This window comes from Diceros bicornis, unplaced genomic scaffold (assembly GCF_020826845.1).
Source record: "Diceros bicornis minor isolate mBicDic1 unplaced genomic scaffold, mDicBic1.mat.cur scaffold_92_ctg1, whole genome shotgun sequence".
Classification (NCBI taxonomy): domain Eukaryota; kingdom Metazoa; phylum Chordata; class Mammalia; order Perissodactyla; family Rhinocerotidae; genus Diceros; species Diceros bicornis.
The window spans coordinates 1595508-1720916 of record NW_026691812.1 but is presented as its reverse complement, the minus strand read 5'-3'; the positions used below and the strand labels follow the sequence as shown (position 1 = coordinate 1720916).

The window sequence follows — 125409 nt, the reverse complement described above, 5'->3', positions numbered from 1 at the left end:
TCTAATTAATTTGCTTAATCCTAATATCCCTTGCCATGGTGTCATTTTTGTCATACGATTAAATATGAGTTAATAAGTTCTTCTAAGTGTATATCTAAGCCAGCTTTCCTTTTCTGAATGTAAATATGAGGACACTGGAATCTTTAATGTTAAATAGGAACAACATCAGTGTTATACATTTTGAGCACTTATTATAATATCCAACTCATGAAAGCTCATGTATAATTTTTTATTATTGATTGGAGGTACTAGGTGGAATTGTGTAGAAAACATGGAAACTGTTGAAAACCAATTCTGCAATGAAAAATAACTCTAATAGCATCAAATCTCTTTTAGGAGTGGAAGGAACCTACGTAACAAACTAAGGTAGATCTCGCCTTTTAAAAATGAGGAAATCAAGGCTAGGGGCATAGGAATGACACGGAGGCCGTTGGGGCAGACCTTCCATACAGCCTGCCTCCCCAACCCACATGGCACCACTAGAATTTTCTGTTACACTGTGATGCCATCACTCTTTCTTTCCAACAGTCCCAGCAACAGTGAAAAGCCAAGTGGGCATCCTTGTATATGAGGGGATATGTTCTCTTTTAGAGCAGCGTTGCACCTTTAATGTATTGCCTCTTACCATTCATTATCTACTTATGGTGAAAATTTTAATTTATAGTCTGATTGACTTTAAAGTGATGTTCAAGAAATATTTATTAATAGCACATCCAAGTACAAAGTACTTGTACTGTGGATGGAAGAACCAACATGGTTCCTGTCATTGGGAAATTTGATTTATTAGAGTGGCAAGCCAAATGGATTTTTTTGTGTGTGTGTGAGGAAGATCGGCCCTGAGGTAACATCTGCCAATCCTCCTCTTTTTGCTGAGGAAGACTGGCCCTGGGCTAACATCCATGGCCATCTTCCTCCACTTTATATGGGACGCCGCCACAGCATGGCTTGACAAGTGGTGCGTCAGTGCGCGCCTGGTATCCAAACCAGGGAACCCCGGGCCGCTGCAGCGGAGCGCATGCACTTAACCGCTTGCGCCACCGGGCTGGCCCCACAATGGATTTTTCTAGTAAGAATACTTCTCTCATCAAAAAGGTACAGGTATTATATACTACATCATCAGAAACTTTATCACTAGAGATAGAATGTATCTGTTTTGGGTTTCGTATTTGCAGGCTTCTTTTTATAGCAATTCATTGGACCAGTAAGTAGTTTGGTGGATTAACTGGGGGACTAGTGTACTTACCCAGGACTCAGGCTTTTTCTGAGATGAAAAAAGTTGGGTATGTGTATAGAATTAAGAATGTTCTATCTCTCCTTCTCCTATATGACTGACTTTTTCCTATGATCTTAAAGCCAAGTTCCTTAGAATTTTGGGATATAGTTTTCCAAAATTTGTTAGAAAATATGGGCATTTGGGGAATTTTTGAATAGTTTGTCCTAATGGAATGGTCCCAGGATGAAAGGTCAGTCAGCAATGGTTGTTTTCTGTCTGTTACCAAATTTGAGCCCATTGATTTTGTGTGGTAAAAGTACTACCCAGGGGCCGGCCCTGTGGCTTAGCGGTTAAGTGCGCGCGCTCCGCTGCTGGCGGCCTAGGTTCGGATCCCAGGCGCACACTGACGCACCGCTTCTCAGGCCGTGCTGAGGCCGTGTCCCACCTACAGCAACTAGAAGGATTTGCATCTATGACATACAGCTATCTACTGGGGCTTTGGGGGAAAAAAATAAATAAATAAATAAACATTTAAAAAAAAAAAGTACTATCCAGGAATAGGTTGAAGGTGGTTTAAATGATCCTGGTTAACCTGCTGACATCCTCACCACTTTTGAGGCGCTGCGTTCTCTTATTTCCTCTTTAGCATGAGCTCTTCTCCTTGCTCTGAGGGTTAATTATTCATCTGAGACTGTAGTGTCATATTTACAGAGCTAATACTATGACTTCAAAGGTTCATTATCTCAGTTTACTTTATGGTCTGTTGGGGGCCTGGAGAAAAGTCACTTGAATGAATTTTAGTTAACAAAGATCTCAAGGGAAGGGTAGATCCTACAATTCCTCACCCACAAGAAAAGAAACTTTGTAACTATGTATGGTGACTGATGTTAACTAACTGTGGTGATCATTTCACAATATGTACAAATATTGGATCATTATGTTGCATACCTGAAACTAATATAATGCTGTATGTCGATTATACTTCAATTTAAAAAAAAAGAATAAGAGGAAGGAAGAGAAGGAAACCAGAATGGAAAGTGTGTGGAACATGGAAATGGCCTTTCTTTTCCAGAGTGGTAAAATGGTCCCTTGCTGCTAATGTGAATTCACTTCACATTCCTCCTTTGCTAGACTCAGACCAGTGATAATATCCGTACTGTCCTATATTTGGACAGAATACTTAATCCTCCCAAATGTGAAATTAACTCACAACTACTAGCTTTATATTTTTCACGAAAATCTTCTCCTAAAAATAAAAGGCACGTGTTTTCTGAGGAGCAGGAGAGCCAGCTCACTGGAGTCAGATGATTTACCTCACAACAATAGATGAGAGGAAAGCCTAACTCCAGCTTCCAGCTGCCAGGAGCCTTTGTTTACCAAGAAGCTACTCTTTTTTTCTTTTCCTATTCTTTTTTTTTTTTAACTTTTATCTTTGCTCTCTTTTCCTTGACCAAGTCAGTATAATTGAGTGCAGAAATAGCATATGGTCATTATGATCTGGACTTATATCCTAAAAGCTGAAAAACTTTTTGGTTGATCTTTATAGAATAAAAACAAAACAGAACATTTTTACCTCTTTTACAGTGATTCCTTACCTTTTTAGAATTCTTTGATTTTATTGATACTTCTCCTCTCCCAAAAGTACCTTACCACAAATCTGAAGTAATATAGGTAGTAGGACTGACAGGAGAGTGTTATGATGCTGTCCTAGGACAGTGGGACTAATTTACAGCAAGAAACACTTTCTGTCCTAGGCCAGTACCCAACACATATACACAAGTTATGCAAAACAGTACTTTCCCCTTCTGCATGCATGACATCTGGTGTTTTCTTTATTAAATTTGTCAAAATACTAGTTCAGGTTTGCCCAACTAATATCACAATCCAGCAATGTTAAAAAGTGTTGCCTTAGGATTTATTATTTTCAGAGTTGAGTCCCTGATCTGTACATATTTTAACTATATAGCATTTAATATTTCAAAATATGATGCTCATTTTAAGTACTTATTTTTATCTTGATTGATTCTCAGTAGGGCAAGATAAGTTACATTTTTATTCGTCAGTGTGACGGTAGTTTTAATCCAGTAATAAGGGGCTCATGGTTAAGTTCTTAAATTGAACCAGCAAAAGCAGGAAAGCAGTGATTGCCAGCCTCCGGTGCTGACAGCAGGAGTCCTTTTGTTTGTGGCCACGTTGGAGATGTGGACGTGGATGCTGTTTTGTTATGTCTGTGCTAAAACTCTATTTCTCCAGCCTCTCTTTCATCCAGGCATCCTTGAGCCTTGAGGTAATGGGAAAGTTGTGTCTCTCAGGTTCTTTACGTGATCATTATTTATTGTTTTTCCCAACAGTCTTCCCCACTTTAACTTACAGCAGACAGTTAACAGTCCTGCAGGGTAAGGGTGTCCTGTGGGTGCCCAGGCTGCTGCTGACCCCTCTGGGGCACCTGGCTTTGCTCCCTGCAGATGCTCTTCTCTGTCCCTACGATGAGCCTGGTTAGATTTTCTCAGCGGTGGGTCTCCCAGCTCATCCTGCTGCCGCCTCCCCTTCCTGACCTTCCCGCCCCTCACTCAGCCCAGAGACCCCACACTCAAATGTGCAAGCCTGAGGGCCAGGGCAGCGAGTGCTGCAGAGGACCAGCTGCCCAACCAAGGCAGTCAGTTATGTGTCCTCTGATTCATTCCTGTAGCCGCTTCTGCAAGGCCTGGAATGGAGAGAAACCATTTTACTGTGAGTTGAACCTATCCACAGACCCACTCAAAATAATGACTAGAATTTGGCCACCTCAAATACATTCATACAACTTGACTTCGAGTCTTGAAACGTGGGTTCAACTAAATTGTTTTTTGTTTGTTTGTTTTCAGAGTTTCTAAAAAGGGACAGTTCAAAAAACTAATTTGCATGCATTTGAAAAGTGTTAACGTCGTAGGAGGAATTCAAGAAACTTGTTTCTAGGTAGTAGAAAATTCAGTGTTTCTGTGTATTTTTTTCACACCTAAAGCAGTTAATAACAATTTAGCAATATCATATATCCAATCAGTGTTCAGTCAGGAGCCAAGCAGATATCTTTTCAGTTGATGTTTTTTGATGAGTAGCCAAACTGTACCATTGCACTGCATTTGCTTCATATGTCTCTTAAGTAGCATCACCATATAATTTATTGTCTAAATTAGGAAACTTTTGATTAACAAAAGACAACTCTATTAATTATTATGCTGGGACAACAGGCAGAAACCTGAACTGTCATGGACAAATTCTACTTTTTATTTTAATTGTGGTAAAAAATACACAACTTTAAATTTACCATCTTAACTGTTTTTAAGTGTGCAGCTCAGTAGTGTTAAGTATATTCACAGTGTTGTGCAACAGATCTCTAGAACTTTTTCATCTTGCAATACTGAAACACTATACCCACTAAACACTAATACTCCCTCCCCCTTCTTCCCAGCCCTTAATAACCACCTTTCCACTTTCTGTTTCTATGATTTTGACCACTTTTGTTACTTCATATGAGTGGAATCATACAGTACTTGGCCTCTTGTGACTGGCTTATTTCGCTTAGTATAAGGTCCTCAGGGTTCATCCACACTGTAGTATGTGACAGGATTTCCTTCTTTTTAAAGGCTGCATAATATTCCATTGTATGTATATGCCACATTTTCTTTATCCATTCAACTATTGATGGACATTTGGGTTGCTTCCACCTCTTGGCCATTGTGGAAAATGCTGTGATGAACAAGGGTGTGCCAATAACTCTTTGAGATCCTGTTTTTAGTTCTTTTGGATATATACCCAGAGTGGATTGCTGGATCATATAGTAATTCTATTTTTAATTTGTTGAGGAAGCTCCATACTGTTTTCCCTAATAGCTACACCCACCAGCAGTGCACAAGAGTTCCGATTTGTCCACATCCTCCACAACGCTGATTTTCTGTTCTTTTGATAGTGGCCATCCTGATGGGTGTGAGGTGATATCTCATTGTGGTTTTGATTTACGTTTCCCTGGTGATTAGTGATTTTGAGCATCTTTTCATGTGCTTATTGACCATTTGTATATGGAGAAATGTCTATTCAAGCACTTTGCCCATTTTTCATCGGATTATTTGATTTTTGTTATTGTTGTCGAGTGGTAGAAGTTCCTTATATATTCTGGATATTAACCCCTTTTCAAATATATGATTTCAGTTATTTTCTCCCATTGTGTAGGTTGCCTTTTCACTCTGTTGATTGTTTCCTTTGACATGCAAAAGTTAAGTTTGAGATAGTCCTGTGTGTCTATTTTTAATTTTGTTGACTGTGCTTTTGGTGTCATATCCAAGAAATCGTTGCCAAAACCAACGTCCTGAAGCTTTTCTCCTATGTTTTCTTCTGGGAATTTAATAGTTTTCAGTCTTATGTTTAAGTCTTTAACCCTTTTTGAGTTGATTTTGTGTATGGTATAAGGTAAGGGTCCAACTTCATTCTTTTGCATGTGGATATCCAGTTATCTGTGCCTTTTTTTAAATCTGTAGAAACAAAAGCCTACCAGTTGCTGAAGTGGTCTACCCTTCAGGATAATACAAATCAAACTGAAGACAGGTTCCAAAAGGCAGATGCTTCTGCATCACAACTGTCAGGTAAGTGAGCAGATTCAGCACTCACAGCCAGTGTCTAGGTGACCCAAGGCAGCAGCTAGTGCTGTGCTCAGGGAAGGGTGGTCATTCTTTGAAAGTTTCTGGAGTTTGCTTTGTAATAAGCTATCACTGGATCAGAATCAGCCAGTACTTTTTCAGTCCTTAACAAACAAGAATTTGGAAGAGTCTTCCCTCCTGGATATGTGCCAGCCCTGGCATGGCGATGGTCCTTACAGGCCCTTGGATTATACCTGGCATGTCATGATAGTAACTTGTCGCTAAGTACCACAGGAGACACCCCAAATTCTTTCTTTTCCCACATCTTCCAGTTTCTTAATCATCAATGAGGAACATCATCCTGGGCTATTTTCCCTCACCAGAATGTTGGAAAACTTTGGGTTTTTTAAATGAAAAGACTGTAAATCCCAGTAAAGCTAAATTTTAAGCTTAAGTGTAGTTCCTTCAATCTAGGATTTTTGTTTTAATTGTAATTTTCTTTGTTTTCGTATACTTTATTGCATTTTTATTATTTTCATTGGTTTTTATTTTATTACACCTTTTTTTTAGTATGTCACTTCAGCTCCCTTTGTGCAAGTAAATGGATTCATACAGAAGGAAGTACACCTTAGTCACTTCCTTATCCTTACATAAACCACCATTCCATAATTTCACCCATCAGAATGAACAGTGATCTCTTAACATCACATAATTCCCAGGCCATATCCAGATTTCCCAATTGTCTCAAAGATGTCTATATCAGACAGGCATTTATTTGAGGGACATATGGTGCATTAGACTTAGCTGTCTGTCTTCAGAGAGCTATTTCCTAGATAATATTAGTGTTAGAATTGGTTGCTGCAAAATTCTGTTATTTTGGTTGTTTTGAGGATTCAGTGAGCCACTGCAGGCGAAATGCCCAGCACAGGGCCTGTTAGAGAGCAGCCCTCGGCGACTGCTGGCCGCGGTGGTGCTGGGTGTTATGTGAACTCCGCGAATGTGAGACATTGTAGTTGGCTGAGGTATGAAGCAGGGCCTCTGCCCCGATGGAGGGCTTCATCACTTTGGAAAGATGTAGCACTCGTGAGCCCTTAACCATTTGCTTTTCACCACTTTCTTCACATTTGAGTCACAGAATTAGAATCCAGAGAGATTTAGAAAGTATTTATCCAACCCCCTCATTTCACAAAAGGAGGCGACAAGAGAGTAGCACCTCCCTCGGAGCCTTACAGCCAGTTAGCAGACACACGTGGTTGGAAGGTGACTCCACACATCTATGTTTGGTAAGTTTATTTTATATGGATAGTTAATTGGACAAGTTCAAAGGATGAGTAAATTTGACATAAGTTGTAGTCCCTTGGATGTATATCAAAAATGTTGGGGGCCGGCCTCATGGCTTAGCGGTTAAGTGCACGTGCTCCGCTACTGGCGGCCCGGTTCGCATCCCGGGCACACACCGACGCACCGCTTCTGCAGCCATGCTGAGGCCGCGTCCCACATACAGCAACTAGAAGGATGCGCAACTATGACATACAACTATCTACTGGGGCTTTGGGGAAAAAAAGAAGGAGGATTGGCAATAGATGTTAGCTCAGAGCCGGTTTTCCTCAGCAAAAAGAGAAGGATTAGCATGGATGTTAGCTCAGGGCTCATCTTCCTCACACACACAAAAAAATGTTGGTACTATTAATATACTAATGATTAATGTATTTGTTTATTAATTTATTCATAAGTGATACTTTATAGGTTGTATAATCAAGCACCCCTAGATTCAGTTCCCTCACTCCACACTCAAATTTACACTATGTGCTTTGCAAGATTCCACATTTTCCTGCATTGGGATCATAGAAGTCCTTCTGGTGGTGTCAGCCGTTTCTGAGGTGAGATACGGCCTCTGGCGTTTAGTTTACGTGTGGTCACACAATACTTTTCACTCTCACTCTCACTCTCTCGCTCTCACTCTGATCCTGGGGACTTCTGTGAGCTCCAAAGAGAAGCAGGAGGCAGGCTGGCAGGGTGGAGGGAAATGGAAGCCACGTACCCCGTGGTTAGCGTACCCCGCTACTGCTGTTACAGGTAGTGGTGAGGATGGGCACCCTGAACTCAGGAGCCACCCCAAATCTGACTATTGAAGAAGCAGTGCATGTTTCAGTTACTTTCTGCATCAGATGTGTTAGGTCTCTGCCTCTGGACCTGTCACTAAGGAAAGCCACTGCAACCTTGCGCCTTCCTTTCCATGTCTGAAAAGGCCTTATGCTGGTAAGCACATGGAAACCCTCTTCAGGCTGAGCACGGACACATTGTTAAGAGAATGGCTTGGCTGCAGAGGTTACATGCAGGCAAGCAGGTTACAGGATAGAAACTCAGCAAATGCCTTTTGCAGAGACACCCATGCACTCTCTATCAGTGATCTCAGGTGACTGCCAGTTAAGAATCAGAATTGAAGCAGAAACATCCAAGGCTGAAGTCACCCAGGGGGCAGAGGTCAAGGATTGCCCTGCACGCTGATAGCATCATGGGAACAGTCTGGTTCCCCTGGCTCCAGGAAAGAGGTGGATTGTGCATCTTCCCCATCAACTTTTTCAGGCTGGTTAAAGAGTGGCCTTGATGGTTTTCAATGGAGATTCAGTCTCTCCTGGGAGATGGAAAAACAGAGGATTTGGCAGAGGGCTTAAGGGTGGGTGGGGTGGGTAACTGTCATCCAGCAGTGTCAGTTATTTCTGAGACCTGGTTCCCAGCACCCATTATTTTGATGATCCCTTGCTGCCCATGTGTTATAACAAGGTGAATTATCCAGTGCATGGTGCTGTAGTAGAGACCCGTGTGCTCACATGTGCATCGTGGTCATTTGGAATAGAGCTCTTCGAATGATTTTATTTTTTATTTTTTGTGGCTTCTAAGTATCACCGGAAAACGCTCCACTTCCTTTCAGAGTTCTATCAACATGTTCCTTGCCTCAGAAGCTCCCTGCCTTCTGTGGCTTGAGCAGCATCTTCCCCTGTTGACATTTGTTTCACCAAAGTTATTGTGAGCCCTCTTCTTCACTCGTTGCTGCGTGGTGGCTGACACTCCCTCTCCATGTTTGTGCTTCTCACAGGTTTGAATATTGGCAGCGGTACATTCAAGACAAAGACAACTAACAAAATCGCTTCGGAAGCTAGTTTTTCATCTAGTGAAGGAAGTCGTTTGTCAAGGTAAAGTCCTGAAAGCCTGTCTAAATAGTGGCAACAAGATGAGAAATGTCACTACGCAATGAATTAAACTCCGGCCGCGTGTTCTTTTGTTTTGTGCCTTGATGGAAGGTTATGGTTTGGGGTTTTGTTTATCTAAAATAACAGTTGAAACTTTAGTCTACCTTTGAAAATATTTGCACCAGAGCCAAGTATTGTTTTGCAGCTGTTGTTTCCTTGGTTTAAGACTCAATTGACACCTCAGTGAACCACGAATTAGCGTCTACAGCTGCTCGCAGTAGGGCTGCTTAGAGACCACACAATGGAGGGTGTAGGAAAAGGGCAGAGAGAAAAATGTCAGGCCTTAAAGGAAATAAAGTGGCCTGTTTCTTCTTTCTGAGATGGCTGATACATATACTAGCAATTTCTGGTTATTTGTTTTTGTATTCCTGTTTCTTACCAAGTATTTGGGCTAAATTATTCTTTCCTTTCCTGATACTTTCTTCCTTATTTTCCATAAAGGACAAAATGTATTTTTTCAGTTTTGTTAAACAGTAGCACTTCTTGTAAGTTTTTCAAGCAATGATAAGTGAGTTGTGTGCGAGATTTGTCATCAACATAAAATACTGATCAGGCAAGGGCACTGAGTCACTGGGGAAGAATTTATAGATGGGAGTGGAAGCAGTCACCTGCTGAAATACCTCCCTTGTTGCTTTGGGCTAAATATCATTTAAAACAGCCCAAGTCTCCTTTAGTAATAGCATTTCTCATTAAAAAGATGTCCTTTAGATGACTGCATTCCATTTGAATTAGTTGCTTGCCCCTGATGAAATTTTAAAGCAGGAACTTTACATTTCTCATGTTCCTTAATTTTGATGATGAAGTTTAACTTATTTATTCATTTATTTAGTTGCTTCTGCTTTTGGTGTCAGATCTAAGAGTCCATTGCCAAATACAAGGTCATGAAGATTTATGCCTGTGTGTTCTTCTAAGTGTTTTATAGTTTTAGCTCTTCAATTTAAGTGTATGATCCATTTTGAGTAAACTTTTGCTTATGGGATAAGGTTAGGGTCTAACTTCATTCTGTTGCATATAGCTATTCAATTGTCACAGCACCATTGGCACCCTTGTGAAAAATCAGTTGACTATAGGTGTATAGGTTTATTTCTGGTCTTTCAGTTCTGTTCCATTGATCTGTACGTTTGTCCTTGTACTAGTACCACACTGTCTTGACAACTGTTGCTTTGTAGTAACTTTTGCAATTGGGAAGTATGAGTCTTACACTATTTATTCTTCTTTTTCAGAATTGTTTTGTTAGTTCTAGCTTGTTGCCTTAGAATTCCGTATGAATTTAGAATCAACTTCAGAGTATAAGTTTTGCATTTCTTTGGTTAATTTATTCCTGGTTTTGGATACTATTGTGAATGGAATTGTTTTCTTAATTTTACTTTTGGGTTTTTCAATGCAAATGTATAGAAATTCAATTGGGTTTTGTATATTGATCTTGTATCCTGCAACCTTGCTGAACTCATTTATTACTTCTAATAGTTTTTTGGTAGATTCCTTAGGATTTTCTATATACAGGATCACTTCATGCAAATAGAGATAGTTTTACCTCCTCCTTTCCGATATAGATGCCTTTTATTTCTTTTTCTTGCCTAATTGCCCTGGTTAGAACCTCCGCTACAATTTAGAATAGAAATGGCAAGAGTGGAAATCTTTGTCTTGTTCCTAATCTTAAAGGGAAACCATTCAGTATGTCACCATTAAGTATGATGTTAACTGGAGATTTTTTGTAGATGCCCTTTATATTGAGGAACTGCCCTTCTGTTCCTAGTTTATTGAGTTTTTTTTTAAACCATGAAAGCGTGTTAGATTTTGTCAAATGCTTTTGCCTACATCTGCTGAGATGGTCTTGTGATTTTTTGTTTTTCATTCTATTTGTATGATGTATTACATTAATTATTTTTGGATGGTTAACCAACTTTGCATCCCTAGGATAAATCCCACTTGGTCATGGTGTATAATTCTTTTTATATGTTGCTAGATTCAGTTTGCTAGTATTTTGTTGAGGACTTTTACATCCATGTTCGTAAGAGATATTAGTCTGTAGTTTTGTTTTCTTTCTTTTTTTTTTTTTGGTGAGGAAGATAAGCCCTGAGCTAACATCCGCTGCCAATCTTCCTCTTCTTGCAGAGGAACATTGGCCCTGGGGTAACATCCGTGCCCATCTTCCTCTATTTATTTTTTTTCATATGGGACACCGCCATAGCATGGCTTGACAAGCAGTACATCAGTCCATACCCGGGATCCAAACCTGTGAACCCTGGGCCGCCACAGTGGAGCGTGCAAACTTAATCTCTACGCCACCAGGCTGGCCCCTGTAGTTTTGCTTTCTTGTGATCTTTGTCTGATTTTGGTATCGGGGTAATATTAGCCCCATAAAATGTGTTGGAAAGTGTTTCTTCCTCTTCTTTTTTTTTTTTTTTTTGTAAGAATTGGTGTTAATTCTTCCTTGAGTGTTTGGTAGATTTCAGCAGTGAAACCATTTAGGCCTGGGCTTTTCTTTGTGCATAGTTTGTGGATTACTGATTCAATCTCTTCACTTATTATAGGTTTATTCAGATTATCTTGAGTCATTTTTGTAGTTTGTGTTTTTCTAGTAATTTGTGTATTTCATCTAAGTTATCTAATTTGTGTACTATTATTCATAGTATTTGTTTATAATCCTTTTTGTTTCTGTAAGGTTGGTAATCTTGTCCTCTTTTTTTTTTTCCTCCAGTTTTATCTTTTTATTTTATTGATGTTTTAATAGTTTTTAACATTGTGAAATTTTGGGTTGTACGTTTTTGTTTGTCCATCACCATATATATGTCTCCCTTCACCCCTTGTGCCCACCCCCCACCCCCATTGCCCCTGGTAACCACAATACAGTTTTCTCTGTCCATGTGTTGGTTTATATTCCACATATGAGTGAGATCATACAGTGTTTGTCTTTCTCTTTCTGGCTTCCTTCATTTAACATAATACCCTCCAGGCCCATCCATGTTGTTGCAAATGGGACGATTTTGTCTTTTTTTATGGCTGAGTAGTATTCCATTGTATATATATACCACCTTTTCTTGATCCAGTCATCAGTCGAGGGACACTTAGGTTGCTTCCACTTCTTGGCTATGGTGAATAATGCTGCAATGAACATAGGGGTGCATAAGGCCCTTTGGACTGTTGATTTCAGGTTTGTTGGATAGATTCCCAGTAGTGGGATAGCTGGATCATAGGGCATCTCTATTTTTAATTCTTTGAGGAATCTCCATACCGTTTTACATAGAGGCTGCACCAGTTTGCATTCCCACCAGCTGTGTACGAGGGTTCCTGTTTCTCCACATCCTCTCCAGTGTTGGTTGTTTTTTGGCTTGGTGATTATAGCCATTCTAACGGGCGTGAGGTGATATCTTAGTGTTGTTTTCTCTCTTTTGTTTTTGATTCAAGTAATTTGAATCTTCTCTCTTTTTCTTGGTCAGACTGGACAGAGGTTTGTCAATTGTGTTGATCTCTTCAAAGAACCAGCGTTTTCTGATTTCCCTTTAGATTTCTTCTTCGACTCATTGGTTATTCATGAATGTGTTGTTTAATTCCCACATATTGATGAATTTGCCAAATTTATTCCTACTATTGATTTCTAATTTTATTTTATTATGGTTGGAGAACATACTTTGTATTATTTTTATGCTTTTAAATTTATTGGGGTTTGTTCTATAGCCCAACATTTGATCTGTTCTGGAGAATGTTCCCTATGTACTTGAGAATGTATCTTCTGTTGTTGGATGGAGTGCTCTGTAGAAGTCTGTTAGATCTGGTTGGTTTGTAGTGTTGTTCAAGTCGTCTATTTCCGTGTTGATCTTCTGTCTAATTGTTCTATACATTATTGAAAGTGGGGTATTGAAGTCTCCAACTATTGTTGAATTGTCTGTTTTCATTTCTATTAAAAGTTTCATGTATTTCAATGCTCCGTTAATAGATGCATATATGTTTTTAATTGTTATGTCTTGAACTATTGACCATTTCATCATTATAAAATGTCACTATTTCTGGTATTCTTGTTTTAAAGTCTATTTTGTCTGATGTTAGTGCAGCCACTCCAGCTTTCTTGTGGTTGCTGTTTGCATGATATTCTTCCCCATCCATTTACTTTCAGTGTTTTTGTCTCTGTGACTCTCGTGTGTCTCCTGTAGACAACATATAGTTGGATCATGTTTTTTTTAAATCCAATCTACCAATCTTTCCCTTTGGATTGTTCAATCTATTCACATTTAATGTTACTGATATAGTTGGATTTACATCTGCCATTTTAGTTTTTGTTTTCTATATGTATTTTCTAATGTAGCATTTTAATTTCATTAGTGATCTTTTTTTTAGTTTTTTTTTTTTTGAATTTTTTTAAGCAATTGCTCTGGGGTTTACTATACACGTCTCATCAGCTTTAGATTTGTACTAGCTGAATTTGGGTAATATGCAGAACCTGTACTGCTATGTAGCTTGATTCCCATTTTCCCTTTTTTTTTGGTATTGTTGTTATATGTATTATATCTGTTAATGTTACAAACTCAACATTGCATTGTTATAATTATCATTTTACCATCTGCAGTCATTTCCTTAGCTCATTGCAACTTTGCTTCCATCCACCTCCTTTTGGGCTGTTACTAGGAAATAGATTACACTTATATTAAATTGTGCGTTTTAAGCCATGATACGTTGTGTGATGTTATTTTATACAATTGGTTTTTAAATCAGTTAAGAATAGAAAGGATAAAAAATATGTATAATTACCTTTACTGGGGTCACTTGTTTTCAGCCTGAAGAACTTTCTTTAGTATTTCTTGTAAATCAGGTCTACTAGCAATGAATTCTCTCAATTTTTGTTTATCTGGCAAAGTCTTTGTTTTTTCTTCATTTTTGAACAGTACCTTTCCTGAATATAGAATTCTTAGTTAACAGTTTTTTCCTTCAGCACTTTATATGTGCTATCCCACTGCCTTCTGGCCTCCATTGTTTTGTCCCAAACTAGCGTGGGACAAAAGGAGAATTTACTGGCTCATAGAATTAAAGAATAGGTTTACCAACCAAACTGCAGGAAGAGGGATTTAGCTGTACTCAAAAACCACTGGAACCAGGGACTTAAATCTGCTTCTCTCATTGCGGACTGGCAGCAAGTCCCATTCTCTTTCAGCTTTCAGCTATCTGGGAGGGACTGCCTTGCCTTCCTATGGTTCTCAGTTCAAAAATGCTGGGCAAGGACTCTCAATGGCCCAATTTGCCCAGCTGTTCAATCACCTACCTTGTGTGTGGTCTTACAAGAACACAGCACCTCCTAGGGGAACCAAATACTTGATGAGGAGGGCCTGTTTCCAGAAGAAATGAGGGACTTCACAATAGACACAATACTCCGGAATAGTTCTGGCTGTCCTTAAGTAAAACATGGGCTAACCATTTCTCTTAATTTCCACACCAGCAGTTTAAACAGTTTAAAGAAGTTTAAAGTGGCATCAGACCACAGAGGAAGGGGCAGTAAATATTTGCACACCAGGTAGCACGGAGAAATACTTTCATAAAGGCCTCTTGAGGTGAGCCTTGAGGACTGAGCGTGATTTGTCAAGCCAAGAGGGGATTCCATGGAGAAACACTTTCAGGCTTGAACAAATGGACATAAATCTCTCTTCTTCCAGATCTCTTTGTATATGCTTAAAAAAAGGATTTGAAGCCATCAGAAAATAAAGGATAAAAGCATCCTGTTAGTGTAAGGACAGAGCAGTAAATGATCTTTACTTGGACTGAAACACAGCAGTAGGAATAAGCAAGTAACTTAACCCCTTTACAGCTCGGCTTTCTCATCTGTTACATGAAGATGATAATATGTAACACTCTCAGAAGGTTCACGTGACAATTAAATGAGATAATCCCTTAGCCAAAGCTTTAGTACGTGGTAAGTGCTCAAATAAATGCTGGCGAGTGATATCAGCAATTATTTTATATTCATAAATGTAGCTGGAAGGTTGAATTAGATGCTAAATGCCGGCTAGATCCCATTTTATAACTAAAGGGAGTTACGCAAACCAAACCAGCCATCATTCGTGTAAAATACCTAAAAATATTCCTTTTCATAGTCCAAGTACGTACTGTGGCACAAAACCGGGAGAAACCAGGACATAGAAATAATGAGTGTGTTTAGATGCTTTGATTCTACTCTGAATTGAGATGGGTGAGAAAAAGGAGGTGATCAAACCGGCAAGGAAGACCTACCTCCCCGGGCGCCTGCGGAGCACGGGGATCCCGCCCCAGTGGAAGCCGAGGGCTGGGGAAGCAGGAATTTTCAGAATTCCTGGATGCACTTAAATACTTGGTTGGTTGTTTGTTAATGTATGTGTCGACTTCTGGCCATTATTGAGTTTTCTCTTTATCGTTCCGTGATCCCGTCCGAGTTCGATTTTGTGCTTGGAATTTCTGGATTGGGAAGGTTCAGCGGCGCTTCATGCCCCTCGCCCCTTCGTTTTTGAAGGAAGTGCCCATCAGTCACAGTGAACTGCATTCTTTTGCTGAGGTTGGTGAGATCTTGATTTTTACTTAGCTCCTATCCAGGAGGAACCGAAAGCCTGGTTTTGACGGCAGTTTCAGTATTCCTTGTGTTTTTCCCAAAGAGAAAGTGTTAAACTGAATGCTGGTTTCCTTTGTTTTTAAAACTTCCATCAAACTTGACTTGCATCTCATCCCATTTCTACTCTGTAGAGATAACCATTTTTAACTGTTTTGGTTCTGTCTCTAGATATCATGATTATGCCTGATTTATTGGTTTTGGATCTATCTATTGAATTCTAGCTATGATAGAAGAGGATTGCGTCACTTATGCGGCATCCCCTGCCCCATTCCTAATAGTAAATCACTGTCTTTATTTCTTCTCTTGGTAAGCTTTATAACTTTGAGTAATGTGTCTTTTTTATTACGTCTTCTATTTAAAGTATCCCTTGACTTCTCACTTTCTAAGGTTAGGTATTAGCTTTTCTACCTCTGCTGCTCTTACTCTTCACCCCAAGCTTGCCAGCTGTCCTTTTGCCTTGTTGGCATCCCAAATTAAATTGTCAGGGCTTTGGCTATATATGGGATTGTTTTAAAAGCTGAAAAATCAAATAGTATTGTAAATTCTTGTCACTTTCCAGATTCAAGTTATGCTGTGATACTGTTTCTTTTCTTGTGCTACTTTTGTCTTTTTCTTGGTGTTCTCTTTCTGTTTTCCTCTTTATACGGTTCCACATCCAAACTCGCTGTTTTATTAGGTATTCTATCAAGTCCTCTTTCTTCTTGGAGACTCCTTCTTGAGGTCTTTATTTCTGTTGCTGTCACACCTGGTTCTTTAGGCTTGCTGGAAAGCTGCTTCCTGAGATTTTTAAAAATTCCTTTCTTCGGGCCGGCCCCGTGGCTTAGCGGTTAAGTGCGTGCGCTCCGCTGCCAGCGGCCCGGGTTCGGATCCCGGGTGCGCACCGAGGCACCACTCCTCCAGCCATGCTGAGGCCGCGTCCCAAATACAGCAACTAGAAGGATGTGCAGCTAAGACAGACAACTATGTACTGGGGCTTTGGGGGAAAAATAAATAAATAAAATCTTTAAAAATTCCTTTCTTCAGTTGAGGGTACTATTTTCTGATCATCTTTCTTGGCCTAAATCCTTCCTTGGTTTTTATTCTCAATTGAATTCTTAAGAAATGCTGTGCGGGGTGTGAGTTTTCTGAATCTGTTCTACCCTTGTACACATGAGTGGTCATTAGCTAGGCATCAAGTTTGAGCTTGCAAATTAGTTTCCCTCAAATCTTTGAAAGTGCTGTTCTTTTGACTTATGTCATCCAGTATTTTTGATGAGTTTTTTTTTTTTTTGTGAGGAAGACCGGCCCTGAGCTAACATCTGCCAATCCTCCCCTTTTTGCTAAGGAAGACTGGCCCTGGGCTAACATCCGTGCCCATCTTCCTCCACTTTATATGGGACGCTGCCACGGCATGGCTTGCCAAGTGGTGCGTCAGTGCCCGCCCGGGATCCAAACCGGCGAACCCCGGGCCACCGCAGCGGAGTGCTAGCACTTAACTGGTTGCACCACCGGGCCGGCCCTTTGATGAGAAGTTGAATGTTAATGTGATTTATTTATTTAACCGATACTTATGTAGTATTTAACACATACCAGGCACTGTTCTAGGCACTTTATAGATTAGTTTATTAAATTCTCATAACAACCACATGACTACTGCTACTTACTATTATTACTATTACAGATGAGAAAACTGAAGCACAGAGGGGTTAAGTAATGTACTCAGGGTCACTTGGCTAATACATGGCAGAGCCATTGTCAAAATCAGGAAGGCCATGCTCTTAATTTCTATGTTCTGCTTTCGTTCTTTTGTAGTTGATCTATTTTTCTTTCTGAACTTTTTCAAGATCTTTATCCTTGGTAGTGTAAGTGTTCATGATTATGTACTCAGGTATAGATTTTTTTAAAATTTCAGTTTATTTTGATCGGTGCTTGGCTGACTCTGAGGCTGAGGACTTGTGTTCTTCAGTTCTAGGGAATGCTCCTTGATTGTTTCTTGACCTCCTTTTTCACTGCCCTCTCTGAACTCTGGATCCTGGTCCTCCTAGAGTGATTTCTTTTTCTTTCGTCTCTCTGTTCTCCCCCTCCTCTCCTCCTCCTCTTGCAGCTTTATTGAGGTATTATTGACCTACAACAAACTGCACATATTTAAAGTGTACAGTTTAATACATTTTGAGATATGTGTACATCCATGAAACCATCACCATAATCAAGATAATGAGCGTCACCTCTAAAACATGCCTTCTGGCCCTTTGTTATTCCTCCCTACAACTGTGTGCTGCCTGTCGTTAGTCAACCACTGATTTATTTCTGACTCTGTAGATAAGTTTTCATTTTCTACAATTTTATATACATGGAATTATATAATATGTACTCTTTGTTTTACCTGGCTCAGTTACTTTCATTCAGAATAATTATTTTGAAATTCGCCCATGTTCTTCCATATATCAATAGTTCATTTCTTGTTATTTTTGAGTAGTATTCTGTGTTGTGTGTGTATCACATTTTGTTTGTTCCTTCACCTGATGGAGGAACATTTGGATTGTTTCCAGTTTTGGGCTATTAAACAAAAAAAACTTCTGTGAACATTGGTGTACAAGTCTTTGTGTGGACATGTGCTTTCCTTTCTTTAGAGAAAATACTCAGGAGTGAAATGGTTGAATTGTGTGGTAGGTGTGTGATTATTTAAAAACTTGCCAAGCTGTTTTCCAAAGTGGTTGTATGATTTTACATTGCCGCCAGCATGTGTGCAGGTTCTAGTTGCTCCACTCCCTCTCCAGCACTTAGTCTGGTTAGTCTTTTTTAGTTTTAGCCGTTCTAGTCTAGTGTTATCTCGTTGTCGTTTTAATTTTCATTTGCCTGATGACAGATGGTGTTGACCATCTTTTCAGGTGCTTATTTGCGTGCTGTATATCTTCTCGAGCAAGGTGTCTATTCAGATCTTTTGCTCATTTTTAAGTTGGGTTGTTTGTCTTATTGAATTGTAGAGTTTCTTACGTGTTGATATATCTTTTGCAGGTATTTTCTCCTACTCTGTGGCTTACCTTTTTACTTCTTACCAGTGCAAAGAACAGAAGTTTTTAATTTTAATGAAGTCTGTTTTATATATTTTTTTTTATATTTCCGCTCTTTGTATTGTATTTAACAATCTTTGCCAAAGCCAAGGTCACTAAGATTCTCTCTTGTGTTTTCTTAGAGATGTTTTATAGTTTTAATTCATCCCATGGTTTCTGTTTTTAGTTTTTTAATATGATGAATTACATTGATTTTGAAATGTTAAACTCGCCTTGCATTCCTTGGGTAAATCCCACTTGGTCATGGTATATTATTTTTATATACTGTTGGATTCATTTTGCTAAAGATTTCTTCATTTACATTTTTACATTTATGTTCAAAAAGGATATTTGTCTGTAGTGTTCTTGAAATGTCTTTGTCTAGTTTTAGTTTTTGGGTAACCTTGGCCTCAGATTGAGCTGCGTGGTATATACCCTCCCCAGTTTTCTGGAAGGGTGTTTCTAGAATTGGTGTTATTTCTTGTTTAAATATTTGGTAGAATTCACCAGTGAAGCTTTCTGGGCCTGAAGTTTTGGGGGCAGGTTTTTCTCTACAAATTCAATTTCTTTAGTAGATATAGAGCCATTCAGATTGTCTGTTTCTTTTGGAATGAGCTGTTGTAATTTTTAACTTTCACAGGTTTTGTCCATTTCATCTGAGTAGTCAAATGTGTTGACAAAAGTTGTTCATAGTATTCCTTATTATCCTTTTACTATTGATAGCAAATGTGGTGATGTCACCTCTCTTATTTCTGATACTAATTTTGTCTTTTCTCTTTTGTTCCATTAATAGTCTGGCTAGACTGATCTCAAAGAACTAGCTTTTGGTTTCATTGATTTTTTTCTCTGTTGTTTTTCTGTTTTCTTTTTCATCAACTTCTGCTCTTATTTGTTTCTTATGCTCACTTTGTGTTTAGCTTGCGTTTCTTGTCCTTATTTCTTAAGGTGGAAACTTAGGTCATTGCTTTGGTACATCGCATTTTCTCTAATAAAGGTGTTAAGTGCCATAAACAGCCTTCTAGATACTGTTTCAACTCTATGCCACAAATAATGACATGTTGTGTTTTCATTTTCATTCAGTAACAAATATTTCCTGATATCCTCTTTGACTTCTTCTTTGGCCCATTGCTTATTTAGAAGAGTATTATTTAATTTTCAATTATTTGGGGGATTTTCCAGGCTTTTTTTCTGTTATTGATTTCTAATTTAGTTCCCCTGTCAGAGAACATGCTTTGCATAATTTGAATCTTTTAAAAGCTTATCTGATTTGTTGTATGTCCCAGGATATGGTCTTGGTAAATGTTTCATTTTGACTTTAAAAGGATATATGTGCTGCTGTTATTGGGTGGAGTGTTCTATAAATGTTATCACGTTTGTTGATAGGATATGAAAGACTTGAACAACATTTACTGATTTTCTGTCTCCTTGTTCTGTCAATTATTGGTAGGGGTGTGGAAATCTCCCATTATAATTTTTTGGATTTGTCTGTTTCTTCTTTTAGTTCCATTGTTTTTTGCTCCTTGCATTTTGAAGCTCTTTTATTAGGTACATAAATGCTTAGGATTGTTATGTCTTCTTGATGAATGGACTCCTTTATCATTATAAAGCGGTCCTCTTTATCCCTGGGAATATTCTTTGCTCTGAAGTCTACTTTGTCCAATATTAATGTAGCCAGATCTTTTGACTAGTGCTAGCATGGTCTATTCCCATCCTTTTACTTTTAGCCTGTTTGTGTCTTTATATTTAAAGTGTTTGTTTTTGTAGACAACATACACTTGGGTCTTGCTTTTTTATAGTTTGATGATCTCTGCCCTTTTTTTTTTATTGTGGCAAAATATACGCAACATAAAAATTGCCATTTTAACCATTATAAGGTTTAGAATTCAGTGACATTAAGTACATTTACAATATTGTGAAACCATTGTGACTCTTCATTTCTGTAACTTTTTCATCATCCTAAACAGAAGCTCTATACCCGTTACACAATAATTCCCCGTTCTCCCTTCTCCCCTACCTTCTGTCTTATGAATTTGCCTATTCTAGGTACCTAAGATGAGTGGAATCATATAGTATTTGGCATTTTGTGTCTGGCTTATTTCACTTAGCATGTTTTCTAGTTTCATCCATGTTTAGCATATATCAGAGTTTCATTCCTCTTTAAGGTTGACTAATATCCCATTGTATGTGTTTATCACATTTTGTTTGGACACTTGGGTTATTTTTACCTTTTGACTGTTGTGAATAATGCTGCTGTGATCATTGGTGGACAAGTATCTGTATGCCACATCAATGCTTTGGGTGTATACCTGTGAGTGATTCCTGCTTTCATTTCTTTGGGTATATACCTATGAGTGGAGTTGCTACATCATATGGTAATTCCATGTTTACCTTTTTGAGGAACTGCCACACTGTTTTCACAATCTCTGCCTTGTAATTGGGGCATTTAGAACATTTACGTTGAATGTGATTATTGATATGGTTAGATTTAAATCTGTCATCTTACTGTTTGTTTTCTGTCTCATCTGTTTTTTGTTTCCCTTCTCCATTTCTTCTTCTTTTGGTTTAAGTATTTTTTATGATCTCGTTTTATCTCTTTTTTTAGCCTTTTAACTATTAATTCATTCAACCATCAATTTCTTCACTTTGTGTCCTTGGCTCATGCAGTCCTCCATTCGTTAGCTTTCTGATCTTGGGAAAATGACTTAAACTCTCCTAAACTCTAAAGAACTGGAGCTTCTTGCATTACACCGCACTGCTCCCTACCATCTCTATCCTCTGGTCATTTCTGTATGAGAGCTGAAATAAGGCAGAGTGTCACCTTGTTTGACCTCAACTGGAACGTGTGTGTTGATAGACTGAAATTTTTCACTGCTCTGCTCATGTTTGCGAATGACCGTGAGAATGCTGCAAATACTGATTTGGGATTCCAAAAAAATTTTAGTGAGTAGGTGAATTCACAAATATGAAACTTGTAAATAATGAAGATCAGCTGTATATGTACCACCTAGGGTGGTTGTGTGGGTTAAATCAATTAATACAAGTTAAGTTCTTCAAACAATGCCTTAACACAGACTCATTTGATGTTTCAGAAATTTATTTGGTAAGTTAGTTTTTAGTAGTTTGTATGTCCAGGTATAAGTGAGGATATTTTTATGTCTAATTTTTGGTGACATTGCATAGTGTAGAATTGTGCTCTTTTCATGTGGTGAAATCCAGGTTTCCTACCCTGCTTTTTTCCTGTCACTCCACTCGTCTACTTCATTTAGTCCTTTTTTTTGCAAACATGCAGGTATGGCTTTAAGGGCAGGAAGGATTAATAATGAACAAAAGCGATGTTGCTCCCTGACCCTACATTCTGCTTTCTTCAGTATGATGTTTTTTTTTGGAGCTGGCTACTACATTTTTTAGGCAGCTTTATTGAGATGTGATTCCATACCATACAATTCACCCATTTAAAGTTTATAATTCAGTGGGTTTTTTTAATATATTCGCAGATGTGTGTAACCATCACCACAGTAAATTTTAGAATATTTTCATCACCTCACAAAGAAGCCTGAACCCTTCAGCTACCATCCCTTTATCCCCTACCCCGTTTACCCCATCCCTAAGCAACCACTAAGCTACTTTTTGTCTCTATAGATTTCCCTATTCTGACTTTCCTATGAATAGAATCATATAGTATAGGTTTTTTTTTGGCTGGCTTCTTTCACTTAGCATTATATTTTCAAGGTACATTTATGTTGTAATATATAATACAAAATATACCATTTTAACTATTTTTAAGTGTATAATTGAACAGCATTAAATATATTCAGGTTGCTTCATTTTTAAAATAAAGAGAAGACTATTTTTGATTAGATTTTTTACCTACTTTCTCTGTTCCCTCTCATAGAAATGTGTCTTTGAAAATTCTTTAAAGACACATTCAAAAGCATGCATGTGCTCATTCTTTCTACTCTCCACTTTTTCTAACATAGCTTGTAAGTATACGAGGCTTAAGTCTCATAGGTAATAACGTCCATGGCACATGATTTGTTTGTACAAGTAATGTTTCAAATGGTTATTCTTAAAAGGAACTACAAATCAAATATATTAAACTTGTTGATACTTTAAACTTCTTGATACTTTTAAGTTACTCCTAGTTTCTGCATATTTTGGGTTCACTTGATTATATCCAGTCTCTAAAGAGGTTTCTATCTGTTTTAAGAATATGGTACCTCTTTAAAAGACACAGTGAGTGAAAAGAGCAGGTAAGAAATATACTGTATGCTCACAGAGAAGGGTCTAGAGGCATACACATCAAAATACTGGTTGGCTATCCGTCAGAGATTGGCAAACTCCAGCCCTCTAGATTTGGCCTGTGAGCTAAGAATGGTTTTTACTTTTTTCTTTATTTTTTACCTTTAAAGGAAGATTAGCCGTGAGCTAACATCTGTGCCAGTCTTCCTCTATGTTGTATGTGGGTTGCCGCCACAACACGGCTGACTAGTGGTGTAGGTCTACGCCTAGGATCCGAACCTGTGAACCCTGGCCGCTAAAGCGGAGCATGCCAAACTTAAGCACTATGCAGGGGGCCGGCCCTGGTTTTTATATTTTTAAAAGGTTGTAAAAATGAAATAAAACATGAAAGAATATGCAACTGAGACCCTGTGTGTCCCGCACAGGCTAAAATATATATATTTACTATCTGGCCCTTTGCAAAAAACATTTGCTGATCCCTGGTCTAGGTATGATTGGGATTATGGGTAATTTTTATTTTTAAAATGGTTTGGTGAGTTCTTTTTTTATTTAGTACTTGTAATATTAAAATGGATCTTGCTTTAAAAAAAGCTATAATGTTCGTTTGGCTGGAAACAAATTACAGGGTTTAGAGTAGACTTGTTTAATCTTTACTCCTTTTGTTGCAGCATGATGAACTTGCAGATAGTCTTCCTTGTGCAGAAGGAGAGTTTATCTTCCTTCGTCTTGATGTTCTTCGTGAGGTATGTAGCAATAATCATTGGAATCAGCCCTCTAAAGCAGAGTGCCATTTCATAGCTTTAATGGCAGCATTCCTTTTTGGTTGTAGTATTTGGAAAGAGAGCTCACCATGGCCAGCCTACCGCTCACATTTGATGTCGAGAGGAGCACTGATGACTGGGTCTTCATGTGCTTCTTTGTGGGAAATGACTTCCTTCCTCACCTGCCGTCGTTAGAGATTCGGTATGTGTGTTTGTGTGGGTTTTTAAACTACTGTTGTAGCCTTCTTGCTTACAGTGCGTACTGGTCCTAATACATAATGTTTGTTTCCTGGTGGCATGGAAGGTGCAGTTGACCGTTTGGTTAACATATACAAAAATGTGGTTCACAAAACTGGGGTGAGTTCATTCTTGAATAATTTCAAAACAGAAGTATTTGCTTTTATAAGAAGATTATTTTACATGTATTTTATCACTTACAGGGTTACCTTACAGAAAGTGGTTATGTCAATCTGCAAAGAGTACAGATGATCATGTTAGCAGTTGGTGAAGTTGAGGATAGCATTTTTAAAAAGAGAAAGGATGATGAGGTAAAGTGTTTCTATTGCAGTAGCTAAATTGCTCCTCTCTCTAATATGCTGTGATGATCCTGTGATTGTACTTTTAACCTCTTTGAATGCATTGTTATATTATTATAGTGTATCAAACGCCAGTGTAATCATGAGTGGCCAGTGCTTTGATTATTTTATAAAGGCTGTGATGCTTGCTGTGTGGAACTGTGTATTGCACACTGTGTGAATTGCACTGTAATTTTTTTCTCTCTTCATAATCCTGATTAAGATAAAAATCCAAACACGTGTCTGATCAACGGGATGTGAAATGAGGGTTCCAAGACTGGGAGAATGCTGGGAATGAACTAGTGGATGCCATGTTTTATAGGAAATGTTGATGCTGTGGAAGTCAGGTGAAGACCTAGAAACTCTGTACTCTGGTAGTGGAGTGTAGGGGCCTCTGGGTTAGATAGCATCAGTCTAGGCAGAGGGTTGCAGCTCTGAGTAAGCAATTAAACATAAAAGAAAGAAATAAAATAATAAAGCACTTGGAAATTGATGACATAGGATGGAGTGAGTGCTTAGGTGAGAAGTCCAGTCTGGCTTGGACAGTTGGGAGTGTGGTTGGGCCGTTCATGAGACAGCAAGCAGTGGGGGTAGAGCAGGTTGGGGTGAGGACAAGGTAGAAATTGAGGTTCAGTTTGGAGATACTGAGTTGGAGGTGTCACAGGACACCTGAGAGGAGAAAAGTCCGTGAAGCAGTTAGATGGATATGTGTAAAGCTCAGGGCAGAAGTCTTTTGGAAGGAGATTTGAGAACATTAGCAGAATACTTCACGTCATGAGTGTGAAGTTGAAATCCCTGGAGCTTTGTATGGAGTTCAAGTGCCTCCAACAGAAACCTTAAGAAGCATAGATGTTAAGGAGAAAGGGGAGTCAGTTCTAGAGAGGTGGGAGGAAATCCCTGAAGAGATGAGAAGCCACTGGTGCTGCCGGAGGCGTCAGAGTGAGATAGGCCCCTAGTCCATGGCCAGGGGTTCAGAGGTCCTGAAGAGTTAGTGGGGTGGAGGGGCAGTAGCCTGGAGGCAGAGTAGGTTGCAGGGTGATTGTGCAAGAGTGGCAAGGGAGGCAAGCAGTGGGTAAAATGAGCAGATAGTAGCTTTTTAGAAAGAGAGTGAAGGAAATCCTTTTAGAAACTGATTTTATAAAAAGTCATATGGCTATTTTGAGCAAATAGCAACATAATAACATTGCTACATTGCTTCATTATCTCCTAACAGATTAAAACATGTCATTGCATCTGACAAGATTTTATATTTTCTTCAGCTTTGTATGCTATAGCTAGTGATCTCTTTTTTAGAACCTTGGGTACCATTTTATATAACAGTGTGAGTAGACTGTAAGTGTTCTTTTTAAAGCCTTTGGTACTTGGTAATGTTCTGTGATGGCAAGAATTTTTCACATGTAAAATTTAAATAGCATAACTGACTTTGTCTAGGATATCAAATGTCTATCAGGACAGCCATTTTTAACTAAGCCTTCAACAATTATGGTGGCTCCACCTGACCCGCTGCCATTTATGCTTAAGAAAAAACTACACATACGGTGTAGTACTTGGTGTAAAAGCCTCACGTTAGAACAGTCCTTTTATGTGGTTTTAGGTTACTCTGTACTATTAAGTATTGGTGATATTTGCCATTAGAGTGGGATGTATGGGATTTGATAGATACCAGAGTGCTTCAGATTTGAGTAATAAAGTTTCCAGCTGGCCTGGCAGAGAGGGCATTTTAAAGCTTTGAATCGTTTTTGGTATCCCTGACATCCTATGATGTTTGTCAGCATGGTTGGACATCGGGGAAATTTATGAACCCTCAGAAATTCAATATAATAGTATCTAGGTGTGTGTATTTTCCCAGGAAGTGTGTCTCCGGCTTTTGACAGACTTCCAAAGAAGTTCATAGCACACAAAAATTAAAGATCAGTAAAGTCCAACCAGGTGTACCTATTTTGCTTATGTGTAACTACCACCCTTAGAAATAGGTATTTAACTGACCAGCAGAATACATGGTAAAAGAGGAATACATCAATATTTATTATTAAAATTGAGCAGTTAGGTCAGAAATATGATGCTTTTTATGTTATGAGCTTTGATGTTTGCCTTTTGTCTTGCAAATCTTCTTCATTTATTCAGCATATATTTATTAAGTGTTTACCGTGTGCCAAATAGTATTCTGAGTGTTACTGATACAACAAAAAACAAAAGAAAAAAGCAGACAAAAATTCTTGACCTCATGGAGCTGATATTCTTCCACGGGAGATGGACAATAAACACAAAAACTAAGTAAAGTGTGTCATGTGTTAGAGAGTGATAAGTGCTGTGAAGAAAAAAGCAGATGAGGAAATATCTGGGAAGGTGGACATGAGGACATTGCAGTTCTAGAAAAGATGACTAGAGAAGGCCTCACTGACAGATGACTTTGAAGGATATGAGGGAGTAATCATGCAGGTGTTTGCCGGAAGAGCATTTCAGACAGAAGGAATAGCCAGTGCAAAGGCTCTAGGGCAGGAGCTTACCCAGGATGTTCAGGGAACAGCAAGGAGCCAGTGTGGCAGGCACAGAGGAAGCAAAGGGAAAGTAGTAGGGGTAGGAGAGGAGGTCAGAAAGATGATGGAGGGCCAGATCTGGTAGGACCCTATAGGTCATTATAAGAACTTGAGCTTTCACTCTGCATCAGTGGAGGGTTTTGAGTATAAAAGTGACAAGATCTGACACATATTATAAAAGGATCACTCTAGCTGCCCTGTTGAGACTAACTGTATGGAGGCAAAGATAGAAACAGTGAGCCCAATTAGACTCTTTTGCGATAATCCAAGGGAGCCAACATGGTGGCAGTGGAGATTGATAAGAGGTAATTGGATTCTGAACATGTTTTGAAGGTAAAACTAGTGGATTTGGCTGGTGAATTAAATGCTAGGGGTGAGAGAAGGAAAGCTATTAAGAATGACTCCAAAGCATTTTGTCTGAGCAATTGAAAAATGGTCTGAGCTACTGTGATAAAGAAGACTGGGAGGCACAAAGCTAGGGGTGGGGATGCCATTTGGGGCATGTGAAGTTTGTACACCCAAGTGGAGATGTTGAGTGGGGAGAGGTCCTGACTGGGGAGTCATCAGCACGTAGGTGGTGTTTAAAGCCGTGAGACTGGATGATCACTCCCATGAGAGTGAGAGTCCAAGTACTGGGTGAAGAGGAACGCCAATATTAAGGTGTTGGGAAGTTGAGTGAAGGCATTCAGCAAGAGTGAAAGAGGAGAACCAGGTGAGTGTAGTGTCCTGGAAGCCAAGTGAAGAGCACGGATCAAGAAGGAAGAGTCACGGTCAGATACGGACTGAAAACTGAGCAATGGATCTCACAGTCTGTGGGTCATTGGTGACCTAGATAAGTTTAAAGATGGGGCAAAAGCTTGATTAAAGAAATTGGTGGTTTTGCTGTCTTAGGAGGTTTTAAGGTCGTCAGTCACCATGTATCCAGCATTCAGCCCGTCTCCTGGCACAAAGCACAAATTTCAGATCTCAATAGGGTATTATATTGCAGGTGGCAGTACTGACTTGGAAGTGATGGAAGTGCAGCTGCTGGTAGAATGACAGTCAGTACAGGACCTGCTGGCCCCTGTTTCAGTCCACAGCAACAGCCATGGCCACCGTAGCTGTCGTCTCAGTGCCTTGATGCTCACAGAAACTTGGGCGTGGGAGGAATGCTTTCTGGGGTAAAGGAGGCCTTTGAGTGGCCCAAAGTAAGTGGGGAGTTACTTATTTGTATCTTCTCCGTATTGGTGGGCTACTTGCTCCAGGGTAAAACAGAGGGTCTTTGTTATGACTCTTGCATTCTTTCCTGAAATGATATCAAAAACTATCTGAAAAAAATTAAGAGGAATAATTAAATTGTATCTAAACTCAATTTAGAATGCTCTCTGTCTATCTAAAGTTCTGATAAGCAACACTTTGAACATATAGTCCATTGCCTAGTTTAATTAGTTACGTTTCTGGGGTCTTCCTTTAAAACTTTGTCTCCCAAATCATTCCTGGTAATGTTGAACTCTTACATTTTTGTGTAATTATTTGACAGAATATGTGGATTTTATACTTTTAGGACAGTTTTAGAAGATGACAGAAAGAAAAGAGAAAGAGAATGAAGGTGAGTTTTAATTAATTTCACCAGATTGGCAATAACATACATTTACAATTTGGGAGGAAGATAGCTTTTTATTCCTTATCCAGTAGTTTGTTAGGGACATAATGTCTACCCAGCTGCCTCTTACCTGGAGAAAGAATGCTGGTGTCAGTTTTAAAGAAGTCCTTTCTAAGCTCTAGAGTCTGAGGGGATACACTTGATGGGCCAGAGGGGCCGGGTAGCACTTAGCTATTTGAAGTTTTTACGGTAATTGGGTACTGTTTTTGTAATAAAAATAGTTAGCTCTTTGTATCTTCTTGAAAGTTACTGCACTCTGTCTATATCCTTGTCAGGTTACTCTTCCTAGAACACAACACTCGAAACTTGGTTGTTTCTCTGCTCAGAAATTACCAGTGACTCCTTAGTTCCCGCAGAATCCAGTTCTGTCTTAGTCTGGCGTGCAGAGCATACTATGATCTGGTCAAGTTCTCACCCTGCTTTCCCCAGTTGTCTTCTAAATATACCAGGTCCCTCCTGACTCAGAGCATTGCCTTTGTTTGGTCCCTCTCAATGGGTTTCTGACTTCACGGCTCCCTCCCATCTTACATTTTCCACGAGGCCTCCCTATTGCTTCCGCTTGTAATCCAGGTTGAGCAGTCCTTCCTTTTAACTCGAGTGCTTCTCGCTTGTGATATTTGTTTGCTTAGTTAATTGCATAACACTTTATAGTCACTTAACTTCTTAAGTTTTTGTTTTTCTTGTTTTCCTTACTGGATTTTAAACAAATGGAGTTTGGGGACCACCTTTTATTATTATATTTTATTAGAATCGAGCAATTTCAGGAACCTATAAGGGAGAAAAGTAGAGTTATTGATTGTTGCAGGTGGGTTCAAAACCACTTAGATAGGGAAGGGCATGTTTGATGTCTACCTTATATATTATTATTTTCTTTCAGTCAGTGTCTGTTTAAAAAATATCTTTTATCAGTCAGCCATGACTGTCACCTACTGTAGCTATAATCATAGCTCTAACTAATTGGAAACAAAGAGTTAAATTCCATCAAGGTGAAGGATAAATAGAAGTTGTATTTCCTAAGTATAAATCAAACTCTTGGCTTATTTTTTTACCTTAATAGTTATCTTTATTTGCCTAAAATTGTGTCTTGCATGCGTTTTGAAATTGTAAGTGAACATAAGGGAATAACCTAATGAGATTTGAATAGCTTCTGTGTATCAGAAAAGTGTATTATATGTACTTTTATAGCAGAGTTATTAAATATTACAGACTATTGTTTACAGGGTGAGTTACCATCAAATCAAACTGTAGACAACCCTGTAATGTTAACGGAAATCCATTTCATCTTTAAAGAGCTTACAGCAGGGACTCTTTTCCATTGCCTTCATTTCTTCCTGTCATCTAACTGTGTTGTGATTTAATTTTAATTTCTACATTCATTTCCATTTATGTTAGAGAGATCAACCAGCTTTCACTCCTGGTGGAATATTAAACCCTCATGCCTTGGGTTCAAGAAATTCACCAGGTTCTCAAGTAGCCAGTAATCCGAGACAAGCAGCCTATGAAATGAGGATGCAGAATAATTCTGTAAGTAACTTATTTTTATGTAGCATTGAAGAGTGGTGACTTTCAGATGCCTCTTACAGTTGTGTGTGAATTTGATCACTTAGCCTGGCGTTGTTTTGTTTTATAGTTTTTCTCAATTTCTTTTGCCTTGAGATATTTTTAACTCTGTTAAATCCTTATTAATATGAAAATATCTAAATGATGTGAAAGAAAAGAACATACATGTAAATGTGGATAGCTAAGTGGCTGCAGTGTTTCTCTAATGCAGTCGGGCCACAGTGCTTCCTGCTTCCCCAAAGGTACTGGGTGGTGATGGTGCCAGAAGCATGACAGGACATCCAAATGTCTCATAGCTAGAGCAAGAGAAGAGGGTGGTTTTGCTGCCGTATTTCCCCTTTTCTCCCAGGGATCAGTTATGGGCATTTTGCAGAGTAGTATTCCTCAGTTTGTCAAATACAGGTACTCCTCACTGCCTACACTCTCCCTCTCCAACTCAGACGTGGAATATATCTGAATACATATTTTAAGGTAGCTCTCATTATCCAAATTTTTTTTAGAGCTCTTTTTTCGTTGCTGGGAAAGATTTGCCCTGAGCTAACATCTGTTGCCAGTCTTCCTCTTTTTTTCCCCCTCCTCAAAGCCCTAGTACGTAGTTGTATATTCTTGTTATAAGTCCTTCTAGTTCTATGTGAACCGCCACCTCAGCATGGCTACTGTCAGACAAGTGAGGTGGTTTTGCGTCCGGGAACCGAACCTGGGCTGCCAAAGCGGAGCGCGCCAAACTTTTTTGTGAGGGAGATCAGCCCTGAACTAACATCCGTGCTAATCCTCCTCTTTTTGCTGAGGAAGACCGGCTCTGAGCTAACATCTATTGCCAATCCTCCTCCTTTTTTTTTTTTTCCCCCCCAAAGCCCCGGTAGATAGTTGTATGTCATAGTTGCACATCCTTCTAGTGGCTGTATGTGGGACGCGGCCTCAGCACGGCCGGACAAGCGGTGCTTCAGTGCGCGCCTGGGATCCGAACCCGGGCCGCTAGTAGCGGAGCGCACGCACTTAACCGCTAAGCCACGGGGCCAGCCCTGAGCGCGCCGACCTTTAACCGCTAGGCCATCAGGGCTGGCTCGGTTGGTCCCTATTTATAAACTCAGGAACTGAATGGATTTGCCTCATGGTATTCCTCCTTATTTGAACGTTGTAATCCAGACTGCAGAAGCAAATCATCTCAGCCAGCAAGGCTATGCTCTGTTCAGTAGCTTCTTGTAATAGCAGCAGACCATGAGCTCAGAGCACCCGGCAGGGCAGCAGCAGGGGTAAGGGAACAGACCGTGAACTAATGTACACAGACAAAAGGTAATCAAAGCTATTGCTTATTTCAGGCTAGTAGGCACGAGAGAAAGAGAGAATGTTCTAGAGGGAGGAAAGATGTTATATAAGGTACAGTATCCTATGTAAACTTTTGCTATGATATATCCAAGGAAATTACATAAGTTGGGATATTTAAATTTCATTATTCTAATAGTTATCCTATTGATGCTCAAATCCTTTATCACAAGGCAACCCTATATGTGAAATTTTTGCCATATCATGAGACTGGTTGAATTTATATTCCCATAAATTCACACTTAGAAGTTTTAGGACCTTAGATTTGGAATTTGGAAACAGATTTTGCATCTTCTGAGAGAAGCGGCTGGGGTTTCTGTTGTGTTTTTTGGTCTGTTTTTCCTTTCTTGTCTTATTCCTTACACCATTAACAGAGTGGGATATGGAGAGTCAGTGAAAGGTTTTGCAGTGAGATTCTTGTGTAGAATGGAAAAAGCTGATGTCCATCATTTAAGATTATAGTGACTACCGTCCTCACAGAATGAACTGCGAGTGACTAGTATTGCTAAGACCACGTTGATGATAAAATGCTTTTTTCTTAATCTCAGGGAGGCAGGTAGGTTTAAACTTTGCCAGCTATGATTGCTTTGAGAAAGATTCCAATATTCAGGCTCCACAGGATTAGACTATATTGATTAATAATGTCTGCCATGGGAATAGGAATGGGGAGATTGGTGATTAGGTTGCTTATTTGATCCTGCCTTAATTCTCCTTGACACAGTTATTTCTACTGGAATCTTTGCATAGAGGAGTTTTCATCTAGAATGTGTTGAATTTAAGGAAATCATGAAGCCAAATGACCAGTTTATTTAAAGGAAGCCTTTACAGTTATGGATTTTTGCTGTGTTATTTTTTCTGAGCTGTTTGGGTGTGCTGGGCTCCAGTACTTGACTGGTATCTACTGATGGTCAACATGGTTAATGTTTTATTAGATAGCTTCTGTTTCCTCATAAATTTGTTTTTAAATTTTGCATTCTGAAGTGTAGTTTCATTATATTTGCGACCATTCTCAGTTTAATCAACTTTGATTGCAAAAACAGCTTTTTAAAAAGAAATTTGAATGAATTGGTATGACTCTGGTATGTTTAGGAAAGAATATTTCTGAATACTTTTGTTAGTAGAGATAGAGCAGAAAAGAGCAGCAGATCTTTAGCGTTAAAGAGCAAACACCTTCTTTTCTTCTTTTTTTCCCTTGAAGGTGTATTATTTTTGTTGTCTAAAGATAATTTATATCTTGTTTGTGAATTTGGGAAAGATTGCTTTGTTTACACCTTCTCTGTACTTAGATGATTGACAGGAACATCACTCTCCTAATTTAATCCAAATGGATTAGTGTTGTTTAAAATCTAATAGAGACGACTTCCTGAATGGTTAACCGCCATGCGCCAGGCAGGCAGCTTTGATGTTTACAGATATTGTTTCATTTACTCCTTGCTATAACCTGTAAAGAGATAGAACAGTATCGTCCCTGTTTGAAGTTGAGGCTGACAGAGGTTAAATAAATTGCCCAAGGCCATACAGCTGTTAAAGGTTGGACTTGGTATTTCAGACTCAGATGTGTCTGCCGGAAAATACCCATCTCATTTTCCAAGTACAACAGTGCCTTCCTGGATTTATTTTTATTCTTTGTGGGGTTTTTTTTTGGGTTTTTTTTGGTGAGGAAGATTGGCCCTAAGCTATCATCTGTTGCCAATCTTCCTCTTTTTGCTTGAGGAAGATTTGCCCTAAGCTAACATCTGTGCCCATCTTCTTCTATTTTGTATATAGATGGCTGCCAACGAGTGTTTTAGGTCTGTGCCCGGGAACTGAACCCGGGCCGCTGAAGCAGAGGGCCCCAAACTTAACCACTAGGCCACAGGGCTGGCCCCTGTTTTCTTTTTTCTTTTCTTTTTTTTTTTTTTGATAGTATTAGCCATACAGTATCATGAATAAAATTGATATTATACATTTATTAAAGGAAAGTGTTGTGAGCTCTATGTGAAATATAGTTTTGCTTTGTTGTAACTTTTCTTGGCCTTTGTTGTGAACTACCTTCATGCTGAGGTTTTAGTTACAGTATCATTAAAATAGGCTCCTGAGTTCTTGATTTAAAAATAATTTACTTGAAATATCTAATATACTGTGAGTAACAGAAGAAAAACTTTACCATGAGAACATTTTCTGCCACTTCGGTTTTTGGTCATTTAACATTAAAGTTGCAGAACATTTTAGTTTTTGTGTGTGTGTGTGTGTGAGAAAGATTGGCTCTGAGCTAACGTCTGTTGTCAATCTTTCTCTTTTTGCTGAGAAAGTTTGGCCCTAAGCTAACATCTATGCCCATCCTCCTCTATTTTGTATGTAGGATGCCGCCACAGCATGACTTGCTGAGTGATGTGTAGGTGTGCGCCCGGGATCTGAACCTGTGAACCCCGGGCCGCTGAAGCGGAGTGTGTGAACTTAACCACTATGCCACCAAGCTGCCCCTAATTTTTTAGTTAAATATTAAAATACTTTAGGGTGCTACTATGTTCATTGAGTTAGGTACAAAGGGAAGATAATGGTAAATTTAAAGTGGTATCCAAGTCTTTGAAATAATAAAAGCTGCATTTTTCTAAGATGACTAATAGATTTTATTTGTACAATGAATTTTAAAACAACAGGTATAAAATAGTTTAACAGATATCTGGCGGAGTCTCATTAAACTGTTGCTTTCTAGAATGGTTGTACTAGGTTGAACCACTTACATCTAACTTTATTCTCACCAGCATTGAGTATTTTATGTATTAATTTATATACATATATATATATTTTTCCCCTTACAGCTTTGTTAGTTAATTGGTGGAAAGTGATCACAAATTCATAACACGAGGGAACCACCAAAGGAAGAAAATGTTCAAGTCCTATAATTAAAAAAAAAAATCTATGAAATTAAGTTTTTCTTATTTCTTCTGAAGCAGTTTTTACCTTAATGTTCAAATTCTTTTGAGTTTAAGCGTAGGAGGCTTGGTACTATATTATTCTTTTTTGGAGAGGTAGAGTATGCCAAGATCAGTCTTTATACTTTCTAAATATATTTACCATATCTATGTAATAGCTTAAAAAAAAATGTATTACTGTGGAGCATGGTGGTAACAGTAATTGGATGTAACTTCTTATGTGAAATGAATAATTAAATCCTTCCTCTGTAATGTCATAATTGTCTACAGAGTCCTTCAGTATCTCCTAATACGAGTTTCACTTCTGATGGCTCCCCGTCTCCGATAGGAGGAATTAAGCGAAAAGCAGAAGACAGTGACAGTGAACCTGAACCAGAGGATAACGTCAGGTGAAGCCATTTTTTGGTAGCACTTTGTTAGCAAATTGCTGAAATAGATGCCGTCTAATTAATGCTATTTAGCTTAGAGCAGCAGTGCCTTCAGATGCTTGCCTGTGATCTTTTTATCCACCAGTAATTAATGTGGAGGGTTAGGATAGTCAGTAAATTCCAGTGAGATGTGTAAGCTATAGCTGTTAAACCTAAGTATCTAGATTAGTATGCATGCTGGTTTTCGTCCTCCGAGCCACTTTTCCCTCTGAGACCAGGCACTAGATCGGCTAGACATGAGGTGTTTAGCTCTGTGTGATCTGAATGTTACTGTTATGAGATTAAATTTTCAAGCTGCTTAACCCAGAAAGTTCAGTTACATTTGGTTACTTGATATAGTTTGTTTTAATCATCTCAATTGAAAAGTTTCTTCTTTAAAATGAAATATGCAAAAGGCTTTCGGTTAAGAGATAAATATATTTTTAAAAACCACGAACTTGCATATGCACAACTATAGTTCATGACAGAGAAGATTCCCATTAGCTATATACTTAAAATTTATAATAGGAAAATTGGATTCTTTAATTTATACAGAAGTTTGAGATCATTATATAATAAGATTAACAGCTTCTTGTGTGATTAAATCTGGATTTGAACCCTGGGCTCAAGTGCAAAGGGCCAACAACCTCAATAATTGTAACTCATTTAGAATTTTGCAAAATGATTTATTTCAAAGTTAAACAGTAGTGGTTCACAGCTCATGCTTCTTTTATAGGACGTGGATGATGTGTTTGTATTTATGATTAGAAACTTCAGAAGTGTGATGTCTGGTTCTGTATTTTCCCAACATCTTTTGATGTCAGATTCAGAGATCTGTGGTGACTTGTGATTGAGCATCTACCTGATCTGAGTTTTTATCCTCTGCTTCTGCAACTCTTGGAGTATATTTTTTGTTTTACCATGTAGCCATCATGATCAATATCAGCTTAATAGTTAACTTGATTTTTTTAGTACTTTATTGTTTAATTTTGGTGCTGAAGATAATCAAAGTAGAATTGCTTCTATCAAGAAATGCTTGGAGTTCTTAGCATTTATTTCATTAGTAGTTTCTGTAAAATAGTGATATTCAACATTATGGATAGAAGATATTTCTCCTAATTGATGTTCTGTAAATCTTTTGCGTGGGGGCAAAGTTAAAATTGGTATGGTGTAGGGGCCGGCACGGTGGCACAGCAGTTAAGTGTGCGCACTCCGCTTCGGCGGCCTGGGGTTCGCAGGTTCAACCTCTTGTCAACCCATGCTGTGGCGGCATCCCCTGTAAAGTAAAGGAAGATGGGCATGGATGTTAGCCTAGGGCCAATCTTCCACAGCAAAAAGGGGGAGGATTGGCATTGGATGTTATCTCAGGGCTGATCGTCCTCAAAAAAAAAGTAAATAAAAAAAATTGATATGGTGTATTCTGAAACATGACTGCAATTAATTAGTAAGATCTGGCACATGGTAGAAAAGAGCCCTTAATGGAGAATCATCCTGACGTTCTTGATCGTTCTTGATTTTTTTTTAGTATTCTTTGGCATCTTTAAATCTTTCAGAGATTGAGAAATGAGTACTTAAAAAAATAAAAAAATATACTTTGAGTGAAAATGTGGTTTTTCACATTGTAATTTCAGTGATTAATGAAAATTTAGTGAATTGATGACCTCCTTCTAAGTTTTACCAGAACGTGTGTGTGTGTGTCCGTGTCCTTCACTTATGCCAACAACGCTTTGCTGAATGAGGGAGAAGGCCCAAGGATAGGGAGAGTAGGTATATACTTAATTTCTGCCTGGCTTCTAGATTATTCTTTTTTAAAAAAGTAATTTAGTTGACTTTCTTTGTGTAATTTAGATATACTTTAACAAACTGAGGAACTTGAACTATATAAAATATCTTCAGTATTTGCATCTTAAAATGTAGTTTTAGAATTGTTCTACAATCAAAAAAACATGTAAAACAGTATGAAAATCTGAGCAAACAAGTGTTGTGTATCTACTTTAATAAATGGTTATTCTCTTTTTTTTTTTACTGTAGTTTTGTAATGATCTTTCTAGAATCAGTGTTTGAGTTTTTAACGTTTAACTATCTTTAAGTTGATAATAAATCCTGTGAGTGGACTTTTTAGAAATAATTAAATGAAGCTATGTTAATATTACTGTTTAACTCATTTACATTTTACCTGGATATTAAGTATAAATTGATTTGGATGATAAATTGGTAGCTAGTTACTGAAAGTGTATGAATTCAACATGAACTGGCTTTGCCTGATTTTTAGGCTTTGGGAAGCTGGTTGGAAGCAGCGGTACTACAAGAACAAATTTGACGTTGATGCAGCTGATGACAAATTCCGTCGTAAAGTTGTACAGTCGTACGTTGAAGGGCTCTGCTGGGTTCTTCGATATTATTACCAGGTACAAAATGAATATTTTCCTCTAAATCTCTAGTTAATCACTTTAAGAAAATAGTTATTTCTATAATAGTGTGTGTTGTTGAGCTATATTCTGAAATTGAACCCAGACTCATATTTTCAAGCTTCCTATAAAGAAATTCATTACTTTAAATAAGATTTGTTTGTAAAGCCTTTGAAGCTCCTTAGGTGTTAATATATAAACGAAGCTAATTTTTGTTATGCTAAAGAATTTCAGCATTAAATACTGTGGTTGAGAGTACTTGGTCTTTAAAATTATTAAAGTTTATTGTTTTGTTTAGTTGGAATAAAAAATAACAGAGTAACTAATACACAGTCGCTAAATGACTGAACAAAGGACAAAAGCCTGGAAAATAACTGGTAAGAATTTGAAAGGAATTTGAATGATCCCATTTCCTCCATATAGTGTAGTGATGTTACATGAAGTGCATTCTCATTGGAGTAATCTGTATCTGACTTAAAGCTTTTGATAAATGAGATGTCAGATTGGTGAGCGATTAGGCGGACATATAGGGGATTGTAGCACTGATAATACCTGGTTTCGTGCTTGGGGAGTGAAGCAGATTTGATGTGACTTGGGAATAGGTGAAGTTTGTTGGAAAGTAGAAAGTAATTTAATACACTAAGTATCAATTGTAAAATATTCTCATTTCGTGTTTTACTCTGACCCTCAACATTTTTCTCCCCAAAGCTCCCAGTACCTAGTTGTATATCCTAGTTGTAAATCCTTCTGGTTCTTGTATGTGGGACACCGCCTCAGCATGGCTTGATGAGCGATGAGTAGGTCCGAGCCCAGGATTCAAACCGGCGAACCCTGGGCCGCTGAAGTGGAACGTGTGAACTTGACTGCTGTGCCACTGGGTCGGCTCTGACCCTCAGGATTTTAATTCACTAGGCGCAGAGTCAAAACTCATTTCAGGAAGGCTTCTCTTTTCTTTGAGTATAACTTACTGTTTTTTCTTTTTGATTGGTTTACTTAAATATTTTTAAAGTAAAGAGAAAGTTGTCACATGAAAATATAATAGGGAATTGTAAAATGAAACTTTTGGCTGTGTTACTCTCAGTCACTCTTCTAGTGATGTCCCTTACCCACCTGTACACTCAGTGAGTGTCAGCTGCAGTTGTTCTTCATTTTATGTGATGATAGCAGCTCTCGAGTTGGAAAGAAATGTCACCAAACACATTTTAAGGATAAAAATCTTCACCAAATTGTGTTTGTTAGTATAAAGTTTGGTATTAAGTACTGATTATTAAAGATGCTTTGCAGTATTTTTTAAATCAAGGAGCCGTTGATACGCAGTAAAAGTTTAGATTTAATCCAAAGATCTTTGAGGACTCATGGAAAAAAATTAATACATGGAATATGTACCAGAAGTCATATGTTTTATCAGTAGAATATTATAGGTTGATAGTTTAATTTTTTTTGTCTTTACCGTGTCCATCATTAACATAGATTTGTTTTTGTTGTTGTTTTCTGTTTGTTTTTACTGATTTTAGGGCTGTGCTTCCTGGAAGTGGTATTATCCATTTCATTATGCACCATTTGCTTCAGACTTTGAAGGTGTTGCAGACATGCCTTCTGATTTTGAGAAGGGTACTAAACTGGTAAGCTTGAGTATTTAGAGCCATAACATTTGTAGAATTTTGGCTTAGATAAAAATTGTGTCTTATCTTAAACTTTTTTTCTTTCTTGCAGTTTAAACGACTGGAACAACTTATGGGAGTTTTTCCAGCTGCAAGTGGTAACTTCCTACCTCCATCGTGGCGGAAGCTCACGCGTGATCCTGTGAGTGTCTTAGTTTTTGAGTGTGTTGATAACTGGATTTTTGTCGTACATTTTGCTAGCACTAGTCACAATTGCTTTTGCATCTTATAGTTACAATAGTGAAGTCCAGAAACAAAGTAAAAGTATTTGGATTCTTCTGTATATTTTTTGCTACTTTTTTTTCCCTGCTTTCCTTGGCCATCAGTACCCTACCCAGTAAATAAAATTGATGTGTGTTTGGGAGAAATTCTTATAACAGTCATTTTGTTCTCAGCATACCTGTAAGTCCTTATTTTTATTGGTTCCAGCCATGTGTGGTGGGTACCAGAGCATGAAGGCTGGTTTACCTGCAGTCACCGCTGCGTGTGTTTTGTGTCCTAGCTAGAAAGAGTGACACCCAGCTGAGAAGTAGGAATTATTAGAGTTAATAAACTCTTCACTGTCTTGGGCCCACAGTCGTCAGTTCTAAAATTCTTTTATAATAAGGCCTTTTTATTTTCATCTTTTAAAATAAAATTGTGAATTTTGTTTTTACTAGGCCCGGGATTAGTGACCTGATATCTTAATAACATTTTTTAAAAGGAATGAAACTTCATTTTCTTATCAGGCCTGATAACTTGAATGAAAGTTGTATCAAATTCTTTATAACAGAAATATGTGACTTTTGTTTTGAATCTTTGCTTTTCTCCCTGATACAGGATTCTAGTATAATTGACTTCTACCCTGAAGATTTTGCTATTGATTTAAATGGGAAGAAATATGCCCGGCAAGGTAAAATTTAGACATTATTCCTTTTTGTTAAAATAATTTTCTTCTTTTGGTAAACTGTAAGCAGACATGATTTATGGGATGAAAGAATTTCTGTAAAAGATAAGTATTTTAAAGATTATATGTGAAATTTTGATATTTGTTCATCTAACCTGGGAGTAGCAATGATTAACAGTAATTTTAATAGTAGCATTTTGATAAACAGTAAATTGAGTTGAAATAGATTAATGATTATATCTTTTGTCTCCTTTGTGATTAATTAATGGGATGTGGGACATGCTCCTTCCATCAGTAGCTCATTGACACCTTGTGAGGTTGCTGAGAGTTGTAGAAACATGAAGTGTCCATGTGGAGATTCACTTATACTCCGTGGAAACTTTTGAAACAAGTATTAGAAATTTAGTTTAAATACTTGGCATTAATCATTACTTAAAGTTTATTTATTATTTACATATCTATTTTCTCATTCCTTCTGTTCACAGTTTTTGTAAGAATGACAATATAAAATTAGTACTAAATTTAAGGTACTGTTGATCACTCACCAAATGTGTGATGATGACTGAATGTAAAACACAGTGGAGAAGTCTCTCACACAGTGAGCCAACGATTATTTCACACCTAAGCCCCTTTCAGCAAATTATTTTAACCTTTTCTTCCACCATATATTTTTCTAGGATAATAAGCAGTTTGGTAAAATCATGTTTTCACTCTTTTTCTTTTATTATTCCCTGTGATGCAGATGACCAGTAAAATGACTCAAAGAGAATTGTGGCGCAAAGGGGGGTAAATAATAATTTATAAATTGAAAATCATTATTTTTTGAGATTTTAGGGTTGACTTTTGGTCATGTAGTAACAGAAATTTCATATTACTTTAATGGAATGATAATGAGAATTGCAGCCTATTGATCGGGGTTGTGTAAGTGTTGTGGTTTGTGGTCATATTTTGTTATATATCAGTGGATTGGGGCCTTAGGTTGTTTTTGAACGTGTTTTGTGGAGGATGTTTTGATTAAACTGGAAGGAGAAGAGACATAGGAGAATGGGAGGCAGTAAAGTAATAGTATAAATACATAAATAAGTAAATATATTTATGTAAGTGTTTGTTAAATAAATCCTCGCCTAGATTTTTTAAATAAATGAGTAAATGTATAAGCGTGCAGCTGACTTGCTGAGTGTGTCAGTGTGGTGTGAATCATCCAGAGGAAAAGGAAGGCGTGCACAACAGTTACAGTGTCTCCACGTCCTTGCCGAGATTTGTTATTTTCTGATTTTTGATAGTAGCCATCCTAATGGGTGTGCAGTGGTGATCACTGTGTTTTTGCTTTCCATTTTCCTAATGATTAGTGATGTTGAACCTTTTTTTCATGTGCTTATTGGCTATTTCTGTCTCTCCTTTATTATGTTGAGGTACTTTCCTTCTATACCCATTTTATTCAGAGTTTTTATCGTAAATGGATGCTGTATCTTGTTAAATGCTTTCTCTGCATCTATTGAGATGATCATGTGATTTTTATTCTTCATTTTATAAATGTGTATTATGTTGATTGATTTGCGAATGTTGAACCATCCCTGCATACCTGGAATCAATCCCACTTGATCACGGTGTATAATCTTTTTAACGTATTGTATGAGATTTGCTAGTATTTTGTTGAGGATTTTTGCATCGATGTTCATCAGTGATATTGGCCTGTAATTTTCTTTTTTTGTGTTGTCCTTGTCTGGTTTTGGTATTAGGGTAATGTCGGCTTTGTAGAATGAGTTAGGGAGCTCCCCCCCCTCCTCCATTTTTTGGAACAGTTTGAGAAGGATAGGTATTAAGTCTTCTTTGAATGTTTGGTAGAATTCACCAGGGAAGCCGTCTGGTCCTGGACTTTTATTTTGGGGGAGGTTTTTAATTACTGTTTCCATCTCCTTACTGGTGATTGGTCTGTTCAAATTCTCTATTTCTTCTTGATCCAGTTTTGGAAGGTTGTATGATTCTAAGAATTTATCCATTTCTTCCAGATTGTTGAATTGGTTGGCATATAGCTTTTCATAGTATTCTCTTATAATCTTTTGTATTTCTGAGGTGTCTGTTGTAATTTCTCCTCTTTCATTTCTGATTTTACTTATTTGTGCCTTCTCTCTTTTTTTCTTGGTGAGTCTAGCTAAAGGTTTGTCAATTTTGTTTATCTTTTTAAAGAACGAGCTCTTGGTTTTATTAATTTTTTATATTTTTTTTTTAGTCTCTATTTCATTTATTTCTGCTCTGATTTTTATTATTTCCCTTCTTCCACTGATTTTGGACTTTGTTCTTCTTTTTCCAGTTTCTTTAGGTGCATTGTTAGATTGTTTATTTGAGATTTTTCTTGTTTGCTGAGATTAGCCTGTTTTGCTATAAACTTCCCTCTTAGAACTGCTTTTGCTGTATCCCATAAGTTCTGGCATGTCGTATTTTCATTTTCATTTCTCTCCAGGTATTTTTTGATTTCTTCTTTGATTTCGTCATTGACTCAATTGTTGTTCAGTAGCATTTTGTTTAATCTCCACGTATGTGTGGCTTTTCTGATTTTCTTCCTATAGTTGATTTCTAGTTTCATTCTGTTGTGGTCAGAAAAGATACTTGGTATTATTTCAATCTTCTTAAATTATGGAGACTTGTTTTGTGGCCTAATATGTGATCAGTCCTGGAGAATGTTCCATGTGCATTTGAAAAGAACGTGTATTCTTCGGTTTTTGGATGGAATGCTCTGTATATATCTACTAGGTCCCTCTGTTCTAGTGTGTCATTTAAGGCCAATGTTTCCCTATTGATCTTCTGTTTGGATGATCTATCCATTGGTGTAAGTGGACTGTTAAATTCCCCTACTATTATTGTGTTACTGTCTATTTCTCTTTTTATGTCTGTTAATAATTGCTTTATATATTTAGGTGGGTGCATAGATATTTAGAAGTGTTACATCCTCTTGTTGGATTGCTCCCTTGATCATTATGTAATGCCCTTCTTTGTCTCTTTTACAGTTTTTGTTTTAAAGTCTATTTTGTCTGATATGAGTATTGCTACCCCAACTTTCTTTTCATTGCCATTTGCGTGGAGTATCTTTTACCATCCCTTCACTTTCAGTTTGTGAGTGTCTTTAGGTCTGAAGTGTGTCTCTTGTATGCAGCATGTATATGGGTCTTGTTGTTTTATCCAATCAGCCACCCTATGCCTTTTAATTGGAGCATTTAGTCCATTGATGTTTAAAGCCTTACTATAAATTCTTTAAGGACATTGTATGATTAGTTAATCCTGTATATTTTCTACAAGACACTAACTTCATACTGGGAAAATTAAGGAATCAATTTCAGGAAAGTCGAATTTTGGTCTACATAAATTAGCTTTCATGACAATACTGAAAGTGATTTCTCTGTGTAGTGCAAGTGTGATTGAAAAAATGACAATTGCATCCTAGCTGTGTACGACATAGAATTCTTGTAAAGTTGTTCTTTGGTTTGTAATTGTAGTGTTGTTTCTCTGTCTTTTTGATTCACTGTCAATATCATTACTCAAAATAACAGCAATGAAACCAACCACATTCCCATTGGGCATAATTAAGTCTGCCATTGTAGTTTATGAACATGTTACAACAATGCCGTATCTTTTACTGTTGTGATTCATCAAGTACCTGTTTATAGCTCTGTCATTTCTTTCATTATATGTTAGCTTTTGAGTAAATTTCTGTCATTTATTCTACAGCCAAGACTAACCCAGTGAGGTAGTTTGGAAGCAACCATTCTTTCAGAACTGATAGCTTGGCTTTGTTCTAAGACATTAGTTGGTGACATTTTTGCAATAAATGTTTTATTACTCTTGAGTGATGTTGTTCAAGTTTGATTAAAAGTCAAGGACCCTGTCAAATAAAGAAGGCTTTCTGTGGGGCTGAAAATAGAGTGTGTTACCCAGGAAGCTTAAGATAAAGCATAAACTCTTTCGGAACAGATTAGAATCACGTTGTGTGAGTTAAAATCATGTGTTATATGAAAGTTACAAGAAGATAAGTGTGTCTGTTTGAATGAAATGTTTGAGGACAATCAGTCTAGTGTGTGTATATTCCACAAACTCATGTTTGTGTGAAATATAAGGTTTTAGAAACTTTGTAACAATTCTCCACAGTATACATGTCAGCAACACTACTGCCTATGGATAGAAGAGAGAATGAATTCAATAGCTTTGCCTCAGGTCAGCCACCTAACACAGAAGTTGGTGATTAAGAAAACATTTTTAACATCTTACCTTTAGGAAGGATCTGTGCTAATTTCCTCATTTTTCATATCATCTTTAGATGCTGCCCAAGATGATTAATTCAGGGCTGGAAATTTAACTATGTAATTTAAAGCCATAGAGGCAACCACTGGGCTAACTCAAATAAGTAGTATAAGGTGAAGGGGAGACAGATAGATGAAGTAAGGTAGGTGCCCTCTCCTCATCTCTCATGGTGAGGAAACGAGGGGAACTTTCAGGCCTTTATAAGTAAAGAGAGACAAATAAACATATTATGAAGAAGGTAACCAGTAAAATAACTGAAAATAAAAACTGTTGAAATACCTGTTTTTAGGAGTATGGGGCTAGAAGGTCAGATTTGAGAAAAAAGACCTTACCTTTTCACTCTTAACTTTCGTATTGTTTGAATTTATTTTTTCATGTGTATCTTGTATCTTTAGAAAACAAACTCTCCTTTGTGTTTCCATTCCCCATTCTCATGGTCTATACGTTTTATATTCACATGAAGCTTTACCCAAATCTCAAATCGCTTAAATCCTTCCATCTTTCGATAAGAATGAGCCATCTTGTATGACCTTCAGAGCATTTTCACTGGGTTTTGTGCCCATGCCAGTCGTCTGGGTGGGACCGTCTACACTGTGCCTACACTGGCAGTTTGAGGGCTTATTGGAATAAAATAGCTGTTATAGAATGTGATTCCAAAGGTTAGAACAAAGATCTTCATGCAAATGTAAGAAGAAGAGAACAATCAGAGTTGTTCAAAGATGGGATAAATTACTTCGAGAGGGGCTGAAGACCTGTCACTGGAAGGTTCGGCTTAGGGTCAGTGGCATTACCATCATTCATACAGTGGAAAGTGAGATAAAATTGTGGCTGAATTTCTGCCTTATCCAGGTACAAGGCACATGCAGGGAATCTTCTCTTTTTTTCTTTCAATATGTAGAAGAGGATGTAGTGAAGAGCCTCTAGGGTAGTGTTTCTCCATGTATCATCCATAGACCCCCTAAATGAGAATCAATGTGGAATGTTTGGAAGTTTCTGGGCCCCCAAATGTACATGTACATTCCTCAGAGCCTTTTGAGTCCTGGGAATCTTAACTTTTTTTTTTTTTTTTTTAATGTTTTAATGGTTTCTAACATTGTGAAATTTGGGGTTGTACATTTTTGTTTGTCCATCACCATATATATGACTCCCTTCACCCCTTGTGCCCACCCCCCACCCCCCACCCCCACCCCCACCCCCACCCCCACCGCCCCTGGTAACCACGGTCCAATTTTCTCTGTCCATGTGTTGGTTTATATTCCACATATGAGTGAGATCATACAGTGTTTGTCTTTCTCTTTCTGGCTTATTTCGCTTAACATAATACGCTCCAGGCCCATCCATGTTGTTGCAAATGGGACGATTTTGTCTTTTTTTATGGCCGAGTAGTATTCCATTGTATATATATACCACATTTTCTTAATCCAATCGTCAGTCGAGGGACACTTAGGTTGCTTCCACTTCTTGGCTATGGTGAATAATGCTGCAATGCACATAGGGGTGCATAAGCCTCTTTGGATTGTTGATTTCAGGTGCGTTGGATAGATTCCCAGTAGTGGGATGGCTGGATCATAGGGCATCTCTATTTTTAATTCTTTGAGGAATCTGCATACCGTTTTCCATAGAGGCTGCACCAATTTGCATTCCCACCAGCTGTGTACGAGGGTTCCTGTTTCTCCACATCCTCTCCAACATTTGTTGTTTTTTTGTCTTGGTGATTATGGCCATTCTAACGGGCGTGAGGTGGTATCTTAGTGTTGTTTTGATTTGCATTTCCCTGATGATTAGTGATGTTGAGCATCTTTTCATGTGCCTGTTGGCCATCTGTATATCTTCCTTGGAGAAGTGTCTGTTCATTTCCTCTGCCCATTTTTTGATCGGGTTGTTTGTTTTTTTGTTGTTCAATTGTGTGAGTTCTTTATATATTATGGAGATCAACCCCTTGTCTGATGTATGTTTTGCAAATATTCTCTCCCAGCTGGTTGGTTGTCTGTTCATCTTGATTCTGGTTTCATTTGTCTGTTCATCTTGATTCTGGTTTCATTTGTCTTATAAAAGCTCTTTAATCTGATAAAGTCCCACTTGTTTATTTTTTCTTTAGTTTCCCTAGTCTGGGTAGGCATGTCATCCGAAAAGATCTGGGAATCTTAACTTTTAATAAGCTCCCCCAGGTGGTTCTGGTGCCCGCTAAGGTGTGAGAGTCTGTGCGTGAAAAGCAGAAACACATACAAAATTTGTGCCAGATAAATATGCTTCAAGAATGTGGCTCTTACGTGACCATCACAATGTGTGCAATGAAATAGCGTCTGGGGAGGAGAAGGTCAATGCCAAGATTTAAAAAAAAATTGTGTCCATTGTGTTTTTATAGTTTTATCTCCTCTCTTCATTTGACGTTATTTTCCTTTCACTTCATGCTATAGCGGTAGTGATGAATGCTGATGACGCAATAGTTAATCTAACCCCAGGCATTCATTTTCAGGTAATTATTTGAAACCAGAACAGCACTTAACAGCACCGACTTACCTGTTTGGGAGATTAACTAATTAAAAGCTCAAGCAAGACAGGTTTTTTTTCCCTAAACTGGTTAAGAGGAAGGAAATTAAAAAAAAGAATATTTACCTTCTGGTACTTTTCTGCCACGATTTTATAGTCTTAAAATACGGAGGGTGTTTTTGATTTCTCTGTTTTGAAAAATAGGATGGCACATTCATATGAAATGGTGGGGGAGGCACAATTGCAAAATGAGTCATATGTATTTAGCCATATTTATTTAGAAAGATGCGGTAGATGGGGGCAATGTTTTAGACAAATTATCCAGATGATTAAGGGAAAACAAAGAAAAATTGTAAGTTTCATTAGCTAGGTATATTTTTTATACTGTCTCAAACCAATATACTTTGTGGACTGTAAATTTTAGTCCAAATTATCATTGGTCTAATAAGAGAGATTAATGAGCTGTATGCTATAGGACGAGTAATCACTCTATTGATGATTCAAAAAGAAATGCCACCATCTTGTTGTTGATACAGTGAGAGAAGATTTATTTTATTTCTTTTTTCTTTTTTTTTAGCTTGAGACAACCATCAAATCAAACCTCAGTATATTTTCCACAGTCTCACCCTTGGCCAGGTCAGTATTGAAAATGTGTCTTCCTGAGAGCCCTTGTTGCACTTGGGTGCCCGTTTACTTTTGACGCTGTGTAGAGATACATCAAAACCATCTTTTTTAAAGCAAAATCCATTTCAAACGAGTCTCCTATCTTTAAAAGTTTCCAGCCATCTTAACTGTCTAAGAAAAACTGAAATACCTGCTATGGACGGCAAGATTTTGGCTAAATTTCACAGATTATTAATCTTATGATGTTCACTCATATACTCCAGGTAGTTTGGTTGCACTTTCCCTTTTCAAATGCGCTTTTAAACTGTGTAATGTCGCTCCGCTGTCTCCGCAGAGCTGGCTGTGATATCGTTGTGTGTGAAATGATCCTGTTTATAGTTGGATGTCATCTTGTTAAATCTGGGACGTGATTAGGGGTTTTTCTGGTTTGAGAAACGTTACGATATTGTGACTATTGCCATTCATTATGTAGGTTATATCCCTTTTTTCTTTTCCTTTGAAATGAAAAGATGAGGGCTTTTAAAGTTATTCTTTAAGATGTTATGTGCTCTTTAGTAGAATCTGAAATGTAACTGTAATAAATATTCATCTGATCTACAGGACTTGCACACGGAGCTTATCACCATTTCAATTTCAAGCTTTCATTATATGCCGTTAGCACTGTCACATTGGACTGGCTCATTTTTCGCCCTTTGATAGTGACAACAAAAGATCTAGACCGGTTTTATATTTTGTAGTTATGTTCAGGCTTAGTAAAAAATCTTATAATATTCATTAATTCACGCATGCTTGTCTCATGGGGTAAGGTAACCGTATCATTTGCTTCAGTTCTCTTCCTTTTCTTGTTCAAATTCTGAAGCTCTTCTATTTCTAAATTCATTTTCTTTGGTACATCCAATTCTCTCCAGTACTCCCAGGAACAGCTGTGGGTGGTGATGGGCGATGTGTGGAGATAGTAATTCCACGCTCTGCACATCCCCCCGAGCAGCCTTATAAAACACGGGAAAGTACAGGAGAACTCTGTGGCAGATGGACTTTCAAATAGTATTCACCAAAATCTTTCCCTCTCATATCAAGAAACTTGAGCTATATACCCTACTTAGTATGCTGACATTTCACGGTTGACATCCTCATATATTTTCCCTTTCACTTGATGGGCAGGGATGGGAATAGGGGTGCCCTTTTCAAACAAAACAAGCTTTCGTTTTTAGCATCTGTGAGTGTTGACTACAACAAATCTATTTGGCTGAATTCTACTTGTTTTCTAAATTCCTATGCTGTACACCTAATGAAGTGACTGCCAAGTGTTGGAAAAATGCTAGATAGTTCTCTAAGTGTTCCTTACCAGCTTGGCTCAACAATTGCAATATTCAAATATATATTTAGTTTAGAAATTGTTAAGAAAGGAATTTTATGCCATCTTTCCTTTCTTTTTCTCTCCAATAGTTGAGTATTTGTTTTATTGATTTAAAAACGTCACAGAAATTGGTGCTAAAAGAACTGTCGAACAGTCTGATGATATCAGATACCATGTTTAAAAAATCTTGACCTTGGAAAGCATTATCTAGTTTAATTTAGGTCCTGTGCTTTGAACTTATTTTTACTTTGTACTCAGGAATAATTAGATGACCAAGCAGTTTTCCCAAATAGAAAAAATGTTTTGCCAAAGAGATAGGGAATTGCACCTACATTTTCATCTTCTTTACACAAGGCAGTTTCAAATATCAAAAACTTTCAGCAGAAATATCACATCCTTGTTCTCAGTCCTGCAGTAAATTTGGTTACGGAAAATTTAATACAGTCTGTGTGGAGAGTCTGGAGATAAGTAAGTGTGTTGTTTCCTCTTGGGTAACTCTAAATTGTTTTCTTTAAACTTGTGATTTAGCAGGTAATCCTCTAGGTGAACCTTGGCAATCTGGTTACACTGTGACGCCAGGCCCTCTGAAAACAGCAGGTGATTGGCTAGCTGCCTCACCATGTCCAGCTCTGGGCCTGGGGGAAAGAGACATGTGAACGTTTATGATGAATTTTAGTGTGAGGTTTATTTAGATCGGAAAGTAACCATGAATGGTCATAAGAGAAGTTTGGGGTTTAGGACCCATTAGTGAGTGGCAGTTTCGAAAATTTCACTTGTACAGGTAACCCCTGGTACCACCTCTCCTGCTTATTTGAAGGGGAGACAAATGCTTATGAAAGATTTAAGATTAACCTGTAGAAACAGAAAAATCTGTCCTCTGAGAAATAGAAAAGAATCTGTGATAGGCAAGGGTTCAAAACCAATGACCCTAACCATTTTGTGGCAGTAGAAAGTGGGCTTTGTTAGAAGTGATTGGGCACAGCAGGGGCAGGTTGTTATTTGTAAGAGTAGCTAACAGTTTTAGGTTCACAATTATATGCCAGACGCTGGCTCAGATGCTTCGTGTGTATAATCACATTTTATCCTTTTAACTACGTAAGGTAGAAGCTATTATTTCTTTTGTTACACTAGTGAGAGAATTGAGACTCAGAAAGATAATTGTAGAAGACAGAGTGATGGTTCCCCCAAATATGTGGTTTCCCCACATCCTAATCCCTGGAACTCATGAATATGTTGTTTTCCCAGGAAAATGAGGCTTTTCAGATGTGATTAAGGTTGAGGGCCTTGGGATCATCCTGGCTTATCTGGATGGGTCCATCCTCATCACATGAATCCTTAAAAGGGGGAGCACTTTTCCTGGCTGTGGTCAAAGATGCAGATGTGATGATAGAAGAGGGGTCAGAGAGATGAGAAATTATGGCTTTGAAGATGGAAGAAGGAGGCCATAAGCCAAGGAATTCAGGCACCCTATAGAAATTGGAGAATGCAAGGAAACACATTCTCCCCTAGAGACTTCAGACAGTGTCTTAGTTCATTTAGGCTGCTATAACAAAATACCACAGGCTGGGTGGCTTATAAATGACAGAAATGTATTTCTTATTCTTCTGAAGGCTGGAAGTCCAAGATCAGGGTGCCAGCATGGTCAAGTGAGGGGCCTGTTCCAGGTTCCAGACTTCTTGTTGTATCCTCATATGGCAGAAGAGTCTAGAGAGCTCTGTGGGGTTTCTTTTATAACAGCACTAGTCCTATTTATAAGGGCTTCACTCACATGATCTAAGCACCTCCCAAAAGCTCTGCCTCATTGATTGCATCACATTGGGCATTAGAATTTCCATATATGAATTTTGGGAGGACACAAACGTTCAGACCTTAGCAGAAAGGAACAGAGCATTGCAAATATCTTGATTTTAGTACAATGAGACCCATGTCAGACTTATAACCCCAAGAACTGTAAGATAATAAATTAGTGTTGTTTTAAGCCACTATATTTATAGTAATTTGTTATAACAACAGTAGAAAATTAAGACAGTAAGGTTATTTGTATTTATAGAAGGCCTGAGAAAGCCTCAGAATCCTTAGCAGGGCTGACAGAATGCATTTCTCTTCTGAAGCCAGTCAGTAAAGACTAGAGGAGGTGACTGCTACTACAGATGTGAAGAGAGCAACTCAATACTTGAAGAAACAATGAAAAATCAAGGAAACATGACACCACAAAAGGATCCCAATAATTTTCCAGTAACCAATCCCAAAGACATGAGTATCTGCAATTTATCTGACAAAAAAATAAAAATAGCTGGGTTAAGAAAGCTCCGTGAACCCCAAAAAAACCCAGAAACACAAAACACAGAAAGACAATTTGACAAAATTAGGAAAACAATAGGGGAACAAAATGAGAAGTTTAACAAAGATAAAAAGAATAAAGAAGAACCAAACAGAAATTCTGGAGCTGAAGAATATAATGAATGAAATGAAAAATACATTACGAAACATTAATAACAGAATGGATCAAGCATAAGAAAGAGTCTGCAAAATAAAAGACAGAAGCTTTGAAATTATCCAGTCACAGGAGAACAAAGAAAAAGGATGAAAAAGAGTGCAGAAGGCCTGTGGAAACATTGGGTACCATCAAGACAAGCAATCTGCAAATTATGGGACTCTTAGAAGGAGAGGAGAGGGAGCAGGGCATGGAAAGCTTATTTAAAGAAATAATGGCTGAGAACATCCTAAATTTGGGGATAGATTTGGATATCCAAGTTCATGAAGCTTATTGGTCCTCAAAAAAACTAAACGTTAAGAGATCTTCTCCAAGATACATTATAATAAAACTGTCAAAAATAAAAGACAGAGAAAATCTTAGAGGCAACAGGAGAAAAGAAGCTTGTCACTTACATGAGAATCCCCATAAGACTATCAGTAGATTTCTCAGCAGAAACCTTATAGGCCAGGAGAGAGTAGGATGATATATTGAAAGTACTGAAAGAAAAAAACTGCCAACAAAGAATACTTTATCTCACAAAGTGGTCCTATGAACCTAATGAATACTTAATATAAGAGGAAAATTGTGACTTCAAAAACATAAAAAGAGGGAAGAGTAACAGAGTAGAGTTTTTGTATGTGATCAAAGTTAAATTGTTATCAGCATAAAATAGACTTTTAGGTCTATAAGGTATTTTATGTAAGCCTCATGGTAACCACAAAGCAAAACCTACAATGGATTCACAAAAGGTGAAGAGAATCAATGTATACCACTATGGAAAATCATCAATTCACAAAGGAATACAGCAAGAGAGAAAGAAAGGAACAAGGGAAATACAAAACAGCCAAAAAACAATTAATAAGATGACATTAGTATGTCCTTATCTATCAGTAATTATTCTAAATGTAAGGGATTAAATTATCCAATCAAAAGGCATAGAGTTGGGGCCGGTTCCGTGGCTTAGCGGTTAAGTGCACGCGCTCTGCTAGTGGTGGCCCAGGTTCGGATCCCGGGCGGGCACCCACGCACCGCTTCTCCGGCCATACTGAGGCAGCGGCGTCCCACATACAGCAACTAGAAGGATGTGCAACTATGACATACAACTATCTACTGGGGCTTTGGGGAAAAAAAGGAGGAGGACTGGCAATAGATGTTAGCTCAGAGCCAGTCTTCCTCGGCAAAAAAGAGGAGGACTGGCATGAATGTTAGCTCAGGGCTGATCTTCCTTGGGAAAAAAAAAAAAAGGCATAGAATTGCTGAATGGGTAAAAAAACAAGATCCTACTATATGCTGCCTACAAGAGACTAACTTCAGAATTAAGGACACACATAGGCTCAAAGTGAAGAGATGGAAAGATATTCCATGCAAGTGGAAACCAAAAGGGAGCAGAGGTAACTATATTTATATCCAACAAAATAGACTTTAAGACAAAGATTGTAATAAGAGACAAAGAAGGTCATTATATAATGACAAATGGGTCAGATTATCAACAGGATATAACAATTATGAATATGTATATATACATCCACCATTGGAGCACCTAAACATATTAAGCAAATACTAACAGATCTGAAGGGAGAAATGGACAACAAGACGGTAATACTAAGGGATTTCAATACCCTGCTTTCAACAATGGGTAGATTATCCAGAGAGAAAATTGACGACGAAATGTTGGACTTGAACTATCTTTTAGATCAAATGGACTTAACAGACATATACAGGACATTCCTTCCCACAGCAGCAGAATACACATTCTTCTAAAGCACACATGGAACATCTCCAGGGTAGGTCACATGTTAGATCACAAAACAAGTCTTATCATTTAAAAAGATCAAAATCATACCAAGTATTTTTCCTGACCACAAAGGTTTGAAACTAGAAATCAATACCAGTAGGAAAACTGTAAAATTCACAAATATGTGGAGGTTAAACAATACACTCCTGAACAACCAATGGGTCAAAGATGAAATAAAAAAATATATTGAAACAAACAAAAATGGAATAACAATATATCAAAATTTATTCCCATAAATTTTGCAGCAAAAATTTAAAAAAAAAATTGCAGCAAAAGCAATTCTAAGATGGAAATTCATAGTGATGAATGACTATGTTAAGAAAAAATAAATATTTCAAATAAACAACCTAACATCACACCTCAAGGAACTAGAAAAACAACAACAAACTAAGCCAACAGTTAGCAGAAGGAAGGAAATAACAAAGATTAGGGCAGTAATAAATGAAATAGAGAGCAGAAAAACAATAGAAAAGATCAACAAAACTAAGAACTAGTTTTTTAAAAAGATGAACAAAATTGATAAACCTGTAGCTAGACTCATCAAAAAAAGAGAAGACTCACTAAATAAAACTAGAAACAAACAAGGAGATATAAAATATGATACCACAGAAATACAAAGGATCATAAGAGACTACTTGGAACAATTATATGCTAAGAAATTGGATAATGTAGGAGAAGTGGACACATTCCCCAAACATGCAACCTACCTGGACTGAATCATAAAGAAATAGAAAATCTGAACAGACCAGTAATAAGTAAAGAGATTGAATCAGTAACCAAAAATCCTCCCAACAAAGAAAATTCTTGAGCCAGATGGTTTCACTGGTGAGTTCTACTAAACATTTACAGAAGAATTAATGCAATCCTTCTCAAACTCTTCCCAAAAATCGAAGAGGAGGGAACCCTCTCAAACTCATTTTACGAGGCTACCATTACCCTGATACCAAAGCCAGATGAGGACACTTCAAAAAAAGAAAACTATATTCCTGATGAATATAAATGCAAAATTTTTTATCAAAATACTAGCAAACTGAATTCAACAGCATATTAAAAGGATCATACACAATGATCAAGTAGGCTTTATCCCTAAGATACAAGGATGGTTCGACATATGCAAATTAATAAATTTGATACACCACATTAATAGAATGAAAGCCAAAAATCATATGATCATCTCAATAGATGCAGAAAAAGCATTTGAAAGAATTCAACATCTTTCATGATAAAAACTATCAACAAATTGGGAATAGAAGGAACATACCTCAACATAATAAAGGCCATATATGACAAACCCATAACTAACATCATACTCGACAGTGAAAGGCCAAAAGCTTTTCCTCTAAGATCAGAAACAAGACGAGTGCCCCCTCTCACCATTGCTATTCAACTAGTACTGGAAGTCCTAGCCAGAGCAATCAGCAGATAAAGAAATAAAAGGCATCCAAGTCAGAAAAGAAGAAGTAAAATTGTTTCTGCTGGCAGATGACATGATCTGATATATAGAAAACTCTAAAGACTCCACCAAATAGCTGTTAGAACTAATAAATAAATTCAGTAAGGTTGCAGGATAGAAAATCAACACACAAAAAATGCATTTCTATACACTAACAATGAACTATCTGAAAAATAAATTTTAAAAAATCCGATTTACAGTTGCATCATAAACAATAAAACACTTAGCAATAAATTTAACCAAGGAAGTGAAAGATCTGCCCACTGAAAACTGTAAGACTTTGATGAAAGAAATTTCAAAAGACACAAATAAATGTGAATTTACCCCATGTTCATGGATCGGTAGAATTAATATGTTAAAATGTCCATACTACTCAAAGCAATATACAGATTCAATGCAATCCCTATCAAAATTCTAATAGCAGTTTTCACAGAAATAGAACAAACAATTCTAAAATTCATATGGAATCACAAAAGACCCTGAATAGCCAAAGCAATCCTAAGAAGAACAAAGCTGGAGGCATCCCATTTCCTAATTTCAAACTGTATTCCAAAACTATGGTAATCAAAACAGTATGAAACAGGGGCTGGCCCCATGGCTAGTGGTTAAGTTCAGCGTGCTCTGCTTTGGTGGCCCGAATTCGGTTCCCAGGTGCAGACCTGCACAGCTCATTGGTGGCCATGATGTGGAGGCATCCCCCATGCAAAATAGAGGAAGATTGGTACAGATGTTAGCTCAGGGTGAATCTTTCTCAAGCAAAAAGGGGAAGATTGGCAACAGATGTTAGCTCAGGGCGAGTCTTCCTCTGCAAAACAAAAACAAAACAGTATGAAACTGGTATAAAAATAGACACATAGACCAACGGAACAGAACAGAGAGCCCAGAAACAAACTATCTCATATGTGATCAACCATATTTGACAAGGGAGCCAAGAATACTCGATAGGGAAAGAATAGTCTCTTCATTAATCAGTGTTGTGAAAACTGGATAATCACATGCAGAAGACTGATACTGGACCCCTATCTTACATCACTCAAAAAAAATTAACTCAAAAGAAAGACTTAAACATGAGACCTGAAACCTAAATCTCCTAGAATAAAACAGGGAAAAAGTTCCTTTATGTTGGTCTTGGCAAAAATTTTTGGTTATGACAACAAAAGCACAAACAACAAAAGCAGAAATTAGTAAGTGGGACTACCTTAAACTAAAAAGCTTCTGCACAGCAAATGAAATAATTAACAAAATGAAAATACAACCTATTGATTGGGAGAAAATATTTACAAACCCTCTATGTAATATGGGGTTAATATCCAAAATATGTAAGAAACTCCTAAACTCAATAGCAAAAAAACAACAATCTGATTAAAAGGTAAGCAGGGGACTTGAATAGACATTTTTCCAAAGAAGACATACAAATAGCTAACAGGGACACAAAAAGATGCTCAACATCACTAATCATCAGAGAAATGCATGTCAAACCACAGTGAGATATCACCTCACATCTGTTAGAATGACTATAATGAAAAAGATAAGAGATAAGTGTTAGTGAGGATGTGGAGAAAAGGGAACCCTCTGGCACTCTTGGTGGGGATGTCAGCTGGCACAGCCACTGTGGAAAACAGTATGTAGGTTCCTCAAAAAATCCTAAATAGAAGTACTATATGTTCCAACAATCCCGCTTCTCTTGATTTATGGCCAAAGCTAATGAAATCAGGATCTTGAAGAGATATCTGTATTCTTATGTTCCTTGCAGTATTATTCCCAATAGCCAAGACATGATACCAACCTAAGTGTCCATCTACCAATGAATGGGTAAAGAAGATGTGGCATATATATATATATGTAATGAGATATTTTATATATAATATATAAATAATATATAATATAATATATATAAATATAGATATATTTATATGTAATGGGATATTATTCAGCCATGAGAAAGAAAGATTTCTGCCATTTGTGAAAACATGGATGGAACTTGAGGGCTTTATGGTAAGTGAAATATCAGACGAAGGAAGACAAATTCTGCATGATCTCACCTGTATGTGAAATATAAAAAAAACAAACTCAGAGCAGAGAGTAGAATGGTGGCTGCCAGGGGCTGGGGGATGGGGAAAATGGGGAGATGTTGGTCCAAGTGTACAAACTTCCAGTTATAAGATGAATGGTTCTGGGGATATGATGTACATCATAGTGACTATAATTAACAATTTTATATTATATACTTGAAAGTTTCTGTGAGAGTAGATCTTAAATGTTCTTACCTCTAAAATAAAAGGATAATTACGTGAGGTCATAGAGACGTTAACTAACCCTATTGTGGTAATCATTTTGCAAATTATACGTGTATCAAATCATCACATGGAACACCTTAAATGAATACAATGTTATATGTCAATTATATTTCAATAAAGCTGGAAAAAAGATTTGTTGAATAAACAATCAAATAAATAAATAAATAAAAGACATTGTTACAAGGGGGATAAAAACGTTTAATGAGTGCCTGCTGTATGCCAGGCATGGGGCTTGGTGCTGGGTAGGTGGTATGATACATTGACATACAAAACAGTCATGGTTCTTGCCTTTTTGAAATATTCTTTTGTTGAAGACATTAAAAAAATATGAAAACAAGGAAGTGGACCACTAAATATCATCATTACAATTGTGATAAGTTATGGGGCATATAAATGTATGAATTATGAAAGAATAAGATAGTAACTGTGATGAACTTCCTTTAAATGGTTCGGGAAGTCTTCTCTGAAGACGTAATGTTTATATGGAGACTGTGTTTAAACTGAGAAGCACAGAAAAAGCCAGCCCTTAGGAAACTGGAAAGAGTGTTAGGCATAGAGTGGGGCCTGTGCTAATATCCCAAGGAAGGAGACAGCTGGTTAGTGTGCTCATAGAACTGGGAAAAGGCCCTAGTAACTGGAGGAGAGTGAGCTGGAAAGAAGACGCAAGATGAGGTTGAAGTCATGAGCCAGATCAGGCGGAGCTTTGCAGGCCACGCATAGGAGTGTGGATTTTATTGTAGCCACGTAGCCACTAGAAGAAGCCATAAAAGAGTTTGTAAAGCAAGGAATGATTTGAATTGACTTATGCCTTACGAAAATTTGATATGCAGAGAATGGATTGGAGAGGACATGAGTTGAAGCCGGGAGATGAAGACGACTGTAATCCATGACACAACAGATACCCACTCCTCCTTCCTGGTCTGCTCAAGTTTAGTGAATGTCTCCTCCTGAAAGAGATTATGCACGATCATTTTCTCTAGAAAAATGCAGAGGGGCTGCATTACACCTGCATTATCTTTTTTTTTTTTTTTTTTGTGAGGAAGATCAGCCCTGAGCTAACATCCATGCCAATCCTCCTCTATTTGCTAAGGAAGACCGGCCCTGAGCTAACATGTATTGCCGATCCTCCTTTTTTTTTTTTCTTTCCCTTTTTCTCCCCAAAGCCCCAGTAGATAGTTGTATGTTATAGTTGCACATCCTGCTAGTTGCCGTATGTGGGATGCTGCCTCAGCATGGCTGGACAAGCGGTGGGTCGGTGCGCGCCCGGGATCCGAACCCGGGCCGTCAGTAGCAGAGCGTGGGACTTAACCGCTAAGCCACGGGGTGGCCCCCACCTGCATTATCTTTTAGTCAAGATTCCAACTGCCAAAATATGAACTCCTTAAATGACTGGACATAAACAACAAAGATTTCTGTCAGCCTTGATATCATACTAAAATTTACCTTCTCTGCATAGACATTTGCATATTTTTTCCCAAAATTTGGTTGTGTGATTTGGGGGCAAGTATTAATCTAATCTGTGAGTTGGAAAGCTACCATATGGAGAAATAACTTCTTCAGTATCACAGCTTATATGAGAGCTGTTTTAAATATCTTCTTCTGACTCTTATTATAAAATTCGGGATAAATAGCCAAGTTTATTAGGTATGAAATTGTGTCTGCTACAGATCTAATGTTTCTACATATTCCTGTTACCTCAGATGATGAACTCACCTCTATATAAGAAGCTCTATTTTGCTCTGAAGATATTACATGAAATTCAAAAGATGCCAAAAATATAAGCGAATGCAAGTTCTAATTTCGTTTTTGAGTTAAAAAACCATCACTAGTGCCAAACTCGACAATAATGACAAGCTAAGTCTTTATACAGAAGAAAAAAAATTCTTTAGGAAATTAAAAAGCTAATCATCTTACAACAATAAACACTTACCCACATTGTTTATACATAGTATTCTGCTTGTTAAAGAGATTTTAAGAGTCTACATTAGTGTGTAGAGTTAGTGCAGTGTTGGTGAATTAGAGTTGCTAACTACTTGAATTGCCAACTGTGCATTTTGGTAGATTTTTGCCTTGAATGCTAATGTGGTCTTTTAAGTATCATTTTGATGAATTTTATTGTTACATTAGACACAGTCTGGTTTTTCCAATCAGTCACGTCCGCTTCATCGTCAACATTAAATATGACCAGAGGTAAACATTATTGAAAACTGTGCCTCTAACTGCTGTTTTACAACGGCGTAATTTTGTTTTTATTTCCTTTGATTTTATGCTGATATGGGTTTCAGCAGTATTTGCCTGCAGCCTCTTTCAACCTTTCTTTTTAATTAAAAAGCCTAATTGGGAGTAATAAAACTTCCAATTAAGCCTTTTAAATAAAAATTGAAAGCTGAAAGTGGCTGTGGCTGCAGATAGAGGCCTGTGCTGACATTTTCATTACTGCAATACAATTTGTGTTTCCAGGTGCAACTTGAGACCTGTTGAGTTAGGAGATGTGGACTTTGAGAGAGATACTCAAACAGATCATTATTTGGTTAAACATCCATGTTTTTTTGAGGGGTGTTGTTTTCTGAGGCAGAAAGGATACTGAAAGGGAGCTGAAATCAATCATCATCCTGGACGGTTCATTCGATAAGAATTTCAGTAATATTGCACTTTTAACAAAAAAAAGTAAGAGATTCTAGTATTCGAATAAAAAGGTAAAATATTTTAGCTTATTTGTTATTTTCATTTAGGTATAAAATAATCTAAAAGATTTTGGCTTGCTTTATTTTCTTTCATGTCTTGCATTAGAGAAATGTACTAGAAAAAGCCTGCAATGGAGTCTAGGATTACACAGTGTCTAATCGGACAGATTGGAGCATAATTTGCTGATCCTTATATACTAATTGAATAATAAAAGACTCAAACTTTTTATACTATTTGAAATGTGTGACTTCCTCCAATTTTCTTGTTTATATATCAAACTTTAATTCCTGTTAGCCTGTAGTATCATATATGCTTGGGGGCAGGAGGGAGGGATATGGTTGGGAGTTGGATCAGGCAGGAGGGGTATTTTAGCTTTGCTTCATCATTGGCTCTTAGTTGATTTCATGTAATTTGGAAAGGTTAAAGGAGGGAAACTTTCTATGTCTCAATGTCTCAGTTAAGTAAAATATTATTTTAATTCAAATTTTTATCTTTTTAAATCTATGGTCACTATTTATGCCTATTTTTAAAATTCAGTTTTGTTGTTTATTTTCTTATACAGGTAGCACTTGCTGCTTACAGAAAAATTGGAATGTATTAAAAATAAAAATAATACATAATTTTACCTCAAATCACAGTTAACATATTTGGTATATTTTTGTCCAGTTTTTTTCGTTTAATGCATTCTTTCTACATACAGGCCTACACACATAGGCGAAAATAATATAACTGGGATTATATTATTATAATGTTCTATTTATTCCTTTTTTTCACTTAATATTGTATCTAAGCATTTCCCATTTTTAAAAGACATATATGTCTATCCTAATTTATTTGACCAGTTTCCAATTTTTGGACATTTGGGATTGAAAGGCTGAATACCATAGCAGGTTAGAGCTTGAATTTTGGAGTCATGCTGTCTGGATTCAATTCTTGGTTCCAAAATCTACGAGCTATGTGATCTCAGGCAATTTCCTTTTCTGAGCTCTTTTTTCCCTCCTGCATAAAGTGCAGAAAAGCATATTATGCATCTCAGGGATAGATATGAAGATTATATGGGTTATCTATGTAAAAGTGCCGTGGCGCATAGTAAACACTACATAAGTATTAACCGTTATTATTTCTAATTATTTTCCATTTTCAATAATCTATGCATTTCAAATAATCTAATAATATTTTTACTTGGTTAGATTTGGCAAAATTAACTCATTCTTTGTTATCTTTAGTCGTACTAGATCAGATGCTTCTAGAAAGATTTATTTAGGTCTTTGATTATTCTCAGGAAAGTTTGGGAGCTTCCTTCCTATGGGACCACATATTTATTGTTAGGATTATTCTCAGATATTTTATATTGTTTTTGATAGCTATTATAAGTGAAATCTTTCTTCTCCATTGCACTTTTCAATATGCTTGTTATTTGTTTGCCAGTTGTTGATCTTTAGATATCTATCCACTGAAAATTTGCTATACTTTTAGTAATAATTGAAACTACATATTACTTTAATACATAAGGGGTATCTCAGTAAAATTGTTTCCAAGCTTTTTCAAAAATTTATATTTTGATAGATTTTTTTCTTTTCTTACCTGAATATTATTCTATTTAGGTTGCTGTTTTTCTTTGAGTAAATTTTGTAATTTAATATTTTTTTTTGCAGAAAATTATCTATTTCACAAATTTCTTTTCAAATATCTTAACATATAATTTTGCATTTAATTCACTGGTAATTTAAAATAACAGCCCTTTTATTTATTAGCAGATCCCTTTTTCCATGTTTAAGTTATTTACTTCAATCTTTTATTCTTGAGCAGATTTTCTAGAGATTTATTAACAATATTTTTTTACAGAAAATATAAGCCCTTTGATTCATTTATTGTTTTCCTTTTGTTTCAAATTTACTTTTACTCTTATTTTTTAAAACTTAATTATTTTTGTAATTTCTCCAGGTCAATGATTAGCTTATTTTTAAAAAGTTAGACAATATACTTATTATAAATTTGTCTCTGAATATAGCTTTGCTTGCATTTAGTGCATTTTTTCATACATTTTTCTTTTTTTCCTCATGTTTTGTATGTTCCTAAATTTTAGAAAAGTGTCTTTTTGACTCTAATATTATGTAAATTGTGCTGTTATAATTTTCTCATCGTTTCTTCTCTTGGCTTTTGAACTACTGTGGCAGTTTCCTTCATCTGTGTCTTCTTGTCACACCACGCTCCAGACTGCTGCTAGGAGTATCTTTCTAAAAGCAATATATTCTTCCCAATAAATGTTGTTTAAGGGTACAAACTTCCAAGTAGTAGATAAATAAATCCTGGAAATAGGATGCACAGCATAGTCATTATAGTCAACAATCTGCATTATAAAATTCAAAGTTGGTAAGAGACTAGATCATAATTGTTCTCACTACAAAAAAGAAATGATAATTATGTGACAGGATTAGGTGTTAGGTGTCAGACGTCAGCTAACACGATGGTGGTAATTATGTTGTGATACATAAATATATCAAATTAACACATTGTACACCTTAAATTGACACAGTGTTATATGTCAATTATATATCACTAAAAAAAACAAAAGCAATACACTCTTTTCTCCGCTCTCTACTTTATATGCTGTAAAGTCAACATCCTTATTAGGACCTCTTTAATTTAGCCCCAACCTTCACCTGTAATTCTCATCTGCCATTTTGTCCCCAACACCTCCTGAAAATCCTCTCACCATTTATATTGTGTGACTCCCTTTATTTGGTTACTTATGCTTTTCCTCAACTTCTCTGGTCATATCCTTTGTTGTGTGTAGCATCTTCTGTATAACTTCTCCTTTATCCTCGGTCAAATTCAGCCGTTTCTCCTGGGTGCTCTCAGAGAGTTTAGAAGCCATTCTGATATAGCACTCACCATATTCTGCAGGCATGATTTCCCTCCATGCTTGTCTCCCACAGTTGAATGTTGATAAACACACAGAACAAGTCATCTTGATTTTTATATTACTGTTACATTTAGTTGTTAAAGTACTTCTATGAATTAAATGTTGTTATCTATTTTTGAAGATGAATAAATTGAGAATCTGAGAAGTTAAATCATATTTCCAAAGTCACAGAACTAGTCAATAATGTAGGATATTAATTAATCCAAATTTGTATCTACTGCACTAATGTTTCACAAGCTTTGACAAAAATATCTCCTCACGGTCAAAGAAATGTAAGGGTGGAAGGCAGCATCTGAGGGCATAGCCTGAAATAGCTCAACACAAGGACATACTTATTTGAAGTGCTTTCTTTCATATTAAGCATCATTAGTTTAGTTCTACTCTAAAATATATTCATATATGTTTCAATATAAAGCAATATTTTATTATTCTCCATTAGGATAAATAATCATCCTTTACCTAGTTTTGATACTTCATTGTAGATCCAATTCTATGCTGATCTATCACATTATGATTGTTAGGCTGAATTATAAAGAGACGAAGCCACATTTTAAATTCACCATTGATGCAATTTTTTTACATTAATCTAGACTTCCATAAAAGTACAGATACAAATAACAACTGGTTCACCCTTAGGTCACTGAAGAGGACACACCCAGAATGCTCCTAAAAAGGTGGTGTGGTGCAAAGTTTTAAAACTATTCTTAGTGGAAATTTCTATATACTTATCATCTGATTGAGACATTAGACCAACTTTTTATATGGTGAACTGAAAAATTATTTGAGCTCTAGCTTTTTTTTTGTTCTAGGAAAAATAATGTCAAGGAGATTTTTTAATGAAAATAAGATTCTTAATTTTATCATTAATACTGGGTCAAACAACTTACAGTGCCTGCAATCAACTTTGTCAAATTCTTTAACTTCATTTTTGCTCTAGTAATCATGTGTTTTGCAGTAAAAATATTCATAGTTTTGCATGGCAATGTTTAAGCATTCAGTCTTGGGAGAATATTTGATTGCTACACTGGCTTTAAGAATTACTCTATTATTAAGGATATAAATGAGTTAATAACTTTGTCATTACATTTTTTGTTTCCTCCAACAGAAAAAATAGTACACTTTAGCAATAAATTAGAAGCCTCTGAACACTGCCTTTGTGAATCCTAGGAAAAATCTGTGTAGTAGAACAATCCTTAGTATTCACCTCTTATGTTTTATATATAGATGAACATTCATAGAGTATTTAAATCAGTTCTTTGCTCTCATATTTACCATCTCTACCACGTTATTGAACACAGTGAGATGATCTAGAAGCAAATTATTTGAGTTAAATTGTTCATAGTTCTCAGTATATGACATTGTAGCTGCTGGGTGTCTCATGAATTTGATCCAAGCTAACTTTCCTGTGGTTGTGACTGTCATAAATTTGACTCCATTCAAATTCGCCTATTATTTTTTCCCAGTCAATAGTGTTCCTTCTCGGAAAAACCATCAGATGGATTGTTGAAAAGTTGTTTAACACTTATTTTACTGTTGATTACCTTAAAATTCTACGTTTTTATAGACATCATCACTAGAAATAGTGTACCATGATCTACATAATTGTTTCATCATTCTGTATTCTTGCCTAACAAATTGTTTTAATATATATAGTAAGAATATTAACATGCCTGGGACATCTGATAAGTCATCAGATTGGCTATTCCTCATCTGAGATCTTTAACCATTTCCTCCTACTACGTGAATTCTACTTTCCAAGATAATTTTGAAGTTGACTTCGAAGGAAACTTTAAGCAATTTTACTTTATTTACTTGATTGTAATTTTCATTGTATTACTCCAAACTCCTCTGTAACTGAACTCAGTGGGTTTGTCTGTTGGTGAGCATGGAGCCGAAAATCTCAGCCAAAGCAGAGGTAGGTGAAGAAAAGTTTTATTGCTTGCACAAGCAAGGAGAACACCTGTGATAGCTCCCAATGCAGTGTCTCTCTGAGCTCAGGGCTGATGGAGACTTTATACACAACAGAGCAGAAGATACAAGGTTTATTTGTAACAACTGTGTAACAACTGTATTCATTTAGGGCACAGGTGTAGCAGGTAAACATGCTATTACATACATTGCATGATCTAAAAATGGCTGTTTGGACCCTCCCAGAGGAGGCGAATTTTAGATGCTAATGAATTTAAACTAACTTTAGGACACTTGGGCCTGGAACGTTTTGCAAGGGTCTTGGTGCAAACATGTAAGTTTCTCTGCAAGATAGCAACATCTGCAAAATGGAGGCAGCAAGCTCTGCAAAAGAGAACACATAGTTTCTTCTTGTCTGAAAAACATTTGACAGACCATGTTAGTTGTTGACCAGACCCTCAGTGACCCTTTCTTTGCCTGGTTCCCTGGTCGCACCTCTTCCCCTTAGCTGTTGGCAAAAGCACTCTGGTGATTTGATTTTAAAATTTCCTTCTTTTGGATTGTAAATATTGTTGTAAGTTGGCCCTCTGTAGTTATGGTGCAGGGCTTTCACGTAAAAGACACAAGATTTAGGCTCATTTGACTTCCCCTGAAGTCAATAAAATCAATGCTATAAATAAGCTTGTAAAGAAATCTTGCTGGGTTTAAATTTACTTACTATCAACTTACAAATTGTGGTTGGGTTAGGACTATCACCTCTTTTGCTGTTAAATTCATTGATAGAGCTGTAGGGTTAAAACTAGAGAATGATTAGATCTCTCTTACTATCATGAATATCTCCGAGTGCCAAGCCTGCTCTCTAATGTTACTATTTCTAGTGTTGCATCTTTCTATTTGAAAATAATTAACAAAGTTATTAACCTTTGAAAAGTAAGTGGAAAATGATGCAGAAATAACCAAAATCACAGAGTTTTTAGCGCTTAAATATTGACAGGGTAGTAAAAGCAATAAAAAATAAAATTATATCTTGTATTTTGTAAACCAAATTTTGACCTAGGTAAATTTCATCAGAAAGTTGAACTGACTTATAGAATAATTGTGTATGTCTGTATATGTGTGTTTGTGAATTCAAACCTTTAAAAACTCTGTAACTTATAAAGTGACAAACAAACAAACAAAAAGAACATAGATCTCTACGTGTGTCCACAGACTTGCTGAGTCATCATTCAGTAAGCGCATCTTTCTCTGGTGAACCAACGGAATTAGAATAAATTATTCTCCAAGCCATAGCTCTTTCACTTTTGAATGCACCTCAAATACTGATGCTGTAGGGGTTCAGAATAAGTAACCCCAAGCTGTGCCACTCTGGCATGCAGGAGTGGAGGGTTTCTGGAAGCTTATTATAATGAGAAGGCAAATATTTTCAGCTGTAGCTTCCTATGACTGCCTTCTTGGTGCAAAGGAAAACACTTTTCTAATGGGGTTCCCTGAATCTGATCTTTAGGTCCTATCTTTGCTCTCCAGATTTCATGGCACCCCAAATATTCTAAAGCACCTCCTCCTTTAAACTTCCATGGTGTAAATCTCCATTATTTTAAAGGAAACCCCATAAAGCAAATGCTCCAAAGTAGAACAAAATCCAAATACTCAACTATTTAGTCTATATTAACTTGAGTAATATTTTCAGCAGAACAGTCTCCATTGTAGACTTCAGCACTCTGAGCTGAAGGAAACTGGGCCCTAATAAATTGAAATATAGTGAAATTTCGTATGTTGATTTTTTTTTCTCATGGTAAGAAATGTTTGCTAGCATAATATAAGTTTTGGTAATCAAATCACATTTTAAATACGCTAGAGATGTTTGATACTTGAAGGAGTAACATGATGAATCATTTTGTAAGACAAATAATCAATGCGTAATCAATCTTACTGTATAGTCTTAGTTTACGTATATCATCTTAAAGTTGGCATATGTATACGATTTTCTGGCTTGTAGTTTGTCAAACACCAGGTATATGGTGCTAGTTTCAAATAAAATAAGATATGAATGCAAAGTCAGAGTTTTTTCCAACTTTGTGAAATAGTGATTATTCTAAATGGATATGGGAATGTGTATGTGCGTGTCGAGGGGAGCATTGGAGACACTAGTAGACTAAATATTAACTTTCATCAATTATTCTGATTACATCGAGCTCTTCTTGGGCTGTAGTCATTTATAAAGTAGCCCATAAAAGAAATAGAGGAGCACCATGCTGCTCAAATCAAGTATCCATCTTCCTTCTTTGTCCACAAACCTCCTCTTATGTGAGTTCTTGGCTTTGGGGACTGATGGGCTAGGAAAGAGTATGCAAGAATGAGAGGACATCAGTGGCTAAGAAAGAAGTATCTTTTAAAGGGAGAAGACTTTAGCTCTGCAACTGAGATGCATGAGGGTCCAGTCAAGAAGCAGCAAACTCTCTAGGCATTTCAGAGAGTTTGATACAAGGAAATAGTCACACAGACGATGATGATCTGAGAAGCCAAACAAGAGATGGCAAGTCAGTTAATATTAGCAACAGGAAGAAATCATTACCAACGATGCCTAGGGGACAACAGGAGGAGATGTTGTTACAAGAGCTCCCAAACCTGGGGATCTAGGTGAAAGCTAGAGCTGTGGTGAGGGCTGTCCCGTGGGAACTGGGTCTGTGAAGGAATGAGCTGTTCTGAGTGGGCTGGAGCCATAGGGAGATGTAGTTATAGATGCCACTCTAGGCTGTGGGAAGGAGGGCACCAGTGGAAACAAGGTTGTTTCTCCCTTCCTCTCACTCTCCATTCTCCTGCATTTGCCTTCCGTTAGTCAACTTTAGGTGGAAATCAGTTGGGAAGGGTGTCTGTGTTGTTTATGGGGTTAATTCCCCCAATACGCAGAACAGAGAAACAGAAGGGCAGAAAATGGATCTGAGAGTAAGCAAAAGAATGACCAGATCATGTAGTATTGAATGTTTAATTTCTACTTGGAAATCAAACATCACAGAGATGCAGATGCCTTATTTGGTTACGAAAAAAAAAAAGGTAGTAAGAGAACATATGGGGACATGGTGCCTACTAAACGTCTCCAGAGAATGCATCTAGAAATGAGTGGGTTTAAATCCAAGTCACTGAAACAGAGTGAATCCTAGTGGAGCTGTGGAAAAAAATTTCTGAACTGGGAATGAAATGGAGATTCTAGAATTGACTCAGCAACTCTCTAGCTCTTTGTTCTTGAACAAATCTTTAGCATTTTCAGCTTTAGTTAGTTTACTCTTTTCTTTCTTTTTCGTTCTTTCCTTTCTTCCTTTCTTTCTTTCTCTCTTTCTCTCTCTCTCTCCCCCTCCCTCCCTCCTTCCTCCCTCTTTCTCTCCCTCCCTCCCTCCCTCTCTCCCTCCCTCCCTCCCTCTCTCCCTCTCTCTCTCTTTCCTTCCTTCCTTCTTTTCTTTCTTTCTTTCTTTTTTCTTTTCTTCCCTCCCTCCCTCCCTCCCTTTCTTTCTTTCTCTTTCTTTCTTTCTGCCTTCCTGCCTTTGACTTCTTTCTTTCTCTTTCTGTCTTTCTTTCTTGTCTTTCTTTCTGTCTTTCCCTCCCTCCCTCCCTCCCTCCCTTCCTTCCTTTCTACTCCCTCCTCTCTCTCACCTTCCATTCCTTCCTTTCTTCCTCCTTTCAATGGTAATTTTGAGGATGGGATAAGAATACTGTAGGAGAGCAGAATTTGCTACCCCAAAATGTGTCTCTTTGGCTTATTTTTAAGAACAAAAGACTCAGGAAGAAAGTTTGGCCTTCCCCTTAACTACTTAAAAGAATTTAAGATAGAAGGCCTGTTCCACGTAGGAGCTATCACCATAGATATCTATAGTACAATATGAACTAGGTATAGTCAACAGGGAGGAACCTAGCAAGGCCCATTTGATCAAAGTCCTCTCCATGTCCCATTGTCTTTACAAGGCAGGGCAACCATCTGTTTACCAATCATTTGCTTTTCTATCTCCATGTGAATTGCCTTACTCCCTTTTGAAGTCCCAAATCACTACCCCCAGCATCCTCTTTTGTCTTTAACTAAAGAGGGTATTTAAGGTGGTGGCTTTGGCCATTTTGGTGAGCTACTCAGTTTTCCTGAGTTTCTCCCAAGTATACATGTTACTAAACTTGTTTTATTTTCTCCTGTTATTCTGTCTCATGTCAATTTAATTCTTAGACTAGCCAGAAGAACCTAGAAGTGTAGAGGAAAATTTCTTCCTCTTCTACAGTTGCGATGAGGATGGGAGACAACTTAACTGGCTGGACACAGCTTGCTCTGGAACTGCTGCAGCTGAGAGATGCTGGACCTCTGACAAGAACTGGTAAGAGGTAAAAGTTCTTACCATGTCAGTCTCCCAGATCTCTGCCTGCAGGGTCCAATGGAAGTGAGAGTGGTGGGTTTTTTCCTTTTCTAAATTTGGATTAGCAGGAGAAAATATTTGTGAAGACAATTTTTTGGACTTAGTGACTGGGAAATTTGGTAGAGTACTTTTTGGTTTTTATTGATCCTTCTCCTCCCAGAGATGGTCACCGTTTTTCCTTGTCTCTGTCTTTTGTGTCATTTGTCATAGAAAGGAAAAACCATAGGGCAGGACACAGGCATAGGCCCTATAAACCTGTGGTTTGGGCCAGCCCTGCGGTCAGAAACTTTGTTGTGGGTTAATATGCACACGAGGTAAAAGATATTGCTGAGGGACATCTTGAAAGCCAAGGCTGCAAAGTTGGTGGGCATGGGTGGAGCATTTAAGAGCCATTAGGGTGCTCACCACCTTGAGAAGACTCCCATGATAGGATAAGTTGGTCATGGAATAGGTTAGATGGACACTAGGTCACCCACTAACCTCAAGGAAACATCTGTGGAATGAGGTACACTGTAAAACCCATACACAATCTCCCACTCCACAGCACATCCCTCTTAGGTATTAATTTGGCACCAAGAGACCCAAAGCTTAGCTAAAGCTGTTATGTGCAAATAAGAAAAAAAAAAAAAAGGATGAGGTTTTCTTTTGTCTTATTATAGGTCTTGAGAGCTTGGCTTTGTGAGAATATCCTTTCTGATCTCCGCCATCCAGAGGATGCACACACCGGCATGCATCTTGGTGACCAGTTGAATTGACTGGGATTCCGAGATGCACTGTCTTTGTCCTGCTGTGTCAGCTGTCAGTGAAGTTTGTCATAAAGGGTCCCATTCCATAAGGGACCTTTGCTGTCTCAACCTTTGTTGCTTGTTAGTGCTGGAAAAAACCCTGTGGGAGACTGGAGCACAAAACCATCCTTACCGCCTGTGCAATGAAGGTCTTTGCTTCCTTAGACTATTTTTGTGAGTGAATTTTCTGGATCTTGTGTCTTTTGGTTTCAGTTGCTATTAGGATAAACTTTGTTTGATTTTTCTCCTGTTATTCGGTCTCATGTCAATTTAATTCTTAGACCAGCCAGAAAAATCTAAAAGGGTAGAGGAAAATTTCTTCCTCCCTTATAATACTCTCTGAGATTCCTTTTATGTGTAACATTTCATGCATGTTGGTTGCCAGAGTCCTGTCAGTATAATATGCCTTTTCCATAATTTTATACGTGTGCTCTTGCATTATGGTCTGACATCCAGAATATTATTCTACCCAATAGGAGCTCTGCCTATTGGGTTTTTACCCTTGTTTTTCTTTTAGGACATGGGGCCCCATGGAGGAAGAGTGGTAGCCTTCGATGTTCTAATAGTGAAATCCCTTGAAAGCATCATTTCTTTATAAAAACTCAGTTTTTCTCTCTTCCTTCCCTTGGACGACTCCTGTTCCTTCCGTTTTCTTTCCCTTTTTCCTATATGTATAAGCTATAAAAAATTTAAACAAAATGTCCTTTAAAACGTTTCATGGAAGACATATAATTATCAGAAAGTGAATATGCAGAAAGTAACATCAGGATTTATAAACACTTTGCTACTGAAAATTTGGTTTAAAAATGTAATGATTAGGTTTAAAAGGTAGCAATATGGCTGGACTTGCTTTTCAAAAATGCAGCTGCTAATCAATAATCACGTTTCCTGAAATTTCATCCTAAGGCTTTATTCTTCTAACTTATGGATTTTTGTCATCAATGAAATATAAATGGTATCAGACACTGGTACCATATTCCACCAAAGCTGATCAAGTACATTTTTTAGTTCATTTGGGCACCAGGTACCCAAGGGAGAATGGGGTGGGGCGCCCCACTGGAAAGGTAAGAGGGATAAAGCACAAAACAGGAGTCCCTGGAGTTGAAGGAAATTTTTGTCTATTTCAAAATTTACTTTAAGGCTAGACTGTGTGGTCAGGGAAGGGAAGGTTTTAGTCTGGGAGAGGAAGGTTGAAGGCAGATGTATATGCTTTCTCCTGTCTCTTTCAGTGGACTCTCTGCATGTATTGCCTCTAGATCCAGTAGATTCAAATGCTTGGATGAGCTACTAAGTAGAAATAAAAATGATAATTCTCTTCTATTTCCTCTTTTTCTATGCAGTCATAATAGGTGGATTTTCATTAAACATGGGAAGATAAAAAATGGGAAATGCACTTTCCCTGAACTCTCTCAATGTTCTATAAAATGTTCAATTAACTGTACTTGCCAGTGTCCATGTTTCTTTCCATACTCTCTACATTGCACAAGCTCTCTCTAGTGTCTAAGTTAACGTTAAAAAAAGAGAGTCAGTTTATTATTTTTTACTGAACTCAGAATAGCTGGGTGAATAAGTACTGCTATGAATCATTTCGTTTGCTTCATGACCTGTTGTTTAAACCTTTGAGGAACCATAACACAGTAGGAACTAAAACTATCCGAAAAGTCAGCAAGTAGATAATAGGAATAAAACTTGGTTTTCCCCATGCCTTTGTGCACCATATCACCATATCCAGCCACTACCTTTACTCTGGGCTATCAAACCATGTGACAGCCAAGCAAGTAATCCCTTTTCACACATCACATAGAGAATTAATAAGAATAAAGATTACAAAGGAGAGTAAAGAGCTGGTTAAGAATCTGAGGCATTACACATAGAGAAATTTCGGTATGAATCCCATATCTGTAATGTAATAGCTGTGTGACCTGGACAAGTTATTTACTCTTTCTGAGCATTAGTCTCCTCATTTGTAAAATGGAGATAGTAATACTTAGCTCACAGGTTATTGCAAGGATTGAGATACTGAATGGAAAACATCAAGAATAGTAAGTGATGCAGGGGAGAGCTTAATAGCTCAATAATGCTATTATCAATGGAAATGAAGCAAGAGCCTTTTCTGTCATTGTTATAATCAAGGGACTGTTTTGCCACAGGAGAACAAAAGTTGAACAGTGATTTCTCTTTTTATCTCAGAAAATGTGAATCTAACTCTGTCAGTTCCTATTAAGGAAGGGTGTGTGTGTGTTTGTGTGTGACTGTTGTTTGTGTGTTTGTGTGTGAGAGAGACAGAGAGAGACAGAGAGCATACTGGCACAGTGGGTGGTGATGTTCCTTCTTGGGTGTGTTTATATCGATTGCTTTAAAACATTATTTAGTGGCAACCTAGGGGAAAGAGCAATTGACCTGGAATAAGAAAACTTAGGTTGATGTCTCAGCACTGCCAAATATTGATTGTGTTAAATACTTGATTCATGTAGGTGCCCAAAAAATGTTTATTAGGTTTAAAGACAAATGAGTTGTTAGTCGCTGTATATTGGAGGTGGATATAATTTTAAAAAGCAAACTTGGGTCGAGTAGCTTTCCACGTCTGTGGAACAGATCGAACCTGCTAGAAATGTCACATCCTCCAAAATGTTTTCTTGGCTGACCTGGAGCCACTAACAGGGATTTCATTATTACTAATTTATGTCAATGATTTTCAAACTTTTTGGTCTCAGGACACTTTCACACTTTTAAAAATGACTGGGGACCCCAGAGAGCTCTGGTTTATGTGAGTTATATCTATTGATATTGCTGTATTAAAATTTAAAAGAAAAAAATTTTAAATATTATAATAAGACCATTACATGTTAACATAATGCTATCATGAAAAGAACTACATTTTCCAAGACTAAAATAATAATAATAATAATAATAATGAGAACAGTGGCATCCCCACCCCACCCCCATTTTTGTAAATCTGATTAATGTCTGGCTTCATAGAAGACAGCTAGATTCTCTTATCTGTTTCTGCATTCAGTCTGTTGAGATAACACCTATCAGGTAGCTTCTGGAAAACTCTATTATACAATTGTAAAATAATGAGAGTGAAACAAGCAATGAATATCTTGGATTTGTTATGAAATAAGTTTTGACCTCATAGGTCTCCTGAAAAGATCTCAGGGACTCTCATGGGTTCCTAGCTGACACTTTGAGAGCCACTGATATTGGTTAATCGTTGTTTCTTTCAGCTGTCTTCTTTTAAATTGAAAGACTCTTGGAAAGGATACTACACTTACTTAAATTCTTAAGTTCTGAGTGAGAGAGAGGGAAAGAATGAGAATAATGTAGACTTGAAGGGAATACAGACTTGAAAAATATCAGAAATGGGGTCAATGAATCCTAATATCAATTACATTTTGCAGTTTGTACATTGGCTCTATCACTGAATAGTGGCTTAAATTTGGACAAGCTACTTAATCTTAAGTCTCAGTTTCTCCATCTATAAAAATAGGAATAATAATATTTAATTTATGGTGTTGTGGTGATTAAATTGGGTAATATTTGTAAAACACTCAGCTTAATGTGTGACACATAGTAAGTGGCCCATTATTAAGCCATTATTTTTATTGTTATTTTATTCAAGATTTGACCCGCTTATAAACACATGTAAATGATCTTCTCAGGGTTACACTTTTGTGCAGAAAGAAATATCTTCCTGCAGAAGATTTCCATATTTAGAATAATGTCCTTAAGTTAGAATCTTATTGGAATTACTGGCTCAATAAATATTTTTAAAGCTTTGAATTTATGTGAAGAAATTACTTTCCAAAGTGCTATATCATTATCACTCCTATCAGGAATGTAGTGTTTGATAATTTTATGTAGATTCTGGGCCCTGGGATATAGCAGTAAGCAAAATAGACGAGCTCATCCTTATCTGTAGCGGGTAATATAATTTGTTTACATTTTTACAAATTTCATAGGTAAGAAATGAAATGTCTACTGAGTACAAAGCATCAACATAAGCATAGGTGTGGTGTTTGGTATATATGAAATTTTTCTAATGTCTCAACTAGCGTTTAATAAAAGTACATTTATTATATTTTCCTGCACTAACCCCTAGGACTAATGATTTTGTTTTGTTTTGGCTTGCAGACTTTTAAAAGCTTTTAGAGCATACTTTATCAACATATTTGTTTTCCAGACAAGAGCTGACCCTTGGGCAACATATTCGAAGGGGTCTAATTTTATCCTATTTTAAAATCTTGGTAGAGCTAAAGCAAGAATGAGGGCAGTGTAGGAGATAGAGTGCAGGCAGACTGGGGTTGAGATTCCAGGATAGGCCTCAGGAGACAGGTCTCAACTAGGACGGTGGGAGTAGGAGCATGGAAGAGAGCTTCAGATGGTGTTATAGGCTGAAATGCGTCCCTTCTCAAATTCACATGTTGAAGTCCTAAACCCTAGTGTCTCAGAATGTGACTGTATTTGGAGATAGGGTGTTTAAAGAGGTAACTAAAATTAAATGAGGTTGGTAGGATGGGCCCTAATCCATTATGACCATGACCCATGTCTTTATAAGAAGAGATTAGGACACAGACAGACACAGAGGGAAGACTGTGAAGACACCGGAAGAAGACGGCCGTCTACAGGAATGTAGTTAAGTCCCTTACAGGGGGGAAAGTCAGAGAAGAGTTTTTGCCTGCTCCCTCTGTGCTGAGCCCTGGAGGAATAGCCACTGTGGCCAAGAGCTTGCTTGCTTGCTCATTAGCAAGTATTTCTTCGTTTGCTATTGTCTCGTGAGACTCCTGAATGCTGAGCCCTCTTAGCTATTAGAGCTAAGTGATCTGGGGGCTTGTTCCTCAGGCAGCAGCTTTAATAGTTAGGGCCCTAGATGTTTGAACAAGCTACTTCCAGGGGGATGCTGGTGACTTGGTTTTATTGTTGGCATCAGCTGAGGGAAGAAGGCAGGGGAAGTCCCCACTGGCTCCTCCAGGCTCAGGGGAGATTGTAGTCAGCCCTGATGCATGCTAATTAGAAGTCAGACCTTCAGGCAGCAGCTTGTAAAGTATGCAGTCAAACCTCTTCCAGGGAGAAACGGGAAGATGTGGACTTTTGCCTGCTCCCTCTGCGCTGAGCCCTGTAGGGATAGCTGCAGCCCTGCTTGCAGGCCCATTAAGGACTGCATCTTTGTTTGCTGTAGTCCTGTGGGACTTGTGAGCACAAGTCTCACTGGCTTTCCGAGCTAGGTGCTTAGGGGTCCATCCCTCAGGTGGGGCAGTTGACACCGAGGCACTAGATGTGTGGTCCAAACTCTCTCCTCTGGGAGAAGCTGGGAGTTGAGGGTTCCATCCAGATTGTATGGGGTTGTCCCCAGGGGTGGGGTGATGGCTAGAGATGATCTCAGCCTTTCCTAACCATTTTGATATACATATTTTCTTTTTTGCCTGGTGAGTAGGAGTCCCTCAGCTAATTTCTGGTTTCTCTCAGAGGGAATTGTACATTTCCTGCGTGCATGGGAAGAGGGACATTCAGGATGTTCTTATGTTGCAATCTTGGTCCAGAGTCCAGTTAGTGTTCTTTTGAGTGAACTCTGACCTGGGTTTGTGGTTGGCCGACTGGGTGGATAATAATACTGTCAAATGTATAACTAGTAGGGCCCCTCTTTGAACCTGTAGTTGTTAGCATAAAGTGTGAACTTAATCCATTCTTTCCATAAGAATGTTTCATTAACTAGTTGTTTATAACACTTGCTCATTCTCACAAGCATCAAAAATTTTACTTGGTCCTTTATTTTACAAATGACCTTTAATTTGCCTATTAAAAAGTTTAAATTAACAACCAAAAGGTCTTCTTACAAGGTAACTTTTGCCCTTGTTAGCTTTTTTCTGCTAAAGTTTTTTTTTGCAAGTGTTGCAAGCTGATTTGGAATAAATTTAAACTTCCTTAATTGAGTTAGGTTTTATTAAAGTTATAGAACTATGGAAAATTAAGTCATGAACAATAAACTACATGAGATTTTAGTGGAAAAAAAATCAATGCATGCAAACTTGATTGTTGTTTTTCCTACAGATACTAAATTAGACACTGCAAATGCTGCATTGTGTATACTAAATTTGGAGCTTCTCTTTTAGCTAGTCTAATTAGCAGAGAGACCATAAACAAAATTAACTTAGGTGTTGGTTTCAATGTAACAACTTTTTTTCTTGCTTTTCTGACTTTCTGAACACTGATACCAGATTCTTAAGATTTTATTTTTTTAAGGAGACTGTTATTCATATTATTAGTTTCTTTTCTTTGTCAAATCAAGTTAAGTAGAAAAAAAAACACTTAATGGTGATTTGGAATTAAGCAAAGAGATAAATGGCAAATAGTACTTTTCTGATAAAAAAAGTCTTTAAGAAAGATATTTTTCTGAAATATTTGATCATTTTATACTGTTTACTCATCAGTGTATTTGTTCATGACTAAGAACTTCTTTCTTTTTGAGCTATTTTAGAAATTAAGATGGTAGAGTATCTTTATTTTTATAGGAATCACTGGAAAATGTGTAGGACATTTATTCAGAAAGGAGCATAAATCCTTTTAATAAGTAGACGTTCTCTTCTTTCTTTATTTCATGGTCTGCAAATCAAGTATGCAAGATATGATGTGTGTAAAGGATAACAGAAATTTAGAGAATATAATCCTAAGAATATGTAATATTAGAAATGTCAACTATGTAACTAAAAATTCACATAAACTCATGATTTACTTATATTTCTGTTAGATGCATTTTATGTCTAAATATATCTTAATTTCAACTCTTTACCTCTTTCTCTTTCTCCCTTCCTCCCTCCATCACCTTAGCCCACAGGTTTGTTTCACCTTACCATTTCAGGTGCACCATTCATGCTGCAGTCTATGTGACTGGATCCCACTGGAGTTATGCTGGACTCACCTCTGTGACCTCACACAGCGCTCCCATGAATCCAAGATACGGCCACTTCTTTCTTAATTTCTACAATAGCTCTACAACTAGCCTCTATGATTTCTCTCTACTTGATTTTCTACTTTGAGCCCAAGTAATCAAAACGAAAATTTAAGTTATAGAATGGCACTTGCTTCATGTGAGGTGCTTTTAAACAGTGAAGCACTCCTTGGGGAGTATGTCCATAGGATACATTCAGGTGTGCTTATTAATCACACCACCGGCCCAGTTCCTTCATCTATTTTTCTGGAGTATTTAAAACTCTTATAGAGTGATCTTTTAGTATCCAAAAAAATGTATGGGAACTTAATCTTCGCTGGTTAGTGGGATAGGTATCAAGAATTTTTGTGGATCTTTGCTTCTTCATCTGCAAAATGCAGGTTGTAGGACTAAATCAGTGGTTTTCAAACTCAGAATAGCATGGGATAGTTGTTAAAAATATAGATTCTAGGTCTCCACTCCAAGCCTTTGAAATATGAATATCGGTGACTCGGACTTGAGACTGTATTTCTAAAATGCTTCCCTGGTGTTTCTGATTTGGAAACCATTGGAACAGGGATTATGATACTTGGACACATTCCAACTGCCCATGACGATTTTTTCTTTTTCATTTATAGTTGAATTTTTTTTGTAATATCTTTCCCCTTCTTCCTCTCTTCCTTTTCCTCTCCCCTCCTCCTCATTATTTTGCATTTGGCTTGCTATTCATTCTGTTTGCTAATTTATTTTGAGCCGTGAATGCAGTGTTATTGTGCTGATGGCGTGTGTTGTGTCTAAAGCTGTTTTACCATATTTCGGCTTCCCACATTCAAAATGCCATTGCTATATTGAGTTACTATCTATTAATTTATGAGCTTAAGTTATTGAATATATCTACTTTGATCTCAGTTATTATTATTCATTGACTGTGGATGACTTTTCCTTAATGAGGATTAAATGGATTTCCTGAACAGACATAGAAAAGAAAATACTAAAATGATAACAAGAATAAAACTATTGTAGTTTGGCTAACTCTGATGATAGGAAGTATTGTGATAGATAAAACATTAGATATCAGAACTACCTCTGAGTTTTACATGTTTTAAGGGGACTATAGGATGAAAAGAAAAGAAGGCTCTGTTGCTGAAAGGTAATTGAGGTCATTGATTCAGTCAACAATTATTTATGGGGCACTCATTCTACATCAGGCTGTTCTGATGACACAGGGGTGAACAAAAGAGGCCAGGTCCTTGCTCATCTGGATTAGACTCATGCTGATGGGGAAACAGAGAGACAATCAAGACTCAGTCAGTAATAAGTACATACTAATATTAAAATAGATGGTGGTAAGTGTTACAAAGAAAAATTTAATGGGATGATGTGATAAAAAGTGTTTGTGTGGTCACTTTGAATTGGGAGGCTAGGAAAGGCCTCTTTGAAAAAGTAACATTGAAGCATGGAATTGATTGATCAGAAGGCAACTATACAAAGATCAGGTAGAAGAACATGCTGAGAGGAGGGGGCAGTTTATTGCAAACACCCTAAATCTACAGATGAGCTTGTTGCATGTGAGGAGCCAAAAAAAGGTCAGCGTGTCAGGAGAGAAGTAGATAATAGGTGAGAAAATTGAGAAGTGACACAAGTGGGGATAAATCTTGTAGTAATAAGAATTACGTATGAGCCAAAATAAGAAGTTGTAAGTAGGAAGTGGCAATATTTTATTTAATTTATATTTTTTGACTGTCATGTGAAGAATGTACTAGAAGGGGCCATAAGTAAACTCAGGAAGCCCAGTCACAGGTCTCTTGCATTGGCCAAGCAAAGATATGGTTATGCCTTGGACTAGAGTGATGGTAGTAAGGACAGAGCAAAGTGCAAGGATTTGAAATACGATTTCAAGGTAGAGTAGACAAGACTTGCTCATAGATTGATAAAGGTATTGAGGGAAAGAGAAGCATAAAAAACTTATGTCTTGAGCAACTGGGGGAATGGTGGTGCTATTTACTCATCTAAATACGTAGATGACTGGAGTAGCCTATCACCTACCCATTCTTCCTTTATAACTCTCTCAGGCATTTTGGATCCCACAATATGTCTTATGTAGTAAAAAGAATTGATATTGAGACATCTAAGCTCTGCCTTTTGCCAGCTTTGGGCAGTGAGAAATTTACTTAGATTTTGTGAACACAAATTTCTCATTTGTGATCAAAACTTTAGATGAGATTTATACTGAACCTCTTAAGCTCAGATCAATGTGCACAGTAAGCGAGTCACTGAGACACTTGGTGCTTGGAGGTAGAGAAAGGTTTATTTGAATTGGCCAAAATGAGAAGGCGGGAGAATAGGCTTTCTCAGAGCTGCCTTAACAAAGGAAGAAAGCAGGGGGTCTTCATAGGGCTAAGGGGTTTGGGAGGTGGAGTTTTGGGGAAACAAAAGGGGAAATCTGTGTTTCTTTCACTTTAGATAAGACCTTGGGCAACCAGACTTCTTGGCGGCAGTGGCAGTGGTGGGGGTGGGGGGTGCAGGGGGGGAGGGGGGCTGGTTATCTGGTAGTTGTAACTTCCTTAAAGGCATTCTTTTTCTCCTGCAAAACAAGCTCATAAATCCTTGTGAACCTTGAGTGACCCCTTTGGTTAGACAAGTAAACAACAAGTTAATAAGCTATAATTATGCATGTTCTGTGAAGCAAGCATTTGGACACAACATATACATCTAATGGGAACTAAGTTAGTTTATTCTTTTCATCTGTGTCTGTGTTGGGAGCAAAGTTGGAGGGTAACCATGCTCGTATGGAATATTTACAGTAACACTCAGGTACCCAGCTTCAAGATCATGAATGTGCGTAACAGAGGACCTGTACATAAAAAGGGCACCATTCTTTACATAAATTCAAACTTTCCCCAGCTGTATTCTATTCTCTTACTACAGAACATGATTCTTATGATTTAGATGCCGCTAGTCAAGGTTGTCACTCATGCTCATTTTAGTAGTTTTTATCTGAAATGGTGGAGGATTCTGAAGATTTTTGTTGCATCTGTTTGAAGATAAGTATATCTGAAACTGTAGCTACCATTTGAATTTACTTCTTAAGAACAAGTGTTTCTATATTTATCGACTCACAACATGACCATATTGGAAAACTATTTGTTCTTCTGACCTTGCAAAGTTGTATGTCTTCTTTTATTTTTTTCCAGCTTTATTGAGACGTAGTTGACATGTAACATTGTGTAAGTTTAAGGTGTATAATGCAATGATTAGATACATGTATGTATTGTGAAATATTTACCACAATAAGGTTAGTTAATACATCCTTCCCATCACATAATTACCATAATTGTTGTCATTATGGTGAGAACATTAAAGCTCTACTCTCAAAGCAACTTTCAAGTATACAATACAGGTACTGTTAATTATAGTCATCATGCTGTACATTAGATCCCTGGAACTTATTCATCTTATAACTGAAAGTTTGTATCCTTTGACCAACTTCTCCCCATTTCCCACACTCCTCAGCCCCTCACAACCACTATTCTACTGTTTCTATGAGTTCGATGTTTTTAGATTCCGCATACAAGTGAGATCGTACAGTATTTCTCTTTCTCTGTCTGATTTATTTCATTTAGCATAATTCCCTCGAAGTCCATTTATGTTGTCTCAAATGGCAGGATTTCCTTCTTTTTTATGGCTGAACAATATTCCATTGTGTTTATATATATATATATATATATATATATATCACATTTTGAAATCCATTCATCCATTCAAAGACACTTAGGTTGTTTCCATGTCTTGGCTATTGTGAATAATGCTGCGATGAATGTGGGAGTCCAGATATCTCTTTGAGATAGTGATTTCATCATCTTTGGATATATACCTATAAGTAGGATTGCTGGATCATAGGTAGTTCTATTTTGAATTTTTTAAGGAACTTCCATGCTGTTTTCCATAGTGGCTGTACAAATTTACATTCCCACCAACCAGCCAGTGCCCCTGGCTGTCAGTGTGCACAACCCTGGCTGCTGGTTCATTGCAGGCTCGTGGCAGAGGAGGCCGGTGATGACAGCTTGTGCTGGGTTTGTTTTCTTCCGTGGCAAAAGCAGCTGGGTTTGTGTGCAGAGTAGGTTACCGGGAACCCGGATTGCTCCGCTGTGTGGCTGCTACTGGTAGCCCCTGCTTTTCTTCCTTGTTCTGAGCCATCTCTGTATGTCTCAGCTTTGCAGGTCTCCGGGTGGGGTGGAAACAAGGCGGGACCTTCATGCAGTGCCCTGAAAGGCTGAGGAAGCTGGTCGCTCACCCTGCTCTTCCTTCCCCTGCAAAGGGAACTCTTTCTAGCTGGGAAGTTCCGTCTTGCTGCTGAGCCATGCAGCTTGGGAGATGGGATGATACAGGCAAAACGAAGCTGTCTTCCTTCCCTTTCTGGGCAGTTATTCTCAAGCCCTTTGTTCCACTGTGCTGCTGAAATTTCTTAAGTGGACCACAGAGCTCTCTCAAAGCTCTTTTTGTTTGTGGATAGCTGTCTAATTGTTGCTGTTTGTGGGATCTCCTACTTGTCCATCTTGGTGACATCACGAATAAACTCTGTGTGTCTTCTTAATTGACTAAAAGCAAATCATCGCTCCTAGAGGCGAGAGTAGTGTCAGATAGATTCAATGAAAATAAAGCAGCTGGTGAGTTGGGTAAACTGATACAAACTCAGCTGTGACTTACTATCAGAGTTTACATGCATATATTTGAAATTTATGTGAATACAAAACAATAAACAAGAGTAAGAAATATATAAAAAATCTGGATGCTCCAGAAATACAATTCATATTCTGTTTTTCCTTAACAATAAAGAGTAAGCATTTTCCCACTTTTGTGTATACTGTGAGGACCTGATTTTTAATATATGCATGGTATTGCATCATATAGATGAGTTACGTATTATTTAATAAGTTCTCTAATCACACGTAGAACTCTGATTTCACTACCAGTATCATAATTTATGCTATTTAACAAAGGAAGATTGAGAATTTCAGAAACTTATGGACTCTGTTTGTGGATTTACATTACTTTTGGCTGCTAATGTAGAGTTACACTCAGCTATATCCCAGCGGATATACTTTTTTTCGTGGATGGTGAACAAATTGAATTATTTTTAAAAAGACAGACAGTAAATGGTATATTTTAAGAAGTCTGTATAACTTACCTTTAGCTCCTCTTGTATATTTAAATATGTTTTAAAGGAAAAAAAATCGCAGTACCTAATACTTCTAAAGCTGGAATTAAAGTACATTAAGACTTTCTTGAATCTTGTTATCTGTCATTCTAAATCCTCTTGAAGTTAGGTATAAAGAATAATAGATATATATTCAGTCAAGATACTGAAGATTTTTACAGGCTTTTGGATGAGAAGATTTTCAGCTATCAGTGTTTAAGCTTCAACTTGCTGTCTGTTAGTCTTGACAAGGGCAAAATAAGATTCTAATAGTTGTGATTGTGGAGAGAGTGCTTTTTCATTAGGTGAGGCAAAGTGTCAATTAAAAGGGTATTGAGATAAAGAAATTGAAACTAGATTAAGTTTATACTTTTTCATGGATGATAAGAAAATCCATTTTCAAGTTACATTTCATTGAGGATATATACTATCAGAGGCAAAGCTGAAATACCTTAAATACTTAACAGACTGCCTTTAGTCTTCAAAAGACTTATTAACTGTCTAATAATCATTTCAAAAGAAGTTTTGTATATATAAAACAAGCATATTTTAAATAAAATGGTATGCTAAGGTCAAACAATGAAGTAACTTTTAAAGAAGCTATAATCAGCAATCTTATTTTCCCCTCTATCTTTCCTAGTAGTTCCCTACCATTTAAATACTGAGCCTTTGCAATCTTTCAATGGGGTTTCTAATCTTATAAGGAAATTTGAAAACTGTATTTGATATATATCCACAAAAATAAATACCGTGTCCATTTCTAGAGTGCCTGTCCATTTTTAGAGGCAAGGCACGGTCAGACTAAACTTAAGCTTTTAGTACAATGTTGAAAATTGAGTGTGCATCTATAAAATGCATGAAGTACCAAGCTAGAGTTTGCTCTCCTGGCTAATCTATGTAAATAAAATTAAGTTTCTCTCTGATGGTTACTGCATATAGCGAAAGTGGTTGGATAGATTTTCTCAAATTTAGAAATCCTGCTAAGGACATAACACGTAGGCTATGCATTAAATAAGAAATTCATGTAGAGAAGACCCAGGAGACCCTCAAAGAGATGCCTCCAGTGGAACTCCAGGCATTGATTTGCACAGAGCTGCTTCTCACACTGCAACTTGATCTAGATTGCTTCCAGGTAAGTAGCACTAGAGATTTATCTACATGTTTGTGATAGTTAATGATTCTTCCTATTTGTTTAGGAAAAAAACATAATATTGAAATTTAGCTACTTCCTTCTGGCCTCTATGGTTTCATAGGAGGAATCTGCTGTCATTAGAATGAGCGTTCTCCTATAAGTAACTCATCATTTCTCTCTGAGTGCTTTCAAAATTTTCTTTTTGTCTTAGACTTCAGAAGTTTAATTATGATGGATTTTGCCAAGAATGCCTTTGGGTTTATCCTGTTTAAGGTTTATGTAGCTTCTTGAATCTGTAGGTTTGTGTCTTTTGCCAAATTTGGGAAGCTTTCAGCTACTATTTATTTGAATACCCTTTCAACCCTACTGTCTTTCTCCTTGATTTCCGAGGCTCCAATGATATGAATGTTGAAACTTTTTGTTATATTCCCACAAGTCTTCTAGTCTCTGTTCATTTTTTTTTCCTGTTTTTTTTTCTCTCTTTTTCATACTGACTAAATTCTATTGATCTTTCCTCAAGTTCACTGATTCAACCCTCTGTCGTCTCCACTATTACTGAGACCATCCAGCAAGTTTATTATTCCTATTATCGTATTTTTAGTTCTGTGATTTTCATTTAGTTAATATTTATTATTTACCTTTCTTTGCTGGGATTTTCTATTTTTTCCATCTGTTTTTTAAGAGAATTTGTAATTGATCGTTAAAGCATTTTTATGATGGCTGCTTTCAAATCCTTGTCAGATAATTCCAATATCTGCTTCATCTTGCTGTTAGCGTCACTTGATTGTCTTTCCTCTTTCAAGTTGTGATTTCTAGATTCTTGACATGATGAGTGATGTTTGATTGTATCCTGAACATCTCATCTATTTTGATAGGACACTCTGGATCCTATTTAAATCTCATATTTATCAGGCAGTTACCCTGTTGATTAGTACACAGGCCTTAGCTACAGTTTTGGTCTATGGTTCAGTTTAACTTTCAGAGCATTTGCAGTGTTATTCTAGTCTACTTGGTTAATCGGTTACTGATGTGGTTGCTATTGGGCCCTGCTGGTGCTGCCCAAGAGGACTCAAGGGGTTTTCTGGGGCTGGGGAGCTGGCGTCTCTGGGTGGAGGGGAGGAGCCTCAGCCCACAGGGACTATGAGTCTTCCAGGTCCAAGTGGGGTTGTGGCGGGATCCCTCTTTCCAGCTACCCATATCTCTTGGTGAAGGAGGGGCATGTCGGGCCCTGTGCAGAGGAGAGCACTTCCTCTGGCAGCTTACTGTTAGTGTGGTTCCCTATCCGTCCCCTTATGGGTGTTGCTGAGCTCACCTGGTGCTGTCGGAGAGACTTCCAAACGACCGAGGGAAAGAATGAGCCTGTCTGCTGTTGCTAGGTTGAGAAGAGTGTGCATGTAAATTGCCCTTGTATTATTTTTTCTAGTCCTGGGATCCGAAACCAGTTCTTCTTCCTTTTGTCGCCTTTCAGAGTTTTCTTTTGATTGCCTCTTGTGTTATTTCTGGAATTTATAGTTATAGTTAGTAGGAGAAACAGGGAGAAATGAGTCTACACATCTTGTCCAGATCTCAAGTTCCACCTACCATGGCATATTGGAAATGGAAAGGAATTTGATGTCCAACAGTTTCGGCGTGGAATCCTTGTTTAGCCACAAATCTATATGCCCTATATGATCTTAGGAAATTTATTTAACCTCTCTGAGTCACATTTTCTTCACCTGCAAAATGGGTTCATTTATTTATTCACTCGTTATTCATTCAACAAAGTGGCTATCATTGTGATATTCCTTTAACTGGGCACTGTTCCAGGCACTGGAGATGCAGTCGAGCATAGGACAGGGAAGATCCCTGCACTCATGACATTTCATTTTTGTGGCATATGCAGCTAATCAACAGGTAATCTGAAAATAAATAATTCTAGAGAGTGATAAGTTCTGTGAGAAAAATAAAACATAGTAATGTTAAAGAATGACTGAGACAGATACCTAGATGGGTGTACTTCAGATACTCAGGCAGAGTCTCTCTGAGGGGGTGCCACTTCATTCATTCATGCCACTGATTCAGCCCACATTGATTGAGCTCTTACTAGGTCCTGGGTATATATTTGAACAAAGACCTGAATGATGAGAGGCCCCCAACCATTTGAAAATATAGGGGGAAAGCATTTCAGGCAGAGGAATTTTTGTAAAAAAGCCCTGAGGTGGGAAGAATTTTGACAAGATCAAGGAACGGAGAAAGGTGTCTCGTATGGTTGGAATGTGATAAATGAGGAGTATTGTACCAGAAGTGATCAGAAAGGTAGGCAAGGAACTGATTATGTAGGAGCTTTGGAGCCACAATAATGAGCTCAGCTTTATTCTGCCAATAATGGGAAGTCTTTAGAGGGTTTAAACAGATAAGTGATACAATCTATGTATGTTTTATAAAGGTTACTGTAGCTCTTTCATAGGGAATGGAATGTAGGAGAGCAAAAATAAAAGCTGAGACCTTAGTGAAAAGGTATTTCAGTAGTCCAAGTAAGAAATAATTAAACTTGAACCTGAGAGATAGCTGTGGAAAGAAGAAGTTGTAGATGGGGGATATACTGTGCAGTTGGAGCAGGCAAGATTTTCTGAAGGATTGGCTCTGTGAAGTTAGGAAAAATGAGGACTCTGTTTCTGACTTTGGGTGGATGATAGGAATCATTTTAGACATGAGAAGATTGGGAGAGGAGATGGTATTAGAGTTGGGGTCAGAAATAAATATACTTGTTTTGGCTAAGTTAGGTTTTGAGGTGTCTGTAAGACCTCCATGGAGATGTACTGTAAGTTAGTAAATATTCAGGCCTGCAGTTCATGGGGTTCGGGTCTGGGGCTACAGCATGAGTCTGGGTGTCACCAACATTTAGATGATATTTAAGGCAGTAGGACTGCAGGAGGTCATCTAAATGGAAATTATAGAAAAAGAAGAGAAAAATCGGAGCTACTCCATAATTTAAAGTCAGGACTAAGGGATGCATCCAGCAAAAAGAGACCAAGAAGGAGCAAGAGAAAGTGGGAACAGAAATCATGTAATTCAGTGTCAAATAAGCTAAGTGAAGAAAATATTTCAAGAAAAGAGAAGGGGTCAACTTTGTCAAATGCTTTAATAAAATAAAGACGTAGAAGTAACTGATGGATTGGTTAATTTGGAGGTATTAAGTGGCCTTGACAAGAGCCATTTTAGTGGAGTAGTCACGGTTATTATGAAAATCATTTATATATGAAGTTAGACATTCTACTAATTTTAATTACTTTTCCCTCCTTCAGCTTCTTCATGTGTGAAATGGTGATAATGATGCTTTTATGCTCATGACACTCTTTTTATGCTCATATCACTAGATTTTTGTAAGGATCCAATGACAACGCATGAGAAAAGTCAACCTATGCAGAGTTACACAAATGTAAACTTAATCTTTATTTTTCTGTTGTATATTTGGAGGTAGACATGTTTTAAGCAAATGAACACTGAACGCATACATCCAACGAATTGATGCTCTTCCTTTAAAAAATAAGTTTGATCCAAAAAGAATTGCCTCCACACGATAGATGTTTAAATGGTTGGACTTGTTTTTAAATTTACAGAAGATGTGGTATATATACACAATGGAATACTACTCAGCCATAAGAAACGATGAAATCCAGGCATTTGTGACAACATGGATGAACATTGAGGGTATAATGCAAAGTGAAATAAGTCAGAGGGAGAAGGTCAAATACCATATGATTTCCTTCATTAAGTAGTAGATAATAACAACAGTAAACAAACACATAGGGACAGAGATTGGATTGGTGGTTACCAGAGGGGAAGTGGGGAGGGAGGAGGGTGAAAGGGATAATTCGGTACATGTGTGTGGTGATGGGTTGTAATTAGTATTTTGGTGGTGAACATGATGTAATCTATGCAGAAATAGAAGTACAATGATGTACACCTGAAATTTTTACAATGTTATAAACCAATGTTACTGCAATAAACAAAAAATTAAAAAAAAAATTTACATGGAGGTATGCAAAAAAGCCCATTATTTTAAAACCAAATATTGAACCATACTTTTCCAAGGTGACAGATATAAACATTTTAAAGGCGCTTACAAAGTTTATTTTCAGTGATGACCTTATTTTTGTAATAATCACTACTACTGACATTACCATCATACCAACCACAATTTAAATCCCAGCAATACGAGCTACCATTTTTAGAGCATACTGTATATCAGATACTTTACATACGTTAATCTCATTTAATGTTTATAAGCACTCTATGATATAGGTGGTATGATTGTCTGCACTTTACATGTGAAAAATTGAGCCTCGGAGAGGCAGTTTGTCCAAGAACTGCAGACAGTGGATTCAGTTTTTAAAATCAAGTCTTTCTTAATCCATTGTTCTCACTCTTGACACAATCCTGCCTTTTCATTTTTGAGTGTGTTGAGAGGTAAGACGAGGGTTCTGGAGTACCTACACAGACAAAGTTTCTAGACTTGAGACTAAAACCAAGTTTTGTTTATTCTAAGAAAAGAAAAACTACATAGGAAAAAATCTAGAAGGTAGGTTAGAACATCAGATCTAGGAGGAAAATGACCTGAGACATGGGAAAACCATTTGAAAAATGTAGAACTCTACCCACGACTGGATGTGTCTATTGAAAGAGGGACAGGGGAGATAGCCAGGCCATAGGTAAATAGAACATAATATGTCTTGGTTATGAGTTTACTAGGCAGGAGAGAATTCTAGGAGTCACAGTTGGGGATGCTGAAGTTTAAGGATGGGATATCCATTATTTGGGGAGGGTCAGAAAGGGGAAAATTAATATGTATTTGTTTTATGGGAAGCTGAGACATGGGAGTGATTGTCATAAAGGAAGAAGTTTATTGTATTCCCAGACCCCTAGAATCAGGAGGCATGGCACGCAACACAGGGCCTCACAGGGAAGCACCAGTGTCAGTCAGAAGGGTCAGTTGCTCACGCTGAGGAGAAAATATGGGCAAGATCCTTTGTTGTGGTTTCCATGAGAAGGAATAGGCAAGGCAGGGTAAGCAGACTAGCTTTGGCTAGTTTGAATGATTTCAGTGGGCTATGGGGTATAGGAGCTTCCCCAATAGTTTGGTACCTGGCCCTAGGGTGATTAGGGCAGATGGATAGTGGCCTGCAATGTGAGAGGCTGATGAAGAGAGGGTTGGGTGTGTGGGCTCTGCATTGACTGATTTGCATGTGAAAGTTGTGCTCATGGGCAAGTTGTTCGATATCACTAGGAATTAGCTAACCCTGAGAAGGGCAGTCCCTCCCAGGTCATTAGGGCCCCAGATGTCAAAGCATCAGCATATAGAGAATAAAAATTCATGGTTAATACAGCATGAAGCACTTACTGTATACTAGGCACAAACTATCTCATTTATTTCTCATGGTAACTCTTAAGGTAGGAATTAGGTTTTGATTTTCATAAATGAGAAAATTTATGTTGGTTGATTGTGGGAAAAGTCCCAATTTGGGATGAAATCCTGACAGTGTCAGTGCACTAAGTAATCACTTAATAGCACTGGACGCTGCCATTCTGTAGTTGCTACAGGATGTGCCTGTGGGTGGTGGAGAGAAAGAAGACTAGATGATTTCTAAGGTTTCTCACTGCCTGAGTTGCCTGGTATAGTCTGATGGGATTTGCAGGAAAGGGGTGATTTGAGGATGCTTGTTGTGGCAGTGTGCAGGAAGCACTGTTAAGAGGGAGCTCGCCCAGAAGAGTGTGGTAATAGAGGCACTGGGCATAGGGGAGAATTAAATAGTAGAAAACCTGAATCCTAACTCTGTCTACACTACTTTGTTGCTGGGTGACACTGAGTGACTTCCTAGATTAAGGGAGAAAGGACTAAAAACAATTCCAAAGAGCTTTTGAGGATTCAAAGTTTAGTAGAAGAACTAACAGTGATGAAACAAAATAGGAAAGGAAAATTTTGTGTTGAAATAAGTTAACTAGTTATGTAGAAAGTATTCAATAGATACAAGTTGAATTGGATATAATTTCATCTGGTGTAGATTTTCTAAGAAAAGCGGGCTATAGTTCACCTGAAGAGAATCTGGATGCTCTTATTAAACTTAAATGCAGAGATTTCCGTTACTTATCTCTCCCTTTTCTTAGTTTCTATAACACAGGTTAGCTACCACACAATCTCTAGTAAATACTCCGGTAATTGTTTATTAATTGTCTTTTATTGTGCTTTAATGTTTTCCCTATTTCTTACAAAAATAGACTATTAGCAACTCAAGATAAGAGCTATGTCTAGATCTCTTATAGCATCTAGTAAGTTCTGGACATATAGATACCCAGTAAATATTAAGAGGTTATGAATTCGTTGCCTGAACGAATCTTAGAAAGCTTGTAATTTAGTTCTCTAGTCTTGCAAATGAAGAAACAATCTTGGGAAGGATGAGGTGCTCGTCTAAGGTCAAAGGTGAGGTAGTGATGCTGCCAGGATGCCATCTGGCACCTGCTTCAAATCGCGCCTTTTGATTGATAGATTGAGTGTCCAGTGCTTGCTTTGACTTTCTTATGAGCTTCATCGGCTTTAAAAGAAAAGCTAAATTCATTTAAATGTTTTATAAATTCTAATTGCCCCTAATTATATAAAATGCCTTGGATGATATAATTTTTTAACGAGGCCTTTATTCTGTCATTTGTCATTGATAGAGATGACAGGAATAGAATATGTGTTAAAAATGTCAAGTGTACTAGGATGATGACATTTTATGAAAGTGCATAATTAAATTGTATTTTGGAAGAACGGATAATACATATTTCCAAAGGAAGTGAATTATATTTGAGAACGCTTTGAGGGGTCTCCAAATGGCATTCCATAACTCAACACCAGCTTTGTATGTTATCTCAGAGCTGCCAAAGAAGAAGACAAGATGATACTCTCTATGGCAACATAGGAAAGACGATGTAAAGTGTACAGATGTCTAAATGCTTCCCAAAGGCACAGTGGAAGTTGCACATTTTATTTCTAACAGCATGTCCTGGGGCCAAAAACAAACTGCTCACCTTCATTACAAACATTGACAGAGGTACGATCTAATATGGGATTAAGTGAAGAAATGATTGCTTACTAGAAAATAATATTACTCATAGGGCTGCAAAAATGGTATTTTGCAGCACTGATGTATGGCAATACCTGTGTTTCTACTCTAATTGGATATAAGTCTTAAATTGCCAAACTCTCTACTCAATCCCTTGTCAAAAGAGGAGAAGTGTGGTGATAATTTTTGAAAACTTGAATATATCATAATTCTACTTTATAGTTATCTGAGCCTAATCCTATGGGGCAGATAATGTTAATGATGAAAAGAAATGTGTTCTTTGTTGGTAACACATTTATATCACTGCTGGCTCATATGCTGTAAACAAATGTGGACCAAGTAAGGAAGGAAAGTTAAGGGAAAGCAATAAAAAGTGTACAGGAGAGATGAGGTGAAGTGAATTTGGCTCTTTCAGTGGGCCAAAATTTTCATAGACCAACTTCAGTCAGGGGTTTTACAAATCCAATCTTTTTCTAGTGGATGTTGAGACTCAAGGGGAAAGCAGTAGGTGGGACAGGGGAATGGTACGGCTTTGTGAGATGAAGGAGCTTTAAATTTAGGAAAATTCACCTAAGATGATGGGGGGGGTGGAATGTGCTAGTAAATTGGCTTCAGAAGCTGCACAGGGCCATTGGACTATTAGAACTTCAGGACTCTGAGGGTCAAAGAAAATAGAGAAGGCTTGGGTGTCTAAGAAGCACAGAAAGTAGGGATCAAGTAAGTGACCTGTCTTCCCCATGGGAGACATACAAATGGTTTTAGAAATTTAGAGAAACAGTACCAAGGAGGTACAAAAATTTTTTAAAATTTGCCGTTTGATGAGGCAAGGGCTTTGATAAGTTGTCTTACTTGGTTTGGGCTGAGATGCAAATGCACTGAATTAAAGCACAGGTTGGAAGGAGTCTATCAAGTTAGTATGCATCATTTTTACTTTTAAACAAAGGCCTCTCCATTGCATTCTGTCTTGCCTCGGTTGGCTAATAACAGGAGTGGCTCCCCTTTATCCAGTGACCCTGAATCTTGCATCCAGGAATCAGCCTTCTTGCCAGAACAGAATATAAATATCTTAAATATTTAACGAATATGCTTCCATACGAGGGTTGTGTAATGCATTGCTAGATGGATGGTTTATTCATGACCAGCCAGCCTATTTGAGGCTAGATGCCTTGCTATAAATGGCTGAAGCAGGAGATGGGAGAGGTAAGACAGAGAAAACAGAAATTTAGAGATTCAAAAGTCTGAGAATGGTCTTAAATGGCCTATTACTTTCCACCCTCTTGAATTGACTATTTATAACTTGCCATCCTGTCAATTAAAGACCTAATTTCACCTAAACAAATTTATATGTTCCCTATGAAAACTACTTCATGTCATTTATTTATAGTCTACTTCAGACCTTTTGAAGTCTGAGTTTCGATGTGTATTTCATAAAACTAATAGAATTCTTAATATATTTTGGTATTTTACTATTACAGTTATCTATGACCATCATAATGTGTAGCTAAGAATAACATCATCATTTTTTCAACTCCATGTCCTGTCTCTCTTTCAATTACATATGAGTTGGGCAATATTGAAAACAAGAGAGCTGTGGTATCACCTATCACTGATACTGAAATACTCATTTAAAAAATACCTATCTTAGCTCAGGAGCAATACACCAGAAAGAGATAAGTTGAAAATGGTTGTTTCTTCAAAAGTTTGTTAGCATTGCACGTTAAGGATAGTACACTGGTTTTGTTTACTGTTGTCTGTATGGTTTGAATTTGAATGTTAAATGTGGGTATAAGACTAGATTGACAGGGAGTTTAATGGAACAGCACACGTGTGAATTTGAGGGAATTTGCCTTACAAATGACACCTTCTTGGTAACCATGTTATGTCTAAAGCAGTGAAGGGTATCTCTAGATCTTGGTTCACAGTTGAATTATTTATTTGTAAGTGACAGTACTTGTGGTCAAATGAACAGTCTCACAATTTGTCAATTAACAACTTAGTCTTGCTTTTAATATGTCATATACAATTCATATTATAGGATGCATCTAGGATAGTTACTGTTTTATTCAATATTTTCCTTTTAATTATTGTTAACTTCCTGTTGTCAGTAGAGAAGGAAAAAACATCTAATTTTTGGTTGCCAGTGAAAAATCTAGGGTTTTTATTCTCAATATATAACTGTCAACGTGTCTGAGGTAGGAGAGTTTTGCTGAAGAAATCATTCTTTAATCAAGAAGGTGCAAACTGGCCCCTCCTTGAAACAATAGAAAAGTAAAAGTAAAAAATGATTGAGTAGAATTGCATGAGCAACACAGTTACATAGGGTTTCATCTACAAGTCAGACTACATCATGATCAACCCTGCTATTTAAATGGGACAACGGTTTCTTGCAAACTGGGCAATTACTCAGGGCAAGAGAAACAGAATGGAAGTTCCACCCATCTGACCTTCTGCCAGGTTTCATGTTTATTCTTTATACTTGCACAGTCTAACACATTTATTCTTCCCACAGGAGTTGCTCTGATATGCATTAGACATTAATATGCACATTTGAATGAGGAGTCAGTTCCAAGTTACAATAAAAACCACCTGTAAAGAATTTCTTCCCTATTTCAAATATTTAAAACAGTCACAACAGATTAAATTATTTCTTTAAGGAAAGTAAGTTGTGCTTTATTCTTTTTAAATGTTCCAAATTTACTTTATTAGTTATTTTATGGTATGTCCTTAATGAATACATTCACATCAGACCGAGGGGAGTGAAGCCCGTTACTGAGAGGGCTCTCTAATGAGTTGTACAGAACTGAAATAACTACATATGCATTCCGCAAATGGACCATTAATTGGAAAAAGAACCAAAGTGTGAAGATATAATCCTATAGGATGGAACTTAAAATGGTGATATATTTTAAGGCTTTAGAACTTTCGATTCACTTGTGTGGAGGAAAAGGTGAATGTGAAACCTATTTGTGTTTCCTTCTACCTAAGGTATAGCATTTCCATTAAGCCATTGTTGTAAACTTTGAGAAAAAAAAAATTTTGAGAATTTTGTTCACGAGAACTCTTATCTTTTTCTTTTTTGGTTATTTAAGTAGCGTGTCCCGTCTCACTGGTGTCTCTCCTCTTGGGTTGCTGGTGCTGCAGGGTTTGCTTAAGCTGTAACATACTGCCCTGAGGAGGAGCAAAGACACCTCGATACCGCTGCGTCCACTAGAACAACCTGGTAAGAACCAGGGTCTTCTGTAGATGCCCGAGGGGCAGGGCAGGGCTGGGAGGGAGCATTAAATCAGGCCACACTGCCACTAGCCTCCACTGGCCCTGGAAAAAACAGCCTGGGTAGGGCCAACAGCCGCCTCTTCCCAGCCAGCCAACCCTGTCACCTGCCCACACTGCCACCCGTGGGGGCTTTCATCCCCAGGGCCCCAGAAGGTCCGCTGGTTGCCTTACTCGGTGCAACTCCTGCCCTCTAAACTGAGCTGGGGCCACCACCAGTCTTGCCTGTGATGCGTTTCAGGCAAACACAACCTCTCCCTGCTTTGCAAAAACAAAAACAAAACACTGGATGCATATGTGAGTGAAAAGGGGAGCTATTCATGTTCACAGTTGGACCACAGGCATAAACCTAGTCTGTCCTGGACACACTGGGACATGTGGTTGTATTAGTCAGGGTTCTCCAGGGTTCTTTATATGTATTATATATATAAAGAGATTTATTATAAGGAATTGTCTCATGAGCTTATGAAAGCTGGAAAATCCAAAATCTATAGAGCTCATATCCCAGTTCTAGTCTGAAGGCTGGAAGTGCTGTAGAACCAAGAAGAGCTGATGTCCTGGTTTGAAGGTCGTTCGGCAAGAGAATTCTCTTACTCCGGGTGGGCCAGCCTTTTGTTCTATTTAGAACTTCAACTGATTGGATGAGGCCCACTCACATTATGGAGGGCAATCTGCTTTACTTAGTCCACCAATTTAAATTTTTTTGTTTGTTTGTTTGTGAGGGAGATCAGCCCTGAGCTAACATCCATGCTAATCCTCCTCTCCTTGCTGAGGAAGACCGGTTCTGAGCTAACATCTATTGCCAATCCTCCTCATTTTTTTTTTTCCTTCCCCAAAGCCCCAGTAGACAGTTGTAAGTCATAGTTGCACATCCTTCCAGTTGCTGTATGTGGGATGCGGCCTCAGCATGGCTGGAGAAGCAGTGCGTCGGTGCACACCCAGGATCCGAACCCGGGCTGCCAGCAGTGGATCGCGCTCACTTAACCGCTAAGCCACCGGGCCGGGCCCTAAATTTTAATCTCATTCAAAATCACCCTCACGGATACACCCAGAATAATGTATGACCAAATATGTGGGCACCCCATGGCCCAGTCAAGTTGACACATAAAATTTGTAAGTGCAATGGTCATCCAACTTATTTGAAAGCAGCAGATGATTTAATTCCATGTTGAACCTCTGTCCACAGTGATTCATACAGTATTTTCTTTTACGTTTACTTGAATGAATTCAATCTCTTCTTGTTCTATACTTGCCCTTAGCTTGGGTCAGAACTTCCCTGGCTCTCATCCCATCACGTATTTACCTCTTTCTTGCATGTATTAAATTCTATCGTGTCATTTTAAAACAGTGGTCCCTCTGTGAGGGACGTGTGGTGGTGGTTAGTAGATGGAGGGATAGAGGCAACAGGAGGGTTGTCAGACACCACCTTGGTTTCAACTATGATAGCTCTGTTTTTTTCTGTTTTATTTGTTTTTCTTCCCAGTAAGCTTTTATGTGAGGGCAGATTAGTTGGCTAAAATATATTTGAAAATCACCGCATATTTTCCTTAATGAGTCCATGATTTTGCATCAGGTGATCCATGAACCTGCTGAAACTGTTTGTAATAATTCCTTTCTTCATACAGACATATTTTTCTGAGGAGAGGGCACACAAATTTCTCATTTATTTAGAGAGATCTATAACTCACAGCAAATCATCTTTGGTCAAATGTTATGCATGACATCTTACATTTTCAAAAGGAGATATGATTTAGAATTACATTCAAGGATTTTGAAAGTATCGATATTTAGGAAGTCATCCCCTGTGTTTCTGTTGGATCCCTAACAAAATGATACAGAAATGATGCAAGGATTCATCAGCACCAGAAAACAGAAGAGAAAAAAATGGTTCTTCAATCCACATTTAGTTGTGGACATTCCTGCCTTCTTGGTGTGGTGGCGTACTTGACATGTGGAGACTGAGATATCTTCCTGCTCGGCAGCTTTCTCTGAAACTTGGCTAAAGAGAAAAATCAGTGAGTCAGATCAAGTTTAAACAGAAAAACTGTCAGTTTTCTCTTGTTGCATAGCAAACATTCTCAACACTTAGTGGCTTAAAATAACAGCATTTATTTTTTTCTCACGATCCTTTTGGTTGACCGGGTGGTGTATTACTCCATGTAGTGTCAGCTGCTTGAAGCTGGGAGCTTGGCCAGATCACCTCGGTTCTCCACGTGGTGTCTTATCCTCCATAAGATTTTCGTGTGTCTTCTCTCCTAGGAGAATAGCCTGGAATTCCTCATAGCATGGAGACTGGGTTCCAGGAAGACAATCCCAGTGTACAAATGCTTATCAACCCTCGGCTCGCATCATGGCTGCTGACGCGGGGCCAAAGCCAGTCTCATGTCCGAGCTCAAAATTAATATGGGAGAGAACTCCACAGGCCCCAGTACCGGGAGTGGACTCCTTGTGAACCACCGGTGTAAAGTCTAACACAGAAAAGACTTGAGAAAGTTCTTTGCACCAAACAGGCTGGTAGCTCATGGTCAGAAATTAAATCTACTTTAAATTAAAAAAATTAATTTTTAATTAATTAAATGAAAAAATTAAATAATTAAAATTAAATTAAATTTAAATTAAAATTTTGTCCCGTTTAGAAAATGCGTCCATACATATAATAATAGAAAAACTTATACCTTGAAACCTTCCTTATTAAAGTAGGAAGAAAGAAAATGAAATAATTGTGTTCTATTAAAAATATGTTTTTTAATCCCGAAAATAAAAATTAAGGAGAACATAGGCATGAATAATAGGGCAAAAGGGAGACTTTAATAATTTGAAAAATCTTCACATGTTATAGATTAATATCAAAAATTGCTTCCTTAAAAAGTCTAACAAAATTGACAAAGCTCTCATAATTAAAAATGAAGTAAAACAGAGAAAACATACACAAAATGAAGAATGAAAATTGATCATAGGGACAAATATTATTATGATTAATTCTAGGCTTACTAATATGTCCTTCTTTATACTATTCTGGAATCCATTACCAAATACTATAAAGAAACACAAATTTGAAGTAAAAATATTCAAAAAGATGGTGCAAAATTATCATTATTTGTAGATAATGTGACTTGCTATCCAGATAACTCAAAATTATTGAGGTTAACAAGAAATTAGATATTTATAAAATACACGTAGAAAAATAAAGAGCTATATTATTTATCATCAATGATCACGAAACGTTGTGGAGAACAGTTTTCATTCACATTAGTAGCAGAATTTCAGGAATAAGTTAACACATTGCCTGGTTCATGAAAGGCTCCCCCCAAAATATTTTCTGGATGATCAAGGACTAATAAAATGAACAAGAAGAGTGTAGAACCTATATAAATAGAGCTAATACACTTTACTTGAGACACAATAAAAGCCTTGATTAGATAAATGTATATCATGTTCCAGGATGGGAAGTATGAATATTGTAAAGATGTTAATTTTATCCTATTAATTTAAAGGCTTAATTCAATTCCATTATGTACTTCCAAAGAATTTTTTGGAACTTAAAGTCATACAAAAGTTTAATGGAAGAACAAAAAAGGGGAGAAGGGTATACATTTCTTTTTTTAAAATGAAGGGTAAGGTGTAATAGCACTACCAAGTAGTTGATATCAAAACTGGACCGTGGTAATCAAAACAGCATGTGATTAGCACCAAATCCCAACAATCAGATTAATGGAACTGAATAAAAATGTCAGCCACAGGCTTTAATTGTAATCAGAATTTGATATATGGCAAAGTAAAATTTCAAATCAGTAGGAAAATAACAGTTTATTTAAACAGTGAAGCTGAAAGCATTATCAAATATAAGAAAATAAGATCTCTACCTCAAATCATGATCCGTTAAAAGTAAAAACAATGGTAATTGGTACATTTGTCTACAAAAAACTCAAAATTCTTGAATGTCAACGTATTATGAATAAAAATTAAAAAAAGTAAGTTTCAGTTATGCAAAATAAGTAAGTTCTAGAGACCTACTACACAACATTATGCCTATCGTTAACAATACTGTATTGTACACTTAAAATTTTGTTAAAAGGGTAGAGCTCATGTGAAATGTTCTTACCACAATAAAAAACAACTTGATAAAGTATTAAAAAAAAAAACAAAAAGTGAATATTCTCATGAAATAAAGAGCCTTTACAAAAAATAATGAAAGAATGAGTAATGAAAACACAAATAACAAAAAAGTGATTAGGACATGAGCTAACAAAGCAATACAAAATGAAAAAAGAACAGGATTTATTTAACCTCACAATTAATTGAAGAAAATAAAAATCTATACCTTTTTCATTTTAAAATATGAAAAATTGAGGAAAAATGATAGCCAGTGTTGGCAATAGTTCAGGTAAATGTGACTTACATGTTATAGAAGGGAATAAGTGACACATTTGTGTGGAACAATTTGGTAATATGTATCAGAATATTTTAAGTGATAATATCTTTTGATCAAGTAATTTTTTCTCCTAAAATTTACCCTAAGGAAATAATCATGGATGTGAATTAGAGCACTAATATTTAACAGCAAACATAAAATAAAATCTAAACTACTCACATTTACAACCATAGAGTATTATTGAAGGACCTCGAATCTATATGATGGGAATACTTATAGGCATTAATAATGCATGGCAGAAGAATATATACTTCATGGCAGGCAATAATATTCAGGATGATTAATATTATGTGAATATTTTATAAAATGTTATGCATAGTATAATCCTAGTAGAAAATATCCTGGGAGATATATACCAAAATATTAATAGTGCTTATTTGAGACATTATAAATAATTTTTATTTCTTTTTTGGTGTGATTTTCCAAAATTTCTTAATCATTATTTTAGTTTTGTAACCAGAAGAAAGCTATCCAAAGTTACTGAATATTATACACAAAAGGTAATGAAACAAGACTGATCCTTCTGCTTGCATACACTTATGTGAGCACATATTTACACACACACCCCTCCCAGAGTACAGATCTCTTTGTTTTACAGCATCAGCTCTGAGAGCAGCTGTGAATTAATAAAGCTTCCAGAGCTGTAGTGTCTGTGGCACAGGCGGACTATTTGGACATTCTCAGCATGTGTTCCCCAGTTACACGAGGCGTTGAAGACCCCTGTGACTGCGTGGTATAGAGATTTGATCTGCCGTGGCCAAATCTGCTATCTGAGGACTTTTCCTCAGGCCCAGACCTGACCGTTCTCAAATATTCAGAATACTACTGGCCTAAAAGATATTTATTTTTTTTCAGTTTTCCTTCAGTTACTCCCTGAGGTATTCTCTGTCAGCAACTGATACAAGATTTACTATTTTGTATAAGTCAGGAAACATTGCTATGTCTGTCTAATATTTACTTATTCATCTTCCCTCTGTGTTCCTTTGTTCTTTATTTCCTTTCTCCTTGCTTCCTTCTCTCCATTCTTTTGTTCTTTCTTTTGTTTTTCTCTCTCTCTCTCTCCCTTCTTCTTCTCTCAAGTGCCTGCCATATGCCAGGTGTAACATAGTGTTGACCAGCGATGATCAAACCTCTTTACTTGCCTTCAATGAGCTCAGTTACTTGGGGAGATATGTGGTAATTAAAGTAGAATTTTTCCTTTAAAAATGTTTTGTGTTTTCAAAAATTTTATGAAATCAATACTTTGCAAGGGTTAAATTGAATAATTCTCACAAGGATTTAGTGAGAAAGATGGTGAGAAGCTTAAATGTTTTGACAGAATACTTCAACAGAAGCCGGGCAACTTGCCTCACAATGTGACAACCCTGTTAATACAGAGCAAAACCTCTTGGAATGATGATGAATTTGAAAACTCTAGCCTAACAAATTTGAATTCTTTTTTCCAATTTCCTGCTATGGACTGAATGTTTGTGTTTCCCCAAAATTCATATGTTGAAAAAAAATCCCCAGTGTAATGGTATTGGGAGGTGGGGCCTTTGGGAGGGGATTAGGTCATGAGAGCAGAGACCTCGTGAATGGGATTAGTTCCTTTATAAAAGAGACCCCAGAGAGCTCCCTTGCTCCTTTCCCCATGTGAGGTTACAGCAAACAAGACAGCCCTCTGGGGGGAAGCAGATTCTCACCTGACACCAAATCTTCCAGTGGACTTGATCTTGGATTCCCAGTCTCCAGGGCTGTGAGAAATAACTTTGCATTGTTTATAGGCCACCCAGTCTATGGCATTTTGTTATAGCAGCTCAAATGGACTAAGGCATATCCCCTGGAAGTGTTTTCCAGCTTACCCTGACAAGGAACAAATTTTTCCTCTCCCCATTAACTATTAACTCTGTATGGGACCATGTCCCAGCCCCAATCCCCAACATCTGCAAATTGTTATGTCCTTCTCACCATGTTCTCAAATGTGGTTTTTCAGAGAACATCTGGTTTTTCTAGGGTGGTTAGAAAAGTAGACTTGAACTTTGCCCTCTTTTCCTCTGCTTCTCACCATGAATCGCTTTTACCTTCTTTTATTTCTAAAGATTCTGGATGTGAATATATCAACTTGGAAGTAGGGATGAAAAATGTGAAATAAGATTTTAATTTGTACCTGGGAATTTTCCCCCAGAGATTAAAAAAAGACTCAAGGCCATACTACTGTTGAAATTTCGTGTCGTCCGTACACTCATGAATTAAAGATAGCATGATACTGGCAGACAGGATTCAGCCATAAGCATGTTCTGATTTATTAAACTTGTCTTTTTAAGTAAGATAAAGTAGTTGAGCTAATAGACAATTCGAGTCTCTTCTTTCGGAGTCTCAGGAGGAAATAATTCTGCTATGAGAGCCTTGGGAGAGAGAGAATTATAAAACAGGTTCCACTCTGATGGACGGACATTGGGAAAGGAACTATATAGTTTTGTTCATTGGCGGAGGCTAATTCACATAGTGTTAAGTGCTTCCCTGCTTTCAGTCAAGGTGATGCCCTGAGACTCAGTGCAATTCCACTGAATCTCCTCCCGGAACTGAGTGCTGGAAGCCGAACCATGGTTTAGGAGGAACAATGATCTTTGCTTTAGCTGTGCACCACAGCCATCCCAGCATGCCTTGGGGCCAGAAGTGGGAAAGTAGAGGAGGGGGCAGGCGCTGGTATTTCTATCTATTACTTTTCTGTCAATGCTTCCTGTAAATTAACTTTTGCTGTTAAGGGATGCTTAATTTATCTGAGTGTGCACAGGGGCAACAGAGGGATGACGTGGGATATAGAGCAACGTTAATAGCTTAAATTTTTAACGTGATTCCCTTTTTGAAGACCTCCTGAGCCTTCCTTCACTCTTGTTCACTTGAGCATCCATGAATCCAGGAAGAGATCTTAGGTTCTGAAATTCAAAAGGAGAGTTTTCGCTTCTATCCTTTGCTTTGCAAACCAGGCTGGTGGTTGATGAACTGTTTAAAGTTTATTTCTCTTTAAACATGGGAGAAATCTTGTTCAGCAGGTTAGAACACTGGGTTTTCAATAGAAGAAATTTTGATAGGTAGAAGAGGAAGAGGAAAAGGGGAAAGTTCACTTTTCCAGTCTTGAGGGATTGTGGGAAGGAGAAAGATGAAAGAGACAAAGTATCGTGTGAAGTGGTCAAAAGCAGGGGTCTCTAGGGCTGGCCCGGTGGTGTAGTGGTTAAGTTCTCGTGCTCCACTTCCGTAGCCCAGGTTCTTGGGTTCGGATCTGAGGCACAGACTCACACTTGCTCATCAAGCCATGCTGTTGCGGGGTCCCACATGCAAAAAATAGAAGAAGATAGGCACAGATGTTAGTTCAGTGACCGTCTTCCTCAAGCAAAAAGAGAAAGATTGGCAACAGATATTAGCTCAGGGCCAAGCTTCCTCACCAAAAGAAAAAAAAAAAACCCCACAGGGGTCTCAATTTCTATTCTCCAGACTTCAATCTAGAGCAGGTAATGTGTCAGATAGATAAAAATATCACAAAGTAAGGGCCAGCCCGTGGCCTAGTGGTTAAGTTCTCGCGCTCTGCTTCGGCAGCCCAGGTTCATGGGTTCAGATCCCAGGGGCGGACCTACACCTCTCATCAGTCGTGCTGTGATGACAATCCACATACAAAATAGAGGAAGACTCGCACAGACGTTAGCTCAGGGTGAATCTTCCTCAGCAAAAAAAAAAATATATATATATATATATATATATATATGTATATCACATAGTAAAGAGAGGTGGGACTTCTTCAAGCCCTTCTTTGCAACTCTGGGAGGAAGGTAGATGTGCACTTTGCAGACTGACCCACACCACATGCTGGGAGAACTTGATAGAAAGCACTGGACTAGCAGCATGGCCCTTTAGCCATGGCCATAGGATGGATCATCTGTGCCAGGAAGTGGTAGGATCAAAGTCAGGCCTTAGAACTATCTTTAGTGCCAGCAGGAGATACGACGAGACCTTCTGTCCCTGAACCCTGAGCAGAAACATGGGTCCAACCAAAGAAGAATGGACCAAAAGTTTACCAGGGCCAACTTCTGTGCTGGAGACTAGAGGAGCCTGACGACAGGTTGGGAAGCAACCTGTATTCAAGAATCGTAAATTGCTCCCCTCTGCCTCTAGTCTAGAGCATGTGAGCAGTACAGCTGTCTCATCTTAGGGAGAGAAGCGGCTGGAGGGATGTTGTCTGCAAGACTGAGCGTTTTTATCTAAGAGACTGAACTTGTCCTGAGGGGCTCTTTTTTGCTATCAGACTAAACTTTAGATTAGATTGGGTATTTACTTCACAAACAACGGGGGGCACAGTAGGAAGAATAGATTAGTTGTAGACAAAATAACAAACTCTATCCTATATTAAAAAGTTTGTTATATAACAAACTTTTAGTTCCTTAGGTTACAGTATGAATAAAAATTGGCAACTGCTCCTCAGATGTAAATTATTGAAATTAGCCCACAGATATCATTCTGCAAAATTGTCTAATTTCCCATTCAACTGTTTTTTTAAATTAAATTCTGATTAAGCCTCCTTTGTTCTTCCATGTTTTCCCCACACTCAATCCCCAACCCCTACCTCATGCATCTTCTCCTTCCAAGGTTTCTAGATTTGGATTATGGGAAACCAGACTTTCAAGATCACAAAGCTTGGCTTGATGAAATTCCATTCAGAGTGTCACCTGTTATGAACCTACTATGCTCATATCTTTTCTAGTTGTTAAAGCATGGGTGCAGATGTTCACTTCCGCATTTCTGCATCTAGAGCTGGAATCCACCCTTTTCAAAAGAAAATCTTCTTTTTAAGACAAGTGATAAGAAATGTTACTGCCTACTCCTGTCTGAAGTGATAAAGACTCTCTGGTTTTAAAATGCGTTTGTAGCAACTATAACTAACGGAGATGAGAAAGGTTTGCCGTACAGATAATCTGCATCTAGACTTTGCTTCTCCAGTTTTTTGCGTCTAGCTCTGTGTGGTGTTCTGCTTTTTCTGTCTCTCTAGATCACGTCTTGTGTCCTGAGGTGTGCATCTGCTTCACAGAATCTATGAATCCACTCAAGTTATATGCAAAGGCTGCGTGAATAGACATTTTTTTCGGTGAGGATACACATTTTTCATGAGATTTTCAAAGAGGAATGGGACTGAATAAATTTGAGAATTCTTATTCTATCTTTATATGTCAGCCTTATTTTGTCTCATCAAGTCTTCATTTTCCCCTTTCCTGTCCCTCCCCTGTTTCTCCTTCCACAATATGGGTAGAAAATAGGAACATAGGAAAACTGTGCTTTCTAATTATAACATAAAGAGGAAAGAATGAGATGTTTTATATATTATCTTAAAAAATAAATTTGTTTTGTTGTGTGTTCCTTGGTTTATTATTTAACTATAGATCATTACCTGTTTTGAAGCAAACAAATAAAAAATCAAAATAAAAACAAAAACAGCAACAAAACACCCTCTGGATTCCTTTTGATTTTGAAAGAAATATAAAAAACAAATTACCTAATATTTTGAGGAAATTGTTTTTCAAATGAAAACAACATTTTTTTCTGAATATTAATCAATTATTTTAGAAACATTTAAATCATACTTAAAGCAGAATATGTATATATCCTAAAATCTTACCACCCAGAATTAACCACAATGAACCTTTTACCTTTAAGGTACCTTTTGTATTAATACACAGTTTAAAATAAATAGGGTCATAATATAATTTGTGTTTTGCAATCTGCTTGTTTTTCCCACTGAATAATATATCATGGTCATTTTTCCATGAAAAAGATGATCTAAGATTTTCGATGCTTATGTAGACTTCAACTTATATCCGTGTACTATAATTAATTTTACCAGTATCCTATTGAAATATACTTTAGTTTTTCCGAGTTATTCACTATTATAAATAATATTTTCTTGTGTGGCTTTTATATGTATCTTTATATTTTTAAAGTTCATTAGGATATAGTTCAGACATAACAAAAATATATAAAGGAAAATAAAATGGACGTACATATACTCACCACTAAGCTCAAGACTTAAGACAATACCATAGAGTTGTGTCCCCTGTATGTGTTGACATCTTTACACAGTTGTCTAATAGACTACTTCAGATAAATTCCTAGAGACTGAATTTGTGGATCAAAAGCACAGTGAAATCATTGTTTTGAATACATTTTGTTTATTTGTATTTATTTATTCAATAAATATTCAGTACTTGTTGAGTGCTGGGGACTGTGCTTAGGCCGGGACTAGAGAGATAAAAGACACAGTTCCTATATTCAAGGAGAATATACTCTTGAGTCAAATAATATGACAAGTAAAACACAGCATGAAAAGTGATGAAATAGAAATAAAAATTGGATACAAATGGAGCATAGGGAAGTTGAACCTATTGGACTGTCATAACAGGTCTGGAAGAGGAGGTGATTAGAGTATGAATTTGTTAAGAAAGGAAGGTAAGCATGGAAAACTTTTGAAGTGGAGAGCAGCATTGGCAAAGGCCAGGAACGAAAGATCGGGTCCCATTGGGAAATTGTCCCTAGTCTGGTACAGCTGGAGCATGGAGTTCTAAGAGAGAACAGAGAGGGATGAAGGCATAAAACAAGGGGAATTTGAGTGTTAGAAACAGAAAGAACATTAGTTGGCACGATGGGTAGCATGAGTTAAAAATCGATTTTTAATAAAGTAGTAATGAACATGTTTGAAGGCAGAAAAGGAGAAGTCATAGAGGGAGAGACTGAGAATACTGGAAAACCATTAAATTATCTGATGAATTTTAGTATGTTTGGTGTTCTGTTTCTGTCTCATTATGTCTTCAATTTTAAATATTTCCTTTTGAAAGTCAGTGTAATAAATATTCATTCTTCTGGCTCATATTTAGGATGCAGCTTACAAAGAGAAGTCTGTGGTTCTTCCTTCCATATCCCATCCCTCCGGCTGTATGCATAAGGAGGCAATACCAGGTGCTTCCTCCCGACTGAACATTCTCTGTGTTAATGCTGACTGGGCAGAGATCAGAGTGTGGTGATGAGAAGATTGGGACTAGTGAAATTATTAGGTTTCTTTTCACTAAAAATAGAGCATCAGTGGTCATCCCAAAGCAGTAAATTGGCATGCAGTAGCAAGTTATTCATGATGTAGGCAATTCACTTTCAAGTTTTATCTAAAGGAATGATGCTTCTTATGGCAAGTTCTGTATAAAATTTATGGCATTTCAGGTTAACGCTATTGACCACCAGGGAAGACAGTAAAAAATTGAGAGTGTATGCCAAATAATCTTCTGTAATAGTAGACTCGTGCTTTCTTCATTTGACCTCTGATTGCCTAGATGATAAGGGCTGCACTATACTGGAACAGCGTGCAACACCCTGGACCTTTGAGTCTTGGCGTCTGCTTGAAGCTTAATGACTCACATCACTCTGGGCAACCGTGCTTCCGACTTACAGCAGTAATGCTGGTTCATGTGGATAATGGAAACAGTTTTCTGCCTCTGCTAGTAAATGGTCTTAAATGAACTTTGTTCAAAGAACTTTCCTTATAGAATCATTCACACTGTTTTTGACCTTGTACAGAACTCATTCTCCACTGTAAAAATAGTCGTCACTGGTTAGAGAGAGAAAATTACATAGCTATTGAATACGACTGGCATAACCTGAACCATGAAAATTGAAGAAAAGGGATTTTCTAGAAAAAATTACTTTCTATCCTTGCTGTATAGTGTTATTGTTTCCTCTATTTTTATGCTTGAGACTAGCTTTTTGGGGATTTATATTACCCAAGTAATTAGCTTTCTCATTTCCTTTGGGAATTATTAAACTGCCTGATAGACTAAATGGTTTAGTATAATTGATATATGTTTTGACTTTTAGGTATTTAGAATTCTAATGAGGGATTTCAGTTGTTCTATTTACACTGAAAATAAATAAAACTACTCTAATTTTGAACTTGAAGGAATACTTAAGAAATGAAATATTGCAATTGGCATAAAGCTTTACTTTTATGTTTCAAAAATTAATTCATTTATTAAATGCATGTGTGTGTGCATAAGTGTGTGTGTTTGTATTTAACAAAGGCTATGATAGTGACATACCTGAAATATTACAGAAAAAAATCAGAAGTTTGGGAGAAATGTTTGAATCTATGGGAAATTTCACTTTGTGAAGACCCTTACGTGAAACTAAGCATACCAGGAGCTCACTAAGACGATGAAGTTAGCACTAAAGTTGCTAAAAGGATCATTTTAAAGATCTGGGAGTGTTGCTGGAATATTGTTGAGACATATTTTAGGAGACAATTCTGATTATCTTCTTTATGAGGAAAATATTTAGATTTCTATGCATTCAGACTTTCTCTTTCAAGATCTATTAAAAATTAATATCAATTGGAAATTTATTCCAATTCTTGAGTGCCTCTCATATGCAAAGTTCCATGATAGACAATCTGAGTAATATTTATTCTTTCATTTCACAAATATATATTGAGTTTTTTATACTGTGAATCACTGGTAGCTTTCAATAAGCTAAAAACTAAATCTCTTCCATTTATTAGGTAGGTCAATCTGCCTGTGGTACCTGGGATGATTGATGGGTGAATGAAATAAAACTGAAGCCAGGGAGACTGATTTAGAGGTAATTCAATAGCCAAAGAATGGACTGCAAAGGAGCTAGACCAAGGCAGTGGCAATGGGAATAAAAATAAAGGAATGAATTGAGAAATATTTTAAAAAGTTGACTGAGTGTATATAGGTGGTATAGGCAAGAGAAAGAGATAAATGAAATAAGATTCAAGAATTTTAGTTTGTGTCATTAAATGAAAAACAGTGAAACTGCTAGAAATAATAAATCTAAAGGGGCAGATGATAAGTAGAGAAAGACCAAGGCTTTGATTCTAAAAAATATGAAGGTTATGGTAGAGACTTCCAGTTGCAGGGGTTCATTGGCATTTGGGGCTATGCAGAGGAATGGGTAGATTAATGTAGTGGCCAGGGGATCATCTAGTTGGATGGAGAAAGATATAGGGCAGGAAAATTGAAGTTTCTCTCTCAAGTTCCTGTTGTTGAGATTGATATAAATAAGTGAGTTTTGAGTTAAATATCCTATATTCAAGAACTACTTTGTGATAACTACTATTACATTGTGGTAAATGTCTGGGAATTTAGTGAGGTGATCAAGGTTTAGTAGTTCATACATACATAAATGTACATATACAAATAACCACATAGATTCAATGATGAACCTTTCGTCTTAGTTTTCTATGATTTATTTTGGTACCTACTTATATCCCTGGACAAGAGTGATATAATTGCAGGTATGAGGCGAAGGTTTATCTTACCTAGGAGGCAAAGTTTATGCCCATCCCAGAGTTTAGACTGAGCACTTCCCCTTTCTGAGCTCCTCAAGCTTGCCTAATAAAAATGGATCCACAACAGAAGAAAAAACGCAGCTCCATAATGCTTCTTTTACTTTTCTTGCGAGTGAAGCAAATGGAATTGTCTAGGTAGAGACTAAGTTCTTAGAGAGATTGGGAGGACCTGGAGGGGAAGAGATAGGGAAATGAGTATTTTTACATTAATTTCTCCATAGTGGGAGGGGAACATACCCAAGAATAGAGAGGTGAGACCTCAGCGCTCCGAGTAGTTTTCTACAGACCTGGGAGCTGCAGCTATGAAATACCTGGAGTCAGAAGGAGATCTGCATCATTCATATCTCTTCATTGAATTCTCAGCTCAGTGCCATCTCAACTCTGTTCGCGTTGGTCACCATCTCATCCAGACTCAGCATATAGAGCCCCATCCTCATTTTGGTAGTGATCATCCTGCATTCATCAGATCCCATGGGTCTTTAGCCAATGCAAAGACTAAACTGCCCTAATCTCCCTAATCTTTAACCAGATGTAATGGTAATGATAAATTTCAGGTCAACAGCCAGGAAAGAAAATGGAAAAACGAGCAAGGAAATGGACTGCCACCGAGAACTTTCAGAAAGGAACTTAGCTTTATCAACACCTTGATTTCAGCCTTGTGAGATTCTAAGCTGAGTCGACTGGACTTCTGATCTATGGAAACTGTGAAATAAAAATTTGCGTTGTTGAAAGTGGCTACATTTGTGGTAATTTGTTATGATAGTAACAGAAAATTAATATAGATAGTTTCTAGTTTGGGACAATTATGAAAAAAACTGTTATAAAACTTAAATATAGATTTTTTTAAACACAAATTTTCATTTATTTTGGGTAAATATCTCGGGGTGTCACAATCAATTCTTGTTATTTGTGGTAGTTATGTTCTATAAAGTCACCTTGAACACTGAGTTAGCGAGTAATGAGACATTGTTCCTAGGAGAAATGCAGGGTTAAGTTTCTGTGAGCCTCTAGCCGCAATGTTTTTGTCAACTGATCAATACGTAACTTTGTTTTACATGTGTTTTCTGTTTAATGACACCGTATTTAATACACATTGTTGCTTCATTAACACTGAACTCATGGCTAACAGCACTGTAACTTGTGGCTCAACAAAACTCATCTAACACACATTTTTTCCATAAGGCACTTTACAGCCTTCTTGAGTTTAAAAACACTAGACAGCACTTCAGCACTACACACCTAGGGGCCATTTTAAACAGCAAAGTCACCAACAAAAAGAACAAAAATGCAAAAAAAAAAAAACCATAGAAAACTAAATAGACTGAGAAAAGGACACATTTACAATATGAGAGTTAAAACAAGAAGCCAGAGCATTGCCTTGTTCAATCTCACCTGGGAATGTGCATGTTGAGTGACTCAAATTTTTTACTGCTCTGTACACGCCAAGGAATGACCACAAAAGCCTCATAAGTATCGATTTGGGAGTTACAAATGAATTTCAGCAAGTGGGCAAATTCACAAATGTGGAATCTGTGAATAAGGAGAATTGATTGTATTATTGTACCATACGGTGAGTGTATGTTTAACTTTATAAGAAAATGCCAAACTGTTTTCCAGAGTCACTGTACCATTTTGCATTCTCACCAGCAATGAGTGAGAGTTCCAGCTGCCCACTCCCTCACAGTAATTAGTATTGTCAGCTTTTCTGATTTTAGCTATTCTGATAGATATGTAGTGGAATCTCATTGTGGTTATAATTAACATTTCCTTAATGGCTAATTACACTGAACATCTTTTCGTCTACTTATATTTCATCCTTATATCTTCTTTGGTGAAGATATTTCTGTTCAAATATTTTGCTCATTTATTAAAAATTGTGTTGTTTGACTTCTTATGGCTGTGTTTCAAGAGTTCTTTCTATAGTATTCTGGATGTAAATCCTTTGTCAGATATGTGATTTGCAAATGTTTCCTCCTAGGGTATGGCTTGTCTCTTCATTCTCTTAAGAATATCTTTGGCATAGCAAATATTTTAAATTTTGACAAAGTCTAATTTATTAATTTTTTCTTTTATGAGTCATGCTTTTAGTGTTAGATCTAAAATCTTTTTGTATAACATCAAGTAATACAGATTTTCTCTTACTTTTTTTCTAGAAATTTTATAGTTTTATATTTTACATTTAGGTCCATGATGCATTTTGAATTAGTTTTTGTACAAGGTGTGAGATATAAATTGAAGTACAGATAAATAAATAAAATGTCCAGTTGTTTCAGAATCATTTGTTGAAAGACTATCATTTCTTCATTGAATTGCTCTTGCATCTTTGTAAAATATAAATTAACCATATAGGTGTGGATCTACTTATGGACTTGATTCTGTTTCATTGATCTGTGTGTCATTCTTTTCTCTAATACCACACTGATTAGTGTAGCTTTATATTAAGCCTTGAGATTAGGTATCGTGAGTCCTCCAACTTTGTTCTTTTTTTCAAAATTGTTTTGGAAATTCTAATTACTTTGTCTTTCCATATAAATTTTAGAGTTAGCTTGCTGACAAAAAAACAAAAAATCCTGCTGGGATTTTGACTGAGATTGTATTGAATCTGTCTATCTATTTGAGGTGAATCTTCATCTTTATTATATAAAATCTCTTAATCCATGAACACATTATTTCTCTTATTTAGGTTCCCTTTGATTTTTTTGATCAATATTTTGTGTTTTCAGCATACAAGTGCTGCACATATTTTGTTAAATTTATAACTATGTATTTCATTTTGTTACTTTTTAAATTTTAATTTCCAATTGTTTATTGCTAGTATATAAAAAAATTGAACTTTGTATATTGACTCTATAATTTTGACTTTGTAAACTCACTGAGAGTTTCAAGAGTCCCCTCTCTCTTTTTTTTTTTTTTTTTTGTAGATTCTATAAGGATTTTCTAAGTAGATAATCAGGTAGTTTATGAATAGTGATAGTTTTATTTCTTCCCTTCTATTGTGTATGCCTATTTCTTTTCCTTGTCTTAGTGGTTTGATGTTGAATAGGAGTAGGTGAAGATCTTTGCCTTCCCCAAGTTTGGGGGGAAACATTCAGTCTTTTACCATTATATATGATGTTTGCTGTAAATTTTTTTAAATGCTACTTAGGTTAATGGAAGTTCCTGTACATTTCTAGTTTGCTGAGAGGGTTTTGTTTGTTTGTTTTTACTATGAATGGATGTGGAATTTTATAAAATGCTTTTTCTGCATTATTTGAAAAGATCTTATGGTTTTTATTCTCTAGTGTGTTTATGTGATGAACTATATTGAGTGATTATATGTTGAATCAGCCTTGCATTTCCAAGATATACCCATACACCCACTCGATTATGACATATTATCCTTTTTATATACATTACTGTATTTAATTTGTTATAGTTTGTTAATAATTTTTGTGTCTGTGTTCAAGAGGGATAGTAGTCTGTAGTTTTCTTTTCTTGTGATATCTTTGTCTGCTTTTGGTATTGACGTTATGCTGGCCCCACAAAAGTATAAGAGGAAAGTGTTCTATCCTCTTATATTTTTGGAAAGATATTATGTGTAATTGATATTGTTTCTTCCTTAAGTGTTTTGAAGAATTCACCATTGAAATAATCTGAGTCTGGATTTTCCCTTGTTAAAATGTCAGAATAATGTTTAAAACATGTAATTGAGCGCATATTATGTATCTGAAATATTGGTCACTTTCTCACATATATTCTCAATTTCTATAATACATTTATTACCTCTACAGTGAGTTTTGGCTTAAGTTAGCACAAGGTATCGATGGAAAGAAAAATGAATAAGTAGGTTTGATGCAAAGTAGACACTACTTTGTTAGTATTCTTGATTTTTCACTGAAGATGCTGAAATCTTCCAGTCAAAGAGCTAGACCTAAAGATGAGGCAACTTGTAACCTTAGATTTAGTCATGAGACTCATTTGAGCCCAAGTTTTCTTACCTAAAAAATAGATATAATGCATCATAAAATGTGTTACATCAGATAAAGTATTCTGAATTTATGCCTAATTTATAAATGACCTAATTGGTTGGGTTTTAATGGAATATAAACATTCATTTTTCATCAAGTTAAAAAGTATCAAGGGTTTAAGTTATTTAACTGTGAAAGAAGAAACTAGTTAGTTGTTCATCAAAATATGCATTCCCTTTGCTCTCTGGGTACATAGGAAGGCTATTTCTCAGCCTTCCTTGGAGGTATTTGTGGCTATGTGACTGAATTCTAGCCAGTACAATGCGAGAGGAGAATTGCATGCCTCTTCTAGTGCTGGTTCCTAAAGGCCTCTTCCATGCAGTCCTCCTTGTTTTGTTCCTCTTCAGGCTGGCTGGGTTGGAGACAATCAATGGTGACCTTGAAGACTGCTGAGCTGCTGAGAACATGAGTCCCTGAATTATTGTGTGGATGAAAGTTGCCCCGCCAACACATTCCCCTGTCCGGTAATGTGGTGTGAAAAACACAATAATCTAATGCGTTTAGATCATTTGGGGATACACTTGTTAACAACAGCTAGTGTTACCCTAACTTGTACAATTAGAGAGGGTGAGGGTTCTCTCCTACTATTACTATAATTTTCTTTTTTTAAAATTATTTTATTGAGGTTACACTGGTTTATAACATTGTATAAATTTCAGATGTATGTTATTATATTTCAACTTCTGTATAGACTGCATTGTGTTCACCACCAAATGTCTAGTTTCCATCCATCACTATACATATGTGCCCCTTTACCCCTTTTGCCCTCCCCCCATCCACTTCCCCTCTGGTAACCACCCATCTACTCTCCTTATCTATGTGTGTGTGTGTTTGATCGTTTTTTATCTTCCACATATGAGTGAAATCATATGGTATTTGGCTTTCTCCATCTGAATTATTTTGCTTAGCAAAATACCCTCAAGGTCCATCCATGTTGTCACAAATGTCACAATTTCATCTTTTTTATGGCTGAGTAGTATTCCACTGCATATATATAAAACATCTTCTTTATCCATTCATCTGTTGATGAGCACTTGGGTTGCTTCCAAGTTTTGGCTATTTATAATTTTCTTACTAGGAAAAATAAATGTTCAAATTTGAGCAATCTCAAATGGAACAGAAGTATCCTATTTCAGAGAAGACACAATTTATCATCCCTCAAAATCTATAAATCAAAAATAAAAAAGAAAAATAATTTTTAAGAGTTTGTTAATCAGTGAACTATTTCAGGGGAGGATGTTTGTGATTGTGTTTGTTTGTTTAAGGATAGGCATAGTAATCCAAGTAATGCTGCAGAGGAGAGCATTCCACACAGCCATGATATTTAGTTTATGTAGCTAGAAACTTTACTCACACCTATAACTATGTGAGACAGTGGGTGAGCAATGTAGATTTTAGGAATTGCTAAATGACGCTGGAGAAGCTAAAGGATTTATATGTACTTGAGAGCAATATGAACTATCGGATATTTATATGGCTCACTAACAATTTCCATGTTTCTGCTTTCACGCTGAGAAATATTTGCACACATTTAAACAGGATGCCACAGTACTTTAGGAATAACAAACCAACAATTAAAATGCAGAGAGACAATAGATGCATGCTCTTTCGGTATGATGGAAGATTGTTTAGATTTCAAGGTTTATTTTGCCCTGCCAACAGTGTTATTAATCATCCTTCCTCATTTCTTTTCACTGCTGGAGTTTGACAAGGATTTTCTTTCACCTTGAAAAACTGCACATGGTGGAGAGTTTCTTGGCCTTATTCCTGCAGTCTTAATACCTTATACCCTACTGAGGAAGGGTAAATTGCCTTTTATTCCATATTCCACTATATTTCTGAAAAATGGTTTTCAAATCACAGATTTGATTCCTCTCTTGGTATTGAAAGATCATAAACAAATACGTTTTTATGTTATTTTTCTTTAGTAAGCTTTATGATTTTATCCTCGGCAACTGGACTAATTCAGTAAGCAGCAGACCATAAAGCAGTGAGTGGATACACTATTAATTTTTATTGCTAAAGTTCCCTTTATGTACTATTTGATCTGAAGATGTTATTCACATTTTTATGGTGATACTGGCAGACTTGAGAAAATCTAGCTGTATAATTCTTATTCATAAAGCCTGGGTATTTTTAACTCAGCAGCCCAGGGAATGGCAACAATTCAAATCTCCTCAACCAGTTCATTAAGTGAAACGTCTTGAGTGGGAGAGGGAAAGTAAAGCGGGTGGGTAGTAGTTTTGTCGCTCATTCAGTAGAGCACAATTGGGGTGGTTTAGCTGCAGTAGTTCACTACAAGAGCTCGGTGGATGATTTATTCTTTCCTTTGTTCACCTTCAAAATGAGAAGTATAGGCCTGAATCACCTCAAGAATAGCTTCTTAACATTGCTTTGATTCTGTTGCTGCACAAAATTGGAGCTGAAGCTGTTGACCATTAAAACAGAACGGTCAAATTTAAAAAAGAACCACAAAAGGAAAACAAAGATGTGTCCCATTTCCAAATGGGCGTTCTACAGGCCCTTGTCTCCAAGACTGTTTTGCTGCTGACTTTGAAGTTGTACGAATTGTTAAGTACAGCAGAGTCTCCCTTCCCAGGCTCACACTGATTCATCCAATGCTTTCAATCCATATTCCCTCACCTTCGAAAATAATGTGTGTCCTGTAGAGACATGGAGGAAGTGCTGGATATGATAGAAAACACTGGGGTGGTAATGGTAATACCAGCCTTCAAAGGACTATATTACATCAACTTGACCAATATTTATTGAGGACTTATTGTAAAACTTCATGGAAATACAAACAAATATAGTCCATGCCCACTAGGAGCTTGATCAGAGAAATAAGATCCAGTCATAAAAGATACATAAAATATAATTGATAATCATGCAAAAGCTGTTTTAAATCTGTGCAGTGCTATATCCTAAGTGACTGGTGTGGGCATTTAAAGGGAAGTAGCTCATTCTATGCTGTTATGATCTGAGAAGTTTTACAAGCATTTGGTTTACTCTTCGAAGGTTGTTTCATGTTAAGCAATATTAGAACACAAAAGATTTTTATCTTTACATCCATGAGGCAGACAATAAATACCAAAGGCACACAAAGAGGAAGACATGATTCAAGGCTGGAATGCGCTGAAAATTCTTTATGGAGGATGTAAGATATGAGTTGGGTATCTCCTAAAATCTACGGCAAACATAGTAGTTAACAGTGAAGGGTTAGAAATTTTCCTTTAAAATGAGGACTGAAGAAAGACCATTGATGATTGTTTCTATTTAACATTAGGCTAGTGATCCTAGTAAACATATTAAGATAACAAAAAGCAATGAAAGAATGAGAATTTGAAAGCAATATACAAAACAGCCAAGTTGCTGGGCACAAATCTATAGCAGATGCTTTCTGAAAAAGCTTTAATGAGATATAATTCACATACTATGCAATTCACCCTTTATTTAAAGTATACAATTGAATTTTTATATTAATTTTAGTATACTCACAGTTGTACAGCTATCATCATAATGTAATTTTAGAACATTTTCATCAATCAAAAAAGAAACCCTGTACCGTTAATAAAAAAAGAAACCCCATACCCTCGTCCCACACAAAATTTGTCTATTCCAGACGTTTCATATGAATGGAATCTTACAACATGTGGTCTGTTGTGACTGACTTCTTTCATTAAGGATGATGTTTTGGAGCTTCATCCATGTTGTAGTATAGATCAACACTTAATTACGTTTTATTCTTTATTGCCAAATAATATTCCACTATATAGATAAGTCAAATATTATTATCTATTGATAAATAGATAAATCCATTCATCATTTAATAGACATTTGGGTTGCTTCCACATTGTGGCTGTTATAAATTATGCTGCTGTAAACATTCACGTACAAGTTTTTGTGTGGATGTGTGTTCTATTTCTCTTGGCTAGGAGGGATTGCTGGGTCATATGACAACTCTACGTCTAACCGTTTGAGGAACTGACAGACTGTTTTCTCTACCCACCAGCAGTATATGAGGTTTTCAGTTTCTTTACATGCTCACCAAACGCTTGTTTTTATCTGTCTTTCTGATTATTGCCAATCTGCTGGGTGTGAAGCGTGTCTCGTGGTTTTGGTTTGTGTGTCTCTGATGGCTAGTGGTGATGGCACATGTTTTCATGTGGTTGTTAGCTATTTGTATATTATTTATGAGAAATGTCTATTCAAATCCTTTGCCTATCTTTAATTGGGTTATTTATCTTTTTATTGTTGACTTGTGAGAGCTCTTTGTATGTTCTGAATGCAAGTCCCTTATCAGATATATGATTTGCAAATATTGTCTTATCCTGTGGGTTGTATTTTCACTTTCTTAATTGTGTTCCTTAAAGAACAAAAGTTTTTAATTTTGATAAAGTCCTATTTATCTACTTTTTCTTTCGTTGCTTGTGTTTTTGTGTCATATCTAAGAATCCATTACCTAATCCAAAGTCATGAAGATTTATTCCTATATTTTCTTCTAAAAGTTTTAGCATTTTAGCTCTCACATTTAGCTCTCTGATCCATTTTGAGTTAACTTTTGTGTATGATGTGAGAAAGGTGTCCAAATTCATTTTTTTGTGTGTGGATATCTAGTTGTCTCAGCATCATTTGTTAAAAAGATGATTCTTTCCCCATTGATTTGTCTTGGTACTCGAAATCATCTGGCCATAAATGCGAGGGTTTATTTCTGGACCTAAAATCTTTTCCATTGAGCTATATGTCTACTTATGGCAATACCACAGTGTCTTAACAACTGTAGTTTTGTAGGAAATTGTGAAATCTGCTAGTGTGAGTCCTCTAACTCTGTTATTTTTTCTAAGTTTTTTGGCTACTCTGGGTCCCTTGTGTTTCCATATGAACTTTAAGATCAACTTGTCAATTTCTGCAAAAACCACTAGCTGGCATTTTGATGGTAATTGTGTTGAATCTGAAAATCAATTTAGGGAGCATTGCCATTCGACAATGTTAAGTCTTCTGATCCTTACACATGAATGTCTTTCCATTTGTTTAGATTGCATTTACTTTCTACAGTGTTTCATAGTTTTTAGAGTATGTTTTGCATCTTTTCTTAAATTTATCCCTGTCATTTATTCTTTGGATGTTATTAATGAAAATGTTTTCGTAATTTTATTTTCTAATCGTACATTGCAACTGTATATAAATACCATTGGTTTTTTTACTTTGATCTGTGTCCTGTAACCTTGATGAATCCATTTGTTAGTTCTAATAATTTTTTAGTGGATTCCTTAGGATTTTCTATACATAAGATTATGCCATCTGAGAATAGAGATAGTTTTACCTCTTCCTTTCCAATCTGGATATTTTCAAATTTCTTTTTCTTCCCCAATTGCCTTGGTTAGAACCTCCAGTACAGTGTTAAACAGAATTGGTGAAAGCAGATCTTTGTCTTGTCTCCAGTCATAGGAGGAAGGCATTCAGTCTTTGCCCATTAAATATAATGTTAACTGTAGGGATTTTTGTAGATATCCTTTATCAGGTTGCGGAGATTTCCTTCTCTTCTTAGTTTGTTGAATGTTTTTTATCATGAATGAGTGTTGGATTTTGTGAAATGCTTTTTTCTGTCTATTGAGATCGTGTGGTTTTGTCATGTTTTCCATTGATATGATGTGTGACACTAACTGATTTTCAGATGTTGAATAAATTTTGGATTTCTGGGAGAAATCTCACTTAGTAATGATGTATAATCTTTTTCATATACAGTTTTCATAAACTGGATTCAGTTTGCTAGTAACTTGGAGATGTTTGTGTGTGTATTCATGAGAAATATTGTTGTATAGTTTTCTTTTCTTGTAATATCTTTGTCTGTTTTTTGGTATCAGAATAATACTGGCTTCATACAATGAATTGGGAACTGTTACCTCCTATTCTATTTTTTTTAGAAAAGTTTATGAAGAATTGCAGTTAATTCTTCTTTGAATATTTGGCAGAATTCACCAGTAAAGCCAGTGGGGCATGAGCTTTACTTTTTCAGATGTTTTTGATTATTTTATTTCTTTACTTGTTATAGTATATTCTGATTTTCTAGTTTTTCTTGAGTCAGGTTTGGTAGTATGTTTTTCTAGCAATTTTTCCTTTTCTTTATTTTTTTATTTTAATTTTTGTGAGGAAGATTGGTCCCTGAGTTAACATCTGTTGCCAGTCTTCCTCTTTTTGCTGATGAAGATTGGCTCTGAGCTAACCTCTGTGTCCATCTTCCTCTACCTTGTATGTGAGATGCCACCACAGCATGGCTTGTTGATCAGTGTGTTGGTCCGCTCCAGAGATTCAAACCCACAAACCCTGGCTGCCAAAGTGGAGCACACAAACCTAATCACTATGCCACTGGGCTGGCCCCACAATTTGTCCGTTTCGTGCAAGGTATCTAGTTTGTTGGCATACAGTTGTTAATAGTATTCATTTATACTCTTTTTTAGTCATGTGAGGTCGTTAGGGTCGCTCCCTCTTTCATTACTGATTTGTAATTTGAGCCTTCTATCTTTTTCTCTTGGTCAGTTTACCTAAAGTTTTGTCCCTTTTGTTAATCTTTTCAAAGAACAAACTTTTGGCTTCATTGACATCCTCTGTTTTTTCATTCTCTATTGTAGCAAATTGTTACCATATGCCATGCACCGTTTATATACTTTTTATATAAATAACCCTCTCTTCAGCCCTTTGATATAAGTACTATAATAATCTACCTTTTACATAAGAGGAAATTGAAGAAGAGAGATGTTGAGTAATACGCCCAAGGACACACAGCCAGTACTTGACCAGACCAGGGTTTAAATCCAAGCAGTTTGACCTTAGAGTTCATGCTCTCAACCATTTACTATACTGTACAAAATGATTTGTAACAGCACTGTTTGTAATAGTGAATCATAGCTATTAAATTGAGTCTGATAACATTACGTATATAGACACGGAAATACATTACCTCTATGCATGCACAAATGCACAGGCACCTGCAAAATTGCGTGTTATATATGTTAATACAAGTGATGAGGGAAACAAAGCAACTTACTAGAGAATATGTTTTTTTTTTAATTTATTTTTGTTTAAAAAAATTTTTTTTGGCTTATTGTGGTAACATTGCTTTATAACATTGTATAAATTTCAGGTGTACATCATTGTACTTCTATTTCTGCATGTATTACATCATGTTCCCATGTTCACCACCCAAATACTAATTACAATCCATCACCACACACATGTACCTAATCATCCCTTTCATCCTCCTCCCTCCCTCCTTCCCCTCTGGTAACCACCAATCCAAGCTCTGTCTCTATGTGTTTGTTTGTTGTTATTATCTACTACTTACTGAGTGAGATCATACGGTATTTGATCTTCTCCCTCTGACTTATTTCACTTTGCATAATACCCTCAATGTCCATCCATGTTGTCACAAATGGCTGGATTTCATCGTTTCTTATGGCTGAGTAGTATTCCAGTGTGTATATATACCACATCTTCTTTATCCATTCTTCCCTTGATGGGCGCTTAGGTTGCTTCCACATGTCGGCTATTGTGAATAACGCTGCAATGAACAGAGAGGTGCATGTATTTTTACGCATTGGTGTTTTCAAGTTCTTTGGATAAATACTCAGCAGTGGAATAGCTGGATCATATGGCAGTTCTATCCTTAATTTTTTGAGGAATATCCGTACTGTTTTCCATTGTGGGTGCACCAGTTTGCACTCCCACCAGCAGTGTATGAGAGTTCCCTTCTCTCCACATCCTCTCCAACACTTGTTGTTGTTTCCTCTCTTGTTAATTATAGCCATTCTGACGGGCGTGAGGTGATATCTCATTGTAGTTTTGATTTGCATTTCCCTGATAATTAATGATGCTGAACATCTTTTCATGTGCCTGATGGCCATCTGTATATCTTCTTTGGAGAAATGTCTGTTCAGGTATTTTGCCCATTTTTTAATTGGGCTGTTAGTTTTGTTGTTGTTGAGATGCATGAGTTCTTTATATATTTTGGAGATTAATCCCTTATCAGATGAATGGTTTGCAAATATCTTCTCCCAATTGTTATGTTGTCTTTTCATTTTGTTGATGGTTTCCTTTGCTGTGCAGAAGCTTTTTAGTTTGATGTAGTCCCATTTGTTTATTTTTTCTATCATTTCTCTTGCCCAGTCAGACATGGTGCTTGAAAATATGTTGCTAAGACCAATGTCGAAGAGCGTATTGCCTATGTTTTCTTCTAGAAGTTTCATTGTTTTAGGTCTTACATTCAAGTCTTTAATCCATTTTGAGTTAATTTTTGTGTATGGTATAAGGTAATGGTCTATTTTCATATTTTTACATGTGGCTGTCCAGTTTTTCCAACACCATTTGTTGAAGAGACTTTCCTTTCTCCATTGTACGTTCCTGGCTCCTTTGTCGAAGATTAGCTGTCCATAGATGTGTGGGTTTATTTCTGGGCTTTCAATTCTATTCCATTGATCTGTGTGTCTGTTTTTGTGCCAGTACCATGCTGTTTTGGTTACTATAGCTTTGTAGTATGTTTTGAAATCAGGGAGTGTGATACCTCCAGCTTTGTTCTTTTTTCTCAGGATTCTTTTAGCTATTCGGGGTCTTTTGTTGTTCATATAAATTTTAGGATTCTTTGTTCCATTTCTGTGAAAAATGTTGTTGGAACTTTGATAGGGATTGCATTGAATCTATAGATGGCTTTAGGAAGTATGGACATCTTAATTATGTTAATTCTTCCAATCCAAGAGCACGGAATATCTTTCCATTTCTTTGTGTCTTCTTCAATTTCTTTCAGCAATGTTTTATAGATTTCAGTGTACAGATCTTTCACCTCTTTGGTTATTCCTGTGCTTAGAGGGATTGCTTTCAGTTTTTCACCATTGAGGATAATATTAGCTGTGGGTTTGTCATATATGGCCTTTATTATGTTGAAGTACTTTCCTTCTATACCCATTTTATTCAGAGTTTTTATCATAAATGGATGCTGTATCTTGTCAAATGCTTTCTCTGCATCTATTGAGATGATCATGTGATTTTTATTCTTCATTTTATTAATGTGGTGTATCACGTTGATTGATTTGCAAATGTTGAAGCTTCCCCGCATCCCTGGAATAAATCCCACCTGATCATGGTGTATAATCTTTTAAAAATATTGTTGTATGTGATTTGCTAGTATTTTGTTGAGGATTTTTGCATCGATGTTCATCAGTGATATTGGCCTGTAATTTTCTTTTTTTTTTGTGTTGTCCTTGTCTGGTTTTGGTATCAGGGTAATGTCAGCTTCGTAGAATGAGTTAGGGATCTTCCCTGCCTCCTCAATTTTTTGGAAGAGTTTGAGAAGGATAGGTATTAAGTCTTCTTTGTATGTTTGGTAGAATTCACTGGGAAGCCATCTGGTCCTGGACTTTTATTTTTGGGGAGGTTTTTGATTACACTCTCGATCTCCTTACTGGTGATTGGTCTATTCAAATTCTCTATTTCTTCTTGATCCAGTTTTGGAAGATTGTATGATTCTAAGAATTTATCCATTTCTTCCACATTGTCAAATCTGTTGGCGTATAGCTTTTCATAGTATTCTGTTATATTCTTTTGTATTTCTGAGGTGTCCATTGTAATTTATCTTCTTTCATGTCTGATTTTACTCATTTGTGCCTTCTCTCTTTTTTTCTTGCTGAATCTAGCTAAAGGTTTGTCAATTTTTTTGATCTTTTCAAAGAACCAGCTCTTGGTCTTATTAATTTTTTCTATTTTTTTTTGTCTCTATTTCATTTATTTCTGCTCTGATTTTTATTATTTCCCTTCTTCTACTGATTTTGGCTTTGTTTGTTCTTCTTTTTCCAGTTCCTTTAGGTGCATTGTTAAATTGTTTATTTGAGATTTTTCTTGTTTGTTGAGATAGGCCTGTATTGCTATAAACTTCCCTCTTAGAACCGCTTTTGCTGTATCCCATAAATTCTGGCATGTCGTATTTTCATTTTCGTTTGTCTCCAAGTATTTTTTGATTTATCCATTGATTTCTTCATTGACCCAATCATTTCTCAGTAGCATTTTGTTTAATCTCCACATATTTGTGGCTTTCCTGATTTTCTTCCTATAGTTGATTCTAGTTTCATACCGTTGCGGTCAGAAAAGATGCTTGGTGTTATTTCAATCTTCTTAAATTTATGGAGACTTTTTTGTGGCCTAATATGTGATCAATCCTGGAGAATGTTTCATGTGCATTTGAAAAGAATGTATATTCTTCAGTTTTTGGATGGAATGTTCTGTATATATCTACTAGGTCCATCTCTTCTAGTGTCATTTAAGGCCAATGTTTCCTTATTGATCTTCTGTTTGGATGATCTATCCGTTGGTGTAAGTGGAGTGTTGAAGTCCCCGACTATTATTGTGTTACTGTCTATTTCTCTTTTTATGTCTGTTAATAATTGCTTTATATATTTAGGTGCTCCTGTGTTGGGTGCATAGATATTTACAAGTGTTATGTCCTCTTGTTGGTTTGTTTCCTTGATCATTATGTAGTGCGCTTCTTTGTCTCTTTTTACAGTTTTTGTTTTAAAGTCTATTTTGTCTGATATGAATATTGCTATCCCAGCTTTCTTTTTATTGCCATTAGCATGGAGTATCTTTTCCCATCCCTTCACTTTCAGTTTGTGAGTGTCTTTAGGTCTGAAGTGTGTCTCTTGTGTGCAGCATATATATGGGTCTTTTTTTTTTATCCAGTCAGCCACCCTATGCCTTTTTATTGGAACATTTAGTCCATTAACATTTAAAGTAGCTATTGATAAGTATGTACTTACTGCCATTTTTAAACTTTTTTTCTTGGTGTTTTAGTAGTTCTCTCTGTTCCTTTCTTTCTTCTTCTCTTGCTCTCTTCCCTTGTGGTTTGATGGCTTTCTTTAGTATTATGTTTGGGTTCCTTCCTCTTAGTTTTTTGTGTATTTATTATAGCCTTCTCGTTTGTGATTACCATGGGGGTCATATATAGTAACATACATATATAGCAATCTATATTAACTTGATAGTCTCTTTAATTTGACTTCTGCTGAAAGGTCTACTCTTTAACTTCCCTCCTCCCACATTTTATGTTTTTGATATAATATCTAACCTAATTTTTGTGCATTTGTATCCATTACCCCCTCATCATGGAAATAGATAATTTTTTCTATTTGTGGTCTTCTCTTTTCTCCTTAAATAAGTCCCCTTAGCATTTCTTGTAGTACTGGTTTCTCGGTGACAAACTCCTTTAATTTTTGCTTGTCTGGGAAATTTTTTATCTCTCTTTCCATTTTGACTGATAATCTTGCTAGGTAGAGTATTCTTGGCTGTAGGTTTTTTCCTTTTAGCACTTTAAATATATCATGCAACTCTCTTCTAGCCTGTAAGGTTTCTGCTGAGAAGTCAGCTGATAGCCTTATGGAGTTTCCTTTGTATGTAACTTGTCTTTCTCTTGTGGCTTTTAAGGTTCTCTCTTTATCTTTAATTATGGACATTTTAATTATGATGTGTCTTGGTGTGGGCCTCTTTGGGTTTATCTTGTTTGGTGCTCTCTGTGCTTCCGGTACCTGGATGGCTGTTTCCTTCCTTAGGTTAGGGAAGTTTTGAGTTATTATTTCTTCAAACATATTTTCTGCCCCTTTGTCTCGCTCTTCTCTTTCTGGGACACCTATAACATGGATGTTAGTGCACTTGATGTTGTCCCGGAGGTCTCAGACTGTCTTCAGTCTTTTTAATTCTTTTTTCTTTTATCTGCTCAGTTTGGGTGATTTCTTCTAGTCTTTCATCCAGCTTGCAGATCCATTCTTCTGTATCCTCTACTCTGCTTTTGAGTTCTTCTAGTGAATTTTTCATTTCCAGTATTGTATTCTTCATTTCTGGTTGGTTCTTTTTTATATCTTCCCTTTCTTTGTTGACATTCTCACTGAGTTCATCTATTCTTCTCCCCAGATCAGTGAGCATCCTTAACACTCTTTGTTTGAACTTTCTGTCGGGTAGCTTGCTCATTTCTGTTGTGCTTAGTTCCTTTTCTGGGGTTTTGTCCTGTTCCCTTGCTTGGAATGTATTACTTTCCCTGCTCATTTTGCCTCTTTTCCTGTGCTTGTGTCTATGTATTAGGTAGGTTGGCCACATCTCCTGCTCTCGAAGAGGTGACCCTATATAAGTGATGCCTTAGGAGGAGTGGCAGTGTGCTTCCCTCTCCTCTCCAGTTGCAAATGTTCCAGGAGTGACCCCTGTGTGGGCTACGTGTGTCCTTCTGTTGTGGCAGGGTTGTTCTTCCCATAGGTGCCCAGGGAGGCTGAGCTATGCCCCTGGCCAGCTGTTGTAATACTCAGCTGCGTGTAGTTGTTGTGGGCCCTTCAGTCTCTTTATCGGGTGTGGGGTGTCCCAGCAGAGTTGGCTGCAAGGTCTAATAGCACAATCCTGTTGCTGTATTTCTATTAAGTGAGTAGGCCCCCAGCATGGCAGGTTGTTAGGCTCAGCAGCTTACAATTGCTATAAGCCTCTATCCTTCAGGTCTCTTGTCAGCTCTCTGAGGATTGCAGCTGGGTGGGGCTGGCCTCAGGCATGGGAGCTCCCAATTGTTTCAGGCTTTGGAAGGTGGGGCCAACCTCCTACGTGGGTCTTTGAGAAGCACAAGTCTTCTGCAGCTGACAAGCCCTGCCGCCCACAGGCCCACACATACAGTCAACACAGTCCTGCCCCGTGCGTGCACCCTGACCTCTTGAGGTGGACCTTGTCTCTCCAAGACAGGAGCCCCACACTCTCTACCACTGCCCCACACTCTCCACCCCCTCCTTGCACACACCCTGCCCTACAGAGGTGGACCCAGTCACCAGGCTGCAAAGAATCCAGTCACTAATCTATGCAGGCCCACAAGTTCCCTGAGGGCTTGTTGTTGGGTGGGGCCAGTCTCTAGGGTGGGCTGCCTGCCCTGGTTGAGCTGGATTAAATCGGTGCTCTAGTGAGTGGGGCAGACCCTGGGCTAACAGGCCCCAGGGAGAACTCCAATGGCATATGCTGGTGTCTATGTCAGCATGCCCCCACCAGATCACAATAATGACTGCCACCAATGTCCCAGTCCCTGGAGAGGTCTCACCTCTCACCCAGATGCGCTCAGGACCTATCATATGAGTCTCTTTTCCCCAAAGGGTTGTGCACCTTTCTTTCTAGTGATTTTAGGTTGCTCTTTGAAATGGGTGAGTTTGTGTGTGGGCCCTTTAAGAGCCGGTTTTAATATCTTTGTGAACCAGCTTTTCTGGGGGTTCTCCGCAATGTTTTAGTAGCAGGCAAAGTCAGATATTCTGCCACTCGTCTTGATTGTGCTGGGTCGACAAAATGCCCATGGCAGGGGCGCTCCCCGGCTGGGGGCCCCACGCCTCCAGGGAGCCTGTGTACCTGTGGGCTGCTCCCCGCAGCCGTGAGGTGCTGCGGCTTGTGAAGGCGGCGTTTTCTCTCTCCAGAAGGGAGTTTCTGCCTCTTCCACCTCAATTAGGATTGTCATTTGTTGCAGGAGTTCCTCTTATCCAGTTTGCAGTTCCGTCTCAGGGGTAATTTTTCCACCAGTAGTTGTAAATTGGCCGTGTCAGGGGGAGGAGGTGGGTTCAGAGTCCGCCTACGCTGCCATCTTGACTTCTTCCTCGAGAATATGTTTAATGTAATCTTATTTTGATTCAAACAAAATAAAACCCTTTATTTCTAAACACATAGAAAAGTTCTGAAAGAATATTTAATAAAAGTTTAAACAAAGGTTGTTTTATTTTTCCTTTGATGATGTGATTATGAGAAGTATTCACTATTTGCAATTATCCATTTTACAATTTTTTTCAAAAAGCATATATTATTCTTTATAATTGAAGTATAAAGATATGTATCATAGATTGATTTCCATGAGAAATGATTGAAATAAGAAAAACGACACTTAACATGATTAAAGAAGTGTAGAATCCTCGTTAATACATTAAGATTTTTATAATTCTTAACTGTCCTGACAATGGTATGAAGACGACTCTGGGGTATATATTCAAACTATGGGAGAGAGCACACAAGGTGAATGATAGTAGAGAATTGTGTGAGTAATTAAATCAGGATCTCTAATTTGACAGTGTTCACATATATCTTTCTGTTTTCTATAAGGTTAAATAATTTTTAGAATTATCAATATGAAATTAGTGTGAATTCATTTAAACAGAAAAAGTTATGGGATTTGGAGGCTAAAATCAGCTGGAGACAATGAAGCTTTGGGGGACAAAGTGAAGGGATGATACAGGCAAGACCTTAGAACCAGAGGAAGCTGCAGAAGAGATTCCTATGCTGAAAGTAGATGACTCTAAACTTAAGATTATATGATTCTATACTTAGTATCTAGGCAATTTCCTCTGAATACAGTGCATTGAAATGGGAAAAATTGCCTTTGGTTGGATAGTTTAAGTCAATTGTATTTGACATACATTTATTACTTGTGTATTACCTGCTGGGGACTCGAATAGCTACTATGGCAATACAGAGGTTACGGGGTCATGATACATACCCCTTAGCAGTGCATAGTGCTTAGTCTACTATCTTCATGCAGCCTCACATGTCTCTTTTATTTTCATTAATCAACAAATCAATCAATAGCCATTTAATAAGCATCTACTCCAGAAAAGAAAAAATCCTTATCATTAACTGATAAAGTAAAACTTCGATTTAGCAAATTAGCATTTCACGTTCAGTATTGACAGTGAAAGTTTTCCTTATTGAAGTTACCCTTTATGAAAACAGAAAAATGCTAATAGCGTTCCAAATTTAACCTTGGCATTTGCAAGAGTTTTGATGTTCATTATATATGATGGCTTTGCTTCAGCCTTTCCCCTCCTCATGGGGCGAGGAATCTGCAGGGTCAAGAGACGCTCCCACGTCGAACGCTGCACTCCTCCCAGGACCCCAGAAT

The 125409-nt window shown here is 37.2% G+C and overlaps 2 long non-coding RNA genes across 4 annotated transcripts; both read left to right on the top strand.

The window, feature by feature from the left end:
- Window positions 1–46914: 46914 nt before the first annotated feature.
- LOC131403842 (uncharacterized) lies at window positions 46915–92541 on the top strand. The gene is made up of 3 exons (XR_009219565.1): window positions 46915–47004; window positions 68094–68238; window positions 92488–92541. It is a non-coding gene; the product is annotated as an uncharacterized LOC131403842 (long non-coding RNA).
- Window positions 92535–108559, top strand: LOC131403841 (uncharacterized). Of its 3 annotated transcripts, none has more exons than XR_009219563.1 (5): window positions 92535–92618; window positions 94928–95192; window positions 102118–102213; window positions 103994–104075; window positions 107028–108559. It is a non-coding gene; the product is annotated as an uncharacterized LOC131403841 (long non-coding RNA). The 3 variants fall into 3 exon arrangements; XR_009219564.1 differs by lacking the exon at window positions 107028–108559 and adding an exon at window positions 105661–105883; XR_009219562.1 differs by lacking the exon at window positions 107028–108559 and adding an exon at window positions 104441–105307.
- Window positions 108560–125409: the final 16850 nt, after the last annotated feature.